This window comes from Mustela lutreola, chromosome X, assembly GCF_030435805.1.
Source record: "Mustela lutreola isolate mMusLut2 chromosome X, mMusLut2.pri, whole genome shotgun sequence".
Classification (NCBI taxonomy): domain Eukaryota; kingdom Metazoa; phylum Chordata; class Mammalia; order Carnivora; family Mustelidae; genus Mustela; species Mustela lutreola.
The window spans coordinates 111786143-111930321 of NC_081308.1; the positions used below are offsets into that span (position 1 = coordinate 111786143).

At 37.9% G+C, this 144179-nt stretch overlaps 1 pseudogene; it reads right to left on the minus strand.

Annotated features, from left to right (window-relative positions):
- Positions 1 to 40090: 40090 nt before the first annotated feature.
- LOC131821066 (actin-related protein 2/3 complex subunit 5-like protein) lies at positions 40091 to 99811 on the minus strand (annotated as a pseudogene).
- Between the last annotated feature and the right edge of the window lie 44368 nt (positions 99812 to 144179).

Genomic DNA, 144179 nt, shown 5'->3' on the forward strand with positions numbered 1-144179 from the left:
CAACAGGGATGCCCATTGTCACCACTCTTGTTCAATATAGTATTAGAAGTCCTAGCAACAGCAATCAGACAATAAAGAGAAATAAAAGGTATTCAAATTGGCAGTGAAGAAGTCAAACTCTCTCTCTTTGCAGATGACATGATACTTTATATGGAAAACCCAAAAGACTCCAACTCCAAACTACTAGAACTCATACAGCAATTCAATAATGTGGCAGGATACAAAATCAATGTACAGAAATCAGTTGCATTCTTATACACTAACAATGAAAATATAGAAAGGGAAGTGAGAGAATCAATTCCATTTACTATAGCACCAAGAACCATAAGATATCTGCAATAAACCAAACCAAAGAGGTAAAGGATCTGTACTCGAGGAAATACAGAACACTCATGAAAGAAACTGAAGAAGACACAAAAGGATGGAAGAGCTTTCCATGCTCATGGATGGGAAAAATAAACATTGTTAAAATGTCTATACTGCCTAGAGTCATCTATACTTTCAATGCCATCCTGATTAAATTCCACTGACACTTTTCAGAGAAGTGGAGGAAATAGTCCTAAAATTTGTATGATCCAGAAGAGACCCCGAATTGCTAAGGAAATGTTGAAAGAGAAAAAACTGGGGGCATCACGTTGCCTGATTTCAAGCTTTACTACAATGCTGTGGTCACCAAGACAGCATGGTACTGGCACAAAAACAGACACATAGACCAGTGGAACAGAGTAGAGAGCTCAGGTATGGACCATCAACTTTATGATCAAATAATCTTTGACAAAGCAGGAAAAAAAAATGCAATGGAAAAAGACAGTCTCTTTAATAAATGGTGCTGGTAAAATTGGACAGCTATTTGTAGAAGAATGAAACTCGACCATTCTCTTACACCTTACACAAAGATAAACTCGAAATGAATAAAAGACTTCAACGTGAAGCAGGAATCTATCAGAACCCTAGAGGAGAACATAAGCAGTAACCTCTTCAACATTGGCCATAGCAATTTCTTTCAAGATATGTCTCCAAAGGCAAAGGAAACAAAAGCAAAAATGAACTTTTTGGACTTCATCAAGATCAATAGCTTCTGCACAGCAAAGGAAACAGTCAACAAAACAAAGAGGTAGCCCACGGAATGAGAGAAGATATTCCCAAGTGACAATACAGACAAAGGGCTGATATCCAAGATCTATAAAGAACTCAAGTTCAACACATACAAAACAGATAATCATGTCAAAAAATGGACAGAAGACATGAACAGACACCTCTCCAAAGAAGACATACAAATGGCTAAGAGAGACATGAAAAAATGTTCATCACTAGCCATCAGGGAGATTCAAATAAAAACCACATTGAGATACCACCTTACACCAGTTAGAATGGCCAAAATTAGCAAGACAAGAAACAACATGTGTTGGAGGGGATATGGAGAAAAGGGAACCCTCTTACACTGTTGGTGGGAATGCAAGTTGGTGCAGCCACTTTGGAGAACAGTGTGAAGATTCCTCAAGAAATTAAAAATAGAGCTTCCCTAGGACCCTGAAATTGCACTACTGGGTATTTACCCCAAAGATACAGATGTACTGAAAAGAAGGACCATCTTTACCCCAATGTTCATAGCAGCAATGGCCACAGTTGCCAAACTGTGGAAAGAACCAAGATGCCCTTCAATGGACGAATGGGTAAGGAAGATGTGGTCCATATATACTATGGAGTATTATACCTCCATCAGAAAGGATGAATACCCAACTTTTGTATCAACATGGATGGGACTGGAGGAGATTATGCTGAGTGAAATAAGTCAAGCAGTCAATTATCATATGGTTTCGCTTATTTGTGGAGCATAAGGAATAACACAGAGGACATGGGGAGATGGAGAGGAGAAGGGAGTTGAGGGAAATTGGAGGGGAATATGAACCATGAGAGACTGTGGACTCTGAAAAACAATCTCAGGGTTTTGGTGGGGCGGGGGTTGGGAGGTTGGGTGAGCGTGGTGGTGGGTATTATGGAGGGCAGGTATGGCATGGAACACTGGGTGTCTTGCATAATCAATGAATTCTGGAACACTGAAAGAAATTTTAAAAATAAATATTTTTTTAAAACGTTTTTAAAAAAAGATGTAGTCTATATATACAATGAAATACTATTCAACAGTAAAAAAAAATGAAATCTTGCCATTTGTAATGGCAATGATGGAGCTAGGGAGTATAATGCTAAGTGATAAGCCAAAGAAAGATAAATACCATATAATTTCACACATATGTGGAATTTAAGAAACAAAACAAGCAAGCAAAGGTGGGGGAAGAGACTAATCAAGAAACAGACTCTTAATTATAGAGAACTAACTGATGGTTACCACTGGGGAGTGGAGTAAGGGTATGGTTTAAATTGATGATGGAGATTAAGGAGTACACATGTGATTAACACCAGCTGATGTATGGAATTGTTGAATCATTACATTAAAAAAAAGAATTGGGATATATATCTTTTAAAACATTATTTAAATGGGATAAATATAACTCAGTTGGAATGTCACAGGAAATGTCATCTCATTGTTTGTGTTCTTGGAGATAGAAGAACACTTCCCAGAATGCTTTTCTACAAAACCATATATTCCACTTTGGGCCAGCTCTTGAAATAACAGGAATGGGGCACCTGGGTGGCTCAGTCAGTTAAGTGTGTGCCTTCAGCTCAGGTCATGATCTCGGGGTCCTGGAATGGGAGTTCCCGCATCAGACTCCTGCTTAGTGTGGAGTCTGCTTCTCCCTCTCCCTCTGTTCCTCTCTCTCCCTGCTCATTCTTTCTCTCCAAAATAAATAAATAAAACACTTTTTTTAAAATAATGGGAAAATACCCAACACTTACTTCTTGGTCTTACTGTGAGCCAGATACAACTCTAAGTATTTACATGAAAAATCATACTCAGTCCTCCCAAAATTCCTATTAGTCAAGCACTTATTATCTCTATTTTTCAATTGAGCAAAATAAAGCTTAGGAAGTTTACATAGTGAGTGGCAGAGACAGTATTCTAACAGTCCAGTATCAGAGATAAAGCTCTTACATTTGAGTGCTTTCTATGCACACCTAATGCTTGCATCCCAGTTCCATCACAGCCTACCCTTCTGAGCAACCCTCATACAGCATGGAAAATAAGCTAAACAAAAATGTGCCTGTTCATGAATTTGTCTGTTCAGCCCATTCTCTCCATGGGCAAATAAGCATGCTATTTAGTTGGAAACCTATGCTCTTTAACTCTTAGCAAACATGTTGGTAGCAAAATCATTCTCCCAGCACCAGTTTAAAGTACTTAGTTTGCCTCATAAGACAGAAGTGTTCTATTCCACATCTGGATATGATCCCCAGACTAGCTATTAGTAGGACATTCATTTTAAGTTGGTTTTCCAGCATTGAGATGACTCACCAAATCATCCATTTTCTCTGCTTTGGTTCAAGGTTCAGTCTTACAAGGAAACAGGCCATAAGGGGGGAAAATCTTGCAAATAAAATTTAACCAATTTTTAAAACTGTTTCTTCTATTTCCCCTGCTTTGTATCATTTTATATCAAATGCCTGATGACCTAACCATTTTTCATTTTCTGTTTTTGTACAGATAAACCTAATTTACAATTCCAGCTTTGCTGCTTTCTAGCTCCATGTTTAATCTAGGGCAAATTAATTAACCTTTCTTTGATTTAATTTTCTCAGCTCTAAAATGGGCACACAGATCTCTCCTCACAAGGGATTTAGTGAGGAGAAAGTGAGCATATGTGTGGAAACATTTGGCAAAAAAGATACAAAATAATATATTATCATTTCGCTTTAAATTGCATAAATTCTCAGAAGGACTAATCAAAAGTGACAATAAAATAATCTTATAAATCCAACAAGAGAAGATTTTTGATGTATGACACTTTCCAGTTGTCTATCTATGAACCTCCACTGCTCAGTATTAATGATTTGTATAGACTGTCATTTTCTTGGCATTCAAAAATGGCCAGAGCTCAACCAATCTGCAAGCACAGTCTCTAGTAAATACACAAACAATTTCAATCTTCATAAATTCAGTTCCTAGTATCCATCATTTTGACCAATACCTAAACTAAATGCTCAGGTTCCTTAAGAACAATGTTTAAAGCTAAGTTATTGGCCCAAATTGCCAGAGAGTGGGTTCAATTTTTTTTATATTGACTCAGTCAACACATTTTATTTTAATTGCATGTAAAACTACAGAATCACTGAATTGCAATTCTTTTCCCCCTTTATAACGTTTCTTTATTGTTTTTTGTTTGTTTGTTTGTTTTTCTTTTCAAAGGTTTTTATTTGAATTCCAGTTAGTGAACATACAGGGTTATATTAGTTTCAGGTGTACAATTCAACAGTTCTATACATTACTCAGTGTTCATGACAGGTGCATTCTTAATCCCCATCACCTATTTACCCACTCCCACCTTCCAGCCTTTCTTTTTTTAAAATTTTTTATTTTTTATAAACATATAATATATTTTTACCCACAGGGGTACAGGTCTGTGAATCGCCAGGTTTACACACTTCACAGCACTCACCATAGCACATACCCTCCCCAATGTCCATAACCCTACCCCCCTCCCCCAAACCCCCTCCTCCCAGCAAACCTCAGTTTGTTTGGTGAGATTAAGAGTCACTTATGGTTTGTCTCACTCCCAATCCCATCTTGTTTCATTTATTCTTCTCCTACCCCCTTAACCCCCATGGTGCATCTCTACTTCCTCATATCAGGGAGATCTCATGATAGTTGTCTTTCTCCAATTGACTTATTTCACTAAGCATGATACTCTCTAGTTCCATCCACATCATCGCAAATGGGAAGATCTCATTTCTTTTGATGGCTGCATAGTATTCCATTGTGTATATATACCACATCTTCTTTATCCATTCATCTGTGGATGGACAACTAGGTTCTTTCCATAGTTTGGCTATTGTAGACATTGCTGCTATAAACATTCAGGTGCATGTGCCCCTTTGGATCACTACATTTGTATCTTTAGGGTAAATACCCAGTAGTGCAATTGCTGGGTCATAGGGTAGTTCTATTTTCAACTTTTTGAGGAACCTCCATGCTGTTTTCCAGAGTGGTTGCACCAGCTTGCATTCCCACCAACAGTGTAGGAAGGTTCCCCTTTCTCCGCATCCTCGCCAGCATCTGTCATTTCCTGACATAATTTTAGCCATTCTGACTGGTGTGAGGTGATATCTCATTGTGGTTTTGATTTGTATTTCCCTGATGCCGAGTGATATGGAGCACTTTTTCATGTGTCTGTTGGCCACCTGGATTCTTTGCAGAAATGTCTGTTCATGTCTTCTTCCCATTTCTTGATTGGATTATTTGTTCTTTGGGTGTTGAGTTTGCTAAGTTCTTTATAGATTTTGGACACTAGCCTTTATCTGATATGTCGTTTGCAAATATCTTCTCCCATTCTGTCAGTTGTCTTTTGGTTTTGTTAACTGTTTCCTTTGCTATGCAAAAGCCTTTGATCTTGATGAAATCCCAATAGTTCATTTTTGCCCTTGCTTCTATTGCCTTTGGCAATGTTCCTAGGAAGAAGTTGCTGTGGGTGAGGTAGCTGCCTCTGTGCTCCTCAAGAACTTTGACAGATCCCTTTCTCACATTGAGGTCCTTCATCCATTTTCAGTCTATTTTTGTGTGTGGAATAAGGAAGTAGTCCAATTTCATTTTTCTGCATGTGGCTGTCCAGTTTTCCAAACACCATTTGGACATTCTTTCCTGCTTTGTCAAAGATTAGTTGACCATAGAGTTAAGGGTCTATTTCTGGGCTCTCTATTCTGTTATATTGATCTATGTGTCTGTTTTAGTGCCAGTACCATGCTGTCTTGATGATGACAGCTTTGTGATAGAGCTTGAAGTCCAGAACTGTGATGTCACCAACTTTGGCTTTCTTTCTCCATATTCCTTTGGGTATTAGAGGTCTTTACTGGTTCCATAAAAATTTTAGGATTATTTGTTCCATTTCTTTGAAAAAAATGGAAGGGATTTTGATAGGAATTGCATTAAATGTGTAGATTGCTTTAGGTAGCATAGACATTTTCACAATATTTGTTCTTCCAATCCAGGAGCATAGAACATTTTTCCATTTCTTTGTGTCTTCCTCAATTTCTTTCATGAGTACTTTATAGTTTTCTGAGTATAGATTCTGTGCCTCTTTGGTTAGGTTTATTCCTAGGTATCTTATCACTTTGGGTGCAATTTTAAAAGGGATCAACTCCTTAATTTCTCTTTCTTCTGTCTTGTTGTTGGTGTAGAGAAATGCAACTGATTTCTGTGCATTGATTTTATATCCTGAAACTTTGCTGAATTCCTGTACAAGTTCTAGCAGTTTTGGAGTGGAGTCTTTTGGGTTTTCCACATATAGTATCATATCATCTGCGAAGATTGATAGTTTGACTTCTTCTTTGCCGGTTTGGATGCCTTTAATTTCCTTTTGTTGTCTGATTGCTGAGGCTAGGACTTCGAGTACTATGGTGAATAGCAGTAGTAATAATGGATATCCCTGCCATGTTCCTGACCTTACCGGAAAAGCTTTCAGTTTTTCTCCATTAAGAATGATATTTGCGGTGCATTTTTCATAGATAGTTTTGATAATATTGAGGTATGTGCCCTCTATCCCTACACTTTGAAGAGTTTTGATCAGGAAGGGATGCTGTACTTTGTCAAATGCTTTTTCAGCATCTATGGAGAGTATCATATGGTTCTTGTTCTTTTTTTATTAATGTGTTGTATCCCATTGATTTGCGGATGTTGAACCAACCTTGCAGGACTGAAATAAATCCCACTTGGTCATGGTGAATAATCCTTTTAATGTACTGTTGGATCCTATTGGCTAGTATTTTGGTAAGAATTTTCGCATCTGTGTTCATCAAGGATATTGGTCTGTAGTTCTCTTTTTTGATGGGATCCTTGTCTGGTTTTGGGATCAAGGTGATGCTGGCCTCATAAAATGAGTTTGGAAGTTTTCCTTCCATTTCTATTTTTTGGAACAGTTTCAGGAGAATAGGAATTAATTCTTCTTTAAAGGTTTGGTAGAATTCCCCTGGGAAGCCATCTGGCCCTGGGCTTTTGTTTGGAGATTTTTGATGACTGTTTCAATCTCCTTACTGGCTATGGGTCTGTTCAGGCTTTCTATTTCTTCCTGGTTCAGTTGTGGTAGTTTGTATGTCTCTAGAAATGAATCCATTTCTTCCAGATTGTCAAATTTGTTTGCGTAGAGTTGCTCATAGTATGTTCTTATAATTGTTTGTATTTCTTTGGTGTTGGTTGTGATCTCTCCTCTTTCATTCATGCCATGGTCTTATCAATCTTATTAATTCTTTCAGAGAACCAGCTCCTAGTTTCGTTGATTTGCTCTATTTTTTTTTCTTTTTTTGGTTTCTATTTCATTGATTTCTGCTCTGATCTTTATGATTTCTCTTCTCCTGCTGGGTTGAAGGTTTCTTTCTTGTTCTTTCTCCAGATCCTTTAGATGTAGGGTTAGGTTGTGTACTTGAGACCTTTCTTGTTTCTTGAAAAAGGCTTGTACTGCTATATATTTTCCTCTCAGGACTGCCTTTGCTGTGTCCCACAGATTTTGAACAGTTGTGTTTCATTATCATTTGTTTCCATGAATTTTTTAAATTATTCTTTAAGTTCCTGGTTGACCCATTCATTCTTTAAAAGGATGCTCTTTAGTCTCCATGTATTTCGGTTCTTTCCAAATATCCTCGTGATTAAGTTCTAGCTTCAGAGCATAGTGGTCTGAAAATATGCAGGGAATTATCCCAATCTTTTGATACCAGTTGAGACCTGATTTAGGACCGAGGATGTGTTCTATTCTGGAGAATGTTCCATGTGCACTAGAGAAGAATGTGTATTCTGTTGCTTTGGGATGAAAAGTTCTGAATATATCTGTGATGTCCATCTGGTCTAATGTGTCATTTAAGGCCTTTATTTCCTTGTTGAACTTTTGCTTGGATGATCTTTCCATTTCAGTGATGGGTGTGTTAATGTCCTCTACTATTACTGTATTATTATTGATGTGTTTCTTTGAGTTTGTTATTAAGTGGTTTATATCATTGGCTGCTCCCACGTTAGAGGCATAGATATTTAAAATTGTTAGATCTTATTGTTGGACAGACCCTTTGCGTATGATATAGTGTCCTTCCTCATCTCTTATTATAGTCTTTGGCTTAAAATCTCATTGATCTGATATAAGGATTCCCACTCCTGCTTTATTCTGATGTCCATTAGCATGGTAAATTGTTTTCCACCCCCTCACTTTCAATGTGGAGGTGTTTTCGGGTCTAAAATGAGTTTCTTGTGGGCAATATATAGATGGGTTTTGTTTTTTTATCCATTCTGATACCCTGTGTCTTTTGGTTGGGGCATTTAGCCCATTAACATTCAGGGTAACTATTGAGAGATATGAATTTAGTGCCATTGTATTGCCTGTAAGGTGACTGTTACTTTATATTGTCTCTGTTCCTTTCTGATCTACTACTTTTAGGCTCTCTCTTTGCTTAGAGGACCCCTTTCAATATTTCCTGTAGAGCTGGTTTGGTATTTGCAAATTATTTCAGTTTTTGTTTGTCCTGGAAGCTTTTAATCTCTCCTTCTATTTTCAATTTTAGCCTAGCTGGATATAGTATTCTTGGATGCATGTTTTTCTCATTGAGTGCTCTAAATATATCATGCCAGCTCTTTCTGGCCTGCCAGGTCTCTGTGGATAAGTCAGCTGCCAATCTATTATTTTTACCATTGTATGTTACAGACTTCTTTTCCCAGGCTGGTTTCAGGATTTTCTCTTTGTCACTGAGACTTGTAAATTTTACTATTAGGTGACGGGGTGTGGACCTATTCTTATTGATTTTTGAGGAGGGTTCTCTGCACCTCCTGGATATTGATGCTTGTTCCCTTTGCCATATTAGGGAAATTCTCTCCAATATACTTTTGCTCCCCTCTCTCTTTCTTCTTCTTCTGGAATCCCAATTATTCTAATGCTGTTTCGTCTTATGGTGTCACTTATCTCTCGAATTCTCCCCTCGTGGTCCAGTAGCTGTCCCTCTTTTGCTCAGCTTCTTTATTCTCTGTCATTTGGTCTTCTATATTGCTAATTCTTTCTTCTGCCTCATTTATCCTAGCAGTGAGAGCCTCCATTTTTTATTGCACCTCATAAATAGCTTTTTGATTTCAACTTGGTTAGGTTTTAGTTCCTTTATTTCTCCAGAAACGGCTTTTATATCTCCCAAGAGGTTTCTCTAATATCTTCCATGCCTTTTTCCAGCCCAGCTAGAACCTTGAGAATCGTCATTCTGAATTCTAGATCTGACATATTACTAATGTCTGTATTGATTAGGTCCCTAGCCTTTGGTACTGCCTCTTGTTCTTTTTTTTGTGGTGAATTTTTCTGCCTTGTCATTTTGTCCAGATAAGAGTATATGAAGGAGCAAGTAAAATACTAAAAGGGTGGCAAAGACCCCAGGAAAATACACTTTAACCAAATCAGAAGAGATCCAAAATCATGGGGGGGAGAAAGGGGATAAAAAGAGGTTCAGAAAAAAAAAAGAAACAATTAAAAAAAGAAAACAAAGAAAAAATGTAAAAATTATATATATATATATATATATATATATATATATATATATATATGATAAACTAGTTAAAAATGTTTAAAAAGATAAGGGTAAAAGTTAAAGAAAATTTAGCAGAAGAAAAAATAATTGAAAAAAAAAATTAACTGCAAGACTAAAGAATCATGGGGAAAAATCCATGAGTTCCGTGCTTTGCTTCCTCCTCCTCTGGAATTCCGCTGCTCTCCTTGGTATTGAACCTGTACTCCTTGGTAGGTGAACTTGGTCCTGGCTGGGTTTCTTGTTGATCTTCTGGGGAAGGGGCCTGTTGTAGTGATTCTCAAGTGTCTTTGCCCCAGGCGAAATTGCACCGCCCTTACCAGGGGCTGGGCTGAGCTCGGGTTTGCTTTCAGGAGCTTTTGTTCCCTGAATGCTTTCTGTAGAGTTCTGGAGGACGGGAATGAAAATGGCTGCCTCCCAGTCTCCAACCCGGAGGAGCCAAGAGCTCGGGGCCCCACTCCTCAGTGTGCCCTCAGAGAATAGCGCCCAATTACTCCCATCTCCCTTGACTCCAGCCATGCTCCGAGCTCATCGAGCCTGCGACCGGTTCAAGGTAACCCCGAGCTGAGAGCTCACTCCTCGGCTCTGTCTCTGTAGCCAGCTTCCCCATTCTAATTCCTGCAAGTTCTGCGACACTCAGACACCCCAGGTCCTTCTGTGACCCTGTGGGACCAAGGGCCATGCTGACCCCGTGTGGGATTCACCCCAGTTTAGCCTCTGGAGTGATGTCCCTCAGCAGAACAGACTTTTAAAAGTCCTGATTTAGTGCTCCGTTGCTCTGCCGCTTGCCAGGCGCCAGCCCCTCCCCCGCGGTCTATCTTCCCAACGCTTTGGATTCACTTTCCACCAGTCCTACCTTTCAGAAAGTGGTTGATTTTCTGTTTCTAGAATTGCTGTTCTTCTCTTTGATCTCCCGTTGGATTTGTAGGTGTTTGAAATCTTTAGATAAGCTCTCTAGCTGATCTCCTGCCACCTGATGTAGTCTCAGCCTGCTACTTCTCCACCGTCTTGACTCCTCCTCCCGGATTCAATTTTTAATTAAAATAGACAATGGGGAATCATTAGCTGCTTCAGAACACGTCCAAACATATTATTAGTTTTTCCTAACCCTCAGACATTCTGGAATACCAGAGTCCAGAGCAGCAGCATAAAGAAGTATGCTTTCAAAAAAGGGAAATTAAAAATGAGAAATTACAGATGGAAATTGAATCCACCAGACAAATTTTCAGCAAGAAATTAACATATGCCACATTTGCAAAAAAGGATAAAATAACCAATTACTCCAAATACCCATATTTTATATTAAACCTTTATTAAATATTGAGATCAGTTGAGTTCCATCAATATTACACATGTCCTGCAATATTATAATCATACATATTTCATTAACTACATATCCACAGCTTTCTAATAAGATTTCCATTTGGACTTCCTGTCTTTGGAGCTTATATTAGTATATAGGCACTTGGAGTCCATGAAGAAGGGAAGGAAAAACATAATAACCAAAATGTTTTTCATTCTCATGTCAGCAGGAACTGTAGCTTGAGACACATAATTGAAAAGCAATACTGACTTGAAATACTGCATTAGACAAGAAAAAAAATACAGCAGCAGATTCAGAATGGAGAAAAGAAAGCACATTGTTTATCACAGTAATTGCAGGCTTTCATTTTTTTTAATTTATTAGATATAATTTCACCAAATTTCCTCTCTTCATTTGCATGAAACTCTGACATCTGCTTCTACAAAATACTCATTATCTGGTAGAATTTTGAAATCTAGAGCACACAGTAAGAGGCATAGACAGGCAGCCCTCACGTTACGAACCAATGATTTATGGTGTTCTATTATTACTTGTTTAATTTCTGACATTTGCCTTTCAAGTGATCTCTTCAATCTGAATGAATGCTACCTGCACTTAACCTTCACCTTTATTTTTTCTCTACCACTTTTTAGGTCATGCTTGTCTTGACTTGACCAAGTAGAGCAGGACAGGGTCACAGTGAAATGTCAGTGTCAAAATAGATTTGCAAAAGCAAAAGCAGGGATAGCCTGATATTTGTTTTCCTAGAGAACAGGAGAAGGCTGCCACAATCTGGCCTTTGAACCAAAGAGAATTGGGAGCAGAGTTAGGATCAAATATAGGGTCATCCCAGCAGGGAATGACAGATCCAAGTGGATGAAGATGAGAGTTTACATCCCTGGGCAAAACTGAGGCCAAAGCTATAAAAGGCCTGACAACTAAAGTCTATACAGACAAATCCTATGTATAGCATTTCCTTGTTATCAGATACCTTTTGAAGGCATAGGACCCCAACCCCTTAGATACGCCTCTATCAGTATGAAGAGCACAAATCTCTTCACATTAAACTTCTATGATACCTAGCATGCAGTAAATGTTTAGAAATTGTCTAAATAATGTGCTATAAAATACAAATCTATGATCTTTTATATGCAATTCCAAAATACAAAGTGCTCTGAAATGGAAAGATATTTATAACTCATTGGGCATCAAAATCTGACTTGAACAATTATGAGGTTATTTATAGTCTACATATATCTTTCTTAGAGTGAATGTTTATATACTTTGCTGAAGAAATATTACTGTGTTTGATGGAGCACTGCCCTACACTCCACTAAGGACATCATAAAATGTTTGGTACACACATTGGATTACCTCACAAAAATCTGAAAAATTCTGAATTTCAAATCACAGTTGGTCCTAAGAATCAGATAAGAGATGTGGACCTATATTAAAAGCAGTTGTCAGGGGACCTAGGTGTCTCAGTCTGTTAAGCAGCCAACTCTTAGTTTCAGCTCAGGTCATGATCTAAGTGTCCTAGGATTGAGCCCCACGTTGGGCTCTGCTTGAGATTCTCTCTCTCCCCCTGCCCCTTCTCCTGCTCATACTTCTCTAAATAAATAAATAAATAAATCTTTAAAAAAATAAATAAAAGCAATTGTCTCTAAATACTGGAATTGTACACTTTGTTTTTTAAACTTTTCTGTATTTTCAATATTTTCTATAGTACATATCTTTTTATAATTATAAAAATATCTTAATAAAACATCTATTCATCACAGATATTGTAGAACATCTCTCTACTCATTCTTTCAATAGTTAATTCATTACATACACTTAAATAAAACATAGTTCTCTAAACATTATATTATAAATCAGGTTTTTTATCAATAGAAACTTTCACGTTATTCCAAATGAGAATGAGAGGTATCTTAATTTTTCTTCCCCATTCATTTTTTAAAATGAATAACTTCAGGCCAACATGCTTGTTTTAGAGGGAATTTATGTATTGAATAACACTGCCTTTCAAACTTTTCTGCCAAAGCAGAAGAAAATGAACAGTTACTCCTCAGGGCCTGAGGGCATAAAGCCTGCCTGTTGTCTCCCTATGTGCCCAACTCAGGTCCTGGCAGGAGTGAAATGATTTAAAAAATGAATAAGCTAATAACTAATTTTCTTTTTAGAGCATTGTCTAAAAACAATCTTGCTTGTAATACTTTAAGGATCAAAGAAACTTTTCAGGGACACATACACCTTATTTATGCATCTCTCTAGATGTTAATTAGTAATCTGGAGCCAAGAATTTTCTCAGTGGTCAGCTTAGAATTTCCCAAATGCCTAGAAGTTTTAAGCGGAAGTGATGAGGAACATATAGGGAAGGTACCAAAAATGGTTTGAATTTTTGTACTTATCTCTGCAGCCAAATCAAGCTTCATAGATTAGAAACCTGGAGTAGAATCTTGAAGCCAGGTGTGGCCTGCTTGAGAGGTGTGTAGGGGTGTGTGTGGGGGGGTGTGCGTGCACGTGCACAGGCATGTACACATGTGCACACATGCACAAGTGCATACTTTACATATTTTAAGCTATACAAACTGGTTTGAAGCCAAAGATTCAGGGCCTAAAAGAAACAGGCAAAAACTGAAAGTAATCTGTTTTCATACAAATAAAATCAGAACTAAAAGAGGCATGATTTCTTCTTTCCATTTTCTCTGGAATCCTAGTAGGTCTATTGAAAATGGAGTGGGTTAAGTCAAATTCTTTATTGACAAGGCTAGATTAAGGATATCTGCAAGTATGTTTAAGGAGATTCATCTTCCCCTTAGAGGAAAACCAGGTGGTGGGTACTATAGAGGGCACAGATTGCATGGAGCACTGGGTGTGGTGCAAAAATAATGAATACTGTTATGCTGAAAATAAAAAATAAATTAAATTTTTTTTTTAAAAAAAGCTTGTTTCTGCCCATTCTTCTTCAACTGTTGTGGAAGAGGAATCAAATGCATCTTGTGGGCCATGATGCTCAGCAAAGAAATGCCTTACACTGAAACAGACTGGAACCCTGGACAATGCTCAACATAATACGACATAATACTCCATGCTCTTGGTAGCATAATTCTTTTCTGCTTGGAGGCACTGCTCTTTATGTCGAGGGTCTAGCTTGTAAATAGGCAGAGCTACTAGTGTGAAGTAAGGAAGTCCAGGAAAGGCCCTAAGAAAGTCTAGGAATGAGCCTGTCCACTCATCCATTCAGTCATTCAAAAATATTTACTGAGGGATTGGGAGGGAGACAAACCATAAGTGACTCTTAATCTCACGAAACAAACTGAGGGTTGCCGGGGGGAGGGGGTTTGGGAGAAGGGGGTGGGATTATGGACATTGGGGAGGGTATGTGATTTGGTGAGTGCTGTGAAGTGTGTAAACCTGGTGATTCACAGACCTGTACCCCTGGGGATAAAAATATATGTTTATAAAAAATAAAAAATTAAAAAAAAAAATATTTACTGAGGGGCTACCATTGTCCAGGCTCTTACCTGGGGGATACAAAACTGCGTATAGTGTGAGAACACGGAAAATCACCACTCACTTGTGATTTAATCTCAGAATATAACAGGAAGGAATGAAAATTTTCCTCCTTACCCCTGCCCCCAACTTCATCTCCAACTAGAAGATGTCTGAACATCCAATGGTTGTACTTCATCTCATCAGCTAAATGGTGCATTTCCTGTTTTGGTGGCCTTTTGTGCTGCATCAGCATGTCCGCATCACATTGCAGAAGTTCTGCATCCTTTCCAAAAGCAGGTTTTGACAAGGTGAGATAGAAGAAAGTCAAAGGGGTCTAGGAACCTGTCAGGGAAGGTAGGGGTAAAGGAAAGGGAGGAAATGCAGGCCTATCAAGGGAAAACAAAAAGAATTAAGGCAACAACTAGGGGCAAAAAAAAATTAAGATCAAATTGCTAGCTTTAACAATTTTGCCAAAGATTGGCTTTTCAATAGATAACCGAGCCAGGAAATAGACTGGGGACATGGGGCACCTCAGCAAAGGAGCAGAGGAGACAGGTAAGTATGTGGAGGAAACTGTAAGCCAGACGCATGTGCTCAGGATTCACACAGTTGTTCCTACTTTTCTTTATGGTAACTGTAATTCAGACCACTGAGAGATCTAAGTCTTTCCTCCCTGTCCCACTCACCTATACTCCTGGACAGGTTCTCAGACTCACCAAGATCTTGTTTCTAGTCTGAAGACTACATGACTGTGTGATTATAAAACAGGAAGTCACACAGGACCCTTTAATGAAATCAAGGCCACAAATACTATCTAAGAAAGGCTTCCTACACAAACTTAGGGTAAGACATAAAGTGTCACTTGTCATAAATTTGTGCAATTATAGAAGAGATAAATCCACATTCGGAGCATGATGTTGATGGATCAAATTCCCAATGTCTTGATCTCACTCTCTCTTTCTCTCTCTCTCTCACACACACACCTCATACATTCTTCATTGTCATTCTCAAAAATATATACCTAGAAACATTAATATATCAACTACATCTTTGAGAATCTTGCATTCTAAAGCATCTAAAATATTCTTTGATGGATAATTGGAAAATATTTCCACCAAAGGCCAGTTATTTTTAAATTTAAAAAAAAAATCTCGAGAGCCCAGCTTTAGTCTGCACCCTGACTCTGGGCACAAACTAAACATCTAATTTTGATTATCAGTCTTAAAAACGTGTAATGAAACAGTTAAGGGGATATCAATGTGAAAGTATGGGTGACAGAACAAACACAACCACAATGATGGAAAAACTCCAGAAACCTCATCTTATTCCCAGAAGGTCATTTTCCTATTACAGAGGATAACGCATTTTGCTTTCTTCAGTGAAAGGAACACACCTGACAGGCCAGTTTTAGAGCGTGCCAGTGACTTCAGTGAAGGCCTCCTCCTTAGAAGACACTCATCATGAAGTTTTCCATGCCACTCAGAGCAAGTGAAAAAGCTTGAGGCAAAATCCAACAAGTTCAATCAGTTTCAACTTCACAAAGGCAGAAAAATACCCAGTTAGATTTGCCTTCATGAGAAAGTACATTTAAATATGCTTAGAGAGTCTTTTTTTTTTTTTTACAAGATCCCTCTGTTTGCATCTGATCTACTCACTGCAATATAACACAGGCATAAAACAGTGCAACTGTGTTTGTTTTAATAAGGCCATTTTGAGCAGCTGTTTAATGATCCATGGTGTTAAATGAAAACTACAGGTGTTCCAAATGCAAACCTTATGGCCCAAGGCCCCCCTTATTACAGCTTCACAATTAGCAGCCAACTGCTCTTAGGCTGTGCAAAGAATTGCCGCCATCATCATTACATTATTTCCTAATTTCATTCTCTGCCTAAGTGTCTTCCCCCAAAGGAAAAACCTGTTTGGCATGAAGAAGCAACTACAGTGACAAAACTAAAAGGGAAGAAGAACACAAACCGTTCCCTGTCCAACCACAGGCAGCCCTCAATTAGGAAGGAAAAAGCTGGCTGAAAGGCTCAGACATTTGAGGAATACTTGAGTGGCTTCATAGTCAAACTGAGAAAAGTCTTGAAACTATCAATGTTCATGAGGATTCCATTAACTCTTTCCTCCCCATGACTTTCCAAGCTTTATTACTCTGCTAAACTAAATTACCAGAAGCCATGTAACTGGACCCTATCCCTCTGGCTTTTGCTTTTACACAACTATCATTTTAACCTCGCAGCTTTAGCTTTCACTAAAGCTGGTACATATAATAAGCAGTAAAGAAGAAAACCTTCCTTATCTCGTATGAAATTGCTAATCTATACCATCATTCATTACATAGCTCAACACCCTTTACATAAAGATGCCTGAGACAAAATTAATCAGAGCTCAGCAACAAGTTTCTCTCTCCATATCAATGGGTATTCTTTCTTCTATAAAAGTAATATTTCCTAATTCTGGCTGCACATTAGAATCATAGAATCATCTAATATTAAACATATTCCCATGCCAGCTCCATCCTAGACCAGCAAAATTTGGATTTCTAGAAGTGAGTGAGGGACAGGGCTGTTGAGTTGTGCAGCATCAGAGGTCACCATTTACAATGTGCTTGGCTAAGCTCCAGGATTATACTCTGCTGCCAAGATTGAGAACCACTGCCCCAGAAAATGAGAGTTTTATAACTCATTGCCTTTGCCTCTTCATTTTGGTTACTAAGAAGCTCAAAACTAATTGTATTGAATTGCAGCAGTTTTCCTCCACCAGACGTTTTCAATATAATTTTCACTCTGAATCCCCTTGCATTAATGGTTTTACCAATACTTTAATGTAAGCTACCAAATATTCTTTTTGTAGATAAAGCAAAATAAAACAAGCAAATATGTAAAGTAAAAATTTGTTCAGAAGCAAAGGTAGATCAATATATGGATATTTAGGGGTGCCTGGGTGGCTCAGTCGTTGGGTGGCTGCCTTTGGCCCAGGTCATGATCTCAAGGTCCTGGGATCGAGCCCCACATCGGGCTCTCTGTTCAGCAGGGAGCCTGCTTCCCCCTCTCTCTGCCGGCCTCTCCGCCTACTTGTGATCTCTCTCTGTGTCAAATAAATAAATAAAATATTTTTTAAAAATATATATGGATATTTATAAAAAATAAAAAATTTTAAAATATATATATATATATATGGATATTTAATAATCAAGTCAAACACAAGATGGCCAAAAATGAGCCCCTAGTTCCCCTCATACTAGCTCTTCCCTAATTCTCCACATTGCAGTAAAGGATGCCCCATTTGCTCAGTTGCTCAAAAGTGATCCTTCATTCTTCTCCTTCTCTTTCATCCCACATATTGCAAACATCAGCAAGTTTTTTTAGTTACACCTTCAAAATATATGTAAAATCTAACCACTTCTCACCATTTCCGCAGCTACCAGTATTTTGGGGGGTGGTTTTGTTCATTTTGGGGTTTGGGTTTGTAGTTTTGTTTTTGTTATTGCTTTTGGTAGCTTCAAACAATCCCAGAATCTCTGGGGCTTCTAGAAATACTTATTTCTTGCTCAAGTTACATGAGGGCTGCAATTCAACTAAACTTTGGGGGGTTCCACTGGGATGAACTTAGCTCCATGTGTCCACAAAGGACCCTAAAAGCCATGCTATTCTCAGTGGAGAACAGAAGCTCATGGGCAACAGAGCCAAACCATAAGTGCATTTGCAGCTCTGCTTTAATAGGATATAGGTTACATCTTCTCAAATTTAACTGGCCAAGTCAAGTCACAGGGCCAAGCCAAAAGTTAAGGGGAAGCAAAAATATATTCAGCCTACAGGAAATCATGACAAGAAAGGAACAAATACTTTTGAACAAATACACAATTACCACAGTCTCCTAATGGCTACCCAGTTTCCACTCCTGATGCCTTTGGTTGTTTGTTTTTTTCTCAACACAGCAGCCAGAAGATTCTTATTCAAATTCAAAACTGAACCTCCTGAATTTTGATGCTTGTTCCCTTTGCCATATTGGGGAAATTCTCCCCAATAATTCTCTCCAGTATACCTTCTGCTCCCCTCTCACTTTCTTCTTCTTCTGGAATCCCAATTATTCTAATGTTGTTTCGTCTTATGGTGTCACTTATTTCTCGAATTCTCCCCTCATGGTCCAGTAGCTGTTTGTCCCTCTTTTGATCAGCTTCTTTATTCTCTGTCATTTGGTCTTCTATATCACTAATTCTTTCTTCTGCCTCATTTATCCTAGCAGTGAGAGCCTCCATTTTTGATTGCACCTCATTAATAGCTTTTTTGATTTCAACTTGGTTAGATGTTAGTTCTTTTATTTCTCCAGAAAGGGCTTTTATATCTCTCGAGAGGGTTTCTCTAATATCTTCCATGCCTTTTTCGAGCCCGGCTAGAACCTTGAGAATTGTCATTCTGAACTCTAGATCTGACATATTACCGATGTCTGTATTGATTAGGTCCCTAGCCTTCGGTACTGCCTCTTGTTCTTTTTTTTGTGGTGAATTTTTACGTCTTGTCATTTTGTCCAGATAAGAGTAAATGAAGGGGCAAGTAAAATACTAAAAGGGTGGCAACAACCCCAGGAAAATATGCTTTAGCCAAATTAGAAGAGATCCAAAATCGTGAGTGGGGAGAAAGGGGATAAAACGAGGTTCAAAAAGGAAGAAAGAAAAAAAAAAAAAAAAAAAAAAGAAAAGAATTTTTTTTTAAAAAAGAAAACACCTAAGAAAAATGTAAAAAAATATATATATATATTAGATAAACTAGTAAAAAATCGTTAAAAAAGAAAAAGGTAACAGTTAAAAAAAAAAAATTTTACCCGAAGGCGAGAAAAAAAAAAAAAATGAAAAAGAAAAAATTAAATTAACTGCAAGACTAAAAAAAATCACAGGAAAAAAGCCATGAGTTCCGTGCTTGGCTTTCTCCTCCTCTGGAATTCTGCTGCTCTCCTTGGTATTGAAACCGCACTCCTTGGTAGGTGAACTTGGTCTCGGCTGGATTTCTTGTTGATCTTCTGGGGGAGGGGCCTGTTGTAGTGATTCTCAAGTGTCTTTGCCCCAGGCGGAATTACACCGCCCTTACCCGGGGCCGGGGTGAGTAATCCGCCAAAACTGATAATGTAACTCCACTGCTTAGAACCCTTCAATGGCTTCCCATCACATTTATAAATGATTTGTTTGTTTGTTTATAATTCCCTTCATGGTCTTGCCCCTGCCTACCTCTATGGTCTCCTCTCCTTAGGTTCTATACTTTTTCCCTCCAATCCCCTTAAGAAATTCAGACATTGATACTGGTGTTGACCCCAGCCTGAGCCATCTCTTTTTTCTTCAGAATCCAGACATCCCTATCATATACTCCTCCACTCAGCTGGATATGGTCAGAGAAATCCATGACTAGTCTGTGACTTTTTCCCAAAGCAATTTGTTCTTCTCCAGGAGAAGGAAACAATCTCCAGAAGTGAATGAGGTGAGATTCTATGGCTGGTGCAATGCACTGAAATGAATCCAGATCATAGTAAGGAGTATGTTTCACCATTCCCCTGTTTACGACTAAGCAGAGAAAGAAACAGATGGGCCAATTTTACCATCTTACAAAAAAACAGTGCTTGCAATATGGTTTCCAATACGGAATTTTGTTGGGGGACTGAATAGCCAAAGAAATTATTTCAGGAAGACAACAATAAACCTAGTTATGAGCAAGCAGCATGTTTTTGATTGATAGCATTCATTAAAGTGTGGACCAACAAATGAGCCAGACTTCTGCCATATGTAACTGTCTTTGGAACAAAGTTTAGGTAGAGACTGAGCCTACTGAAACATGCCCAAATCCTCTACCTCCCACCTGCCAGTGCTTGGAAGTCTTCACAGAGAGCCTTGCCTCTGTTGGTTCTGTTAGCAGATGTGGTGCCTGCCTCTGACCTCTGAAGAACACTGCCTTACTCTAGGTGAGATCACCCACACTGGCTTTGTCTATTCTCACTAAGAAGCAGGTTAAATCAGAGCAGAGGAAAACAATCTTGCCCAGAGAGATACATCAGGGAGGTATAGAAAACACTTTTACTTTTTTCCTTCAAATTTATTTAAATTCTAGTTCGTTATCATACAGTGTAATATTGGATAAAATGCTTCTAATCTTAACTTTGGGGAACACTATGTTTCATGAAAGGTAAAGAGGAATGCAGATGACCATTGTATGGCCATGTTTAGAAAATAGGAAATGTATAATCATGGTGGACTTTAACAATGCTTAACTTAATTCCCAATTTCTGATCCCCAACTACCACCCCCCCTTAGGTAGATCCCAGTATAATTCCTTCACTTCCAAATGAGAATTCCCATTTACGGTTATTTTAGCAAGCATAATTTGTTAGGCAGAGGTGTAAGACAAGCAAAAAGAAAAAAAAAAGCACAAGGCAAGCATAACTAGAACATAAAACTGCATATAGATGCAGAGGAATCAAATAAAGAGGAGTCTGATCATGCCAGATGTTGCATGGAAGGCTGAAGAGTTTAGACATTCACTTAATGTTAACTCCTCACTTGGCTGGGGGAGGTTGGTGGGCCATAGTGAATACAACAAAGAAGGAACTACTTGTAAATCCTAGCTCTGACATCACTCACAGGTAAAAATAAACTGTTTTACAAGAATTTGAGCAGCACCAACAGTCCTCATGCTTTGTCTATACCTTCCTCCCACTGACCCAGCCACTACCACCACAGTCAAAATCCCAGTAATAATGTAACAACAACATTAGTGACTAACTTTACTAAGCACTTATTATACTCCAGAATCTATTCTAAGCACAGCATATAGATTATTACCCATTCCTCTAGTTCAAGACATTAAAATTTCCTGATAAAATCCATAAGTTTCTGGAAATAATACATTAATCTATTATCAACAACTAACATCTAAATATTCATTAGAACTTAGATGCATCTATACATCTATATGTATAGAAATAATACATTAATCTATTATCAACAACTAACATCTAAATATTCATTAGAACTTAGATGCATCTATACACACACACACACACACACACACACACACTCATTTATGTATATACTAAAAAAATAAATCCAATCAGATGGGTGCTTTCAAGCAGTAAATGCACAAGCTGTGAGTATGCAAAGAGAGGCTTAGAATTAAGTTTTGGAATTGGCAGTAGAGAGCCTAATTGCTCTGCATAAGAAAATGTGTAATACCTTTAGATTCCTCCCGAGAGGACAGGAGCAAAAAAGTAAAGAAAAGGAAAGGGGCAATGAGGAAAGATCAAGGAGGCTAAGCAACATGGTGGAAGGTTGGATCTTGGGCTAAGGGACTTTGAAGGACAAGAATAGCTACTACTCCGTTTAAAGTTGTTTGCATGCCTGTGGTAAAAATCCCTCCATATCACCCAAGCTTCATTAAAATGGGCCAAATCCACTTTCCTTGTGTGAGTGGGTTTTTGGAAAATTAAGGAAAGGAGCTATGTTCTGAGTTTCAGACAACGTAATATAGAATAGAAACTGCACATACAGCAGAGTGAGAAGACCCTGTCACGGCAAGTGTTCAAAGCTATGGGTGACTGCAGTGGCATTCACAGCTTGTGGAGGGCTTTTAACTTTTCACAACCACTGGGATAGAGGTTCCAGCTAATCCTATTTAGATTCTAAGGATGATGAAGGTGATTCTAGCTGACATTATATTGCATGTATATAGGATTTTCTTAAAATAAAATGCAAAAACAACAGGAACTAGAAAGTTTTCCACCACAATTTGGTTGCCATAGGCCCCTAAAGCTGAGCTATTTTTTTTCTTTTTCTTCTCCTTTTTGTTTATGTGTGTGTGCATGTGTGTGTTTTCCCATTTCACTCAAAGCTGGAAATGGTAAATTCCAAAAAACTGTCCAGCAATTCCAATCCTAGGTAGATCATGCCTGCATTCTGAAATCTGTAAGTGAGCTTTATGAAGAAAGAAAACTGATAGGTAGAAGAATATTGCAAGCCATATGCCAGTGTCAGGCAGAGAAGCTACAGCTGTGCTATCAATTAGAACATTCTAATACCCAGTTATGAAGACTGACACTTTGAAAGTAATTAAGTATTAGATATTTTTAGGTAATTGCTATTGCAAGAACATACAACCTGTGCATTTGGGAAATCGAAGACTTGATAGTGGCATCTTCCTTGGAGGCTGCACTATCTTAATTGTCCCTAATCATTTTTCAACACCTATGGTGTTTTGTGATTGCCTCAAGCATAGCAATTGGTCAAATGTGAAACAAGGGAGAACCACCACCTCTTCCTTTTTGCTAAGTATCATGGAAAGCAGCGGGGGCATATTGGAATATCAAACTAAACCACAATGACAGAAATAGCCCACTGACATGCTAGATTCCCATTAAAAGCATACACTGCTACAGCTAATTTCCCATGGCTAGTAGGGGATTCGAGGAGGCAATAATCATTCTGTCAAAATGCTGAGATCCTCAGAGATGTCTCTTTCTGGCCAGGATAAAAAGAGGAAAATCTTAGCTAATCATTATTTTAGTTAACACATTGTCACTGTGTGTCCCTACCATGTGATCAAGTCCTAGGACACACATTTTGTGGGAGACAGAAGGGTCCTCAATAACAGCAAAGAATTCACAGCAGCACTTTTGCACAAAATCACAGAATTGTAAAGAGCTTCTGATAACAATCATACCTGAAACTCACCCTTTACCAGTCAAATCAGAATTTGGAGTAGGTGTAGGAGAGAAGGGGTGGGAAGGCATTGGACATATATCTTTATATGTATTTTAGAACTCCCCAGATGATTCTAATTCAGTCTGGGTGGAGAAACACTTATTCATCAAACACCTTTGTTTCACAGGTGAGAGAACTGAGGCCCATAAGTCACACATTAGTGACAAATCTACACCTAGAATCAAGCCTCTGAACTCCCTGTGAGAGCTCCTTTCTCCCTCGTGTACTGCTGCTTCCTGTCAAAGGAACCAAGATTGATAGAAAATAAGGAACTTACTCAAGATCACACAGCTTATAAGTGGCAGGACTGATACTTGAACCCAGACAATCTGATTCCACAGTCTGTGCATTTAGCCACTATGCTATTGGCATCCCAGAACAAAGCCAGTCAACAGGATCTGTCCAAATGATAATGACACCAACAGTGCTGAAGGAATGTAGAGAAGGGAGCAGTGCATAGAGGGAGGCCATGTTTTAACTGGATTTGGAGATCTGGTGGGATTTGGAGAAGCTGACTAGCCAAATTAGGGAGAATTGTGGGAATGATATCAGTGAGAGAATGGAGATGGAAATCCACAAGGTATACTTATAAGGAAAACAGTTGCTATAATTCTTTGAAAATAATTTCAAACTTAAAAGTTGCAAGAATAGTACAGAGAATGCCTATATATTTTTTATCCAGTTTATCTCATTCTCTTCCCAGCACACACACACACACACACACACACACACACTTGATCAGCTTTGTTTTGGGATGCAGATAGCAGAGTGCCCAAATGCATAGACTATATATAAACATACATACCTGGGTGTATGTATAATTTATTAAATAGAACTAATTTCTATATCTTATATAGAACTTTATACATATTTAATATATGCATTTATAATTTATTTTCAGAACCATTTAAAGGTAGATGACATACACCAATCCCCTTGCCCCCTAATACTCCAGTTTGTACTTCTCCTAAGGACAAAGATATTCTCTTAAATAACCACAGTATAGTTATCAAATTTGGGAAATTTAACATTGTTAAAATACTTTTATCTTCTGCACATATTCTTATTTCATCACTTGTCCCAATAACATCCTTTATGGCATTTTGGCTCCTCCAGTATAGGAAGCAACCCAACATCATGATTGCATTTATTTGTCATATTCCTTTAGCTTCTATTAGTCTCAAACAGTTCCTCAGTTTTTATATTTTATGACATTGACATTTTTGAAGAGCAGAGACCCAGTGTTTTATATATTGTTCCTCAATTTTGGTTTGTCTGATGTTTCCATATGATTAGACTCATGTTATGTATTCCCAGCCAGAAAACTACTTAAGCAATGTGTCCTACTCAGAACACCACATTTGGAGGATGTCTGCCTGTGATATGGGTTTTGATCGCCTGGTCAAGGCATTGTCCCATTCTTCCACAGTATAATTACTATTTTTCACTTCAAAGCTAAAACCCATCTATGACAAGACACTTTTGAGGTTATACGTATATCTAGCTCTTCACTACCAAAGTTTGCACCAGTTGATGATTCTTGCCTGAACACTTCTATATTATGATGGCAGAAAAATGATGATTTACTTAAAAAATTAAAAATAGAGCTTCCCTATGACCCTGCAATTGCACTACTGGGTATTTACCCCAAAGATACAGATGTAGTGAAAAGAAAGGCCATCTGTACCCCAATATTCATAGCAGCAATGGCCATGGTCGCCAAACTGTGGAAAGAACAAAGATGCCCTTCAATGGATGAATGGATAGGGAAGATGTGGTCCATATACACTATGGAGTATTATGCCTCCATCAGAAAGGATGAATACCCAACTTTTGTATCAACATGGACGGGACTGAAAGAAATTATGCTGAGTGAAATAAGGCAAGCAGAGAGAGTCAATTATCATATGGTTTCACTTATTTGTGGAGCACAAGAAATAACATGGAGGACATGGGGAGATGGAGAGGAGAAGGGAGTTGAGGGAAATTGGAGGGGGAGATGAACCATGAGAGACTATGGACTCTGAAAAACAATCTGAGGGTTTTGAAGGGGCGAGGGGTGGGAAGTTGGGTCAGCCTGGTGGTGGGTATTATGGAGGGCACGTATTGCATGAAGCACTGGGTGTGGTGCATAAACAAAGAATTCTGGTACACTTAAAAGAAATTTTAAAAAATTTAAAAATTATTTTAAAAATGTGATGATTTCCTAATTTTACCACTCCCTCCACATATATCAGTTGGCATTCTACTCCAAGGAATCCTTTCTCCCCAATTTATTTGTTTATTTATTTGTTATTGGTGCACCCTATAATGGTTCCTACACCTGGCTCTGTTATTCACAATAGGGGCTGGTTAAAATATTATGGTATAATTCGGTGCCTGGGTGGCTCAGTCAGTTAAGCACCGGATTCTTGGTTTTGGCCCAGCTCATGATCTCAGGGTCACCAGATTGAGCTCCACATGGGGCTCTAAGCTCAGCACTGAGTCTGCTTGAGATTCCTTCCCCTTAACCCTCCTCTCCCCTCCACTCCTCCCTTGCTCTCTGTGAAATAAGCAAATAAAATATTGTAAATATTATTATATAAGCAGGGGAGGTTCCAAATATATGCAAAAGGGTTTTGACACTTTAAGAGAGAAACAAGGCAGGCACATCTGGAGAGAAAAGGAAAAAACTAGTAAACCTACAGGAAGTCCTGGTGGTGGGTTAAATCAGATATAATGCCCATTAAAAATGCAGCTAACTATTTATAGTAATAAACCTGAAATCCGAATAAAAGCACTTTGCTGTTTGCTTGAAAGCCCTGTATCTATTTACATGTAGCATCTCAATTTGCAGCCACCAGCCCAGCAAAGATTGTTTCAAGAACCTAGTTTTGTCAAAAAAAAAAAAAAAAAAAAAACACTTCATTCAGCTAAATGCATCTTGACAGTTAGATTTCTCACAGCTCCAGAAATAGATATACTTTCTTGAGATGGGTTGGCAGAGAATGGGGATTAGACTACAGTAGGTGGTAATTAATCTGATAAAAATCACTCAAACTGTGAAAAAATTAATCTTGCTGCAATTTCAGGGTATGTTAGCAGTTCAGTTAGGATTTGTGCAAACCATACCAGCAGCTATGAGATACTTTAGCAATCAAGAGCTGATGAGGCCCAGGGGATTTAAATTCAGGTTGAAATAAGTCATGTGAGGAATATGCATCAAATTTCTTCATTAAAGCACACTGAGAAGGCCATTTCTTTTCCCAAGTGCTTTATTTTTCCCTCCTATTTTACTCCTTCCCAAAAGCATACTTATATGTGAATCTGCTTTGGTCACAGCTAGGTCTAGACAGACCAAGTAAGTTTGGGGCTACATTCTCTCTGCAGCCCCCTCACATTAAGAAACTCAAAAAATGATTTCCTTATATTTTCTGAAACTGAACCCGATTATGGTAAACAAAGCTGATACCAGTTTTGTCTCACTCTGTCTTACAAAAGATTTTTGTGCTGCCTCAGAATGTAAAAAGTTGTAAAGGAGATACGGTCTGCATGAGAAAATGTTGGAGTATTTTGGGAGTGTCAGTAGTTAAGGGATCTAAGAGGAGAGTTTTTTAAAAAGATCTTGTTCCAGAAAATTCAAAACACAGGGCCAATGTACAAATATAAAACAACAGGGATATCTTGGCACTCGTTTTATTAGAGTTTGGTTGAGTTTTTAAGCCTTTTTGGAAAAGGGACAAATGCTTTTAAGGTGATAAATGTAACTGGTTTACACAAAGGATTCAGGTTCTAAAAGCCAGAAGTGAATTCCCTAATTTTGAACTGTATGATGAGTCCGCTGTTCCATCAAAATGACTCTTCTGCACCAACAAACCTGACTTCCCGTGTTCATCCACCATGAGAGCCTTAAACAGTTGGTTGTTAACAAAGTAGTGAGTCAATTCCCTTCTTGGGAGAATTTACATTTCAGTTCCTGGAAGGTCCAAAGCAGAGGAATACTCGCTGTTGTGCACAAACCACACACAGGATGTTTTTAAAGGACTATTGACATGTTGGAGACATAAGATTCAAATTTGCTATTAAGCTGCTGTAATATTGTTCAGTTTCTGAAATGATTTTGTGATTCTTAGAACAATGGGATTTCTCATAGATCTCTTTGGCCTTGAAACATACTTATTCACAACATTTATCATATGCAGCAACATTCAGCTACAGCAGAGTAAATAGGTTTAAAACCATGCATTCTGCCCGCTGGAATGTTTTATCATTATGCCTTGGCATCCTCAAATGCAATAAATGTGGAAATTTGGAATTTAAGGACTTGATTTCCAGTCTCATTGGCCTCTCTCCCTTTGAATTAATGTGGTGTCATTGAGTTCAGCAATAAAGCATCCCATGCGAACAGAGAAAAAATATCAACTTTCTTCCTGTGCATATGTGAATTTGGCAAAATATCCATAAGAAGGCAATATAAAAGTAAAAATGAGTTACCCATCATGTATATCAGAATGTGAATTTAATGCATAACTAACACCCTGCAGAATTTGTGGTTCTGGCACACTGGGGGAGGTGAGACATTAATTGAGTCAAACTTTGGAAGAAAACCCTTTTTCTAGTGATAAAAGCAAAGCAGTATTCTGGATGATTTTCTCTAATATTACATTTAAATCACCTTATCATCATCATCATCAACAAAGAATTGCTATTTAAAAATTCCTGTTTCTAGGCATGTACAATATAGAGAAGGCATTATACATATGCTCCCATTCTTACTTAACACTAGTGTCTTGCCTGGCTCTTCTCCTCTCTTGTTGTGCCACTTCTTATCACTTAAGCCATTTGCAGAATGAGCCACAAGCTTGGGACCAACATGTTCCTTATCCCTGCTTCAACCACGCAGAGCAAAAAATGTTGATTATCCTCAACTTTCATTTCCTCTTCTTCTAGTTTTAAAGCCACCCTATTCAGATGCCACCAGACTTCCACCTCACCAAATATCTTGTGCTTGTGCATTCTTTCTGCTTCTAAACTCTGCAGTGCTATTCTCCTCCATTCCAGAAAAATTGTACCCTTGATGGATCTCTGGATGCTGGCCATCTACCTGAACTGTTTCCTGTTGCCTGTACTAGATTTTTCTGAACACGGAGCTGAATTCATTACTGAGATGGGATCTCCCAGACATTTTGGCTTAATTTTCAGTCCAGCTATCTCTTGCCCTGGCCCATCTTGCTGCCCTCTAAAACATCTAACATTGTTCCACACATTTAACACTTAACCACACCCTGACTTGTTTATGACCAACTATTTACTTCATGTATTCTGGAGTAAAATCAATTCTTAACTTTTCCTCTAACACCACCTTTTGACAGGCAGTAAGAAGCATTAATATAAAAAAGGTCAGGCTGGGTAGCTCAAGAAAGCCTGAATTTCAGGAAAATTATACTTGTATAAAGCACATTAAAATGCATTTCTAAAATCCCTAAGGATTATTAAAGGCCAGGACAAGTGAGGCACTGCCCTTGGATGCAAAATGTAAGGAGGTAGCAAAAGACTCAGAATCAATACAAACAATATTTTAATGCAACAATTTTTAAGTAAAAAATTATACAAAACACACAATGAACACATTATCAAAATTTTAAATAAATACAGGATCAGTAATGGCAGTATCTAGCCATATTGGAGTTTTAAAGCAAAAGAAAAAAATCAGCAATATTGACTATCATAAGTAATGTCCCCTGCCTTCTAAAGATGAAGATCCCAAACAAAATGGAAACCTGAGTTGCTACATAAGTATATAAACTGAAGAAGCTCAGAAAAAAATTAAATTGTTCTCTATAAGAAAGGAGACAGGGGTAGCTGGCTGGCTCATTTGGTAGAGCATGTGACTTTAATCTCATGGTCATGAGTTCAAGTCCCACCTGGGGCAGGGGCCTACTTAAAATAATAATAATAACCATGAGAAACTATGGACTCTGTAAAACAATCTGAGGGTTTTGAAGGGGCGGGGGTTGGGAGGTTGGGGGAACAAGGTGGTGGGTATTAGAGAGGGCATGGATTGCATGGAGCACTGGGTATGGTGCAAAAACAATGACTACTGTTATGCTGAAAAGAAACAAAAAAAATTTTTTAACCATAAAAAATAAATAGAAAAATAATAATAATTATTAAATTAAATTAAAAATTTAAAAAGACAACAGAAGGGGGATAGAGGTAAAATAGAATGTAAGAGGAGGCAAGAGAGCAGAGGAACTGAGGAGAGAGGATGAGTAGAGTAAGAAAGAGGTGAAAGATCTGAGGAGAGTTAAATAGGAAAGAGACATGAGGAATCAGATTAAATTTCACTCTGTATACAATGTAACCAGGTCTTACATTCCCCCATGAAATGTCAGCAAAATGTACATTTCCCTTTGGGGGAAGTAGATTTATTTGTGGGATAAATGACAGAGTGATGAGTCTTATCTCAGGAAAAGCATAGGGCAAAAGAAGAGGCTACCCACAGAGAGTACAGTCTAATCCTTCTTCATCTGATTACTCACAAAGTTCTAGTAATGCTACTTCTTAACTATTTCTTTAATCTGTCTACTTTTTTCCATCTATACTGCAATCATCACCTTAGGTCATCATCATTGTCTTTCACCTTAACTATTGCACTAACCTTCCAACTGATCAAGGTTTCACATCCCCTGCTCTCTAGTTCATTCCCCATGCTGCATTTCATTTCTAAAAACCTCATGTCACTCCCGCTGCTCCTAGGATAAAGCCTGAATAGTTCAACATGGCTTTCAAAGCCTTTCATAATCTTGCCCTGCTATTATATTTTACCATACACCATTATAATCAATGCACCAGCTACAGTAGACTTCTTCAAGTTATTTGAATACACTATGATAGCGTGGGGGGAAATTAAAAAGCATAAAGGTAGCACATAGGAACCAAGTTGCAAATTTAAGAGCTATACCTCAAAATTAAAATAATTAGAAGAACAGTAGGATAAATGGAAGCTAATCAAGTCTAAGATCTTCTTCATTATCCAAACTATACCTAAAGACATTCATTTGGTTTATGGTATATCATTTTTTCCTGTTTCATTCTGTAGTCCAAGTCACCAAAAATATGTCATTGGAATAGATATTAAGTTTTTGAGCTTTGACTAAATTATAAATGTCCCACATAAAGATGGCAGTCCGGTTGTTATATCTGCAGCACAGAAGAAACATTAGTTAATTCTCTAATAAAAAATATTATTTACATTTCTTCTGTGAAATATTCATTTCTCTGCTTCAAACAAGATATGTTACTTTCATAAAATTCATTAATACCCATTAGTCAAGGACAATATGTTTGAACTTTCCATATCCTTAGATTGACCACAGAGACACAGACTTCCACAAATACTGGCATGATCTCGTATAAAATCAAGGTGAAGGGTCTATCTAAAGTTAACAAAAGCCTATTCTTCTCAATAGAGGTATAAACTGGGCTTAGACATATGGATTTTCTGGTTTTTCTGTTTTTCTTTTTTTTAAAGTTTTTATTTATTTATTTGACAGACATAAATCACAAGTAGGCAGAGAGGCAGGCAGAGAGAGAGAGAGGAAGCAGGCTCCCTGCTGAGCAGAGAGCCCGATGCGGGGCTCGATCCCAGGACCCCGGTATCATGACCTGAGCCGAAGGCAGAGGCTTTAACCCACTGAGCCACCCAGGCGCACCTGGTTTTTCTGTTTTTCTTATACTTTGGTTGCTCTTAGATCTAGAAACTGACCTAAATTCTATGCTATGCTGTCCAATGTGGTAGCCACTAGACACCTATGGCAATTTAATTTTAAATTAATTACAATTAAATAAGATTTAAAGTTAAGTTCCTCAGTCACACTATCCACATTTCAAGTGCTCAATAGCCATAGGTTGTCAGTGGCTACTGTATTAGACAATGCAGATATAGAACATTTCCATCATTACAGAAAATTCTATTGGACAGAGCTGTTCCCATACATTCCAAAGCCTCGACCTCCCTTGCCCCAGTACAGGAATCAAATGGAGCTCTAATTCCTCCATTCCCCTCTCCCCACATTCTGAAAGATTTAGATATTTTTTAAATCCCCTATTACAACCCAACTTCAGTTAACGTAGAGACTCTGACAGTTTTATTACTATATTTATCAAGTCACTCCATGACTTTTAAGAAATTATTATTCTAAAAACCCATTTATCCAGACCAAAATTGATAGCTGTATGAAGTCTATTAATTTAATAGAAACTGACTTCCAGCACATGGTTCCTGGCTTCCTTGCCCCCTAATGTGCTCTGTACCCGGCAGCACTCACAGTACACATCCTTTCCAAGAAAGCTTCCCTCCATCAGCCACATTCACAGACCCATTTAAAATCATGTTCAGGTATTTGCTTTATGTTTTCACAGTCACAGGAAATTATTTCTTTCACTTGAGTTTCATTTTTTCTTCCCATTTTTTTTAAAATTACTGTCTCCCATGGTAATAAAGCATTTGTGGTCTTTGCAGTTGGATAATTGGAGAAGAAACACTGACAGGCATCTTGCTATATCAATAATGCATTGTCCTTCACAAACAAAAAGCACAGCTACTGACCCACTTCTAGTAAAACACGGGCCTTGTACTGTGTCTCTAGTGGTGAGAATGAGTTTGCCTTAACCCAACTGATAATGATCATTGTGTAATAGCTGTCTAGAGTTTAGGTGCCAACTGTGGCCAGAATAGGACTCAGTCTGTGGTAAGGGCCAGGACTCATCTTTAACGAAAGTCAGGAAAATATACTGTGGTCAGAATCAAGGCTCATCTTATATCTGAAGCTGATGGCCAGAAAATACATGAAGATTAAGTATTAGTAGTCATGGATTTTAACTCTTTGACCTAGCAAGGTACAAATAATATTTTTGGCAGTAATCTTTAACTCTCTCCTCTACTACAAGGATAGTACGTTTTTGAGGTGTGCATGCTGTCACTCTCCCATCCCACACCTACTGAGTAGACATCATTAACTGATCATGGCCTTCTTTCCTGCTGGTTCAGAGAAGGCCTCAAACCACTTCTCTCGGCAGTGCCCAATGCAGCCATTACTATACGAACAGAATTGGCCACCATTCTTTTATGGGCACACTTTCAGTCACTGGAAAGCATCTTCTTGAGTTATCTCTTTTCAATTTCAGGACTACACATATGTAATATATTAACTGTCTTTCCAGAGACTTGTCCATGATTCCACTGGAATCATTAGTTCATCATTCTTGAGAAAAAACAGCTGTTACAGTTTTAAGTTCTCGAACTTTCTCCAACCACAAATCCAAAGAATCTTAGTGATGGAAAAACCCTTAAAACTCACCTTGTCTAGCCACCTTTCTATTGAAATTTCTTTCTAGCATTCTCAACAAGTTGTTATTAGGTGATTCTTGGACCATTCGAGACCCAGAGCCAAACTAGCAACATTTCCGAAGGCATTCATTCCACCAACATCTTTCACTGTAACTTTCTCTATCAGCAGAGTTCCCACTTCTGTATATTTCTTCCTTATATTGTACCCAAAATCTCTCCTGATTTCTTCTACCAATCATCCCTGCTTCTGCTTCATGATACCTTACAAAAAATGCAATCCGTTTTTCACTTCTGTATGACAGTCTTTCAGATGTCTAAGGACAGTTATCATGGCCATCCCTGCGCCTTCTCTTCTCCAAGCTAATCAGGCCCTATTCCTATGACTGGTAGTCATCAAGTCCTTTTATCATCCTAGTCATATTTTTTTTAAATAATAAACCAAGAGCTTTATGATGTAGCAGGCAATTTATAATGAATCCAAGAGAGCCTGTCTTCTCTGGGAAGACAGGATGTCTGTAAAAACCCCTGAAGATTTACTTCAAAAAATAAGTTCTCCCTTTTACCACAGCTTTTGGCTCTGTACCTGCCCAAATCGTCCCTACCCCATTTGAAATGGGCAGAGCACACAGGTATAACTGACCAACACTGGCCAGCGACTCCAGTAGACAGTTACCACCTAGTTCTGTGTTACTTGTGGATGAAGGCATAGATTAGCAGATCCAGCAAAGGATTTAGGAAACAGACAATTTCTCCCTTCACCTTGAAAATAAAATAAATTTTAGTGGATGAATTTCCTGAAATGGTTTAGTTGGGAGTTCCTAGGAAGATGGTCCTTTGTCAACAATTCTTCATCAGCCTATACATACAAAATTCTTCTCAAGGTAACATGAGTCTTTTTATTTTTTAAAACAGTCATTCTTGAGGAGGAGTCAAGATGGCGGAAAAGTAGCAGGCCGAGACTACTTCAGCTAGCCAGAGATCAGCTAGATAGCTTATCTAAAGATTGCAAACACCTGAAAATCCATCGGCAGATCGAAGAGAAGAAGAACAGCAATTCTGGAAACAGAAAACAACCACTTTCTGAAAGGTAGGACCGGCGGAGAAGTGAATCCAAAGCGACGGGAAGATAGACCCCGGGGGGAGGGGCCGGCTCCCGGCAAGCGGCGGAGCAACCGCGCACAAAATCAGGACTTTAAAAAGTCTGTTCCGCTGAGGGACATCGCTCCAGAGGCTACCCGGGGCAAAGCCCACGCGGGGTCAGCGTGGCCTCAGGTCCTGCAGGGTCACAGAAGGATCGGGGGTGTCTGAGTGTCGCAGAGCTTGCGGGTATTGGAACGGGAAAGCCGGCTACAGAGACAGAGCCGACAGTAAGCTCGCAGCTCGGGGTGACCTTGAACCGGTCGCAGGCTCGGTGAGCTCGGAGCGCGGCCGGAGGTCAGGCAGACGGGAGTAACTGGGCACGGTTCTCTGAGCGCGCACTGAGGAGTGCGGCCCTGGGCTCTCGGCTCCTCCGGGCCGGAGACCAGGAGGCCGCCATTTGTATTCCCGTCCTCCGGAACTCTACAGAAAGCGCTCAGGGAACAAAAGCTCCTGAAAGCAAACCCGAGCGGATTACTCACCCCGGCCCCGGGTAAGGGCGGTGTAATTCCGCCTGGGGCAAAGACACTTGAGAATCACTACAACAGGCCCCTCCCCCAGAAGATCAACAAGAAATCCAGCCGAGACCAAGTTCACCTACCAAAGAGTGCGGTTTCAATACCAAGGAGAGCAGCAGAATTCCAGAGGAGGAGAAAGCCAAGCACGGAACTCATGGCTTTTGTCCTGTGATTTTTTTTAGTCTTGCGGTTAATTTAATTTTTTTCTTTTTCATTTTTTGTTTTTTTTTTCTCGCCTTCAGGTAAAATTTTTTTTTTTAACTGTTACCTTTTTCTTTTTTAACGATTTTTTACTAGTTTATCTAATACATATATTTTTTCTTTTTTATATTTTTCTTAGGTGTTTTCTTTTTTTTTTTAATTCTTTTCTTTTTTTTTTCTTTCTTTTTTCTTTTTTTTTTTCTTTTTTTCTTTCATCCTTTTTGAACCTCTTTTTATCCCCTTTCTCCCCCCTCACGATTTGGGATCTCTTCTAATTTGGTTAAAGCATATTTTCCTGGGGTTGTTGCCACCCTTTTAGTATTTTACTTGCCCCCTCATATACTCTTCTCTGGACAAAATGACAAGACGGAAAAATTCAACACAAAAAAAAGAACAAGAGGCAGTACCGAAGGCTAGGGACCTAATCAATACAGACATTGGTAATGTGTCAGATCTAGAGTTCAGAATGACAATTCTCAAGGTTCTAGCCGGGCTCGAAAAAGGCATGGAAGATATTAGAGAAACCCTCTCGAGAGATATAAAAGCCCTTTCTGGAGAAATAAAAGAACTAAAATCTAACCAAGTTGAAACCAAAAAAGCTATTAATGAGGTGCAATCAAAAATGGAGGCTCTCACTGCTAGGATAAATGAGGCAGAAGAAAGAATTAGTGATATAGAAGACCAAATGACAGAGAATAAAGAAGCTGAGCAAAAGAGGGACAAACAGATACTGGAACATGAGGGGAGAATTCGAGAGATAAGTGACACCATAAGACGAAACAACATTAGAATAATTGGGATTCCAGAAGAAGAAGAAAGAGAGAGGGGAGCAGAAGGTATACTAGAGAGAATTATTGGGGAGAATTTCCCCAATATGGCAAAGGGAACGAGCATCAAAATTCAGGAGGTTCAGAGAACACCCCTCAAAATCAATAAGAATAGGCCCACACCCCGTCACCTAATAGTAAAATTTACAAGTCTCAGTGACAAAGAGAAAATCCTGAAAGCAGCCCGGGAAAAGAAGTCTGTAACATACAATGGTAAAAATATTAGATTGGCAGCTGACTTATCCACAGAGACCTGGCAGGCCAGAAAGAGCTGGCATGATATTTTCAGAGCACTAAATGAGAAAAACATGCAGCCCAGAATACTATATCCAGCTAGGCTATCATTGAAAATAGAAGGAGAGATTAAAAGCTTTCAGGACAAACAACAACTGAAAGAATTTGCAAACACCAAACCAGCTCTACAGGAAATCTTGAAAGGGGTCCTCTAAGCAAAGAGAGAGCCTACAAGTGGTAGATCAGAAAGGAACAGAGACCATATACAGTAACAGTCACCTTACAGGCAAAACAATGGCACTAAATTCATATCTCTCAATAGTTACCCTGAATGTGAATGGGCTAAATGCCCCTGTCAAAAGACACAGGGTATCAGAATGGATAAAAAAACAAAACCCATCCATATGTTGCCTCCAAGAAACTCATTTTAAACCCGAAGACACTCCAGATTTAAAGTGAGGGGGTGGAAAAGAATTTACCATGCTAATGGACATCAGAAGAAAGCAGGAGTGGCAATCCTTATATCAGATCAATTAGATTTTAAGCCAAAGACTATAATAAGAGATGAGGAAGGACACTATATCATACTCAAAGGTTCTGTCCAACAAGAAGATTTAACAATTTTAAATATCTATGCCCCCAACGTGGGAGCAGCCAACTATATAAACCAATTAATAACAAAATCAAAGAAACACATCAACAATAATACAATAATAGTAGGGGACTTTAACACTCCCCTCACTGAAATGGACAGATCATCCAAGCAAAAGATCAGCAAGGAAATAAAGGCCTTAAACGACACACTGGACCAGATGGACATTACAGATATATTCAGAACATTTCATCCCAAAGCAACAGAATACACATTCTTTTCTAGTGCACATGGAACATTCTCCAGAATAGATCACATCCTGGGTCCTAAATCAGGACTCAACCGGTATCAAAAGATTGGGATCATTCCCTGCATATTTTCAGACCACAATGCTCTAAAGCTAGAACTCAACCACAAAAGGAAGTTTGGAAAGAACCCAAATACATGGAGACTAAACAGTATCCTTCTAAAGAATGAATGGGTCAACCGGGAAATTAAAGAAGAATTGAAAAAAATCATGGAAACAAATGATAATGAAAATACAACGGTTCAAAACCTGTGGGACACAACAAAGGCAGTCCTGAGAGGAAAATATATAGCGGTACAAGCCTTTCTCAAGAAACAAGAAAGGTCTCAGGTACACAATCTAACCCTACACCTAAAGGAGCTGGAGAAAGAACAAGAAAGAAACCCTAAGCCTAGCAGGAGAAGAGAAATCATAAAGATCAGAGCAGAAATCAATGAAATAGAAACCAAAAAAACAATAGAACAAATCAATGAAAGTAGGAGTTGGTTCTTTGAAAGAATTAATAAAATTGATAAACCCCTGGCCAGACTTATCAAAAAGAAAAGAGAAAGGACCCAAATAAATAAAATCATGAATGAAAGAGGAGAGATCACAACTAACACCAAAGAAATACAAACTATTATAAGAACATACTATGAGCAACTCTACGGCAATAAATTTGACAATCTGGAAGAAATGGATGCATTCCTAGAAACATATAAACTACCACAACTGAACCAGGAAGAAATAGAAAGCCTGAACAGACCCATAACCAGTAAGGAGATTGAAACAGTCATTAAAAATCTCCAAACAAACAAAAGCCCAGGGCCAGACGGCTTCCCGGGGGAATTCTACCAAACATTTAAAGAAGAACTAATTCCTATTCTCCTAAAACTGTTCCAAAAAATAGAAATGGAAGGAAAACTTCCAAACTCATTTTATGAGGCCAGCATCACCTTGATCCCAAAACCAGACAAGGATCCCACCAATAAAGAGAGCTATAGACCAATATCCTTGATGAACACAGATGCGAAAATACTCAACAAAATACTAGCCAATAGGATTCAACAGTACATTAAAAAGATTATTCACCACGACCAAGTGGGATTTATTCCAGGGCTGCAAGGTTGGTTCAACATCCGCAAATCAGTCAATGTGATACAACACATCAATAAAAGTAAGAACAAGAAACATATGATACTCTCAATAGATGCTGAAAAAGCATTTGACAAAGTACAGCATCCCTTCCTGATCAAAACTCTTCAAAGTGTAGGGATAGAGGGCACATACCTCAATATCATCAAAGCCATCTATGAAAAACCCACCGCAAATATCATTCTCAATGGAGAAAAACTGAAAGCTTTTCCACTAAGGTCAGGAACACGGCAGGGATGTCCATTATCACCACTGCTATTCAACATAGTACTAGAGGTCCTAGCCTCAGCAATCAGACAACAAAAGGAAATTAAAGGCATCCAAATCGGCAAAGAAGAAGTCAAATTATCACTCTTCGCAGATGATATGATACTATATGTGGAAAACCCAAAAGACTCCACTCCAAAACTGCTAGAACTTATACAGGAATTCAGTAAAGTGTCAGGATATAAAATCAATGCACAGAAATCAGTTGCATTTCTCTACACCAACAGCAAGACAGAAGAAAGGGAAATTAAGGAGTCAATCCCATTTACAATTGCACCCAAAACCATAAGATACCTAGGAATAAACCTAACCAAAGAGACACAGAATCTATACTCAGAAAACTATAAAGTACTCATGAAAGAAATTGAGGAAGACACAAAGAAATGGAAAAATGTTCCATGCTCCTGGATTGGAAGAATAAATATTGTGAAAATGTCTATGCTACCTAAAGCAATCTACACATTTAATGCAATTCCTATCAAAGTACCATCCATCTTTTTCAAAGAAATGGAACAAATAATGCTAAAATTTATATGGAACCAGAAAAGACCTCGAATAGGCAAAGGGATATTGAAAAAGAAAGCCAACGTTGGTGGCATCACAATCCCGGACTTCAAGCTCTATTACAAAGCTGTCATCATCAAGACAGCATGGTACTGGCACAAAAACAGACCCATAGATCAATGGAACAGAATAGAGAGCCCAGAAATAGACCCTCAACTCTATGGTCAACTAATCTTCGACAAAGCAGGAAAGAATGTCCAATGGAAAAAAGACAGCCTCTTCAATAAATGGTGCTGGGAAAATTGGACAGCCACATGCAGAAAAATGAAATTGGACCATTTCCTTACACCACACACAAAAATAGACTCAAAATGGATGAAGGACCTCAATGTGAGAAAGGAATCCATCAAAATCCTTGAGGAGAACACAGGCAGCAACCTCTTTGACCTCAGCCGCAGCAACATCTTCCTAGGAACAACGCCAAAGGCAAGGGAAGCAAGGGCAAAAATGAACTATTGGGATTTCATCAAGATCAAAAGCTTTTGCACAGCAAAGGAAACAGTTCACAAAATCAAAAGACAACTGACAGAATGGGAGAAGATATTTGCAAACGACATATCAGATAAAGGACTAGTGTCCAGAATCTATAAAGAACTTAGCAAACTCAACACCCAAAGAACAAATAATCCAATCAAGAAATGGGCAGAGGACATGAGCAGACATTTCTGCAAAGAAGACATCCAGATGGCCAACAGACACATGAAAAAGTGCTCCATATCACTCAGCATCAGGGAAATACAAATCAAAACCACAATGCGATATCACCTCACACCAGTCAGAATGGCTAAAATCAACAAGTCAGGAAATGACAGATGCTGGCGAGGATGCGGAGAAAGGGGAACCCTCCTACACTGTTGGTGGAAATGCAAGCTGGTGCAACCTCTCTGGAAAACAGCATGGAGGTTCCTCAAAATATTGAAAATAGAACTGCCCTATGACCCAGCAATTGCACTATTGGGCATTTACCCTAAAGATACAAACGTAGTGATCCAAAGGGGCACGTGTACTCGAATGTTTATAGCAGCAATGTCCACAATAGCCAAACTATGGAAAGAACCTAGATGTTCATCAACAGATGAATGGATCAAGAAGATGTGGTATATATACACAATGGAATACTATGCAGCCATCAAAAGAAATGAAATCTTGCCATTTGCGACAACATGGATGGAACTAGAGCGTATCATGCTTAGCGAAATAAGTCAGGCGGAGAAAGACAACTATCATATGATCTCCCTGATATGAGGAAGTGGTGATGCAACATGGGGGCTTAAGTGGGTACGAGAAGAATAAATGAAAGAAGATGGGATTGGGAGGGAGACAAACCATAAGTGACTCTTAATCTCACAAAACAAACTGAGGGTTGTTGGGGGGAGGGGGTTTGGGAGAAGGGGGTGGTATTATGGACATTGGGGAGGGTATGTGTTTTGGTGAGTGCTGTGAAGTGTGTAAACCTGGTGATTCACAGACCTGTACCCCTGGGGATAAAAATATATGTTTATAAAAAATAAAAAATTATATTAAAATTTAAAAAAAAAAAAAAAAAACAGTCATTCTTGCTTTAAGAACTCATAATGGAGGAACGCCTTGGCTCAGTGGGTTAAAGCCTCTGCCTTCAGCCCGGGTTGTGGTCCCAGGGTCCTGGGATCTGGGATCGAGCCCCACATAGGGCTCTCTGCTCATTGGGGAGCCTGCTTCCTCCTCTCTCTCTGCCTGCTTCTCTGCCTACTTGTGATCTCCATCTGTCAAATAAATAAATAAAATCTTTAAAAAAAAAAGAAATCATAATGGAGCCTAGTGCTCCTACTGCTAATGCCCTTTTATGCAACTGGAGTAACACCACGCTGCTGTTTTCTGTGGGCTTCTCAAACCCTTTATAAATTGTACCTCATTAGTAAGTCAATGTCATTTCTGTCCCGTGAGTGCACAGCCTGCACAACTGCACTGCTCTTAAAGTTTGTAAGCACTTTCAGCACCACAAACTAGGTTCATTCCTTCACGGCTTGATTCTTTGTGCTAATGGGAGAGTTATGTAAGGCTGCATGAAATGCCGGAAGCATGTCCCCTTACTACAGAATGCCATCCACCTCGCTAAGGTCCAGGCCTGGCTCAGTGTCTGCTGCTGCCGCCGCCTCTTCCTGCTTGTCCACGAATTTGTTCTCATCAAACTCATTGATGTCCACCTAGTGGAAGTGCTAGGACAGTGTGTTCTGGGCCACAGTGGCAGGGGTGTCGGGGAGGTGGGCATGGACTTGGCGCCCACCCAGCTGGCTCTACTCTGGGTCCAAACTTGGCCCTACCCTGCTGGACACCAGCTAAGCCTGGGGCCTAGTCATCTTTTTTTTTTTTTTTTTTTTAAAGATTTATTTGACAGGGTGCCTGGGTGGCTCAGTGAGCTAAAGCCTCTGTCTTCGACTCAGGTCATGATCCCAGAGTTCTGGGATAGAGCTCCACATCAGACTCTGCTCAGTGGGGAGCCTGCTTCCCGCGCACTCTCTCTCTGCCTGCCTGTCTGCCTACTTGTGATCTCAGTCTGTCAAATAAATAAAATCTTTAAAAAATGATTTATTTCACAGAGAGAGATACAGTCAGAGAGGGAACACAAGCTGTGGTAGCTGAACAGGGAGCCCGATGTGGGCCTGGCTCCCAGGACCTTGGGATCATAACCTGAGCATCTTTAGCCAATCAAAAAAGCAAAAGTTTATTTTAAAACTTCTAATATTTTGTCCTTATCACTCTGTAATAAAATGTGCCATCCAAATCCAAAAAGAAGAAGGAGGAAGAGGAGGAGGAGGCAGACAATGACTGAGACACCCAGGCACCCTCAGCCATCCTTTTTTAAATATGCTTCAGCTTATCAATCTCAAGTCTCTAAACTGGATGCTTTACATTTGGATTGCTCGTAGCTGTTAAAGCAAAGCTGTTATTTTTCTTTCTGTAGCTATTATACCTCTATCAATGTAGTTTTTAATTTTTTTAAGATTTTTTTATTTCTTTGAGAGGCAGAGATCACAAGTAGGCAGAGAGGCAGGCAGAAAGAGAGAGGTGGAAGCAGGCTCCCTGCCGAGCAGAGAGCCCAATGTGGGGCTCAATCCCAGGACCCTGGGATCATGACCTGAGCTGAAGGCAGAGGCTTTAACCCACTGAGCCACTCAGGTGCCCCTCAATGTAGTTTTTAAACTTACACTCCTTTCCTTTGGAAATCGACTCACACTCTTGACTCACAGAGCTTCCTAATCACTTTTTTTCCTCTTTCCCAACAGTTCATCCAACATATTATGTCTTCTTTTAAAATACTTCATGGGTCTCTTCTTTTCTTCCATTCTAGTAACTCCCAACTATAATTTGGGCCTAGTCACTTCTTCCCTGAATTACTACATTCATCTCCTAACTGGTCTTCCTATCTCTATTCTTTCTCTTATTCTTATTCATCCTCTGACCTACTGCCACTTCCTAATGCATCATTTTGACTGTAGTTTAGTATAGTCGTTCAGGGCTTAGGCTTTGGAGCTAGACTATTGGGTTCAAATCTCAGCTCTACTGTTTATGAGCTCTGTGAGCTTGGGGAATTCACTTAACCTAAAAGCATTATTTCATTCTTCTTTCAAATATGGCTAATAATGGTACCTATCTCCTAGAGTGGAATAAATGAAATATCACATAAAAGTTAGCCCCTGGCTTGCTGCATGATAAACATGTAATATGCATGAACTAGTATTATTATACCTACTGTTATCACCCAGCTGATCAAAAATCCCCGGTGTTTTCCACTGCCTATCAAAAAAACTGAAATATATTTTACACTGTTGGTGGGAATGCAAGTTGGTGCAGCCTCTTTGGAGAACAGTGCGGAGAATCCTCAAGAAATTAAAAATAGAACTTCCCTATGACCCTGCCATTGCGATCCTGGGTATTTACCCCAAGAATACAGATGTCGTGAAAAGAAGGGCCATCTGTACCCCAATGTTTATAGCAGCAATGGCCACGGTCGCCAAACTATGGAAAGAACCAAGATGCCCTTCAACGGACAAATGGATAAGGAAGATGTGGTCCATATACACTATGGAGTATTATGCCTCCATCAGAAAGGATGAATACCCAACTTTTGTAGCAACATTGACGGGACTGGAAGAGATTATGCTGAGTGAAATAAGGCAAGCAGAGAGAGTCAATTATCATATGGTTTCACTTATTTGTGGAGCATAACAAATATCATGGAGGACAAGGGGTGTTAGAGAGGAGAAGGGAGTTGGGGTAAATTGGAAGGGGAGGTGAATCACGAGAGACTATGGACTCTGAAAAACAATCTGAGGGGTTTGAAGTGGCGGGGGGGTGGAAGGTTGGGGTACCAGGTGGTGGGTATTATAGAGGGCCCGGATTGCATGGAGCACTGGGTGTGGTGAAAAAATAATGAATACTGTTTTTCTGAAAATAAATAAATTGAAAAAAATTTTTTAAAAAGTCAATACAAAAAAAAAAAATAAAGCTATAATGCCAAACTACTACAAACTGGCTTGATTACTTTGAACAAGTTACCTGTTTCTTCACCTATAAAATGAAGGGGATACATTAAATTATCTCAAATGACCCTTCAAGGTCAGACATTCTATAATTCAACATTCTAGTCATTTTTTCCTCTCCTATCCAATTGTACTAATCCTAGTTCTCAAAGAAAAAAATGCCACTCCCCACTTGCCCTCCAAGATGTTGTTCAAACGGTATCCCCTTCATGAATCCTTCAGTCAGATGAGATCAGTCTCTTCTCTGAAGTCCTAGAACTATTAGTTTCCTTGGCTCTGTGATACCGATCACATTCTACCTATGGACATATGTCTTATACCCCCCACCAGACTAAAATACAGGTACTGTATCTTTTTCAGCTATGTATTCAGCTCACTGTGTTCAATACTATGCCTCTTACATTGTAGGATATTACAATGCTTATTGAATACTTGAAGAATGAAGTTTTACTTATATATGACAGAATTTTCATCATTTGATAGTGTATGTATCTTCAACCAATTCATGTTTCTTGAACATATTTAAAAGACATATTTAAAGAATATTCAGGAACACACACAAAAAACAAATAACCCAATTTAAAATGGGCAGAGGATCTGAATAGATATATTTCCAAAAAAGACATACAAATAACTGACAGACACATGAAAAGATACTCAACATTGCTCATCATCAGGAAATTGCAAATCACAGTAAGATATTGCTTGACACATATCAGAATGGATAAAATCAAAAAGATAAGAAATAACAAGTGTTGGTAAGGATGTGGAGAAAAAGGAACCCTTGTGCCCTATTGGAGGGAAAGTAAATTTGTATGGCCACTGTGGGAAACAATATGAAAGTTCTTCAAAAAATTAAAAATAAAAATACCATATGACCCAATAATTCCACTACTGGGTATTTACTAAAAGAAAACAAAAACACTAATTCAAAGAGATATATGCACCCCTATGTTTACTGCATCATTATTACAGTAGCCAAGATATGGAAGCCACCCAAATGTCCATCAATAGTTGGATGGATAAAAAAGATTTGATATGTATATACAATGGTATATACTCAGCATAAAAATAAAGGATGAGATGATGAAGCCAATATTTACATTCAAATCTGCTAAACAAGAATCACCACTGTTTAACAAATATACCATACATATCATAGTATATTTATACTTTTTAACCTGCCTTTTCACTCAATAAATATTATAGAATCTTTAAATGTCTATAAATATAACTCTATATTGTCATTTCAAATGCATTTTTAGTATTTCATTATAAGGTATACCAAAATTTATTTAGTCTTTTATTTATAGAAATTTTGGTTATACCTAGTTTTTCACAATTTTAATATTACTGTGCCAAAAGCCTTTTATGTACATACATCTTCATGCATATGAATTACTATTTCCTCAGAATAAATTCTCAGAACTTTTATGACACTTCCAGGATGTGACAAGAATGATCTACAAAATATTCCAAGGAAAGAGACAAGCCCATTGCTTTATAAAGTTAAGCACAAATTCCAAAACGAAGATGTGTTTAATGGAGAGTACAGAAAGAAAAAACAAAAGCAAAATAACAAGGAGATAAGTGAGGAAGAGAAAACTAAAAACTAAAGATAGGACCTATGAAAATTTGAGAATAGGTGAGTAAGAGAGAAGAATATTATCTGGTGGTGGCCTTAATGGATAAAATGGACAAACTGACAGTGTAAAATGAGAAATTTGGATCATGGGGTTCTTTTCAGAATTATTTTTAGAGCAGAGAGAAGGCCGGGGGCATGGTCTTATGTTGAGGTACCACTCAAAGAAGAAAGAGACAGCTAATAGAAGAGCTGACATGATAACTCCAGAAGTGAATGGCAGGATCCAGTTGTTGGAAAAGAGAAATACCCTCAGCCCTGCCAGCCTCACTGTTGAGTTCAACACAACTTTGGAGGAGAGAATTTTCAACAAATCTTTGAAGACTGCTGTTTTCAGGGGCACCTGGGAGGAAGAGGAAATGGTTGTCAAGGTGACACAAGGAATCTGGTTGCAGAAGGTGCTGAAACTGGCAGAATTCATACTTCTCAAAGCACTAGGAAGAGTAAAAAAGGGATAGGCAATATTTGATTGACAAGTATTAGAATTTCTCTGAAATTTTTAAAATGTCAAATGCTGTGAAATATGTCTGGATCAAAACAATAATGTTTGCTGTATGATTTTCCTCTCAAACTCTTGCAGAGAAATGAAATAGCAGGTGTATTGATTAAATCAAAGAATATAGTACATAGCAATGGATAGGTAAGGGAAGAAACTGAAGTAAGAGAGAAGCAAGGAAAGGCTACCATTGTATATAGAGGACACACCTCTCTTATGGAACCCAATGCCATGTTTGAAAGAAGCAAAAGTCTAAAGACAAAAAGGGGATGGTTTCTATATAACCAGTTAAATATTTTTCAGATTAAATCATTCTGGTAAGATGCACAGAAGGCCAGAGAAGCTAAAATCAGACGAAATGAAAAGTTATAAATATGTAAGTTAAAGGCAAATATCCTAGTAACAAATTCTGTAAGTGGTGAAAATTCTTGGCATCTACTTTTTAGGAAAAAAAGACACAGAACTAACTTGGGGAATCAAAATAAAGATCAAAATAAAATAAAAATAAATTGGAGAATTTTAAGTTATAATATAGTCTAAGACTAAGCAAGCAGATTGGGTGGTATAAAGTTATCCTAATAGGAACCACTGAGGTAGCTGTCTGGAACAATAAATCCAAATTTCAGGAAGGTCACATTCTAGTACCTGGAAGAAGACAAAGTGGGTGTGATCAAGTTGGAGGTGTTAGGAGAATTAATATAGTGAAGAAAAAAAATGCCTCAATTTAGACATCAGACATACCTCAGCTTGCATTTTAGTCCTGAAATTTACTAATTATATGACCTTAGACAAGTTATCTTCCCTAAGCTTTGGTTTCTTTATTGTAAAATGAGCATAATAATGGTATGGACCACAGAAGGATATTGTAAGAAATTGGTAAGATAATATACATAAAGTTCTTAGAGGAGTTCCTGGCATATAAGAAGTGTTCGATAAATATGGGGATATCAGGGAAAATGTTCCCCAAAATTTTAATAGTTATATCTCTTAGTGGTAAGATTTATAGAATTCTTTACTTCCTCCTTTGTTTTATCTCTTAAATGGACTTTTTTTAAGTTCAGTAGTTAATATGCAGTGTTATATTAGTCTCAGTACAACGTACTGATTCAACAATTCCATATATCACTCAGTGCTCATCAAAACAAGCACACTCCTTAATCCCCATCACCTATTTTACCCAACCCCCTCCTTAATCCCCACTGCCTACTTTACCCATCCCACTCCCACCCACCTCCCCTCTGGTAACCATCAGTTTGTTTCCTATAGCTAAATATCTGTTTCTTGGTTTGCCTCTCTATATATTTCTTTCCCTTTGCATGTTTTTCATTTTGTTTTGTTTTTTAAATTCCACATATGAGTGAAATCATATGGTATTTGTCTTTCTCTGGCTGACTTATTTTGCTAAGTTTTATGCTCTTTAGCTCCATCCATGTCATTGCAAATGGCAAGATTATATTCTTTTTAATGGCTAAATAATATTCCATTGTATATGTATAACATATCTTCTTTATCCATTCATCTATCAGTAGACATTTGGTCTCCTTCCGTATCTTGGCTATTATAAACAATGATGCTATAAATATTGGGATCCATATATCCCTTTAAATTAATGTGCTTGCATTTGGGGGCAAACATCTAGTAGTGTGTTTACTGGATTGGAGGTAGTTCTATTTTTAACTTTTTGAGGGACCTCCATACTGTTTTCCACAATGGCTGCACCAGTTCACACTCTGACCAATAGTACAAGAGGGTTCCTTTTTCTCCATGTCCTCACAATCATTTGTTTCTTGTGTTGTTGATTTTAGCTATTCTGACAAGTATGAAATGATACCTCATTGAAGTTTTGATTTGCATTTCCCTGATGATGAATGATGTTGAGCATCTTTTCATTTGAATGGACTTTTTAAATAACATCTTATTTTGAAATAGTTTAAGACTCAAAAGAAATAGCAAAATTATAATAGAGTTCTTATATACATTTCACATAGTCTCTACCAATGTTAATATCTTACATAACCATAGAACAACATCAAAACCAGAATGTTAACTTTGCTACAATACTATTAACTAAGGTACAAACCTTATTTAACATTCACCAGTTTTTATATGCACTTTTTTGGCATGCAGTTCTATAAAATTTTATTACATGTGTAGATCTGAGTAACCATCAACACAAACAGGACACAGAACTGTTCATAGGGCTTTTTAAAATGATACTTTAGCATGTTTTCTTTTTTAAAAAATACAGAATTATAAAATTATAATATTTTCCTTGTCCTTTAAAATATTCCTGCCAAAACTTCTAAGATGAAGAAGAAAAACCAGAAGTTTATAGCAGTAAATATCTACATTAGAAAAAAGAAAGGTCTTAAATAAACCACCTAACATTACACTTCAAGGAGCTAGAAAAAGAAAAACAAAGACCAAAGTTAGCAGAAGGAAAAAATAATAAAGGTTAAAGCAGAAAGAAATAAAATAGAAAATAGAAAGTAATAGAAAAGATTATGAAATTGGAGGAGGAGATGAACGATGAAAGACTTTGGACCCTGAAAAACAAACTGAGGGTTTTGGAAGGGAGGAGGGTTGGGGGGTTTGGAACACTGAAAAAAAATTTTAAAAAAAGCTGAGAGCTGGTTTATCGAAAAGATAAAGAAAATTAAGAGACCTTTAGCTAGACTAAATAAGAAAACAAGAAAGAGAAAGCAAATAAATAAAATCAGAAATGAAAGATATTACAACTGGTACTATACACATACAAAGGATCATACAGACTACTATGAACAATTATAAACCAACAAATTGGGGCGCCTGGGTGGCTCAGTGGGTTAAGCCACTGCCTTCGGCTCAGGTCATGATCTCAGGGTCCTGGGATCGAGTCCCGCATCGGGCTCTCTGCTCAGCAGGGAGCCTGCTTCCTCCTCTCTCTCTGCCTGCCTCTCTGCCTACTTGTGATCTCTGTCTGTCAAATAAATAAATAAAATCTTAAAAAAAAATAAACCAACAAATTGGACAACATAAAAGAAATGAGTAAATTCTTAGAAATATGCAACTTAGAAATATTGAATCATAAGGAAATAGAAATTCTGAACAGACCAGTTATGACCTAGAAAAATAAAATAGTAATCTAAAACCTCCAAACAAAGGAAAGCTCAGAATAGAACCAGATGGCTTCATAGGTGAATTCTAACAAATACCTGATGAAAAAATAACATAAATACTTCTCAAACTCTTCCAAAAAATTGAAGAGGAGGGAACACTCTCAAACATATTGTATAAGACCAACAGTACCCTGATACCAAAGCCAAATAAGGACAGTATGAGAAAAAAAAAAAAAACTACCAAACATCTCTGATGAATATACATGTAAAAATTCTCAACAAAATACTAGCAAACAAAATTCTACAGCATATTAAAAGGATCATGTGCCAGAAAATAAAAATTAAAATAAAAAAATAATAAAAGGATCATATGCCATGATCCAGTGGGATTTATCCCTTGGATACAAGGATGATTCAACATACACAAATCAATAGATGTGATACATTACACTAAAAGAATGAAAGATAAAAATCATATGATTCAGTAGATGCAGAAAAAGCATATGACAAAATTCAGCATCGTTTAATGATTTTAAAAAGTGGGTACTGAAGGAACATACCTCAATATAATAAAGGATCATATATGACAAACCCACAACTAACATCATACTCAGTGGTGAAAAGATAAAAACTTTTCTCTAAGATCAGGAATAAGACAAGAGTATCTATCCACTTTCACCATTTCTATTCACAACAGCACTAGAAGTCCTAGTCAGAGTGATTGGACAAGAAAAAGAAGTAAAATCCATCTAAATTGAAAAGAAAAATTAAAATTGTCCCTATTTGCATATATGACATGATACCAAATACAGAAAACCCTAAAGACTACACCAAAAAACTTAGAACTAACACATGAATTCCATAAGGTTGCAGGATATAAATCAACATACAAAAATCAGTTGTGCTTTTATACACTAATAACAAAGTATCAAAAAAAGATTAAAAAAAAAAATCCAGGGACACCTGGCTGGTTCAGTCAGAGGAGCATGAGATTCTTGAACTCAAGGTTGTGAGTTCAAGCCATATGTTGGGTGTAGAGATTACTTAAAAATAAAATCTTTTTGGTTTCACTTATTTGTGGGCATAACAAATAGCATGGAGGACATGGGGAGTTAGAGAGGATAGGGGAGTTGGGGGAAATTTGAGGGAGAGGTGAACCATGAGAGACTATGGACTCTGAAAAACAATCTGAAGGGCTTGAAGTGGTGGGGGGGTGGGAGGTTGGGGGAACCAGGTGGTGGGTATTGGAGACAGCATGGATTGCATGGAGCACTGGGTGTGGTGCAAGAATAATGAATACTGTTGTGCTGAAAATAAATAAAAAATAAATTAAAAAAAGAAAATAATCCAATTTACAATAGCATCAAAAATAATAAAGCACTTAGGAATAAATTGAACCAAGGAGGTAAAAGATGTCATTGAAAACTATAAGACTTTGATGAAAGAAATTGAAGAACACTCAAACTAATGGGAATGTATCCTGAGTTCATGGATCAGAAGAACTAATATTGTTAAAATGTCCATACTACCCAAAGTCATCTATAGATTCAATGCAATTGCTATTAAAATCACAATGGCATTTTTTCACAGAAAAAAACCACAATCTCAAAATGTTATGGAGATAAGCAAAATAAAATTTTGTGGAAATAAAAATAGCCAAAGCAATCCTAAGAAAGAAAAAGAAAGTGGGGGGTATCATGCTTCCTGATTTCAAATGATATTAACAAAGTTACAGTAATCAAATGTCCATCAACAGATGAATGGATAAAGAAGATGTGGTGTATATATATACAATGGAATACTATGCAGCCATCAAAAGAAATGAAATCTTGCCATTTGCAATGATGTGGGTGGAACTAGAGGGTATTATGTTGAGAGAAATAAGTCAATCAGAGAAAGTCAATTATCATACAGTCTCCCTGATATAAGGAATTTCAGAGGCAGGGTGAGGGAGTTTAGGGGGTAGAGAAGGAAAAAATGAAACAAGATGGAATTGGGAGGGAAACAAACCATAAGAGATTCTTAATCTCACAAAACAAACTGAGGGTTGCTGGGGGAGGGGGTTGTGAAGAGGGTGGTTGGGGACATTGGGAAGGGAATGTGATATGGTTAGGGCTGTGAAGTGTGTAAACCTGATGATTCACAAACCTGTACCCCTGGAGCAAACAATACATTATATGTTAATAAAAATAATTACTAAAAAATCAGGAGAAAAGTTAAAAACTTTAAAAAAATTAAATCTTAATAAGAATGTAATTCCTTGGGGTGCCTGGGTGGCTCTAGAGTCTCTGCTTTCAGCTCGGGTCATGATCCCAGGGTCCTAGGATCAAGACCTGTGTCAGGCTCTCTGCTCTGTGGGGAGCTTGCTTCCCATCCCCCTCTCTCTGCCTGCCTCTCTGCCTACTTGTGATTTCTGTCTGTCAAATAAATAAATAAAATATTTTTTAAAAGAATGTAATTCCTTTTTACATAAAATAATACATATAACTTAATAAAATAAAAATTCAATAGCAAATGAGAAATAAAATCACAGAAAATTCCCTCAAAGTAGTACAAAAATGAATAGGAGTCAGAAAATAGAAAAAAAATTAGTGTCCTCCAGAATCAATCCAAGAGTTCTAATATCCAACTAATTAATATTAGGTCCTGAAAAAAGAGAGAGAGAGAGTGAAGAAGAATTTTCAAAGAAATACCATTAGAGAATTTCCCAGACCTGAAAAATCAGTATCCAGATTGAAAGTGTTCACAAAAGTTCCAACAAAATGAATGTTAAAAGCTTTGCCTATACCAAGGCACAGCACTGAAACTTCAGAAAAGTCCCAGGATGACACCTGTATAAGGGACTAACCAGTCCAGATAGGAAAAAGAAAGCAAAGGACCTCAAGGAAAAGAAATCTTATGGTGGACGAGTGAATATGAAGGAATATTTGAGAGAAAAGAACAGGTGGGAGGCATATTTGATAGAACTTGGAAACAAATAAAGAATGCTATTTACTTTGATTATAATAATATAAACACTGACACCAGTTTAATGAAAAAAAAAATGGTGACATGACTGTACTGAAACGATGATGAAAATGAGGTAAAATATATGAGAAAGCCAAATTTTTAATCTATCACCACAAAAAATAGATATTAAAAATTTTAAGTCAATAAGTAGTGAGTGAGGACATTGTCTAGAATTATGGAAGGAAATAATAGAAGAAACAGCTAAAAATGTTGAAAGTGGTTGCTTCCAAGGAGTCAGACCCAGGCATATGTTAGGAAGAGGTAGGGGACTGCTGATTTTTATCATAAATGCTTTAAATTTTAAACTATGAAAATAAGTTACTTTGATTTCTTAAAAAATAACACACTTCTGCTTCTTGGAATTTGGAGTAAATATATTTTTCCTTATTCTCCCCACTAAGAACAACTAAAAACCCTGGAAATTATATATAAAACAAGCATAGGAAGACTCTTGAAGGTGGAGAAAAAAAGACAGACCAGCTAGGGACTTCCATTGTTGAGGAACAACATGGCTGTAAATTTCTTGTTTTCTTTTTGCTTACTATATCGCAGACTTAGAGATGAAGAATCTAGCAACCCAGAAACACTAGTGGGTACAGATAAAAAGAAACCACCAATTAAAAACTGCTTTCACTAGTCCAAGGACCAGGAAAGCATAGCAACAGTAAACTTTTAGACAATTATTATTATATTCTAGTTAAACATCATAGAAAACAACAGTAGCACCACTTTTATCCACGCCAACAAACGCTGAATGGAAAAGAGTCATCCACTCTTGCAAAGCCATAAGATGCTGCCCAAAACCTCCACTGGGTCATACCAGAGAAGACCATATAAGGAGTTGGAACTTCATCACTCCTCAGCAATAATGAGACCCCTAGAAATCACTTGAGCAGCACCCCCAGAAGTAACAAGGTGACCTCCACACTGATGTTGGTGATGTTAGAGAAAGCTGAAAGTCAGGTTTTCCACCACTGTTCAACATAAATGAGACCAGTCTAAAACTTTCAGTATTAGTGAAAGTCAGAGGCAGCAGTAACAAGACATATCCACATATCCACCCTTCCCAGCCAGGGAATCATCGATGGATACCTAATGAGGAGATGGAAATCTTACCCTTGACCAGCAGTAATGAAGATTCCCCGCAACCTTGGCTGTCAATTGAGGTTGAATAGGGAATATAGACTTGTACCCCTACCTGGAAATAATGAGGTGACACCCTTCTTACCCTGCCAAATCAGTATCTAAAAAGGTCAGCTAAAATAGAAGGTTTAAATAAGATCCAGAGCCTCATCTAGCCAAAATGTCCAAACTTCAACTGAAAATTTCTTAGCATACAAGGAACCAGGAAGATCTTGAACTGAATGAAAAAAAGACAAAATAAATGGTAACACCAAGATAACACAGAGGTTAGAATTATTTGTCAAATATTATAAACCATTATCATAATCATGTTCCAATATGCAATTATAAAGACACTTGAAGCAAATGAAGAAATAGAGAAACTTGTGGAAAAAAACAGAAAGTCTCAACAAAGGAATAGAAGATATAAAGAACAAAATGCAAATTTTAGAACTAAAAAATAAAATCACTGAAATATAAGGCTCAGTTGATGGTCCCAACAGCTGAATGGAGGGGATAGAGGAAAGAATCAGTGACATAGAAGAAAAAACAGAAACTACCCAATCTGAATAACTTACACAAAGCTGCACTGACTTGTGGTATTATACCAAGAGATCTAATATTTATGTCATTGGAGTTCTGGAAGGAGAGGAGAGGTTACATCTGAAAAAAATGTTCAAAAAAATAATGGCTGAAACTTTCCCAAATGCAATAAAAGATATAAATATACAAGTTCAAGAAGCTAAGTGAACTCCAAAAATGGTAAATGCAAAAAAATCCACACCAACACACATCATAGTCAAACTTCTTAAACTAAAATCAAAGAAAAACTATTGAAAGTGGTGAAAGAGTAATGATTCCTTATCTATAGGAGAAAAAATTTGAATAATAGCACACTTCTCATCAGAAACCATGAGTGCCAAAATAAGGTGGCACAACGTCTTTCATGTGCTGAAACAAAACTATCACTCCAGAATTCTGTATCCAGCAAAAATATCCTCAGGAAGGAAGGGAAAATCAAGACATTCTCTGACGCAGAAAAATTAAGAAAATTTATCATGAGCAGACTAACCTATAAGAATGGCTAAAGAAAGTTCTCTAAACACATAGAAAATGGTAAAATAAAGAACCTTGGACATCAAGAAAAGAAAGAGCACAGTAACCAAAAATATGGGTATATACAATAGGTTTTCCTTTTCGTGAGTCTTCTAAATTATATTTTATTATGGTTGGTGCAAAAATTATAACATAGTCTGATATAGTTCTAAATATATGTAGAGAAAATATTTAAAACAATTATATTTTAAACAGGGAGGGGGAAGGGACCTAAAGGGAGCTAAGGTTTCTATACTTCATTCAAACTGTTAAAATGATAACACATGTAATACAAAAAGCAAACACTAAAAATGCTATACAAAGATATACTCAAAACCACTATAGATAAATCAAAATGGAACTCTAAAAAATATTCAAGTAATCCACAGGAAAATGAGATAAATAAAACATATAAATCAAAAACAGGGTCCATAGTATCTCATGATTCACCTCCCCTTCCAATTTACCCCAACAAGGTGGTGGGTATTATAGAGGGCATGGATTGCATGGAGCACTGGGTGTGGTGAAAAAATAATGAATACTGTTTTTCTGAAAATAAATTAATTAATTAAAAAAAAAGAAACATAAGAAGAAAAAAGACAAACCAAAAAAAAGGGGGAACAAACAGAAAACAAAAAGTAAAATGGCAGATTTAAATCCTAACAAATCAATAATTTATGATGGTCTAAATATACCAATTAAAATACAGAGATTAACAGAGTGATTTTAAATAATTTTTTAAAGATTTTATTTGTTTAATTGACAGAAATCACAAGTAGGCAGAGAGGCAGGCAGGGATTGGGGGTAGGCAGGCTCCCTGCCAAGCAGAGAGCCTGATGTGGGGCTCAATCTCAGGACCCTGGGACCATGACCTGAGCTGAAGGCAGAGGCTTTAACCCACTGAGACACCCAGGTGTCCCAAGAGAGTGAATTTAAAAACATGCTCCAACTTTTGGGGTGGATGGCAGTTAAGATGGCAGAGAAGAAGAGGACCATAAGTTTGTCTGGTCCCTCTAGTTGAGCAAGATCATTATCAGATCATCCCAAACACCTAAGAAATCAAATGAAGTTCTGAGAAAAGAAATTCTGTAGTTATTCAAGTAGAAAAATGACCAATTTGTGGAAGGCAAAAGGTGCAGAGACTTGCACCCTGGGTGATATATCTGAGGATATGGCATAAGGGAGAGAGACTGCTTAAGGAGATTACTGCAAAATATTATAAGCAACAGAGCACAAAAGTGGAACTTTCAGAAGTCTGCTACAATGAGATATATTCCTGGCTTAAAGTTGCCAAGATGGTGAAGTGCGGTGGAATAAAGAAGCTGAGAGAAAGAGAGATAAACACCTACTGGATCACGAGGGCAGAATTCCAGAGACAAGTGATACCATAAGATGAAACAATATTAGAACAACTGGGATCCTAGAAGAAGAAAGAGAGAGAGGAGCAGAAGTTATATTGACGCAATTTATAGCAGAGAACTTCCCTAATTTGGTGAAGGGAACAAGCCTCAAAATCCAGGAGGCACAGAGAACCCCCCTCAAAATCAATAAAAATAGGTCCACACTCTCATCTAATAGTAAAACTTACAAGTCTCAGTGACAGAGAGAAAATACTAAAAGCAGCTCAAGACAAGAAGTCTCTAACATACAATGGTAGAAATGTTAGATTGGCAGCAGACCTATTTACAGAGACCTGGCAGCCCAGAAAGACTGGCATGATATATTCAGAGCAGTACATGAGAAAACTATATAGCCAGGAATACTATATCCAGCTAGGCTGTCATGAAAATAGAAGGAGAGATAAAGAGCTTCCAGGAAAAAACAAAAACTAAAAGAATTTGCAAACACCAAACCAGCTCTACAGGAAATATTGAAAGGGGTCCTCTAAGCAAAGACAGAGCCTAAAAGTAACATAGATCAGAAAGGAACAGAGACAATATACAGTAACAGTCACCTTACAGGCAACACAATGGCACTAAATTCACATTTCAATAGTTACCCAGGATGTAAATGGGCTAAATTCCCCCAATCAAAAGACACAGGGAATTAGAATGGATAAAAAAAAGAAAGACCTATAGATATGCTTTCTGTAGGAGACTCATTTGAGACTCAAGAATACCTCCAGATTTAAAGTGAGGGGGTGGAAACCATTTACCATGCTAATGGACATAAAAAAAAAGGTGGGGTGGCAATCCTTATATCAGATAAATTGCATATTAAACCAAAGAGTATAATAAGAGATGAGGAAGGACATTACATCATACTTAAAGGGTTTATCCAATAAGAAGAGCTAACAATTTTAAATATCTATACCCCTAACATGAGATCAGCCAATTATATAAACCAATTAATAACAAAAGCAAATAAACACGTTGACAATAATATAATATTGGGGGACTTTCACAAACCCCCAACTGAAAAGGACAGATCATCTAAGCAAGAGATCAACAAGGAAGTAAAGGCTTAAAATGACACAGTGTACCAGATGGTCATCAGAGATATATTCAGAACATTCCATCCCAAAGCAACAGAATACACATTCTTCTCTAGTGCACATAGAACATTCTCCAGAATAGATCACATCCTGGGTCACAAATCAGGTCTCAACTGGTACCAAAAGATTGGGATCTTTCCCTGCATATTTTCAGATCACCATACTTTGAAACTAGAACTCAACCACAACTACAAGAGGAAACTTGGAAAGAACTCAAATACATGGAGGCTAAAGAATGAATGGGTCAACCGGGAAATTAAAGAAGAATTGAAAAAATTTGTGGAAACAAATGAAAATAAAAACATAACTGCTCAAAATCACTGGGATGCAGCAAAAGGTAGTCATAAGAGGAAACTATATAGCAATACAACCCTTTCATAAGAAAGAAGAAAGGGCTCAAATACACACTTAATCCTACACTTAAAGGAGCTGGAGAAAGAGCAGCAAAGAAAGCCTAAACCCAACAGAAGAGAAACAAACAAACAAACAAAAAGATCAGAGATCAATGAAATAGAAACCAAAAGAACAGTAAAACAGATCAACAAAACTAGGTGCTGGTTCCTTGAAAGAATTAATAAGATTGATAAATCCCTGGCCAGACTTATCCAAAAGAAAAGAGAAAGGACTCAAATTAATAAAATCATGAATGAAAGAGGAGAGATCACAACCAACACCTAAAAAATACAATTATAAGAACATATTATGAGCAACTATGTGCTAGCAAATTAGACAATCTTGGGGGGAACAATGGATGCATTCCTAGAGTCGTATAAACTACCAAAACTTAACCAAGAAGAAATAGAAAACATGAACAGACCAATAACCAGTAAAGAGATTGAAGCAGGGATCAAAAATCTCTCAGGGGCGCCTGGGTGGCTCAGTGGGTTAGGGCCTCTGCCTTTGGCTCAGGTCGTGATCCCAGGGTCCTGGGATTGAGCCCCATGTCAGGCTCTCCTGCTTCCCTTCCCCTCTCTCTGCCTGCCTCTCTGCCTACTTGTGATCTCTGTCAAATAAATAAATAAAATCTTTTTTAAAAATCTCCCAACAAACAAGAGCCCAGGGCCAGATGGCTTCCCAGGGGAATTCTGCCAAACACTTAAAGAAGAATTAGCACCTATTCTCCTGAAACTGTTTCAAAAAATAGAAATGGAAGGAAAACTTTCAAACATTTTAGAGGCCAGCATTATCTTGATCCCAAAACCAGACAAAGACCCCATCAAAAAGGAGAATTACAGACCAATATCCTTGATGAACATGGATGCAAAAATCCTCATCAAAATACTAGTCAATAGGATCCAACAGTACATTAAAATGATTATTCACCACAACCACGTGGGATTTATTCCTGGGCTGCAACATCTGCAAATCAATCAGTGTGATACAATTCATTAATAAAAGAAAGAACAAGAACCATATGATACTCTCGATATATGCTGAAAAAGCATTTGACAAAGCACAGCACCCTTTCTTGATTAAAACTCTTCAAAGTGTAGGGATAGAGAGTAAATAGCTCAATATCATCAAAGCCATCTATGAAAAACCCACAGTGAATATCATTCTCAATAGGGAAAAACTGAAAGCCTTTCCCCTAATATCAGAAACACAGCAGGGCTGTCCACTATCACTGCTGCTATTCAACATAGTATTTTAAGTGCTAGCCTCAGCAATCAGACAACAAAAAGTAATACAAGGCATCCGAATCAGCAAAGAAGTCAAACTCTCACTCTTTGCAGATGATATGATACTTTACATGGAGAACCCAAAGGATTCCATTCCAAAATTGCTAGACCTCACATAGGAGTTCAGTAAAGTGTCAGGGTATAAAATCAATGCACATAAATCAGTTGCATTTCTATACACCAACAAGAAAGAAAAGAAGAAATAAAGGAGTCAATCCCATTTACAATTACACCCAAAACCGTAATATACCTAGTAATAAATCTAACCAAAGAAGCAAAGAATTTGTACCCAGAAAACTATAGAATACTCGCAAAAGAAGTTGAAGAAGACATAAATAAATGGAAAAACGTTCCATACTCATAGATTAGAACAAATATTGTGAAAATGTCTATGCTACCTAGAGCAATCTACATACTTAATGCAATCCCTATCAAAGTACCATTTTTTTTCAAAGAAATGGAACAAATAATCCTAAAATTTATATAGAACCAGAAGATACCCTGAATAGTCAGAGGAATGTTGAAAAAGAAAAACAAAACTGGTGGCATCACAATTCAAAACTTCAACTCTAATTACATAGCTGAAATCATCAAGACAGTATGGTACTGGCACTAAAAAAGACACATAGATCAATGGAACAAAATAGAGAGCCCAGAAATGGACCCTCAACTCTCTGGTCAGCTAATCTTTGATAAGGCAGGAAAAAATGTCTAATGGGAAAAAAAAAGACAGTTTCTTCAACAAATGGTGTTGGGAAAATTGGACAGCCACATGAAGAATATTGACCATTTCTTCTCGACCATTTCTCCTGGACCATTTCCTTACATCATGTACAAAAGCAGATTCCAAATGGATGAAAGACCTAAATGTGAGACAGGAATCCATCAAAATCCTTAGGGAGAGCATAGGCACCAACCTCTTCAACCTCAGCCACAGCAACTTCCTAGATACATCACCAAAGGCAAGGGAAGCATCAGCAAAAATGAACTATTGGAACTTCATCAAGATAAAAACTTCTGCATAGCAAAAAAAAACATTCAACAACACCAAAAAACAACAGACAGAATGGGAGAAGATATTTGCAAATAACATATCAGATAAAGGGCTAGTATCCAAAATCTATAAAGAACTTACCAAACTCAACACCCAAGGAACAAATAATTCAATCAATAAATGGGCAGAAGACATGAATAGACATTTCTGCAAAGATGACATCCAATGGCCAACAGACACATGAAAAAGTGTGCTACATCACTGGGCACCAGGTAACTGCAAATCAAGACCACAGTGAAATACCATCTCACAACAGTCAGAATGGCTAAAATTACCAAGCCAGGAAACGACAAGTGTTAGTAAGGATGTGCAAAAAGGGGAACCCTCCTACACCATTGGTGGGAATGCATGCTGGTGCCACCACTATGGAAAACAGTATGAAGGTTCCTCAAAATATTGAAAATAGAGCTACCCTATGATCCAGCAATCACATTACTGGGTATTTACCCTAAAGATACAAATGTAGTGATCTGAAGGGGCACGTGCACCTGAATGTTTATAGAAGCAATGTCCACAATAGCCAAACTATGGAAATAACCTAGATGTCTATCAACAGATGAATGGATAAAGAAGGTGTGGTATATATATATACAATGGAATATTCTGAAGCCATCAAAAGAAACAAAATCTTGCCATTTGCAATGATGTGGATGGAACTAGAGGGTATTGTGCTAAGCAAAATAAGTCAGTTGGAGAGGGACAATTATCAGATGATCTCACTGATTTGAGGAATTTGAGAAACAAGTGAAAGGATCATAGGGGAATGGTGGAAAAAATGAAACAAGATGAAACCAGAGAGGGAGGTAAACCTTAAGAGACTCTTGGTCTCAGGAAACAAGCTGAGGGTTGCTGAAGTAGAAGAGGGTGGGAGGCATGGGGTGACTGGGTTATGGACATTGGGGAAGGTATGTGCTATGGTGAGTGCTGTGAATTGGGTAAGACTGATGAATCACAGACTTGTACCCCTGAAACAAATACATTATATGTTAATTTTTTTAAAAGATTTTATTTATTTACCTGACAGAGATCACAAGTAGGCAGAGAGGAGCCAGGCAGAGAGAGAGGAAGGGAAGCAGGCTCCCCACTGAGCAGAGAGCCCAATATGGGGCTCCATCCCAGGACCCTGGGATCGTGACCCGAGCTGAAGGCAGAGGCTTTAACCGACTGAGCCACCCAGGCGCCCCAATTATATGTTAATTTAAAAAAATAAAAATAAATATGGGACACCTGGGTGGCTCAGTGGGTTAAGACCTCTGCCTTCGGCTCGGGTCATGATCCCAGGGTTCTGGGATTGAGCCCCGCATCAGGCTCTCTGCTCCCCAGGGAGCCTGCTTCCCCCTCTCTCTCTCTGCCTGCCTCTCTACCTACTTGTGATCTCTGTCAAAAGGATAAAATATTTAAAAAATAATAATAATAAAAATTTTAAAATAAAAATAAATAGATTTCATACCTTATACAAAAATTAACTCAAAATTAATCAGGGATTTAAATTTAAAATAGAAAACCATGAAAATTTTAGAAAAACATAGGAAAAACATTTGAGATTTAGGGCTAGGCAAAGAGTTCTTAGACTTGATGGCAGAAGCACAATTCATAAGAGAAAAAGTGATAAATTGAACTTTTTCAAAACTAAAAATGTTTGCTCTGGAAAAGACCCTCTTAAGAGCATGAAAAGACTAATTACATAATGGGAGAAAATGTTTGCAAAATACAAATCTGAGAAAGGACTTTTATCTAGAACATATTAAGAGCTCTTAAACTCAAAATTTTTTTTAAAAAATCCTGTTAGAAAATAAGCAAAAGTCATGAACAGACATTTAACTGAAGATGATGTACAGATGGCAAATAAGTACATGAAAAGTTGCTCAACATCATTAGCCATTAGAGAAATGTAATTTAAAACAAGATATTACTAAACACTTGTCAGAATGGCTAAAATAAAAAAAAATGTGACTCCAAATGCTGGTGAGGATGCATAGGAACTGGATCTCTCTTATGTTGTTGGTGGGAATGCAAAATGATATATCCAATGTGGAAATGGTTTGCTACTTTCTTATAAATGAAACATGCAATTATCATACAACCCAGAAATTGTGCTCCTGGAAATTTGTCCCACAGAAATGAAGACTTAATGTTCATGTATACACAAAAACCTGTACACAAACATTTATAGCAGCTTTATTCATAATAGGCAATAACTGGAAATAACCCAGATGTTCTTTAATGGATGAATGATTAAATTGTGATATATCCATACCATGAAATACTACTCAGCAATAAAAATGCTTAACTATCAATACATGCAACAACCTAGATAAATCTCCATGGAATTATTCTGAGTGAAAAGAAAAAAAAAATAGTCCCAAAAGTCTACATACTGTATTACTCTGTTTAAGAATCTTGAAATGACAAAATTTGAGAATGAAGAACAAATTGGTGGTTTTCAGCAGTTAAGGAAGGGATGTAGATGACTATAAAAGGACAACACAAGGGGTCCTATGGTGATGGAAATATTCTGTATGTTGACTGTATCAATGTCAAAATCCTGGTTTTGATATCGTACTATAGTCCTGCAAGATGTTACCATTGTAGGAAACTGGGCAAAGGGTACATGGGATCTCTCTGTATTATTTCTTATAACTTTTTTGTACAGTCACTTCAAAATAAAAAGTTTAAAATAATTATTGTTTTTAATTAAACAAAAACATGAAGCACTTATTAACTCCATGATGAACAAAAAGTTTTATATAGAAAGACATAAGCATCATAATATGCTACTTGGCTCAACAGTGCACCACACTTACATAGCTATCCTAAGACAAATACTAAATACTCATTTGAACAAAGATGTTTTAATTATATTGTGTGTATGTAGGGAAAAGAAGATGAGCAGGGGATAAAGTGAGTACTAAATCCTCATATTCCATAACAGAGTGTCAGTAGATGCTATCTAAAATTTATGTATCAGGAAATATCAATAAAAGCATATTATTTATACAAAGGGAAAACAACTACCAGAAGGAGTATTCAAACAAGACTTAAGTGGACAGGCTAGATATGAAGGGAGAGAGAGAATGGGCAAGGCCCTTCTAACTGGAAAGACTTTTGTTAGTATTTTATGTTTTGCCATTGTGTAATATATTGATAAAATTTGGTAAACTTTTCAAAGAAGGAGGAACATCAACCTCCTAAATAACAAATTCAATGTCCTCTTCTCTAGCTTCAGCTTCCTAGACCTCTCTGCAGTATTCAACATTATTGAAATATCACCCAATTGTTCACCTCTCACTCACAGCCAAATATTTTGAAAGAGTTGTCTATATTCAGTTTCCACTTCTTTTCCTCCATTAAATTCTCAATCCACTACAAGCTGGTTTCAGCCCTCACTACTACTAAGCACCACTGAAATGGTTTCAATTAAAGTTAGCACTCCTCTCCATGGTGTAAATTTACAGTTACCCATTCCTGCCTGCTTCTGTCTCTGTCTCTCTTCTCCCCTCTCTGCCCCCAAGTATCTGTTTATTCCTTATATTTCTCCTCTGGAGTTATGTCCTTGGCTTTTTCCTGTACTCTACATACTCTCTGCCTAAACTCTACATTCACTTTATTTGTTTAAGATTTTATTTATTTATTTTACAGAAAGAGATCACAAACAGGCAGAGAAGCAGGCAGAGGACGGCAGGAAGCAGGTTCCCTGCTGAGCAGAGATCCCTATGTGGAGCTCAATCCCAGAACTCTGAGATCATGACCTGAGCTGAAGGCAGAGGCTTAGCCCACTGAGCCACCCAGGCGTCCCTCTACATTCACTTTAACAGCTAATTGTGATCTATATCAAAGATGGAATACTGGCTGCTTGAAAACTCCTATGGCTAAGTAGCTGGGTGTTGTTTGGCTGACTTACCAGATTATTTTTAACTTCAGTGCCCTTGGGCAGGACCTATGCACATCTCCTCTTTTTGTCATTACCTCATATCATCCCCAGCCTGAATCAACCATTTATGCTACCTGCCTGGATCCTAAATTTGATTTGCAACTCCTGATACTGTGACTCTCAAAACTACATCTGCAGCCCCACCTACATTCTTACGCTATAAATAATATATCCAACTTTTTGCTGTTATCTCCATTTGAATATATGACAGGCTCCTCAAACTCAACATAGGTAAAATTTAGCTATAGGTAGGACTTCCCTCTCAAATCCTCTAATCCACCTGGTTCCCCTGTAAGTGAATGGCTCTCCCTGACACCCAAGTCCAAGCCTGAAATTGGTCCTTACATTCTATTCTCCACCTTGTAACTTGCATTCCATTGGGTAGTGAGTCCTGTCAATTCTACACCCCTCAGTCTCTCTCAGATGTATGTATGCCCTCTTCTTCCTCCACACTGCTATATTTTTAATTCCAAGTTGTGTCATCTTCACCTGGATCACTACAATAACTTCTGTAAGGCTTTTCATGATTAGTTCCCTATCCCTCCAGGCTCATCTCTTTACCACTCAATTCACACCCTAGGTTCAAGCCTAGCACTCTCAGGAGCTCTCCAGGCTCTCTACACCTCAGTGACTGCATACTCTCTCTGTTTGAAATGTTCTTCCCATTTTTCTGCTTGAAAAACCCTTCCTAGGTCCTTATTTCGGAAAAACCCATATTCACCTTCATATTTCAACTCAGACATTACCATTTCTAGAATGCCTCTCTTGACCCTTTATATCCTGTCTAGGATAGGTGCCCTCAGCTCTTTTCACACATATCCCCCACTGAACTAGTTTCTGGTCAGGTAAGGTATTCATCTCTGTATTCCACACAACTTTTAAAATGCCTGGTACATAACAGTCCATCAATAAGATTTCTTAGTTGGATGTTTCCTGGTGTAAAATCTATCTTCATTAGATTAGTGACCAAGAGTTTTTGCAACCCAGCTCCATATCTCCATTTTCATCCATATCTGTCACTATACCAGTACATGTATCTAATGCTCCAAATAATGTAAAGAATCAAAAATATCACATTATATGTTTTGACCAGGGAGAAAGTCTGTAAAACCCAAGAGTTATATTCACAAATTTAGATAAATTGCCACTGTGACTCTTGAATAAGTAACCAAATTAGTCTACTTTATTCCCTGAAGTCCCTGTGCTGGTTTCCCACATCTATCATTGCTCATGGTCTCTTCAATATCTCTTCTTATAATAATAAGTCTATTTCTCATACACCAGATTAAATACTGTCTTCCTGAAACCTGATCATTTCTATCCAGTCAGAAATAGAAATGATTGCTTCTGCCCCTGATCTCCTCTGTACCTTGTATTCTCTGATAACTATCCAGTTTTTCCTTGTTCTGTAGTTTTTGTGCGCATAGCTTTTATCCACTTCCAGACTATAATCTTCCACAGAGCAAGTAACATGTCTTTTTTAACCTTTGACTGCCTTATAACATCCTGAACTTAGCAGGAACTCAGTGCATATTTTAAATAAATATTAAACAAAATCAGATTAGAGGAAGCATTTTACCTAATTACAAATGTACTTGGCATTTGATTATCATCTTCAAATCCAACTGCTTTGTGAATTTGAAAAAAATAAAACATATGCATGGCAATACCTAATTATCATGGTGGTATTTCCCATTTACAAATATCAACACAGGGAAAGAGGGTTTTCAAAGTCACTGAGAGGAGCAGACACTCTGGTTTCCATTTCTAAAACCTAAGCTACAGAATCCATTTTTATATGGTCTGCTTGGACAGTGAACTGATTGCCTCAGCCTCCTACTGAAACTATATTGGCAACTCAGAGGTATCTCTTCAAACCCTGAGTAGGTTCCCTGGAGCCTTCCTGAGATAAGGAGCTGTAATTTAATTTGCCATTGCATAACCCAGTCACGAAAATCACGAAGGAGTTCACGTTTTCATTCCCTTCATAGTAGACATTTAATTATATGATAATTACTTACAGCTTGCTGCTCAGCTTTTACTTTTATGAAATGTAAATTACACTTCACTCAAAAGTGCAAGATGAGCATTTAAAATACTTCACTAAATAGATTTAAAGAATTTTCTGACATTTTTCCCCAGGCCAAGAATTAGAAAGGCAATATACCTTTAAAGGAAACTTTCATTTAGATATCAGGAAAGTTGAATTCTTAATAAATAGAATATCTCAAAGGGAGAAAAACTTCCAAGTTAAAAAAAAATGTATATTGGGTTTTGAATAAGCTCAGTGGCCCCAGTGAAGCCAAAGCCTCATCTCTAGAAATAAGCAAAGTACTTTATCAACTGTGCTTTACTGGTAGATTCATTAACTGAGTTTTACTGGCAAGGCTGAGGAAAAGATACTGATGGCAATGATAAAATGATACAATTTGAATGACTGCTTTTCGAAATGAATGTTAAACGTATCTTATTATTCTTCTAGCATTATTTTCACTTGATTTAGAATTACAGAATCCTAACAGAGGTGAAATGATTGGGGAAATCATTTCCATTGCTACATTATGTATTCAAGTAGAAAACATAATCTGAAGAATGCAAAGCTGACTCAAAAGAATCGTGGACCATTCTCCTTAAACCTTAAACCTTGTATTTAGAGGCTTTGACATTATTTATTGCCAGCCCAAAATTTAAGAGTGTTCAAGATAAGTCCCCATATTTGTTTCTGGTTTCTCATCCAGATTCTTGACAGAAAATTTCAAAGGAACTGGAAAATGAACAATTACCAGAAAAGCAGACAGGTCCTCTAAATTTTCAAATGGTAAATAAATACATAGACATTTAAGTAAATTTTTGCCATTGTTTTCTTGAGAAATCACTAAGAATTCAAGGTCTACTACCATTGATAACAGTAAAAGACATTATGCTTGTAAAGAAGTTTTTAATTTCAAAGCATTTCCACACAAAATCATAACCTGTTAGAGCTAGAGAGAACCTTAAAAATCATCCAGTGTAATCCTCCCTTATCTTTAATATATTTATCCTTATTTTATTTATTTTTATAAACTTTTAATTAACTTGTAACATATATACAAAAAAAATAAATCTCAATTTTACAAATTAATTTTTATAAAGTGATCATACCTGTATTACCACCACCTAGATCAGGACTTACAACTAGATCAGCATTCTAAAAACCTCTATCATTCTTCTGATTTCTATCACCATAGAGTAAATTGGCCTGTGTTTGAACTTGATATAAATAGAACCTCTATTGCATCTGACTTTTTTCTCAGCCTTGTATCTGTGGGAATCATCTAGTTGTTTTGGGTAATATAGTTTGTTCTTTAAAAAAAAAAAAAAGTTCTTTTTATTTATTTTAGAGAGAGAGCATGAGGAGGCGGGGCAGAAGGAGAGTGAGAGAGAATCCCAAGCAGTCTCCACACTGATCGAAGACCCTTAAACAGGGCTTGCTTTCACCACCCTGAGATCAGGAACTAAGCCAAAACCAAGAGTCAAACACTTAACTGACTATACCACCCAGGCACCCTTTGTTTGCTCTTTTTAACTGCTATGTAACATTCTATTATTTAAATAGACCACAATTTACGTAACTATTCCAATACTGATGAACATTTAGATTGCTTTCTATTTGGTGTCATCACAAATAATGCTGCTGCAAACATTTTGTACATATATTTTGGTGTACACATATATACATTTCTGTTGGTATATACATATAGGAACAGATTTATTAGATCTGGGATACATATATATTCAACTTGAGTAGATACTGTCAGTTTTCCAAAATGACTGTACCAGTTGACATTCCAATCATATAGTAAATGAGAGTTCCAACAGCTCTCCATCTGTGACAATATTTAGTGGTATTAGTCTTTTTAATGTTAGCTATCCTGATAGATGTATAGTGGTATCTTGTTGTGGTTTTAATTTGCATTTCTCTGATAACTAATGATGCTTGTTAACCATTTCAATATCCTACTTTGCAAAATATTTGTTCAAGTCCCTGTAAATTTTTAATTTGGTTTTATCTATGTTTCTTAATTGATTTGTAGGAGTTATTTATATATGCTGAAGACAAGCCCTTTGCCAGTTGTGTATATCACAAATATTTTCTTCCACACTGGTTTGCCTTTTCATTCTCTTAATGGTGTTGTTTTAGATAAATAGAAATTCTTAATTTCATAAAGTCCAAAAGACAGGGCTCAAATTAGCAATATAAGGGAAAAAGAGAGATATCACTATCAATATTATATATGTTTAAAAAGATAATAAAAGGATAATATAAAAACTCTATGCCAAAATTTTTGGACAATAAGTTAATACATCATCTATATTCATCCTACAAGCTTTTACCACTATGTTAGTCTAAAAAAACAAAGATTAGAAAATGACCAAGGGATTGTTACTTACAACTGTGGAAAGATTTCATTTATTTACTTACTTCACATTCTTTTACATATTCTAAATGTTCAGCATTACAAAGCAATGGAGACATAACAACAAACAAAAAAGACTAGACTCTATCCTTATGGAGATTACAAACCTATAAGAGAAAGAAATATTAACCACCACCTTAACTCATTGCTATTATGGCATGTGCTACATAGAAATGTTACAGGGTGCTATACATGTGTATAATGGAGGCCTAAATAGAGTACGGGGCCATGGAAAACTTACCTGAAAGAGTGAGACTGAGACTTGAAGGATGGTTATGAGCTGGTTATGTGAAAGGGGGTGGAAGAACAGGGAGGATGATGAGAAAGGGAAAATTCAGAAAGAATGACATCCCTCTCTCACCTCATCCCTGATGTGCTTGCAGAGAAGTGGTTGTGCATTCTCACGTGCATGAGCATGTGCGTGCGCGCACACACACACACACACACGCACACAGCCTACCCAGAGGAATATGAGCCTTGTAACCTAAAAACCTGGGGACTCAACAGCTTCAGATCAAAGTTAACAGAATGTGTTCTAAAGCCAATGCAAAAGGAGACAGAGAGCTAAACCGATATCCTAAAATGAAGTGGCTCTGAGGTTTGGTACCTCAGATAAAGAGGTAACTAAACCTTCAAGAAAGTATCCTCAAAACTGGCAGAGCTGCTGGAGTTTCACAGATTCTACAAGTAGAAGGTATTAGGCACCCTGTTCGCTGACAGTGCCCAGGGAGGTGACAAGACCTCAGAGGAAAATGGCAATATGGTATACAATGAAGGCTAGACTTCAGGCCATTCTGGGACTCCCACCCTGGATAGAAACCCCCATTCCTCAGCTGGGCCCAGGGTCATCAGACCTCTCAACCTTGAAGTGACCATACAATATGTAGACTGAAGACTCCCAGTGATTTTCCAAGATACCCAGTAACTTAACATGACTCTGGAGACCTACCTCAATAATGACTGAGATTGAATTCCAACCAAATTTTGAGAAGGGGTGTGGCCTCTTATATTAAATTATGTTTAGAGAATAAAAGAAAGACAGTACTTCTTTCACTCCATATTTTAGAGTAAAATGTATGCCCACCACAAGATTTAATGCTAGGGGGAGGTAGTGGAATCTGGAAAGTGTCTCAAAGCAGTTTGGCCTGAGTTACAGGTGTCTTTTCTAGGCTTCCCTTGATCTTGAGTGGAGAAGGAGCAGTTAAAGGTGCAGGGTCAGGATGAACAAATACTTAGTCAATGAAAAAAGAATGGTCCTGATCCTTTCAGGGACCCATTCCAATCTCCAGAAAGTCATTCTTTCTATCTGACTTCCATCTCTCCCACAGGAGAAATACATAGACATTTAGTCTGCTGTGCCTTAATCTATTGTTTCCCAGCAGTGAAAGTATGCCTCCCAAGTGGGTGCCAAGGTTACAGAAGCAAAAATGTGCTTCATGCTTAACTGGGAAAGACGTTCCTCCTTGAGCTATGAGTCATTAGTGGATCCTGTCATTAGGTACAAGAATAAAAATTTGCATAGAAATCATTGCAGGGAATTGTTTTTTCCCATGCCAATATTGATTTTCCAGCACCGTTAGCTGCTTAATGCTACTGCTTTTAAATGATTACTCTAGAGGAGTCCCTCAATAGCAGGATTCTTCAACTGAGATGCTAGGACATTCATTGAATGTGATTCGACAACCCCAATTGACTCTGGAGACCTGCCTATCTATAGAGCAATCACAGCAGCCCCACACGGTTTAATAAATAATGTGACCCTTCTAAATGCAATACTCAGGCTACAGCTCAGTTAAAAATATGAACCTGTCTGGTTCTGTTTACCTGCTAAAAATCAATGATCAAGTCATACATTTGTAACTACACATAAAGGTGAGTATCAAAGCTTATTTTAAAACCTCTTCTTGTTTCCACCTCTGTATATATGGGAAAACTCTGAAATGCCTGAATTCACTTTCCTGCCTTAGTAGTTGAGTGACTCTAGCTAGAATCTCCTTTGACTAATCAGAGGTATTTCAGTGTTCAGTATTTGGAACACCACTGTTGCTACTGAGACTAGAGAAGCTGAAAAGTTTTGGAGCAAAAGCATAGTGAGGTAAGGACTGCTCAGGGAGCACTTTAATACATACTAACTTACCCAACCCCAGCAGGAGCTTCTTGTCTTCTGATTCAATTTTCTCCCTAAATGTTGGTCCCAGGAGGAAGGCTCTGGTTCATCAAGTCAATCCAGTCGACCAAATATAGAGTATCTTGGTAGGGTTGGTATAAATGTCAACTCACAAATTCAGAGGCTCACGAATTTTTTTTTTTTATAATTTTGTCTTTGAGCCCCCAGATCTCCATGTAGTATAAAACCTAATCACAGTCAATTCAAGCACTCCCCACAATTTCTGGAGTTGTGACTAAGATAAACAGAAGGTATTTAGTCTTCAGATGTCTTCTTCTGTCCATCCTGGAATCCAGTCATCTGCGGCCTTGACTGTCTATGTGAGGATATTCAAATTCCACCCAGGTCTCAGTCACAGTTGTACTCAGATCACTGCTGTGCCGCTTCAACCCTAAGTTTACATTTTCTCAGGTCTCAGGACACTTTGTGACTACCTAGAAAACACTGGATTTTCCCATACTTTATCAGAATCCAGAGAATTATAAGATCACTCAAGCCATCTCCTGTGATATAACATAAGCAGCCAACTCTACTGGCTCTGGTGCCAGGCTGGGTTCAACAGGAACTTTCAAGGCTTGTTGCCTTCCCCTATGCAGGAAGATGTAAGGCACAGTCTCTTTTTCAGAGACTCACCTCCCCACCTGTTTGAGTATTATTATTTATTCAACTTGAGTCCTGGCTCACAGGGACAGGTTATACCACCTTCTTAAGGGACTTACCAAGGATTCACTCAAGGACTCACTCCTTTGTTCTAACTCTCACTCCTTTCATATCCCATGGAATTTTAATCTAGTCCAAGGAGAGAAAAGCCTGCTCTGATTGGTCCTGTATCTTTTCCAGTGTATTGTGTATGTCATAAAGCGTATGCTCTAAATTCTTTAAGCTCAAAAGTCCTGGTTCCTGAAACTATAAATAGGATTTTAAAACTCAAAGGCTAAGAATTAAATTTTGTTTTCCGTTCTATTACAGTAACCTTTTTCTTAAGAGATGTCTTTGCTAAATATGGGAAGGGCTATGTATAAGGACATGCACACACACACACGCACACACACTCACTCGGGATAATTTATTAAAACATTATCTAACATACTACTATATACTTAAAGCTATAGCAGAAACTACAGGAGACGAAAGAAAGGCACAGTCTGTGTGCTAAAGAGAATAGAGTTTCATTATGCAGACCATGGTTTATATACCTGAAACACTCAAAAATGCATTGTCACATATAATCCAGGGATAGCTTGAATGCTACTCAAAATGCTATAGAGAAGTCAAGTTAAAGTTGTATCAGTATGAACCATAAGGGTCAAAGACAGTTCCATGGAAATGACTAACCTGAATGGAAGAAGGTAGAGAGGAGGAGATAATAAATGAATAATTTCATCCCAAAAACTTTTCTCCAGACAGGTGTCAAGATCTTTATATTAGGTCTTTTATGGTGTTTTCACTGTCCTCCTGTGTTTTTGATGAAAAGGCCTATGTCTTTCTAAAATCAATTTGCTCTACAAGCCAATTCACTTATTATCCAATCAAGAAATGGGCAGAAGACATGAACAGACATTTCTGCAAAGAAGACATCCAAATGGCCAACAGACATATGAAAAAGTATGCAACATCACTGGGCATCAGGTAACTACAAATCAAAATCACAGTAAGATACCACCTCACACCAGTCAGAATGGCTAAAATTACCAAGTCAGGAAATGACAAGTGTTGGTAAGAATGCACAAAAAGGGGAACCCTCCTACACCAATGGTGGGAATGCAAGCTGGCTCTCCAACATATCTAGGAGAGCTTGGAGGACTGGCTTGAAACAACACAAATTTATTCTTTTATGGTTCTGGAATTCAGAAGTCTTAAACGGGTTTCAGTGTCCTAAAGTCACAGTGTAGACATGTCTGGTTCCTTCTGGAGGTCCTTAAGGGAAAATCCATTTGCCTTGGTCAGCTTCTATTAGCTGCCTGTATTCCTTGACTTTTGGTCCATTCCTCCATTTTCAAAGTGCATCATTCTAGTCTCTACTTCTGTCATCATATTGCCTTCTCCTCTGCCTCTGTCTCCTCCTGGGTCCCTTTTGTGATTACACTGGGTCCACACAAATAATACACAATAATCTTCCCATATGAAGATCCTTAACTGAATCACATTTACAAGGTTCAATTTGCATATAAAATAACATATTCCAGGGATTCCAGGGATTAGGATGTGGAAATATTTGGGGTACCATTATTCACCCTACCACAGGGAACATTTCAAATTGTACCATGGTTTAGACACTTTCCATGTCTACACAGTTTATGGGTTAGAGATTTTAAAGAAATGTCAAATAAGTTGGTGTTACCTTTACCCAGTGATCACCATCTTCCAAAGACTTTCTGTGGATTGAAGGAGGTGATTAGAAGGTGGGGGGTGGGGGAATGCATATTACAAAAGTTCTGCAATGGGAAATTTGGACTTGGCCTCTTACCTGAGTAACTCCACTGTCAATTAGGATCAGGTTCTGCCTTGTGCTTTCATTTGAAGCCTCATTTCATGACAATTCATTTCAGTGCTTCTGCTATTTTTCAGTACAATTTGCTCTTTGTCCCAAATGGTGCTCTCAGCCTGGCTGAAGATTAAAGGCCAGGTTCCTTCAACTCTGGCCTTGATCGAGGAAATAGGAAGTGGACATTTAGAAAATTTATCTGGGAAGGGAGGGAAATTAAAACTGAAGGGAATCCAATTGTTCTTCAGAAATGTCGAAAAAAATTAGAGCAATGGCGACTCAAAATGACATCCTGCTTAGTTTACAAGCTCTCACTTGTTCAGCAGTCTGTAGGACAAGATAGCCTGAGTCTCTGTGCCCAGGAAATCAGTAAAAGTCTCAGAAGCTGAGGGCAAGAATGTAGTGGTGAGCAAGAAAAGATGCTATCCAGGGCCATCACTTCCTAAAGTTTATGTTCTAGGAATAAATGTATACAAGAGCTGCCAATGATGGTGTACTTATTATATGCTAAAAACTGTTAAGCACACTAAATGCATTTTGTCATTTCCTTTATCTTCACAACAGCCATATAAGGTAGTTAATATCACCCCATTTTATATATAAGTTAGGAACCCAAGGCACAGAGAGGTTAAGTGACTTGTCTGATGTCAAACAGTTCTTAGAAGATAGAGTTAAAATTTGAATGAGGTATGTCTGACTCCAAAGCCCATGCTGCTATTCACGACATTATACTGTGCCACATAGATCTGTGGTTGAGGACTTTTGTGTTAGAGATGTGGAGGTTTATGGTGCCAAATAGGTCATCATACCTGCTCGCTAATACTATTGTCCTCAAGGACTTAATTACCACATTAAGGGAAGCATTAGAGACAATTTCACCAGGTATGCATGAATTATAATATTTGGTAACAGTTGTGATCCAGGCATGTGTGTCCTTAAAAAACAATTATGTGGTCATATGTTGGCCAGGGCCAAAGATAAGATGACATACATATTATTACTCAGGTGTAAACACCTTCTAGAGAACTGTGTCTGACCAGGGCATTAATTTCAACATATATCCTACTTGGAATGATGCTGTTTTCTCTCCATGTACATTTTTTTAAAGCCCCGTACAGTCATTCCCTACATACTTTATAAATGTGTAACAAGTTCTATAAATGTGGAATAAGTTCTAGGTCTCATGTCCTCCAAGCAATAGTTTCCAGATATCCTCTGTTTCCAACCACCCAGACTGGTTCAGAGGTATGAAAGACTTCAAAGGCCTTGGATCTGAGATTTTTTTAGAGAAAAAAAAAAAAAAGAAGGCAAACAGGTACCTTACTCAGAAGATTTAGAAAAGGTTATAATTATTTGGAAGTTTGATTATAGGAGCCAGTTAAATTTGTACAGGACCTCAGCTTAATGACTGAGGCAGGACATCAAGACTTGCTCATCAGGAGCTGCCCCTATGCCTCAAGCCAGTACCTACACCTCCATTATATATTGTTTCAATGTCTGCAGGTTTGGGTCACTCATTCAACATACCTTCATTAAAGGACCAACTATATGCCCAGCACTATGCTAGAAACTAAGAGGGTACAAGATGGACAAGACATAATTCTGCTCAAGATATTATATATATCTTGCTAATCAACCTCCTCAACAAGTAGGAACCATAGAAAACTATAGAAACAAAAAGAGAAAGATAGGTTCCATGATTAAGTTTACTCAAGTCTGGGTCATTTTCCTTTTTGTCTTATTATTTCTTTGTCTCCTTCTCTCCACAACTTTTCTATCCCTGATCTCATTCTCTGAATCTCGGATCACCTTTCCTGTTATCCCCTCAAGTTATAGCTCATTTTTGTTCTTCACTATCTTCTTGCTGCTTCATGAAGATTTGTTCCCAACTCCCTTTGATGCCTGATATCTTCACCTATTCATAGTCATCACAGTACCCCAATCTTAACATATACACCAACAACAACAACAAAAACAACATAGCCTACAGTTTGAATTATGAGACCATGTGAATAAAAAAACTGGCAACCACTTGGTGGCAGCATACCCAAATTCAAATAGCAGAAACTGTTTTAAGTGAGAACAGCCTGAATTTACAAAACTAAAGTTAGAAAATGCCAGATATGCAAAGTTAAAGTTAGAAAATGATAACCATGTCACAGTTATAAAGTAGTATCAATTGTAGTTAGGAAGACTGAATTGAGAGTGTGTTACAGTCTTAATAACTGCAGACAGAGAGACAGAGATGCAAAATTTATTATGGGAATGGGGGCACATTTTCAGGGCCATAGCTACAAGAAAGAGTCCTAAAGTTTTAGCACTAATAGCAGAGAGCCTGTTGTGTCTCCATATTCCCTTAGAGAAAACTGAACTTAGACTAACTGAGTAATCCAGACAATTGAAAACAATGATAAGCCAAATGAAATGTGTATGTAGACATTTCTTTTGGTATAATGGGTCGTAAAAATAGAATACTTACAATAATAAAAGCAGCAAGTATGTGCTTTGGGAAACGCACACACAAGGAGTCAAATTCTCCTCTAGGATTTGTATCAAAAGTCAAATGAGTTTTCACTGATGCTGAAGTCAGTGGGTTGTCATAGATGCCCTCCTGAGGCTCTTCTATTGTACACAGAAACTATATTCTAATTGTTAAGTACCTAGACCAGCACAATTATTAGTAACCCAGCACAACAAACTGTCCCATATCTTTGGAAATATGGGGCTCAGAATAGCTCTGCAATTGGCCCCTTAGTCAAATGATATCAACTGATTAAGGAAGGCCTATACCTTGCATCCTAGATACCTGAAAAACAAATATCTTCTCCATCTCTCATTAAAGCTTTTCTATTTCTAGGGAAACCTACAGTTTTCATCCATAAGACACGCAAGCTGAGAAGTCCTGTAGTAAAAACTATGAAGTATCTTAGCTTAGCTGGCATGCATATAGTCAATGTCAATCAAACATATATATTGAGCTCTTACCGTGGGCCCATCCCTGCGCCAGCAGCTATAGGATAGACAGAAAAAGTACTGGCATGGTGTCTGATCTCAAGTGCTTAACCATGTAGTTGTGAGATAAGATTAACATATAAAACAATTGTATAAAAGAACATATATTGAGTTGGATTATTCAGAGAGTAGGTACAATGTCATAGAAGAAAGTCAATGTGGACTGGGGGTTTTGTTGAGAACTGCGAGGGGTCTGAGATTTTACTCTACTTAAATTCTAGCAAGTTGACCTGCCACAGTTTCATGGATACTGGTAGAAAATATGAGATTCCTGGATTAGAAATGAGAGACAATGTATTCTTCATAGCAATAACATTAGTAAGAGTATCTGCATTTTTGCATTGGTTCCATATTCCCAGTTCCTGAAGGATAATGTGAAGAAGGCCAAATGGCACCTGCACATCAAGTAGGTTGCATTATAGAAGAGGAACACTGAGCTGAGGGAACTCATGCTTAAAGAATATCTTTTACAATGAGCAATAAGCACGTCTGCCCTTTGTTCCAGATCTGTATTGCAAGGCTTTTCCCTATACAAACATCCTTAGAAAAATAGTCTGGTGGAATGGGAAGTCAGTGCCCTCACTTGCAAGATACTCAGATACATAAGAGACTCAGTAGTTAGACAAGTTGGTAGAGTCATGGCTTTGGGAGTGAGTGTAGATCACAGAACAAATGGCTAATATAAATCCATGTCCATTACAAAGCACATGTCCTAAAGAAAAGAGATTTCCCGAAATGGCTAATAAAATCCTAAAAATTCAGAGCTGCAAACACCTTTGTTCAACATACCCATTTTGCAGCCATGGAGAGAGAGTCCCAGAGAAGTCAAAAGGTCCTAATATTATTGTGATGTACAGCTAGCATGTTTCTTATGTCTGATTAGGTGGATGTATTCTGTGCCCACTGATCTATGTCCTGCTTTTCATAGTAGAATGATGGTTGAGCACCTCATTAGAAATAAAATTATTACCTGTACCAGGTTTACGCTAGTGTACTGACATCTGCAGCACTTGTTAAATGAACCATAAATCAAATACACTGAAGTCATTTCCCACCAAATCAAGTCAGGCTTTGGTCAAAAGAATTAACATTGTAATACACTTAATGCCTGACATTTGAAGAGGGCCTCTGACTAGATCACTTTGGATAAAGAGAAAATCTTGTGGAGTCATGAAATAGTACTAACTATAAATCATTTTGCAAGCATCCTAATCCAGAGCTGGAAGGTTAAGGGCAATAACCAACTTGAATTAACTATCTGGTGAAACCATCTAAGGATTCACAGGTCTTTCTTTACTAATCTATCTGCACTTCCCTGTTTTCTCTGGATTCACACGTGTTATAAATAGTACTACTTGTTTTGTCTAAGTATACCTTTGGTTCTTCTCAATTTGCATTGCAGCATAACTGTGACAAAGGGTGAGGGAGGAATATAAGAGCTATCCAGAGTATAAAACAAGAACCCAGAGTATAGATAGACTTTCTTGTATTTGTAGGGAATCTGGATAAGAATAATAATCCCAGAGTAAGAAAGTTAATTAGACTTAAATATATTTTCTGGATGGATTTCATTAAACCTAGCTCAGAAAGTCAGGAGTGTGTACTGAACAAATGAAAAATCTACTTGTGACTTTCTGATTTTATATGCAAAGCATGCCATGGTATGAGAAAATACAGCTTCTTTCATAACCAGAAATATACTGGCGTATGAAAGTCAAACACAGGATGAAGTTAAGTGTGACTCTCAGCCTCCACCTTCATCCCCCACCTCTACAGTTCCAAAACCCTAGGGTTGACTTAAAAGTCATTGCTATCTGTAACTGACTTAAGCAGAACTAGCTTGTTCTGGCTTCATAAATTACTTTAACATAAGACTTGTGTTGAGATCAAGGGAGGTGATAATCTCAGTGAACCTGGCAATATACACCTGAAGTATCGTTATTCATTTCTGGGCTCTGTATGTAACAAGAAACCTTCAAAATTGTAGTGTGTCCAGAGCAACCAATATGATTATGGAACTTTGTCTCAGCCTTTGAGAACTAGTTGGGGAACCTAAAGATGTTTAGTCAGGAAAAGATCTAGTGGGAAACCATTAGGAGTGTCTTCAAACCTTGGCAGGGTTATTATTTTTAATAAATTACTCAGTCTTCGTGGCTCCAGAGAATAACAGTGGGGCTATTGGCATGGTTGAAAAAGAAAACAGAATTCAACTCAGTGAAAGAAGCAGGGCAGGATAAATCTTCTGAATAGAAGAATTGATTTGCAGTATTACCCGCCCCCCCCCCCAGGACTTCGTGTACTCACAGGGTCTGGCAGTCAGGACCTTAAAGTGGCATGCTTCCACTAGACACCAGGACCCTCAGTCTTCTGGCTGCAAAGCCTCTGCTCTTTGAGCCCATTAGATTAAGAACAATCCATCTCTGAACAGAAGAGTTGGGATGCTACAAATAAAACCGTTAGTTTTTTCTGAGAAATTTCATATTATAAGACACTGGAAGAGGAAAAAGTTATCTAAGCTTCCAATTAAGTCCATACTGCAGACCCAGACTGACAGTGCCAATGGTTTTACTCTTTGTTTCTTCTAGAGTCTTCTATCAGTTTACTGGAAAACCAAGCTGTACTGTGGCCCAAACCACAACTATGCTTTACAAACAAGAGCCTCTGACATATGTAGTATGAATAATGCAGTCTGTAGCTCCCACTAGGATATAGACTCTTCTGAATATCTTTCACGTCCTTCATCCAGCTCTCTGGTCTATGCAGGATATTGCATGTTTCCTCTCCACTAAAAGGAGCACCTTTGCAGATGTAGTAACTCTAAATTCAGTGCTTTCATCACAAAGAACCAAAAAGGTAGAACTTTTCTCTGTTGTACTATATTTTCCACCACTTAAGTATGCTGAGGCATGCCTTATTTGCTTAGGACCCATTGCACAGAGAAGAGGAGAAATTAAGACATGCATCTGCCCTTTCCTGCTCTTCTTAGTTTTTCTCACAGTACAGACCAAAAGGGAAAACTCTTCCCCTTGTGCCTTCTGTCTGTTCACACCTAGCTATTGATATGCTAAAAGTGGAAATTTGGGGAATTTAGAAAATCCTCTCAACAATATCTAGTTTTCAAGCTATATTCCTGGTATAGAACTAGATCATGGATGTAAAAAGCTGAAGGTTAATGTTTTCTTTTGTATCTTGCTCTCAATCTTATTTCCTTATGAGTACTACTTAAGCTAAGAAAAAATCATGTACCCTAAAATGTAAATAAGAAAACACATCTATATTTTTTCAAACTATTTCCTCTATTACATACTTTTATTTATTCAGCACTATTTGTGATATATGCATTTTGTATGTTACAACACTATATAAATGATTCTTTCAGAAACATGTGAAAGAAACCCAATTAAAACTACATTGAGATATTACCTTACACCAGTTAGAATGGCCAAAATTAGCAAGACAGGAAACAACATGTGTTGGAGGGGAGGTAGAGAAAGGGGAACCCTCTTCCACTGTTGGTGGGAATGAAAGTTGGTGCAGCCTCTTTGGAGAACAGTGTGGAGATTCCTCAAGAAATTAAAAATAGAACTTCCCTACGACCCTGCCATTGCACTACTGGGTATTTACCCCAAAGATACAGATGTCGTGAAAAGAAGGGCCACCTGTACCCCAATGTTTATAGCAGCAATGGCCACAGTCGCCAAACTATGGAAAGAACCAAGATGCCCTTCAACGGATGAATGGATAAGGAAGATGTGGTCCATATACACTATGGAGTATTATGCCTCCATCAGAAAGGACGAATACCCAACTATTGTAGCAACATGGACGGGACTGGAAGAGATTATGCTGAGTGAAATAAGTCAAGCAGAGAGAGTCAATTATCATATGGTTTCACTTATTTGTGGAGCATAACAAATAGCATGGAGGACATGGGGAGATGGAGAGGAGAAGGGAGTTGGGGGAAATTGGAAGGGGAGATGAAGCATGAGAGACTATGGACTCTGAAAAACAATCTGAGGGTTTTGAAGTGGCGGGAGGGTGGGAGGTCGGGGTACCAGGTGGTGGGTATTATAGAGGGCACGGACTGCATGAGCACTGGGTGTGGTGCAAAAATAATGAATACTGTTATGCTGAAAATAAATAAAAATAAATTTAAAAAAAATAAATAAATAGATAAAAAAGAAACCCAATTCAAACAGTTTAAAAAAGAAAGAAAAAGAGAGAAAAGAGGGAGGGAGGGAGAGAGGGAAGAAGGAAGGAAAGACACTTACTAGCTTGTAAGTTCAAAGGGTGACCTGCCTCAGGTGAACTGAAGAGCTCACATACTCTATCCTCTCAAATCTCTTCTATGTGCTGGGTTCATCCTGCAGACAGACTCTTTCCATGTGCAAGGGAAGATGTCTGCCCACAGCTCCATATTTATATGCTCCCAGTTCAGAAGTCCAAATATAAAAATGTTTGTATCCACCTCACCACCCAGAAGTCAATCTAGAGAAGGCATATGGTTAGCCCTGCTTAGATCTGTTGCCCATCTCTACACCACTGTCATCAATGAATAGGAAACTACCCTAGATTATGCCATTACCACTATAGCCAGGTTGGGATGGGGAGGAGGGGAATCATGATTAATTACCCCACTAGTATAACATGGATTGGCTGAAGGGACAGTCCCTCAAAGGACACAGAGAGTTGGATATAACAAAACATCAGATATTGACCTCAGAAACATCACCTCAGTCCTTAAAATTCTTCAACTTATTCTCACTTAATTGAAATTAGCTAAACACCTAACTAATAAAAAGTGGTAATTCATCTGCATATTCCCTATACTTATTATGGAGTCCTTAAATTTCATGCAGTGTTGTTGGGATATATTTTGTTCTCTTGGCACATATAGTTATGTGATATGATAAACATAAAATAAAAATTTGAGGATCACGGATTTAAAAAAATAAGAAGCTAAATTCTTCCCAAAAGTCACAAAGCTGTATAGCAAAACTGGAATTCAAAGCCGATCTTGACTGATTCTTAATGCCCTTTCCCTTTCCCTTATATCTTAGATTCTAATACCACCCCTTGAGTGGTATCTAGTGCCCTCTGCTACCACCTTTTAGCCCCAGTCAAAACCAGCTCTGAGAAAAGGAGTTAAATTCATTCACACTCAACTGTCTGATGCTGAGTGAGATTCTGATTTCTCCTAGGCAAAATTGTAATTTGGTGTGTATCAACTTTAGGTAGCAGAATGGCTTCATAATTAAAGGGGATAAATTTAGGACTCAGTCCTGTCTCCAACACTTGCTAGGTGTGTGATCTTCAGAAAGTTATCATTTTGAGAGTCAGGCTAACTCATCATAAAATGGGGATAGCAATATACACCAAATGGCAATGTTGTAAGGATTAACAGAGTTCATTCTGTTATAATTCCCACCTCAGAACCTGCAAAACAGTTCCTGTTAAACAGATACTTTCCCTATGGCAAAGAGATAATTTAAGTTTTGTTTTTAAGCCATAAAATGATAAGAGTTTGGAGAAGGCCAGAGGTTCTTCCTTTTCCTCTGAAATCAAATAAAAATGTCTTACAAAGAATTAGCACTTTATACATCCTTTTAAAGATTTTCTTTATTTGAAAGAGAGAGAGAGAGTGAGAGAGAGTGCACACACAAACAGAAGAAAGGGGTAGAGGGAGAAGCAGTCACCCTGCCAAGCAGGGACTTGATTCCAGGACTCTGGGATCATAAAATGAGCTGAAGGCAGACGCTTAAGTGACTGAGTCACCCAGGCATCCCTAACATTAGCATTTTAATTTTTTCCACATATACTAGCTCTTTTGCTCATACTTCAAAGATTTTATTTTATTTATTTGACAGAGAGAAACAGTATGAGAAAGAACACAAGCATGGGGAGTGGGAAAGGGAGACGTAGGCAGAGCTCCCGCTGAGCAGGGAGCCAGATGAAGGGTTTGATCCCAGGACCCTGGTATCTGAGCCAAAGGCAGATGCTGAATGACTAAGCCACCCAGGTGCCCCTCCTTTGATTATTTTAACAACCCATAACAGAGACAGGGCAAACCCTGTTAAGCATTATTTCACTGATTAGGAAATGCAAGTCTGAGAAAGTTGAGTCACTTTGCCAGAACTGAGGGGGTTTTTGCCCTCTAATTCAGAACAATCTTCCAGTAGAGAAGAACATGTAGTTCTCATGTTGTTCTACTGAGTTCTCATACTGAGTTCTCTCAGTAGCCATGGTGGGGGAAAGAGCAGTCTCTGACAGAATTTTTTCTCCTCCTCTTCCTTTCCCCACCACTAGGTTGGTCAATCTGGGCTGTTCATCTTGGGTTCATCAGGGATGCCATGAAAAACTTGCTTTACATATAAAACTCATGTCAGTGTAACAAAAGATCATCTCCTTTCATAGTTGATAATGCAACTTTTTGTTGTTTTAAGTGATATATGTCTCAAAGTTAGAGTTATTCAGTCCTAACTGTCACCCCATATGAAATTCATTGCTTCCACAAGCCTTTTTTTCTAGTGCTTCTCAGCAGGCATACAGTCCCCTCTCATGAGTCTCCGCTTCACTGACTGTCTCTCCCACCAGAAAGTCTACGTAAGGAATAGGCCTGTATCTGATTTATCACTATATCACCAGCACCCAGCATAGAGCCAGGCCCACAGGGTGAGGAGCTAAGCCAACATTTGTTAAATGGGGTGATCATTACACAAGAATTAAACTATTTTTTTATATAACAACAATTAAAGAATGGTCCCTGCTTTCCAGGGGTTTAGTGTCTACTTGGGAATATTTTACAGCCCCCATTACAAGATCCTGGAGATGAGTGGCTGGGTTTTAATCATCTCCATATCCCAGTCACCTCACATAATTCTTGACATACCCAGTGCTTTCTAAACTTGGCCAACCAACTACCCTTAATAGTAGGGTAAATACAGATGCCTGAATGAATATAGGGATCTAGTCTAAAGTGCCCTTCACAAGCAGAACTTTCTTTCAAGTCTTTTTTTCTACCTTAAAAAAAATTTTATATAAATATTACATTCCACAACACAGCCATTTATGCTTTTTAAAAATAATTTAAATTACCTAACACTGAGTAAAAGTATGCTCCAGAACGATACCAATGCAATGCTAACTCAGATACCCATCCAAGCAGGTAATCTCTAGATTCAACTTATCAGACCCAGTGGAGGACTTCATGGCAGTTTTCATGAAGAAACTGGTCTTTCCTGAGGCTAATTGGCACTATTAGGAGTAGGATGAATTGCACTTGGATTTTGTTTAAAATGATCTTCTGGAATGCCTCAAATGTCAAGCTCCAATTGATAAGCTAGGCAGAATCCCAGAAGCAGGAAGACAGCCTTCCTTGGGGGAGGAGGGTCAGGGAGTAGGGATAGTGTACAAGGGGCTGGCCGCTTAGAGGCATTTTGTTTTGCACCGGACTTGGAGAACTCCAGTAGTTTAGTCACTGGCCCCATTCAAAAGTGTCTGCTCTGAAAACAGTGGGTCTGATTGTGTCATAGGACCATACGTGGACCAAAGGTACGGGTACTTGACAGATGAGAAAAGAGCATAAACAATCTAAAAAGAAAGAGGCATGGATGGCATTGCTTGAAATCATTGTTAGACTGAAAGGAAAAAAATACCAATTGTAATGAATTAGAGAAAAACAAAACAGTTTTCAAGAAGACAGTACCTATGATTCCAAGGCCAGTTTTGTTGTTGTTCTGTTTTATGACCCCATACTGAGCTCTGATCATAGTTTTTCTTGAGTTCCTAAACAAGGCTGTAGTGAGAGCCCTATCCCCAAATGTTTTATGTTATATCATAAAGTGAGTGGTTGGCAACAAATGGGACAGCTAAAATAATGTGAAAGATGCAAAATTGACCAGAACTTCAATTTTAATAAGCATATGAGTTGCTTGGGAATTTTTTTAAATGCATATTATGATTCATTAGGTCTGGTTGGGGGGGATCCAAGGTTCTGCATTTCTAACAAGCACTCTGATGATTCCAATGCCTACTGATCCAAAGAGTACATCTTGAGTAGCAAGGGTCTAGATCTAGATCTTTTCCTACTAATGCTTATCTCCTGGGTTCACTTTCAATTTTAATAGTCCCTATGTGGGCCCTTGAGATTTCAGAGGAGAGGTACAATTTGAATTTACAGCAATTGATTTTTACTCTGTGCTTTCATTATGCATAATTTTTTTTTTTTTATTGAGTGCTGTGTACTACAAATAATCCTGTCTCCCCAGGGATAAGAGAAATACATCTGGAACTAAAGAAATCAGGCTATAGGCAATACAAACAGTAATAATTTGGGCAAGAAATTATTTTCAAGTTACTAATGTTCTGTGACCTAAGACACAAACACAAATCTAACACAGATATGGAGGAAAAGGAATAACAGTTATATTATCCACTATTTTACAAGTGCTCTATTATGAACATTGACAATGAAAGCTTGGTTGATACAACAACCAAGGGATGTAAGTGGAAAGATTCTAAGCAGGCTGCTTAACACATAGTAACTGTTCAAGAATCAATAAATCTTTAAACCACCAAAGGGAGATTTCAGACAGGGGCAGAAGAGATATATAATGGGAACCAGAAAAACTTAGAAATACAGAGGAGGACTATCAGGGTTCTCCAGAGAAACAGACCCAGTTTTATTTACATACACACACACACACACACACACACACACACAGAGATATTATATATAATGTATAGCCAATTATATATATATATACATATTATACATGTATATGCATATGTATATGTAAAATAGACTTATTTTAAGGAATTGACTCACATATTTGTGAAAACTGTCAAGTCCAAAATCTGTAGGGCAATCTGGCAAACGGGAAACTCAGGCAGGAGAGGATGTTGCAGTCTTGAGGCAGAATTTCTTCTTCTCCCAGAAACCAGTGTTTGCTCTTAAGGCCTTCAACTAATTGAATGAGCCCACACATATTATCAAGTATAATCTCTTTCACTTAAAGTCAACTAATTGCAGATGTTAACCACACCTACCAAATAGCTTCACAATAATACTTAGATTCGTGTTTGAGTAAATAACATTGAGTAATATAGTTCAACCAAGCTGACACATGAAATTAACTGTCACAGAGACCATTCTAGGTCAGTGGTTCTTAGCCTTGATTTCACATTAGAATCTCCTGAGGTTTTTTCCTTTTAAACACTAAAGCCAAGCCTCACTCCTAAGAGGCTCCATAATTTTTAATAGTTCCCCCACATGACTCCAGTGATCAGTGTAGTCAGGGTGGAGAACCACTGATACAGAGACCAATACTCCTAATTTTAAAGATAAAGAAACTAGATCCAAAAAAAAAAAAAAAGATTTTCCAGCATCCTTTAATACTCAGGGGCTAGATCTGCTAGATCTGGGATTCTTAAATTGTAACCCAGTATGTTGCTAATACCTACATTTTCATCTTCATCCCCTGACTAGGTGAATTTACAAATGGGTTCCATAGTATAATCTTTAGAATTTTGCTTGAAAATAATTTGGTGTTGAGGTGAGGAAGAGTAGGTAGGATGTTACAGATAAAACAAGAGAGATCATGAGGTGTTGATTTTTGGACGCAGATAAGGAATACATGGGGGTTCTGGTACTATTCCCAGTATTTTTTTATTAGTCTGAAATTGTCATTAATACTTTTTAAATCAAAAACCAAAAAATGAGATTCTAACTCTAAATCAAAGTATCAACTACAATTAACTGGCTTCCACTGGATCTGAAGAAGCTTTCCCCACTTTAAAACCCTAAAGCGGGGCGCCTGGGTGGCTCAGTGGGTTAAAGCCTCTGCCTTCGGCTCAGGTCATGGTCTCAGGGTCCTGGGATCGAGCCCCGCATCGGGGTCTCTGCTCAGCGGGGAGCCTGCTTCCTCCTCTCTCTCTCTCTCTGCCTGCCTCTCTGACTACTTCTGATCTTTCAAATAAATAAATAAAAATCATTAAAAAATATTTAAAAAAAATAAAACCCTATAGCTAGAAGCATATAAGAATAGTCTGGTCAGTCATGGTCACTTCCCTATAATAGTAATTGAGTACTGATTCCTGAAATGTAACCAGTCTCTCAAATAATTTTAAAAATTTATCTCATGTTACTAACAAATGGAACACTGCCTGTTAAAGAGCCATAAATATTGGAAATTCAACTGCATAATACAGGCCTGGCCTTAGTGAATTGCAAAGCTCTGAGACTGAGGCGTCCAATATTAAGCATAAAAAGATTATTCTGCTATTGTTGGGGAGATTATTCTATAGATGTCACTTAGGCAGGATTTGTAAATAGTGTTGTTCAAGTGTTCTGTAAACTTGATGATTTTTCACCTAGTTGTTCTATCCATTATTAAGAGTAGAATATTGAAGTCTCTGAAAATTACTATTAAATTGTCTATTTCTCACTTTAATTCTTTCGGTTTTTGCTAGATGTATCTTGGAGCTCTGTTTTTAGGTGCAAATATTTATAACTGCTAATATCTTCCTGAAAGATTGACATTTTTATTGTCATCACATGCCCCTCTATCTCTAGTAATATTTTTTGTTTTAAATTATATTTTCTGGTATAAGTAAAGCCATCCCAGCCCTCTTATAATTTCTGTATTACTTTTTCCATTCTTTTATTTTCAACTTATTTGTATCTTTGAATCTAAAGTATATCTCTAACAGACAGCATATAGTTGGATCTTGTTGTTGTTGTTGTTGTTGTTGTTGTTTTAATCCAGTTTAACTTTCTTTGCTTTTTTTTTTTATTTTATTTTATTTTTTTTTAATTTTTTATTTTTTATAAACATATATTTTTATCCCCAGGGGTACAGGTCTGTGAATCACCAGGTTTACACACTTCACAGCACTCACCAAATCACATACCCTCCCCAATGTCCATAATCCCACCCCCTTCTCCCAAACCCCCTCCCCCCGGCAACCCTCGCCAAACTATGGAAAGAACCTAGATGTCCATCAACAGATGAATGGATCAAGAAGATGTGGTATATATACACAATGGAATACTATGCAGCCATCAAAAGAAATGAAATCTTGCCATTTGCAACAACATGGATGGAACTAGAGCGTATCATGCTTAGCGAAATAAGTCAAGCAGAGAAAGACAACTATCATATGATCTCCCTGATATGAGGAAGTGGTGATACAACTTTCTTTGCCTTTTGATTGAAATGTTTAATTCGTTTACATGTATTGTAATTAGACATAGGGTAGGATTCATGTCTACCATTTTGTTATTTGTTTTCTATACATTGTATTTTTTTTGTTTCTCTCTTACTCCCTCACTGCCTCTGTTTTAAGTGAATGTTTTTTAATATGCCATTCTTATCCTATAATGATTTCTAATTATATTTTTAGTTACTTTATTTGTGGTCATCCTAGGGTTTATAAGATACATCTTAACATAGCAGAATCTACTTACATATTTATAGTAACTTAATTCCAGTGAAATATAGAGAATTTGGTCCAATATAGCTCCCTTCTTTCTCCCCTCCTTTGTGCCATTACTGGTGTATGTATTACATCTATATATGTTATAAACACAAAAATGCAGTGTAATGACTATTGAGTTTTAAATCTTTACCTTTTAAAGGACTTAAGAGAATAAAGGAGAAAGAATACAATGTAAAGGTCTTTTATATTAACCTTCATATTTATCATTTCTGGAACTCTTCATTTCTTCCTATGAATTTGAGTCAATATCTGGTGTCATTTGCTTTCTCCAAGATAGATCTAGTCCCTCTCCTCTCCTTGTGGCATTATATATGTTGCATCTTTATATGTTATAACCCCAACAATTTTATAGTCTTTTATGTAATTAACTTCTAAATCAGTTAAGAGAAAACAGAGAATATATGTAGTTTTATACTTATGTACTTTGTTTCTTTGCATGTGTTTTGAGTCTCACTTCTTTTCACTTTTGGTCTCACTCCTTTTCAGTCTGAAGAATTTCATTTAATATTTTTTGTAAGACTGATTTTCTAGCAAGTCTTTTGTTTTTGTTTATATGGGAATATCTTCATTCTGCCTTCATTTTTGAAAGATATTTTACTGGATATAGAGTTCTTCATTGACAATTATATTTTCTTTGAGTGCTTTGAAAATGTCATCCCACTGCTGTCTGTCCTATACTATTTCTGGTAAGATGTTGACCATTAATTTTATTTTGGTTGCCTTGTAGATGGTATGTAATTTTTCTCTTGTTTTCAACATTTTTCTCTTTCTTTTTGGTTTTCAGCAGTTTAAATATGATGCTTCTGGCTGTGGCTCTTCTTATGTCTATCCTATTTGGGATCCAGTGATCACTTTTTATTTCTTCAAATTTTTTTCTATCTTTCTTTCTCTCCTTTCTTTCTGGGAATATGTATGCTGGTACATTTAATGGTGTCCCACAGGTTTCTGAGGCTCTGTTCATTTTTCTTTGTCATTGTTCCTCAAACTTCCTGATCTCTATTAATCTATCCCCAAAGTGACTAATTTATTATTCTAACCAATTCAAATGTGCTGTTGAGCCCCTCTAGAAAATTTTTCACTTTGGTCGCTAGACTTTACAATTCCAGAGTTTTTATTTAGTTCTTTGTTATAATTTCTCTCTTGATTGATATTCTCTATTTGATAAATCATTATAATCATGTTTTTCTTAATTCTTTAAATATGGTTCCCTTTAATTCTTTTTTTTAAGATTTTATTTATTTATTTGACAGAGAGAGAGATCACAAGTAGGCAAAGAGACAGGCAAAGAGAGAGGAGGAAGCAGGCTCCCCGATGAGCAAAGAGCCTGATGCAGGGCTCGATCCCAGGACCCTGGGATCATGACCCGAGCTGAAGGCAGAAGCTTTAACCCACTGAGCCACCCAGGGCCCCTCCCTTTAATTCTTTGAACATATTTATAATAGCTGTTTTCAGGTATCTGTCTGCTCAGCTGAACATTTGTGGCCCCTAAAGACAATTTCTAGACAATTTCTGCTTTTTCCCTGTGTATGAGTCACACTTTCCTATTTCTTTCATGTCTCATAAATTTTTGTTGAAAGAAATAACTTTTTTTTTATAAACATATATTTTTATCCCCAGGGGTACAGGTCTGTGAATCACCAGGAAGAAATAACTTTTTTTAATTAGATATTATAGCAACTCTGAATTCTAATACTGCCCAGGGTGGTCATTGTTGCTGGTTGGTTTTTTTGTTTGTTTGTTTCTTGATGTGCCTAGACTAATTCCTTGGAACAAATTTCCCCTGCAGTATATGGCCTCTGATGTTCCTGCTGTTTTTCAGTTTCTTTTTTAAACCTGCCTTCCTGAGGGTTTTTACTGGATAAGCATAACTTAGTGAGCAGCCAATAACTGGTCAGAGGTTGTACTTAAACACTTTCAAAATTCAAGCAATTTACAAGCCTACTTCTACAAGGCCTCACATTTTTAAATTATGATGTGTTAGTCACCATACAGTACATCATTAGTTTTTGTTGTAGTATTCTATAACTCATTGTTTGCATATAACACCCAGTGCTCCATGCAATCCATGCCCTCCTTAATCCCCATCACCAGGTTCACCAATCCTCCACCCCTCCCTTCTAAAACTCTCCATTTGTTTCCCAAGGCCTTACATTTATCCAGGGATGAGTATCTTGCCAGGGACCCTTCTTGTCTCTCTGAAGTGGGCACAGCTTTGATATGTGCACAGCCTTGCAGACCACCAGAGGTAAGTGGGATTTTAGCAAGGACCCCTTTGGTTGTCTATTTGCTAAATCTTCCTGTTAAATTTCTGGCTGATGTTTTGTTGATTTTCCCCAAACAATATGATTTCTAAGGCTAACAACAACCTTCCCAATTCTTTGCCACTGGTATTGACATTGTCTTTGACAGTACCCTTGGACATGGATTTTTTCCACACTATGCTCCAAAGTCAACTCCAAACAAAGCCAGCTCCCTCTGACAGCATTCACTGTCTTTCCTGCCCTCTCAGGTAGAACTTCTCTTCCATGGAGCTGGAAGACGGTGGTAAGTCCAAGTTAAAACATCACAGATTCGCACTATCCTTACCAAGATTCAGTGGATTTTCTTGAATAAATGCCTTTCAATGGGTATGGCTTTGGTCAATTTCCAGACTATTTTCATGGTTGTATAGACAACCTTGTTCAGCCTTTCATTCAGAGTCAGAACAGAGTCATGAAGACAGATTAATCTAATTTAATCTTCAGAGAACTGGAGTATATAGAACTCCATGGAATGCAAACCATATTCCTTAGAGGCCCATGGCATTTGACTATCCAGACTATGTTTCCCAGTGTGTGATCCCTGGACCAGTAGCATTATATACAGCCATGATAGCTTGTTAAAAATGCAGGCTCCTTGCTTCCACCTCAGATTCCATTGTCTGCATACTATAGATTGAGGAATAAAGACCTAAAGCATTAAGTCCTCAGAAGCCATGTTTAAAAAATTCATGTTTTTTAAAAGTTTCATAAAAATTAGTCATTATTACTTCATCACAGGCTGTATCACACTAATCATTCACAGATCAGGACCCCATACCTCTTAGATTTTCTAGTCTTTTTTTTTTTTTTTTTTTTTTTTTAAAGATTTTATTTATTTACTTGAGAGAGAGACAGTGAGATAGAGCATTAACGAGGAGAAGGTCAGAGAGAGAAGCAGACTCCCCATGGAGCTGGGAGCCTGATGCGGGACTCGATCCCAGGACTCCAGGATCATGACCTGAGCCGAAGGCAGTCGTCCAACCAACTGAGCCACCCAGGTGTCCCTAGATTTTCTAGTCTTAACAAAAGCCCTGCTGGCCCAAAAGCAAGCTCACATGTAATTTTTGAAGAGGTTTTTAAAGAGGGAGATTTGGCACGAAATTGTAACTACTGTTTACTTGTCACCTTAGATTATGGGACAAGAAAAGCCTAGCTCTTATGAGGAGTGCCACATGCCTCACTGCTAGAGAGGGCAGCCTCAGAGCATTACAAGAAAGAAGGAGGAGGGATACAGAACTCTTGGAATGGAGATTGCACTTGAAAACAGTCATGAAAACGTAGAGGAAAGCAAGGAGCAGGAGAGGCAATACCTGAAGGGAAATGTAGAATCTCTGATTACAAATGGTATTTCAAAATTTAAATAGTAATAATAATGTTTCCTCATGTGTACAGCCTTTCCCAATTTTCAAAACTCCTTAACTTCCATTTTTTGTTTGTTTGTTTGTTTGTTTCTTCTTCTCAAACATTCTGTGAGTTGGGCAGGGCAAAAGTCATTATCCTCAGTCTCTCTTATACTACCCTACAGTTTTGTTGTCAGCTCTCTCTATATATTTATGATGCCAGACTTCATGGGTTTAAATCTCTCCTCTGCCACTTACTAGCTGTGTAACCTTGAGCAAGATACTTAGCTTCACTGTGCCTCAGTTTCTTTACCTAAAAAAAAAATAATATAATAGTTATACATACTATATAATGTTTCTCTGAGTATAAAATAAGTTAATATTTTTTAAAGATTTATTTATTTGACTGACAGATCACCTCACACCAGTCAGAATGGCTAAAATCAACAAGTCAGGAAATGACAGATGCTGGCGAGGATGCGGAGAAAGGGGAACCCTCCTACACTGTTGGTGGGAATGCAAGCTGGTGCAGCCACTCTGGAAAACAGTATGGAGGTTCCTCAAAATGTTGAAAATAGAACTACCCTATGACCCAGCAATTGCACTATTGGGTATTTACCCTAAAGATACAAATGTAGTGATCCAAAGGGACACATGCACCCGAATGTTTATAGCAGCAATGTCCACAATAGCCAAACTATGGAAAGAACCTAGATGTCCATCAACAGATGAATGGATCAAGAAGATGTGGTATATATACACAATGGAATACTATGCAGCCATCAAAAGAAATGAAATCTTGCCATTTGCAACAACATGGATGGAACTAGAGCGTATCATGCTTAGCGAAATAAGTCAAGCAGAGAAAGACAACTATCATATGATCTCCCTGATATGAGGAAGTGGTGATGCAACATGGAGGCTTAAGTGGGTAGAAGAAGAATAAATGAAACAAGATGGGATTGGGAGGGAGACAAACCATAAGTGACTCTTAATCTCACAAAACAAACTGAGGGTTGCCGGGAGGAGGGGGTTTGGGAGAAGGGGGTGGGATTATGGACATTGGGGAGGGTATGTGATTTGGTGAGTGCTGTGAAGTGTGTAAACCTGGTGATTCACAGACCTGGGGATAAAAATATATGTATATAAAAAATATATGTTTATAAAAAATAAAAAATAAAATAAAAAATAAAAAAATAAAAAAAAAAAAAAGATTTTATTTATTTATTTGAGAGAGAGACAGTGAGTGAGAGCATGAGAGGCTAGAAGGTCAGAGGGAGAAGCAGTCCCCATGGAGCTGGGAGCCTGATGCGGGACTCGATCCCGGGCTCCAGGACCCTGACCTGAGCCGAATGCAGTTGCTTAACCAACTGAGCCACCCAGGCGCCCCCCATAAGTTAATATTTTTAAAGTGCTTGAAAGAGGGCCTGGCACATAGTATCCACTATATACTTTTGTTAAATATACAAATTGAAAGCTGGGTAACACTGTGTGATGTTGGGCCTCAATGTCTTCATCTGGAAAATGGGGGTGATGGTATGTGTCACACAAAATTGTGGTTAAATTTACTCTAATACTTTCATGGTGGAAGTGCAAATTGTAGTCAGCCTTTTGGAAAACAATTTGTCTCTATATATACAAATCTTTAATTTTTAAAATTGAACAACTAAAGTTAAATAAATTTCTATAACTCTAGAAGTAACACAAAATTTGGTGATGGAAGATTATTTTCCCATAAGTATAGTCATTGTGAATGAACTTATAATAACAGAAAGATGGAAGCAACAACAGAGTAAATCATAGTACATAAAGAATAAATTATAGTGTATTCACTTGGTACAATATTTTATGGGCATTAAAAATGATAGTAATATGGGGGCTTAAGTGGGTAGGAGAATAATAAATGAAACAAGATGGGATTGGGAGGGAGACAAACCATAAGTGACTCTTAATCTCACAAAACAAACTGAGGGTTGCTGGGGGGAGGGGGGTTGGCTGAAGGGGGGTGGGGTTATGGACATTGGGGAGGGTATGTGCTTTGGTGAGTGCTGTGAAGTGTGTAAACCTGGCGATTCACAGACCTGTACTCCTGGGGATAAAAATATATGTTTATAAAAAATAAAAAATTAAATATATATATATATATATATGTTTATAAAAAAATTTAAAAATTTAAAAAATGATAGTGATAAATGTGGTACTAGTATATGGAAAAATGTTTATGCTATGACCAGATAGTAAATTATATGTGTTGTTTGATTATAATTATATTAGAAAATTATATTTCCATTTTTTAAAAAATTATTAAAATTATAAGTGACTGAGATGACAAAATTAAAGTTTTACACTCTTGGGGTGCCTGTGTGGCTCAGTTGAGTGTCTGACTCTTGGTTTCAACCAGGTCATGATCTCAGGGTCATGAGACTGAGCCCCATGTAGGGCTCCATACTCAGCTGGGAGTACGCTGGAGATTCTCTTTCCTTCTCCCTCTAACCCTCTTTCTGCTCATGCTCTCTCTTTAAATAAATCTTTGGAAAAAAAATAAAGTTTTACTCTGTTTTCTAAACTGTCTATTTTTCTATTTTTAAAATGTAATACTAATCCCTACCATGTCTACATAACAGGTTTAGTGTGATTAAATGAGAACCTGACCTTTGTAAACTCTAATATAACAATCTAATGTAAGGTATTATTATTTCATAGAGAGTTATATACAATCTGTACAGACCCACATATGTGCTAAATGGCACTTCCATGCAGTTCTTCTCATATTTTCACATGAGGACACACATAGAAAAAGAAAATGGCCCTGCCCATCTGAGAGTGAGGGGACCAGTATCTCTGCACACCAAATGGAAATCTCTGCTCTGTTAGCCCTACATTTTATTTTTTATTATTAACATATAATGTATTATTTGTTTCAGGGGTACAGGTGTGTACACTCCCTTTACAAGAGGCAAAGAAATGTGGAATCCAAAAATCCAATATTTTGTGACCTTGGACATTTCACTTCACCTCTCATTTACTAATAGAGAGAGCAATATTCTTTCCCTTCCCTGCCCCAGAAGGCAAAGAGAGAATCAAGTAAGATGATGGTTGTGAAAGTGCTTTGTTTGGAAATACAGAAGATAAAGACATGTGATAAATGCTATTGTTCTTTAACATTTAAACCCCAGGAAGGCGCTTCAATGCTGGGGAGACTAGAAGCCAGTGTGTCTTCAAATGATACACATATGCTACCCATTTATTCTGCGAGTGCTTACTGAGTGGTCCTTTCTTGCAAAATACTGTGTGAGGTGCTAATAACAAAAATTTTGTAAGGAAAAAAAACTGATTTTTTTTCTCTGGATATAACAAGAAGTAACCCCCAAAGCCAGTTTTAAACCCATTTCTTTTGTCAGTGACACTTTGTACTAGTAATCAAGTGAAAGCCAACCAGTGGTAGCCCCGTGCCTGGGAACATCCACCAGTCAAGAGCAGATACACTCCAAACTTTAGCTATGGTAACGTGGTTACTGAAGTCCCTAAACACTTTTGCTTCTGGAATGCACCAATGCCTGAATTCCACATTTTCCAAAACCCTACATAAAAATAATCATCTTTTTTTCTCACATAATCTACACCTTAAAAGTGAAGATCTCCCTTGCTTAAACAAGCAATAAATTCTGCTTTCTGTTTCAGTCACTGTGTAGCATCCTTTAACAATCCTAAAAGATGTTATATAAATGAGACAAAGACAGCTTCTGTATATGAGTCCTATGTTGTTGACTTATTCATAACAGACTAGGATCTGTTCGCTCAAAAACCAATAAGTGCCAAACTCAAAATCTTTACATTTCTAATTGTGTTTTTTAAAGATTTATTTAGGTATTTGAGAGAGAGAGAGAGAGCGTGCACATGTGTAAACAGAGGGGCAGAGGGAAAGGGAGAGAGAGAATCCCAAGAAGATTCCCCTGAGCATAGAGCCCAAGGCAGGGCTTGATTCCTGAGATCACAAGCTGAGTCAAAACCAAGAGTCAGACACTTAACTGACTGAGCCACCCAAGCACCACTTTAGACACTGGGTTGTTTTAAATACAGCCCAAATAGGCAGATTTTTGCCATTTAGAGCCTACTGCTTCTATACCCACAAGTCACTGCTGCCCTTCAGAACTCTCTAACCTAGAAGATCCCCATTATACTGTTGAGCAACATTACCTAGACCTGTAAGCTCCCTGTCAATTCTCCTTCCCCTGGAAATTTTTTGCTGTCCTTCTCTCCTTCCTTTCTGGGTAGTGGACCCTACATTGTAGCCTTTTAAAGGTTTCATGCCATAAGGGACATCTTCACTACCTCCAGCCCATCCCCACCATGAAAAACCTATCAACTTGGCAACCAAATAAATCTCATTGTGTTACTGCCACCTTGTGGTCATACATTTTTTCCTTGATCATTCCCTATTTCTCCTCAAACTCACTACGAAGAGGAATGAGCCTGGCTTGACCTTCTCTCCTGGAGTTCTCAGATTGAAAAATCCATTCATATCAGTGGCCAGTTGATGGATATAAACTATAAGTGACCAAATTTGGAAGGAGGGAAGAGGTCACTATAGGCAGCTTCCTGGAAAATGTGGGAATTAGCTGAATAGTAAGATGACTAGGCAGAGAGAAGGATATAGAAACAAAAAGATGAAACCAAGAGAAAACAAGTCAAACCACTCAACGATAGTTTTTAAAATTCTAAGTCTTTTTCTTAAGATCTAGTAGATGTGATGAGCATTGGGTGTTACATGCAACTGATGACTTACTGAACTCTACATCTGAAACTAATGAGGTACTATATGTTAGTTAATTGAATTTAAATAAAAAAAGAATAAAGATCTAGTAGCATTAGGTATACTAATATGGGCCAAAAACTGAAGACTAGTTTTATCAAGTGGATCTGTATCTAAGTAGCATTTCAAAGGCTTTTCCCCTTTCAGTGGTCACTTAGACCACTGCACATGAAAATAATTGCAAGTTAAGTAATGTGTGGGTCATAATGCAGGACGGCTTGATGACCCACCTGTCCCCAAGCCAAAATAACTCCAGAAAGAAATAACCTTTATAAACACAGAGAAAAGATTACATCCCACCAGGGCTTTCCAAACACAAAAGAAATGCTCATAAATATTCTTTGATTTCTCTGGTAACAGCAGACGCTCACAGGAAAATAAAATCATCCTTACCCTGCTGTCCTCAGTCTTCCAAAGGCATCCCACTGCCCTGATCAGGTTATCCTCCTTGAAACAAAGTAACTTTTAATAAAGTGGATCGCTGGCAGGGAGAGCCTGATATGATCACATACCTGTTATAATAGGATTTAATTCTGCTTTAGATGTGCTAGTTTTAATAAAAAAAGATTGAGCAAATCAAAAATAAATTACATTGAAAGGTCAGCCTTATTGCTTGTACAGTTATGTTAACTCCCCCACCGACACTTTTAGAGACTGTATTTATGAGACCTTTTGATTTGGGGAAGAGAGGTATAAAATACATCGACAATTCCCCCATTATTTGCAGCAGTATTTCATTTCCAAGTGTCAATTCCAAGCACTTAAGTATGGCATTCTTTAACAGGAGTAAATCTAAAAAGTATGAGTTGTTTACAGAATGCTGTTATTCAATATATTAATAAAACAAGCTTTTCTATCCAGTGCAAAGTTTGGAAAAACCCTGTCAGAGTTTATGCAGCATATAATTCGCTTTAGTGCATGTGGAGCATTTATTAGGAATGCATTGGCTCCTAATTTGAATGAATATATTCTGACACAGCATCTATTCTGCCAGAAGGGAAGCCTCCTAAATTTACTAACTGGGAATAGATGGACCAATAACCCACCCAAGATTATTTTCCTGGTCTTTCTAGTGGGACATACAAATAGGAACACTGAGTATGTTTCTTTGCTCAGCCTCAATTTAATAAATGCTACTATAAGCAATTCTAAATGTCCTTCCTTATTCCTAGGTCAGTTTCATGATCTATCCATCACACATAACAGCATGTTGAAGGGGACTTCTATTATTGTCACAAAATAGGTGACTATAGTCTAAAGCTGAGGGCAAGTAATAATAACAACAATAACCACTTGCATGACATTTATTACATACCAGGCACTAGACTAAGTACTTTATAAATCTTAATCCAATTACTTCTCACAATAACCCTATAATGTAAACACCATTATTAACACTATTTTAGGTAAGAGAAAACTGAAGCAGTGAAAATTTAAGTAAGCTGCTCAGTGACAGTTTGTAACTATAAGACCCAGGATTTGAACTCAGGGCCTCTAGCTCCAGACTTGAAGTGTCTTGTCACCTAGATTACCTCATGGTCTAAAGAGAGCCACCAACAGATCGGATCAGATATTTTCCCCAGGGCTTACTGGCCATAGTGTCATCTACCATCCTCAACTACCCTCCACTTCCAATCTACTCCCCTGAGGCCTGGAGGAAGAGAAAGAGCAACTTATTAGAGTTTTCAGCCTGGTGGAAAAAAGGAAAAGTTTCTTTTCTCCCTTCCATCAAAGTCAAGTAAAATAGGAGATAGTCTCCAAGAGAATCTCTCATAGATTTGGAAAGAATCTGTAAGAGTGGACTAGAATCTTGTTCTTGGGAGAATGCCCGAAGAGTGTAGACTCTGTATACTTACTCTCTTGTCTTTGGGTGGAACAAGGTAAAAATCCTTAGGGAGTATAATATAGGTTCTCTATGGGAAGAGAGTGCTTGTGAATATGGAGGCTGGGGCCTGCTCTTCACCTGGAGATTTCTGAAGGCAGGCAACTTGCTAGAGCAATACATCCCAACAGAATGTGAAATGATAATAGCACAATGTAACCTGGAAGAGAGCAGAATGATACTCCCCCCCACCCCCAGATCCTCGATGTCCTTGAAAGTCAAAGAAAAGGACCACAGCAGTTCTGTGACTCCAGGTAAAAGAGCATGAAGTAGGAGAGCAGGAGGCTTAGCGCTATACAGGCAGATTCAGGGCCAATAGTCATGGCAACCCACCCAGCAAAGAGGTTAGGCACATTGACTTCTGGAAATGACTGCAAGAGACCAAGCTTCTCCTCTCTGAGAGAGTTCTCAGTAACAGGATGCTTTAGGAAAGCTAGCCATCACTCCCATAAAAGCCATATACCCCACCTGGGCACACAGAGGATAAACACAGCAGCAGCAACTACCAGCAAGAGCTAGAAGCAAATCTAGCCAGTGTGAGGCCAGAGGTATATCCCTATCCCTAACAGACAGCTACAAAACAATACAAGAGAAGGTAAATTACAAGGAGGGGAAAGAACAGAGGAGAATAATACATTGCCCCTGCATCTTCTCCTAGTTCTCTAATCCACTCATCTGGATAGCATAGGGTAAGGAGCAAACTTTGAATCAGATATGAAATTGGAACTTTTTAACAGACTAAATTTGACCAGCTAAAAAGGACCAGAAAAATATGAATAAAAAGAACTGGACAAAGCAAAGCAGGAATCGATGTTCAGAACACATGAACACTTTACATGTTAATACCCCTAGTAATTTCATATTCCTGAGTGAGCCAGTTATATCAGAATTTCAAATGGGGGATGGGAGTTGGTGCCTCTTCAGCAGGCTGCAGTAGTGTGGAAATTACTCTTGAGGCCCTTGACTTCAAAGATTATAGGTCTATATAAACATTCTGACCTTCCATGGTTCATTTTCAGCTTGTCATTCCTGGATTTATGAGCAACAGCTGTTGTCCAGACCACCAGCCTAGGACAGAATACAGTCACATAGAAAAAAAAGTAACAAAATTCCCCTTCTCTGGCTTAGTTCCCACTTGCAAAATTGGAGGAATTCTAGCTCCACTGAAATTCCTCCTTCTGGTTCAAGTTAGCTATGGTGAGGGATAGAGGAGAAAGTATCCTTAGGGTGGGTTTGGGTTTTGGTTTTGGTTTGGGTTTGGGGTTGTTTTTGTTTTTGTTTTGCAGCATCTGCCTTAGGCCTTATATCCACATGGTTCCTGGAAACCAGGTCCTAGAGGCAGGTCTCTGTGTCTTACCACACTTTTACCATCCAAAGAATATACTACTATTTGCTGTCACAGCACTCCATCTCCATGATACTGTAGTGTCATGACCACTACTGCAGCAGGCCTCTTCTGTATTGGCACTCTTAGTTTCATACAGAAATACCACATCAGAATGTGCTGGTACATTCCAGATACCACTTGGGAGCCCCTCTCCCTCAAATCTGACATTTGTCCCAAAGGAATATGGCAACAGCCTATATGAATATCAACCCATCACAATGCCCTTGATGATCTCTCTTCACACCCTAGCATTATCCCTAAACCAATTTGTTATCCCTAAACCTAATTCAGTTACCAAGGTGAGCTCTGAATAATATGAGATATATATTGTGTAAGTGCTCTGTGACCAAGCACTGGGATAATTATATTACCACATTGTATTCTCAAAACCATTAGTTCCTGGTTAGGATTAATCTTATATGGAAAAGTAGAAATGAAAAGGAAGTAATAGTGACTTAAACAGCATGGGGCATAGTTTCCTCTCATTTTCAAGAAGGATTGGTATGATATCCCCACAGTGTCAGAGATCTATATTCCTATTCTGTTACTCCATCTTGATAATTTCAGCCTTGGATGGCTGTTAGGGTTTTAGCCATGATTGCTCCCATTCCATCCAGCAGAAAGTAGAAAAAGAATGGGAAAGGCATGCCCCTTCTTGTTAAAGAAATTTCCTACTAGTGGCACATACTGCTTATGCTTTCAATCAATTGCTCAGAACATAGTCACATGGCTACCCCCAGCTGCAAAAGTGGCTGGGAAATGTATTCTTAGTGTTTGGGTTTTTTTGTTTGTTTGTTTGTTTGTTTTGGTGGTGGTTGTTGTTTTTTAAGAGAGAGAGAGGAGGGTGGGGAGAGGTGGAAAGAATCTTTTCTTTCTTTTTTTAAGATTTTATTTATTTATTTGCAAGAGAGACAGTGAGAGAGAACATGAGTGAGGAGAAGGTCAGAGAGAGAAGCAGACTCCCCGTGGAGCTGGAAGCCCGATGCAGGACTCAATCCCAGGACTCCAGGACCATACGTGAGCCAAAAGCAGCCATCCAACCAACCGAGCCACCCAAGCGTTTCGGCAGAATCTTAAGCAGGCTCCACTGCCAGCATGGAGCCCATTGTGAGGCTCAATCTCAGCAGGCTTCAGCACAGAGCCTGATGTGGGACTCAATCTCACCATGCTGAGATCATGACCTGAGCCAAAACAAAGAGTCAGATGCTCAAACAAATGAGCCACCTAAATACCCCCATGTAGTTATTTCTTAATGACTATGTAGTCAGCTGAAGAACTGAGGTTCTATTGTTGATGAAGAAAGGAGAATATATTTGGGGGATAATGAGCAATCACTACCACAGGGAGGTATGAGTCTCCCACATATAATTATACATTAGAAGATCTGAGACAGGGAGGAGCAATATGGCAGAGGAGTAGAAGACCTAAATTTTATCAGGTCCCAGGAGTTCAGCTAGATAGTTATCAAACCATTCTGAACACCTACAAACTCAACAGGAGATCAAAGAAAAGAAGAGCAGCAATTCTAGGAACAGAAAAGCAACCACTTTCTGAAAGGTAGGACGTGTGGAGAAGTGAATCCAAGGTGATACAAGGGAAGAGAGACTTCAGGGAGAGGGACCAGCTCCCAGAAAGTGGTGGAGCACCAGAGCACAAAATCAGAACATTAAAAAGTCTGCTTTGCTGAGGGACATCGCTCCAGAGACTAAACAGGGGCTGGAACTTTCATTGGGACAGTGGGGTCTCAGGCCCCTCAAGGTCACAGAAAAACCAGAGGTGCCTGACTGTGGCAGACCTCCCAGGCATCAGAGCAGGGAAGCCAGCTTCAGAGACGGAGCCAAGGAGGGGGCTCTCAGCTCAGGGTTGCCATAAATCATAATCCCTGGCACAGTTGGGCCACTACTCTTCAAGCAGGGACTCCACAAGTGGCAGATCCAGGGAGACTCACCTTCCCCCGCCCTGGGGGTGGCACGGGAGTGCACTGTAGGAATTTGCTGGGTTTGGAGACGCCAAATGGGGCTGGGTCATGTACCAGAGATAGAAACGCTCAGTCACAGGCTGGGTGAGCATAGAGTGGAGCCGAGACCAGGGAGACAGGAGTGATTTTCTCTGAGGGCTCAGTGAAGAGTGGTGCCTCAAGCTGATGGCTCCAACATCCTGGAGATTGGGAGGCCACCATCTTCATTAATGTCCCCCAAAGCTGTACAGAAAGGTTTCAGGGAACAAAAGCTACAGAGAGCAAACCCAAGCATATTACTTAACCTTGCCCCTGGGAAAGGTGGTGCAAGTCTGCCTCAGGCAAAGACTTTTGAGAATCACTGCAGCAGGCCCCTGCTGAAGAAGATCAGCAAAATCATCTAACCAGACCAAGTTCACTGATCAGTGAGAACTGCAGAACTCCAGAGCTAGTGGAATACAGCACATAGAATTCATGGATTTTTTTTCCCATGATTCTTTATCCTTTCAAAATTAAATTTCTTAAATTTTTTTCTTATTCTATTTAATTTTTCCTCTTCCTTGCTTTAACCTTTTTAACTACTTTATCAGTACATTTTTTAAAAATATTTTATAATTCTCATTGTTATAGTCAGATTCTATGCCTTCATTGTATTTAACCTTACATTTGTATACATATAAGTTTATCTTTCTTTAAAACTCTGGTATACAGTTTCTTCTAACAGATCAAAATATAAGTTAAATCTAGCATACGGCTTTGCTCTAGTATCCAGCCTGATCACATTCTTTCCTTTTTTTTTTCCTTTTTAATCTTTTTTCAACCAACTTCTTATCTTACCAATTCCTTTTTTAGAATCTTTTTTAATTTTCATTTTTATAGTCATATTCCATCCCTTCATCATGTTTGCCCTTACTTGTGTGTGTGTGTGTATGTATATATATGTATATACATATATATATACATATATATATGAGTTTTTATTTCTTTAAAATTTGGAGAGGCAGTTTCTTCTAACAGACCAAAATACATCCAAAATCAAGTGTGTGGCTCTGTTCTAATCAGTATATATGTGTATATGTATGTATGTGTATATATATATATTTATTTATATATTTGTTCTCCCATTCATCTATTCTTATATGAATAAAATGACAAGGCAGAAAAACTCCCCTCAAAAAAAGGACAAGAGGCAGTACTGATGACTAGGGACCTAATCAAGACAGACATTAGTAAGAAGTCAGAAACAGAGTTCAGAATGATGATTATCAAGATGTTAGTTGGGCTTGAAAAAACGTATAGAAGATACAAGAGAATCCCTTTCTGGAGAAAGGAAAACACTTTCTGGAGAAATAAAAGAACTAAAATCTAACCAAGTGGAAATTTAAAAAGCTATTAAGGAGGTGTAGTAAAAAATGGAGGTCCTTATTGCTAAAATAAATGAGGCAGAAGAGAGAATTAGTGATATTGAAGACCAAATGATGGAGAATAAATAAGGTGAAAAATAAGAGATAAACAACTACTGGGCCATGAAGGGACAATTTGAGAGATAAGAGATACCATAAGATGAAAAAATATTCAAATAATTGGGAGCCCAGAAGAAGAGAGAGAGGATCAGAAGGTATATTGGAGCAAATTATAGTAGAGAATTTCCCTAATTTGGTGAAGGGAACAAGCCTCAAAATCCAGGAGACACAGAGAATCCCCCTCAAAATCAATAAAAATAGGTCCACATCCCATCATCTAATAGTAAAATTTACAAGTCTCAGTGACAGAGAGAAAATCCTAAAAGCAGCTTGGGACAAGAGGTCTCTAACATACAATGGTAGAAATATTAGATTGGCAGCAGATCTATCCACAGAGACCTGGCAGGCCAGAAAAAGGACTGGCATGATATATTCGGAACACTAAATGAGAAAAATATACAGCCAGGAATACTATATCCAGCTAGGCTGCCATTGAAAATAGAGAGATTAATAAAGCTTCCAGGGCAAACAAAAATTAAAAGAACTTACAAATACCAAACCAGCCATACAAGAAATATTGAAAAGGGTCCTCCAAGCAAAGAGAGATCCTAAAGTAACATATACCATAAAGGAACAGAGACAATATACAGTAACAGTCACTTTACAGGCAACACAATGGCACTAAATTCATCTTTCAGTAGTTACCCTGAATGTAAATGAACTAAATGCCCCAATCAAAAGATACATGGTATCAGAATGGATTTTTTAAAAGGCCTGTCGATATGCCATCTTCAAGAGACTCATTTGAGACACAAGGACACCTCCAAATTTAAGGTGAGGGGTGGAAAACCATTTACCATACTAATGAACATCAAAAGACAGCTGGGGGGTGGGCAATCCTTTTATCAGATAAATTACATTTCAAGCCAAAGACTATAATAAGAGATGAGGAAGGACATTACATCATACTTAAAAGGTCTAGCCAATAGGAAGACCTAACAATTTTAAACACTATGACCCTAACATGGGAGCAGCCAACTATATAAACCAATTAATAACAAAATTAAAGAAACACATTGACAATAATACAATAATAGTAGGGGACTTTAACAACCCCTCACTGCAATAATAGTAGGGGACTATAACAACCCCCTCATTGAAATGGACAGATCATCTAAGCAAAAGATCAACAAGGAAATAAAGGCTTTAAATGACACAGTGGACCAGATGGACATCACAGATATATTCAGAACATTCCATCCCAAAACAAAGGTATACACATTCTTCTCTAGAGCACATAGAACATTCTCCAGAATAGATCATATCCTGGGTCACAAATCAGGTCTCAACCGGTACCAAAAGACTGGGATAATTCCCTGAATATTTTCAGACCACAGTGCTTTGAATCTGGAACTCAATGACAAAGAACTCAAATACGTGGAGGCTAAAGAGCATCTTACTAAAGAATAAATGGGTCAACCAGGAAATTAAAGAAGAACTTTAAAAATCTTTGTAAACAAATGAAAATGAAAACGAAACTTTTCAAAATCTCTGGGATTCAGCAAAGGCGGTCCTGAGATGAAAGTATATAGCAATACAAGCCTTTCTCAAGAAACAAAAAGATCTCAAATACAAAACCTAACCTACACCTAAAAGAGTTGGAGAAAGAAAGCAAAGAAAGCCTAAACCCAGCAGGAGAAGAGAAACAATAAAGAGCAGAGCAGAAATCAATGAAATAGAAACCAAAAGGAGAGTAGAACAGATCAATGAAACTAGGAGCTGGTTCCTTGAAAGAATTAATAAGATTGATAAATCGCTGGCCAGACTTATCCAAAAGAAAAGAGAAAGGACTCTAATAAGATCATGAATGAAAGAGGAGAGATCACAACCAACACCAAAGAAATACAAACAATTATAAGAACATATTATGAGCAACTATGTGCCACCAAATTAGACAATCTTGGGGAAAAAAATGGATGCATTCCTGGAGTCATATAAACTACCAAAACTTCACCAAGAAGAAATAGAAAACATGAACAGACCAATAACCAGTAAGGATATTGAAGCAGGAATCAAAAACCTCCCAACAAACAAGAGCTCAGGGCCAGACGGCTTCCCAGGGGAATTCTACCAAACATTAAAGTAGAATTAGTACCTATCCTCCTGAAACTGTTCCAGGAAATTAAAAATGGGAGGAAAACTTCCAAATTCACTTTATGAGGCCAGCATTACCTTGATCCCAAAACCAGACAAAGACCCCACCGAAAAGGAGAATTACAGACCAATATCCTTGATGAACACAGATGTGAAAATTCTCACCAAAATACTACCCAACAGGATCCAACAGTACATTAAAAGGATTATTCACCACAACCAAGTGGGATTTATTCCTGGGCTGCAAGGTGGGTTCAACATCTGCAAGTCAATCAATGTGATACATTAATAAAAGAAAGAACAAGAACCATATGATACTCTCAAGAGATACTGAAAAAGCATTTGACAAAGTACAGCATTCTTTCTTGATCAAAATACTTCAAAGTGTAGGGAGAGAGGGTACATAACTCAAAATCATCAAAGCCATCTATGAAAAACCCACAATGAATAACACACTCAATGGAGAAAAAATGAGAGCTTTCCCCTAAGGTCAGGAACACGGCAGGACTTTCCACTATCACCACTGCTATTCAACATAGTACTAGAAGTCCTAGCCTCAGGAATCAGGCAACAGAAAGAAATAAAAGGCATCCAAATCAGCAAAGAAGAAGTCAAACCCTCACTCTTTCCAGATACTTTAGCTGGAAAACCCACAAGACTCTACTCCAAATCTGCTACAACTCACACAGGAATTCAGTAAAGTGTCAGGATATAAAATCAATGCACAGAAATCAGCTGTATTTGATATACCAACAGCAAGACAGAAGAAAGAGAAATTAAGGAGTTGATCTCATTTACAATTGCACCCAAAACCATAAGATACATAGGAATAAATCTAACCAAAGATGCCAAGAATCTGCACTCAGGAAACTATAGAATACTCATGAAAGAAATTGAGGAAACACAGAGAAATGGAAAAACGTTCCATGCTCATCAATTAGAAGAACAAATATTGTGAAAATGTCCATGCTACCTAGAGCAATCTACACATTTAATGCAATCCCTATCAAAATACCATCAACTTTTTTCAAAGAAATGGAAAAAACAATCCTAAAACTAATATGGAACAAAAAGACACCCTGAATAGTCAGAGGAATGTTGACCAAAAAAAGCAAAGCTGGTGGCATCACAATGCCGAACTTCAAGTTCTATTACAAAGCTGTAATCATTAAGACGATATGGTACTAGCACAAAAACAGACACATAGATCAATGGATCAGAATAGAGAGCCCAGAAATAGACCCTCAACTCGATGGTCAACTAATCTTCGAAGAAGCAGGAAAGAATGTCTAATGGAAAAGAGATAGTCTCTTCAAAAAATGGTGTTGGGGGGGCACCTGGGTGGCTCAGTGGGTTAAGCCTCTGCCTTTGGCTCAGGTCATGATCTCGGGGTCCTGGGATCAAGCCCCACATCAGGCTCTCTGCTCAGTGGGGACCCTGCTTCCCCCTCTCTCTCTGCCTGACTCTCTGCCAACTTGTGATCTCTGTCAAATAAATAAATAAAATCTTTTTTTAAATGGTGTTGGGAAAATTGGACAGCCACACGCAGAATAATGAAAGTGGACCATTTCCTTACACCATGCATAAAAATAGACTCCAAATGGATGAAAGACCTAAATGTAAAACAGGAATCCATCAAAATCCTTGAGGAGAACACAGGCAGCACCCTCTTTGACCTCAGCCACAGCAACTTCTTCCTAGACATATTGCCAAAGAGAAGGGAAGGAAGGGCTAAAATGAACTAATGGGACTTCACCAAGATAAAAACTTCTGCACAGCAAAGGACACAGTCAACAAACCAAAAGACAAGTGACAGGATGGGAGAAGAAATTTGCAAATGACATATCAGATAAAGGCTAGCATCCAAAATCTATCAAGAACTTATCAAACTTAACACCCAAAGAATATATAATGCACTCAAGAAATGGGCAGAAGACATGAACAGACATTTCTGCAAAGAAGACATCCATGTGGCCAACAGACACATTAAAAATTGCACAATATTGCTGGCTATCAGGGAACTACAAAACAAAACCACAGTGAGATACCACCTCACACCAGTCAGAACAGCTAAAATTACAAAGTCAGAAAATGACGGGTGTTGGCAAGGATGAGCAGAAAGGGGAACCTTCCTACACTGTTGGTGGGAATGCAAGCTGGTGCATTCCATACTGTAAAACAGTATGGAAGTTCCTCAGAAAGTTGAAAATAGAGCTACCCTATGACCCAGCAAATCACACTACTGGGTATTTACCCTAAAGACACAAATGTAGTGATCTGAAGGGGCACGTGCACCTGAATGTTTATAGCAGCAATGTTCACAATAGCCAAACTATGGAAAGAACCTAGATGTCCAATGACAAATGAATGGATAAAGAAGATGTGAGATTGTGTGTGTGTGTGTGTGTGTGTGTGTGTGCGCGCGTGTGTGTGTAATGGAATATTATGCAGCCATCAAACAATGAAATCTTGGGGTGCCTGGGTGGCTCAGTGGGTTAATCCTCTGCCTTCAGCTCAGGTCATGATCTCAGGGTCCTGGGATCAAGCCCTGCATCAGGCTCTCTGCTCGGCAGGGAGCCTGCTTCCCTTTCTCTCTCTGCCTGTCTCTCTGCCTACTTGTGATCTCTGTCTGTCAAATAAATAAAATCTTTGAAAAAAATGAAATCTTGCCATTTTCAATGACAAGGATGGAACTAGAGGGTATTATGTTGAGTGAAATAAGTCAATCAGGGAAAGACAATTATCATATGATCTCCGATATGAGGAATTTGAGAGGCAGTATGGGTGTTAGTGGGGGGATAGGAGGGAAAAATGAAACAAAATGGGACCCGGAGGGAGACAAACCATAAGAGATTTAATCTCAGGAAACAAACTGAGGGCCGCTGGATGGGTGTGGAGAGTGATAGGATGGCTGGGTGACGGACTTCGGGGAGGGTATGTGCTAATGGTGAGTGCTAGGAGTGCTATGAGTTGTGTAAGACTGATGATTCACAAACCTGTACTCCTGAAACAAATAATACATTACATGTTAATTAAATAAATAAATTAAATAATAAAATAAAACAAAAAGATCTGAGACAAAGATGGGAGATGAAATTCTAGCCAGTGCCCACTAGCCAAACCTGTGTTCCCTAGCTCAAGCTTTCTATTAGCCCAAAAGATGCAGTGCCTTTTTGTATTCAGATGAACCATATAAAATTATCATTTTTATAGACCACAATGATGGAATACAAGTAATTTTATATGGTTCAACCTAATAATTACAACATTACCATTACTCAGCCTATTGGGGAAGGAGTAGTTCCCTTTATTGCTCAATGACTAAATATTAAATGTTTAGCAACCAGCTCTCTGAGGGGGAAAAAAAGCGCTTATTTGTAGTATTTGCTGTTTTCCATGGTGAAAATAGTCCTACTATTGCCTATCTCAAACCTTCAACTTGACATCACCAAACACAGAGTTGGGAAAATATATGCAATATATTGCACCATTACATGGTATTCCCACACACAAATATGAGTAAATAGTCTCAAGAAGTTAGATAAGCAAAATGTAATAAAACAATCAGGAAGTGATGACTCGTGTATTTGTTTTTAATATAATTTTAATTTATACAATTTAATTTTTAATAATGACTCTGCTTAAAAATTAGCTTGCAAAATTTCCCGAAAAGTTCTTAGCTCTTTTGAGCCAGAATGAGCTGGCTCTAGTGTACCCTTGGCTAAAGGCCATGGTCCAATTATCCAGTTATTTGACCTGCCCATCAAACCCCTTGCTTCCTTCTCTAAACTAATACTACCTACCCACCTGTCCACCCCTCCAGATGTATATGAGTTAACTGAATATTTATAGCTTAGGCTACACCCTGAGATTTCTGTCCACCTATTATCACTTTTTTAACTTAGTCTATTTGTCTTTTCAGCCTGTACTACCCCTTGGGGTAATATATGTACTCCCCACTGGGTGAAGTCTACATTTCCTTAGTTTATTTGTTACAAAATTATCTCATTAGTCTTCTAACTTCAGAAAGGGCCCCTACCTGTCCTTTCTAGGATCCAACATAGACAACAGCTCCATTTTCTTTCTCCCCATCCTCCCACCCCCACTCCTGATAACAAAAATCTCTATCTTGCAAACCATCCTTTCTCTACATTGAGAAGTTCTAATATTTTGTCCTTGTGGTCAAATGTATCCACCCACCCTACCATCCAGGAATTTTAACCCCATAGTCTCCTTGGCTTGTCTCTCCACCTTCATTATGGTTTATAGATTAAACAATTTAAAGTCCACATAAGTCTCACATAAGTCATGAATGAAGTCCATACAAATCCCTTTTCAGGGACTACAAATTTTATAACTCCCTACCTCACATTTGATATTTCAGCAACACAGAAGCCTGGAGTTTCTTAAACTCTCCCAGGTGTTCCTTGCCTTGTGCTGCTTCTTTTATCTCTGCCTGAAATGCTCTCTCCTCCTTTCCCTACCCCACATAATCAAGTTCACCTGTCAAATGCTTGTTCATCTCTTTCCATCTCCTCCAGGAAGCCTTCCCCAATACCTCAAGACAGAATTCATTAATTTCTCCACTGCACAATGCCTTTATTATACATAATCCTGCTGTTGTGTGAATAAATAGGGTTGCCAAATTTAGCAAATAAAAATTAAGGACACCCAGGGCACCTGGGTGGCTCAGTGGGTTAAGCCGCTGCCTTCGGCTCAGGTCATGATCTCGCATCTCAGGATCGAGTCCCGCATCGGGCTCTCTGCTCAGCAGGGAGCCTGCTTCCCTCTCTCTCTCTCTCTGCCTGCCTCTCTGCCTACTTGCGATCTCTCTCTGTCAAATAAATAAATAAAATCTTAAAAAAAAAATTAAGGGGCGCCTGGGTGGCTCAGTGGGTTAAGCCACTGCCTTCAGCTCAGGTCATGATCTCAGAGTCCTGGGATCGAGTCCTGCATCGGGCTCTCTGCTCGGCAGGGAGCCTGCTTTCCTCTCTCTCTCTGCCTGCCTCTCCATCTACTTGTGATTTCTCTCCGTCAAATAAATAAATAAAATCTTTAAAAAAAAAAAATTAAAAAAAAAAATAAAAAAAAAATAAAAAAAAAAATTAAGGACACCAATTTAAATTTCAGATGAATAATAATTTCTAGTATAAGTATGTCCCATGTAACATTAAGAATATATTTATGTTAGAAATTATTTATTGTTTATCTGAAACTCATACTTAATTGAGCATCCTGCATTTCATCTAGCAACTCTAATGACACCACACTAGCATTTTTTTCTGGCAGCCCATCTATGGGTTCCTTGAGAGCGGGGATTTTGGCTTGTTCACCTTAGCATCATGCAGTCCTTAGCATATGGTAAGCGCTCACTAAATGTTTTTGAAACTACATTAAGGTACTATCTTATACCATTGAACTAGTTTACAGGTAACATCTTATTGAATCTCACAAAAATCCTGTAAGGTTAAAAAAACAGATATTATTGTCTTCATTACACCAGTGATGAAACTGGGGGCCAGAGAGAAGTGACTTACCCAAGACTGTGCCATGTGATCACTATGAAGCCAGAACTTAGACCAGGTCCTTCTGAATCCCTAGTTCTTTCTGCCAAACCACATTGCTGTTTTTCTGTATGTGGCCACAGATTTTATGCAACTTTGCAATTTTCAGAACTATTTCTAAGCTTTAAATAAATGATCATACTTGCTTTGGTTTTAAATGATATTATGCTTCCATTGGTATAGCAGTGACTTTAATAAAGCTTGTGCTTGAAGTTGAACCTAGTGAATTTTTAATTAGGTATCAATCAAGTGGAGGAATGGTTATAAAGCATCATTTTCCAGTAAAGTCAGCAACATAGTAAATGATTTTATTGGTAAGCCATGAACTTTTTTTTACATATTTATTATTATTATGTCAATATGGGTTTTCTCTATCTGCGTATGTATAGCAGTTGACAATATCAGCTGTATTATTAGTTTGGTTTCCTCTGCTTGGCTAGCTTTTCAGTTGTGGTAAAGTGAAGTCTGCATTTCCCGTCTCAGCACTTTTGAAGAAGTGGCAGTTACAGTAAAACTTATATTAACTTACACCCGAGTAATGAGCCCTCTGTTAATTGAAATTTTTCTGCACTTAGTGCTCATGGAAAAAAAAAAAAGAGGTAATTATGTGAAGATGGACTGACAGACATTTTTCCCTAAGAAACATGTGACACTGGTCTATTCAATCCAATTTTCTGTACTACCCATTTCCATATAGAGTTCTATACAGTAATGAGTGATCAGCCCCTTGACCTTTATAGAGGGCCCAGCTTTCTACAAGGTGTTGTGGGGTTCAAAAGAGGCAGAAAGAAAATAATATTCATTAAATGACTACTATAAACATCTCTGGGAAGATTTTCAAGAAACTGATGGTTGTGGTTGTCTCCTGGGAGGGGAAGTGAGTGACTGACTAGGGGCAGGAGTGAATATGAGGCTTATTTTGCACTATATTCCCTTGTGTCCATTTTGAAATTTTTATCATGTACCTGTATTACCTAATCAAAGAAATTAAGAATTGCTTTAAATGGCTATCATATTCTTTACATGATCTAATAAATTCTAAGTGACCTTTTAAGATATGAATTGTTATCTCTATCTTTATAGAGAGAAAACTGGGGGCTCAGAAAATTTGGTTTACTTGCCTCAGTTCACATTAGTTAAGTGAGTGAACAAATCTGAACAAGGGTCTGCCTTATTCCAAAGCGATGCTAACTATACTGCTCCTCAAAGAAAATTAAAGCCCAATATTTGTCCTCAATGACAATTTTGTTAGAGAAATAAGACATAAAATTCTGAGGAGTTAACTACCATATTTCACCAATCCTAAGAAACCATTTTAAGTGTTCTAAAATAACGATGTGTCTTCTCATGAGTGGCATGTTGTAATATATTCGTGGTATTTTATTTTTCTCAGTGATTCATAAGATAATGGTGTGCTGGGGCACCTGGGTGGCTCAGTGGGTTAAAGCCTCTGCCTTCAGCTCGGGTCATGATCCCAGGATCCTGGGATCGAGTCCCACATCGGGCTCTCTGCTCAGCAGGGAGCCTGCTTCCCTCTCTCTCTTTGCCTGCCTCTTCATCTACTTGTGATCTCTGTCTGTCAAATAAATAAATAAATTTTAAAAAAAAATAGGATAATTGTGTGCTTTTCCACCAATGGCATCTTGGAGTCAATGAAATATGGTTCCAAAATAATGCTGAAAATCAGAGAGTCTGAACAGGCACCCCAAGCAGTAAGTGCTATAGTTTTGAGGAAAGAGTGCCCTCTTCTGTAAGAGTTGCTAGGAAAGGCTTTGCACTGGTTAGAGCCAAGCTTCAGTGCTTGGTAGTGTATCTGTTACCTATTTCCACAATAATACTATGCAATAAACCACCCCAAAACTCAGTAGTTCAAAACAATAATCATTTATTATTCTCTCAAGTGTATAGTTTATCTGGGAAGTTCTGATCATCTAGGCTAGACTTGTTTATATGTCTATAATCAACTGGAGTCAGCTGAATGGTCTTGGCTAACCTCATTCATGTCTAGAGATCAACTGGCCATTGGTTGATCTAGTTCAGTCTCAGCTTGAATGAGGGGTAGTTTTTCATACACTATCAGCAGGCTATCCTAAGTGTGTTCTCACGGATAAGGCAAAGGAGGAAGAGCATAGATGCAAGAGTGAGCAGGAAGAAATGGAAGCCTTTGCTTCCACCATGTTTGTTAATATCCTGCTGGGCAAAGTATGTTATGGCTGAGCCCAGAGTCCAGAGATGAGACAGAACCTGCTACCTACAATGGGAAAGGTGAAGAATTAGGTCCATCGATGCAATCAATCTATTGCAAACAGCTTCAGATATGCAGGTTAAAGAAAGGAAGGCTTTGGTTGCAAGCTAAAAGAGACTCTCCAGAAAAAGGGAATCAGCCAAATAAACTATGTATGGGTTTGAGGGGGTTGTTCCTTCAGCAAACACAGAACTAAGCTAGACTATAACTGTGAGTTTATTTATGGACAATGTTGACAATGACAACACAAAATCATTATTTAAAATAAGGGTAGAGTCAATTATCCCATAAATTCAGCCTCCCCCACTTCTACACCTAGAATCTCTACACCCATGTAACCTTAATTCTCTACCAAATACAGTTGGAAACTGCTTCATGGCATCCTGGGCCCCAGAAGCAGAACTAACCTGCTTTTGTTCAGCTTCTTAAGGGACGTATAATGAATTCAGCTTGGAGTACAAGCACTCTAGGCCTGGAAAAGTCACCCTTCAGCTCAGCCATCTTATGAAGCCAAGGTGTTTTCCTCACTGACCAGGGCAAATTTTTCATGTCCAACTCCTTCCAAGGTCAGAGAGAGATCCCTCCTCAGGAAATAAACTTTAGAAAGGGCATGCAAACAACTTCCACTAGGATTCCAACTTGCACCCTAATAATGTTTGTAGAGCTTTCTTCTCTGTGATATTGGTGGTTACTTCACCACCTTTGAGCTCTGAATCACACTCAGGATATCCAAAGCACTGAGAATTTTCTTTTGAAAACAAAAAGAAAATCAATTTCAGCCAACTCAGTGTTGCCATTTTATGAAGTTAAGGTGCTCAATGTAAATTAATGTTTTCAATGTATTCCTTTGATCAATAGGTGTAATTATTTATTGGAATCACACAAAGCCAAAAGCAAACCAATCATTCCTGGAATGGTAGGCTTTATACCATGCAGATAAACCCCAAACACAACTTCACAGAGCTCAAGGCTTATGTGACACCTGCAATGTTACAAGTCAGCTCTTTAAAAAGAATCCAAACATGTTCATTATTTGCCTCTCTTCCTATGAAAATGCATCTAGATTTTCACTGAAGATCCACGAACCAGAATAAGGGGAGTTTTTCCTGATTGGTTGCTTGCCCAGAAAATAACCATAAGTTCTTTATGATTAGTAACTATATTGCTTCTAGGAAGCACAAATTAGGCAGAATAAACTTACACTGAGCCGTCAGGCAAAACTAGCCTGATTTTCTAACCAGAGGACCCTTGCAACTCCTGTCCCCAGTCAAAAGATTACTCTATGAGCTTGTCTAAAGTCAAGTCTAAAATTCTTACTATTTGTCACTGCCAGAGTACCCAAAGGCCTTTCCTCTCTTAAGACCCACGATCCATTCTCAAACCCAGATCAGTTTCCTATGTTTTCACAAATACTGGCCAGAACTCACTGAACACTTATTTATGTGCCAGGCACTCACCTAGGCACTTCACATGCATTACCTCACTGATTCTTTACAAAACTCTATGAAACAGATAGTAGTACCCCAGTCCTAACTCTAAGATGCCAATGATTTTAAAATTCGCTATCAATTTAACAAATCCTATATGAATCATATACACTAGTTGTAAGATACATATCAAATACAGAGATGTTAAAATGTTAGGATCAGGGAAATAGGTAATATCCCCTTTTACATATGAGGAAACTGAAGTCCAGAGGACTTAAATAACCTGTCCAAGGCTACAAAACTAATAAGTAGTGACTGGGGTTCAAACCCAGATCACGGATTCCAGTGCCTGTAGAAGCATGATCACTTTACTTCCTTTGGCATAAGTCCTTTGCCACAAATGGCTTGCTCCTCCTCCCCTTCACAAACACCACATTTCATTCTATTCCATAGAGTTCTGTTCACCCCTAGAACCTGGCTATAAGGGTGATAAAACTACCCAGTTTCTTCCTTACAAAATACCTCAAACAACCAGAAACTAACCATCATACCAGGAAATAACAATAATATCATCTAGTAAATAAAAGTGCAGAATTATGGATTTCAAGATGAAACACCTAATATATGCTTCAGTCTCTCCATCCAGCAGAAAAACTACTGAAATATAGAGGACTCCTTGGAAGACATAAAGCAGGTGAAATAGTACTGAAGAGAGAAACTACATCTTACAATATAGGCAGTAAAATTCTGCTCTAGTAGATGAGAGCAGTCAAAAGGATGCTTCATGCCTTCAGGTGGTAGAAATAGGAAGAGCTTAAGGATAACTATGAAATGATTGAACAACATCATCTGCTCTGTACATCCTTCCCACCTCCTCCCTCAAAAGGCCAGGCAGTAGTGATAGCAGCAACAGTGTTTGCCTCCAAGTAGGAGCAGTGAGTCTGGGAACTTAAATCAAAGAGAAAACAATGCTTTAGGTGTAAGATTGCCAGACAGGTTACAGGACACCCAATTAATTTGAACTTTAAATAAGCAATGAATTTTTTTCTGTAACTATCTCCCATATATTGCATGGAGCATACTATACTAAAAAAGCATTCATTATTTATCTGAAAACAAAATTTAACTGAAATTAAAATATGTAAAAATTCTAATATTCAATGGTTTTAACGTGCAATATGTGGGACATATTTACACAAAAAAATCACTGCTTATCTGAAATCAAATTTAACCAGAAATCCTTTTATTAACTAAATCTGGCAACCCTATTCAAGAGGCTAGCAACCCCTAGAGAACACCCACATCTAAAAGAATAATCACCCATGTACTTAGCCAGCAATATGTCCTACTGCCCCTTAATATAGTCACAAAAAACAGTAGCAACTTCCATCTAGTCCCTCAAGCAGATTGCACAGAGGCAAGAATTGTCAAACATTTAAGGAAATCTCATACCACTGAAAAGAAACAACAAACTCATACCACAAAAAAGAAACAACAAAATAAATGAAAGAATTTAAGTTAGAGGAAACAAAATTAAAAGAGAAATTAGAATTAAAACTTCTATTTATTCCCTCAGAGAGGCATGGAAGGATATCACTGCCATAAAACAAGAAGAAAATATTTTGAATAAGAACTGAAGACTAGAGGGCGCCTGGGTGGCTCAGTGGGTTAAGCTGCTGCCTTTGGCTCAGGTCATGATCTCAGGGCCCTGGGATCGAGTCCCGCATCGGGCTCTCTGCTTAGCAGGGAGTCTGCTTCCTCCTTCTCTCTGCCTGCCTCTCTGCCTACTTCTGATCTCGCTCTGTCAAATAAATAAATAAAATCTTTAAAAAAAAAAAAAAAAAGAACTGAAGACTATTTCTAAAGCTAATAAGAGATCTTGAAAATTAGAATAAAAATATTGAAATAAATAGCTCAAAAGAATAAATAGCATATTGTATTTTCATCAAAAGCAAATAGGCAAGCTACAAAATTGAACTGAGATATTATCCAGGAGAACCCAAAGAATTAAGCTGATAGAAACTGTGAATGTACAAAGATAGAGAGGACAGACCCAGAAGTTTTAACATCAGTCTAAGAGTAGTTTCAAAAGAAGAGAATGGAGAAGAGGCAATATTTGAATAAATTATTGGCAAATTTTTCCCATATTGAGGAATTATCGTGAGTTTTTGATTGAAAAAGCCCATCAAGGGATGCCTGGGTGGCTCATTTGGTTAAGCATAAGTGGGTCCTGAGATCGGGTCCCACATTGGGCTCCTTGCTGAGTGGAGAGACTGCTTCTCCTTCTGCCAGCTCCTCCCTCTGCCTCCTTCTCCCCCTGCTTGTGCGCGCTCTCTCTCTCTCTCTCACACACACACACACACACAAATAAATGAATAAAATCTTTTTTAAAAAGGCCCATCAAGTGTCAAGCAGGATAAATTACACACACACACACACACACACACACACACACACACCCTTAGACACATTGCAGTTACAATTTCAGAAACCAAGTTTAAAGTGCTAAAAACTACCAATGAACAGAAAGAGGAATCTGATTATCAGGAAGTAATGACAATCAGTTTGAAAGCAGACTTCCACCTGCAACACAGAATGCAAGAAAACAAGAAGTGCTTTGTATTGCCAGTGGAAAATCCTTCTGAACCTAGAATTCTATCAGTCAAGAGTAAGGTAGAATAAAGACATTTTCAGCCATGAAAAGATTCAGAAATTTTACCAACCACAAACACATGCTGAAAGAATTACAAAAAGAAAATTGAATCCAGGAGGAAGTAGTGAGACTCAAACCTAAATTTATCAATATAAGAATTGGGGATAGAAAGCAGAGGGTGGTAAAAGCATGCTAAGGTTATTAACTTTTCAGAAGATGAGTTAGACACTTACTAATTCCAGTGTTAAAAATCACATCTTTATGTGTATGTTAAAATTTTAAGGGTGCTTAATAAAACATAGAAATAAAGTGTATAATTTTCCAACTTGAAAGAGGGGAGGGGAATGAAAAAGCTCAATGCACTCAATAGAAAGCAGAAGGAGGGTGCCTAGCAGGCTCAGTTGATGGAGCATGCAACTTTTCATCTTTGGGGTGTCAGTTCAAGTCCCATGTCAGGTACAGATTACTTAAAAGATAAAATCTTTAGAAAGGAAAAAAATCAAGTGGCAGCATGATAGATTTGTGATGGGAAATAAGAAAGGAATAACTATACACATTGGTAATCACCATAAATGTAAATGAATTAAACTTATCTATTTAAAGACAATAAAGTGGGGCCTAGGTGGTACAGTTGGTTAAGCCTCCAACACTTGGTTTTGACTCGGGTCATGACCTCAGGGTGGTGAGGTCACGTCCCACTTAGGGCTCTGTGTTCAGCACAGAGTCTGCTTAGAGTTTCTTTTCCTCTCCCTCTGCCCTTCACTACCTCTGTATGTTATCTATCTCTCAAATAAATAAATCTTTTTAAAAATAACAAAATTGGGGTGACTGGGTGGCTCAGTCAGTTAAACATCTGCCTTTGGCTCAGGTCATGGGTCCTAGGATCAAGTCTTGCATTGGGCTTCTTGCTCAGTGGGGAGCCTGCTTCTCCCTCTGCCTGTTGCTCCCCCTGCTTGTGTGTGTGGTCTCTCTCTCTGTGACAAATTTTTAAAAATAAAATATAATAAATACAGTAAAAATGATCCAACTAGATTTTATGTGCAAGAGACACACTTAAAACAAAATGACTTATATAGATTGAAAATAAAGAGCTATAAAAAATAATACAGACAAATGATAACAAAAGGAAAACCAGTGTGACAATATCAAGAACAAACAGAACATAAATTCAAGGAAAAAATAATTCAGAGACCAAGAGAGAAATGCCATTTTGATAAAAAGAAAGAGAACACTTTCACTCTTTCTATCTTCATATCAAGAAGATAAAAGTTATGAACCTTCCTGCACTTATGTACAGAGGATCAAAATACAGAAACATAAATGGATAATGTACAGTAAGATATCATACTTTATATAAAGCATGACCACAATAAGAGAATTCAACACACTTCTCTAAGAAATTGAGGTCAAATAGACAAAAATTAATAATAAAATTTTAGTAACAATACATAGAACTTTGTAGTCAAAAGAGAATAATACACCTTCTTTTAAACATACACGATTGTTCACTAAAAAATGATTATTTATTAGAAGATAAGAAGATAACAAATTCCAAAAACATAATGTCCTACATTGCATTCATTGTTCTCAAAGCAACAAAATTAGTAATCAACTACTTGGTTGACTATCTAAAAAAGATAGTTTTTTTAAATCTTTATACCTGGAAAAATTTAAAGAACATAATTCTAAATGAGTCTTAGACTAAAGTACAAGTAAAGAAGATGTGGTCCATATATGCAGTGGAATATTACTCAGCCATCAAAAAGGAAGAAAGCCAATTTTTGCATTAAAATGGATGGAACCTAGGGAGATTATGCTGAGTGAAAGAAGTCAAGCAGAGAAAGTCAATTAATTATCATATGGTTTCACTTACTTGTGGAACATAAGGAATAACATGAAGGACATTAGGAGAAGGAAAACAAAAGTGAAGGGGGGTGATCAGAGGGGGAGACAAACCATGAAAGACTGACAGACTGAGGGTTTTAGAGGGTGTGGAGGGATAGGTTAGCCTGGTGATGGGTATTAAGGAGGACAGGTATTGCATGGACCACTGGGTATTATATGTAAACAATGAATCTTGAAACACTACACCAAAAACTAATGACATATTGTATGGGAACTAACATAACACAATTAAAAAAAAGAAAATTCAAAAAAATAAAATAAAATAGGAATTATAAGCTAAAATAGAACTAAACTCAAAATTTTAGGACTGGGTGCACAACTTGATTAATCATCATGAAAACACAAATAATAACAGCAATATAACTCCATTACCCAATCACTGGAATGGCTAAAATGAAAAAAAAAAATGTTGGCGAGGGCATAAGAAAATGAAAAATCCCATACACCACTGAGTGTAAATACCTCAGGAAACTGGTATGAAACAGCTGAACACATACATGACCTATGATCCAGGAATTCTACTCTTATGTATATACCCAGCAGAAATTCATGCTTATGTTTACCTAAATATATGTATAAGACAGTTCAAAGCAGAATTATCTGATATTGCTAAAAAAACAGGAGACAATCCAAACATCCATCACTAATAGAATGGATAAATTGTTGTATATTTACACAATGAAATACTACACAGCAAAGAAAATGAACCATTTCCCACAACAATATGGATGAATCTTATGATGTTAAGTGAAAAAATTCAGACTCAAGTGTATATACTATATTGTTCCATTCACATAAAGTTCAAAAGCAGGCAACAGTAAGTCTGTACACCATTATAAATTAGAATAGTGATTACTCTTGAAGGTAGGGGTTGGTGATGGCTGAAATGGGCACAAGAGGGCTTCTGGGATGCAGGTCAGGTTCTGTTTCCTGACCAGGGTGTTAATTACACAGGTGTGTTCAGTTTGAGAAAATTCATTGAGATGTACACTTTTGATTTGTTTATTTTGTTATATATATGTTATATCTCAATAAAAATTACAAAAAAAAAACCTTAAGGATGTGACCAAATAGTACTCAAAAATAAATTTAGTCTTCACTGTACATATTAGAAATAAAGATTGAAAATAAATGAACTAAGATGTCAACTCAATACAATAGAAGGAAAACAGTAAGTTTACTGAAGGTAAAATGAAAAAATTATCCGGATAAAAATATACATTGATAAATATAAAACAAAACTCAAAAAACTAAATAAAAAAATGAATACTCTGAAGTAGTTAATATAAGTATAAATAATATATAGAGTATATATATTAAAAATATTATAAAGAGTATAAACTAAAATTTAGAAAATATGATCATTTTTAAAAAGAGACATAGCAAAATAAGCAATAGTAGAGACTTTAACAATTACAGGAGAATACCATGGACAAGCTAACAAAAATTAATGTGAAACCTTAAAAATATTAAGAGGACACATTCAGGGAAAATACAAATTACCAAAATCAGCCCAAGAGTAACAAGGAATGTTGAATAGACCAAACAACACTGAAGAAATTTTATTAGTAACCAAAATTTTCTAATACCCCCCCAAAAAAACTCCCAGTGGTTTTACTGACGTATTCTATCAAAGCTTCAAGAAAGTAATATTTACACGTAAATGAAAAGGAAAAGTTCCAGAAGTATATAAGAAACTGATAATAATGGTTGCTTCCAGAAAAAGCAGGTAGAAACGATGTGTAACAAAATAATATCTTTATTTTTATAGAATGTATTCATATATTACTTGTATAATTTATAATTTCTTAAGAATTACTTTATAATTTAAATACCAAAAAAGTCTTGATTTGTAACTGAAATGGACAATTTCCTATATAAATTACCAGTACTGACTTAAAATCCACCACTTCCCAGCTATGTAAACTTGGTGACAAATTATTTAATATCTTGACCTTTAATTTCTTCAAATAAATGGTGAATAATAATAGTACTATTCTGATAGATGTTATAAAAATTAAATTAGGGGCACCTGGGTGGCTCGGTCATTTAAGCATCTGCCTTTGGCTCAGATCATGATCTTGGGGTCCTGGGACCAAGTCCAGGGTTGGGTTCCCTGTTCAGCAAGGAGTCTGCTTCTCCCTCTCCCTCTTCCCCCTCCACCACCCACCCCTGCTCATGCACTCTCTCTCGCTCGCTCGCTCTCGCTCTCCCTCTCAAATAAATACAAAAAAAACTTTAAAAGATAAAATTAAGTGAGTTAGACAATGAAAAGTATTTAGCAGAGTGCCTGGTACATAGTAAGTGTTCAACAACTATTCATTATCACCATTACTATTTATTAATAAAATAACAATATTGAGGCATAACAGAGGCTATAGAACATCACAGGGATCCATAGTCACCATCCTTAGTCTATAATTCCTGACTCCTTTCTGAGTCAATGTTGATTGGAAACCCCCTTAGGATTCTCCTCTCTACTTTCATTCCCAACTATGGCCCTTACTCTCCTTCCTCACCTACAACTCTGACTTCAGGGAAAGTCACATGGTGTCTCTCTTGTTTGCTTCTATTTTTTAAATTATTCTGGTAAAATATATATTAAATTCATCATTAGAACAATTTTCCATTAAAATCATTTTTAGGTACACAGCTCAGTGGCATTAAGTACATTCACACTGTTGTGCAACCATCTCCACCATGTAACTCCAGAACTTTTGTATCATCCCAAACTGAAACTCCGTACCAATTAAACAATAATGCTCCATTTTGGAGTCTTTTTCCTGAAATTCCTTCTTCCCTGCCTAAAGATACTAAGCCTTTGACTCCAAGGACACCCGCTATCTCTGGAGTTCTATAAACTGGGTGGCGTCCTGGAAGCCAAGTCTCCAGAATGATGGTCTCCTGGTCTTTCTCCTCAGTCAGCACTTCCATTGAAAGGCTTCTTTTGAAATATAAATATATTTACAGAGATAATGAACCATTTTAAGTCCCTGCCTGTCTTACTGAGCTATTCAGAATCTGTTATGGATTTAATTATATCCACAAAATTAATATGTTGAAGTCCTAAACACCCCTCCACCCCGCAGCCCTGCAGGTACCACAGATTATAACCTCATTTGAAAATAACACTGTTGTAGATGTCATTAGTTAGGTTAAGATGAGATTATATGGAAGTCAGGTGGGGCCCTAATCCAATATGATTGGAATCCTTATAAGAACATCATGTGAAGAAACAGACATACACACAGGAGACTGACATGTGAAGATTGAAATTTTGCTGCCAGAAGCCAAGGAACTGCCAGAAACTAAGAGGGAAGCTTGGAAGAGGATCTTTCACTAGCACCTTCAGAAAAAGCATGGCCCTTCTCACACCTTGTTTTCAGATTTCTGGCCTCCAGAACTAAAACAATTAATTTCTGCTTTTCCCAGCCACTCAGTTCATGGTACTTTGTTACAACACCTCTTGGGAAATAATATAGTCCCCTACTCAAGAAAATAGGATTGGGAAGTTTTGAAAGGCAGTGGGGGACTGGAGTATATTAGCTTTCTATTGCTCCAGGTAAGAAATTACTGAGAGTACAATGCACTTCAGAGGAGAGTTGGCTTTAGGTAAAGTTAGGAACTATGGAAAACAGAAGAGATTATATTGGGGGAGGAGTCAAGATGGCAGAGAAGTAGCAGGCTGAGACTACTTCAGCTAGCAGGAGATCAGCTAGATAGCTTATCTAAAGATTGCAAACACCTGCAAATCCATTGGCAGATCGAAGAGAAGAACAGCAATTCTGGAAACAGAAAAACAACCACTTTCTGAAAGGTAGGACCGGCGGAGAAGTGAATCCAAACCGACGGGAAGATAGACCCCGGGGGGAGGAGCCGGCTCCCGGCAAGCGGCGGAGCAACGGAGCACAAAATCAGGACTTTTAATTAAAAGTCTGTCCCGCTGAGGGACATCGCTCCAGAGGCTAAACCAAGGTGAAGCCCATGCGGAGTCAGCGTGGCCTCAGGTCCCGCAGGGTCACAGAAGGATCGGGGATGTCTGAGTGTCGCAGAGCTTGTGGGTATTGGAACAGGAAAACCAGCTACAGAGACAAAGCCAACAGTAAGCTCACAGCTCGGGCTTACCTTGAACCGGTCGCAGGCTTGGTGAGCTCGGAGCGCGGCCAGAGGTCAGGCAGACGGGAGTAACTGGGCGCTGTTCTCTGAGGGCGCACTGAGAAGTGGGGCCCCGGGCTCTCGGCTCCTCCGGGCTGGAGACCAGGAGGCCGCCATTTGTATTCCCGTCCTCCGGAACTCTACGGAAAGCGCTCAGGGAACAAAAAGCGCCTGAAAGCAAACCCGAGCGGATTACTCAGCCCCTGGTAAGGGCGGTGCAATTCCACCTGAGGCAAAGACACTTGAGAATCACTACACCAGGCCCCTCCCCCAGAAGATCAACAAGAAATCCAGCCAAGACCAAGTTCACCTACCAAGGAGTGCGGTTTCAAAACCAAGGAGAGGAGCAGAATTCCAGAGGAGGAGAAAGCAAAGCACGGAACTCATGGCTTTCTCCCTGTGATTTTTTTAGTCTTCCAGTTAATTTAATTTTTTTATTTTTCATTTTTTTCTCTTCTCCTGCTAAATGTTTTTTTAACTTTTACCCTTTTCTTTTTTAACGTTTTTTAACTAGTTTATCTAATATATATATTTTTTCTTTATTATATTTTTCTTTATTCGTTTCCTTTTTTTAATTCTTTTCTTTTCTTTTTTTTTTTCTTTTTTTTTCCTTCTTTCTTTTTCAACCTATTTTTATCCCCTTTCTCCCCCCTCACGATTTGGGATCTCTTCTGATTTGGTTAAAGCATATTTTCCTGGGGTTGTAGCCACCCTTTTAGTATTTTACTTGCTCCTTCATATAATCTTATCTGGACAAAAGGACAAGGTGGAAAATTCACCACAAAAAAAAGAACAAGAGGCAGGACCGAAGGCTAGGGACCTAATCAATACAAACATTGGTAATATGTCAGATTTAGAATTCAGAATGACAATTCTCAAGGTTCTAGCTGGGCTCGAAAAAGGCATGGAAGATATTAGAGAAACCCTCTCGGGAGATATAAAAGCCCTTTCTGGAGAAATAAAAGAACTAATATCTAACCAAGTTGAAATCAAAAAAGCTATTAATGAGGTGCATTCAAAAAAGGAGGCTCTCACTGCTAGGATAAATGAGGCAGAAGAAAGAATTAGTGATATAGAAGACCAAATGACAGAAAATAAAGAAGCTGAGCAAAAGAGGGACAAACAGCTATTGGACCACAAGGAGAGAATTCGAGAGATAAGTGACACCATAAGACGAAACAACATTAGAATAATTGGGATTCCAGAAGAAGAAGAAAGAGAGAGGGGGGCAGAAGGTATACTGGAGAGAATTATTGGGGAGAATTTCCCCAATAAGGCAAAGGAAACGAGCATCAAAATTCAGGTGGTTTATAGAATGCCCCTCAAAATCAGTAAGAATAGGCCCACACCCCGTCACCTAATAGTAAAATTTACAAGTCTCAGTGACAAAGAGAAAATCCTGAAAGCAGCCAGGGAAAAGAAGTCTGTAACATACAATGGTAAAAATATTAGATTGGCAGCTGACTTATCCACAGAGACCTGGCAGGCCAGAAAGAGCTGGCATGATATTTTCAGAGCACTAAACGAGAAAAACATGCAGCCAAGAATACTATATCCAGCTAGGCTCTCATTGAAAATAGAAGGAGAGATTAAAAGCTTCCAGGACAAACAAAAACTGAAAGAATTTGCAAACACCAAACCAGCTCTACAGGAAATATTGAAAGGGGTCCTCTAAGCAAAGAGAGAGCCTACAAGTGGTAGATCAGTAAGGAACAGAGATAATATACAGTAACAGTCACCTTAGAGGCAATACGAGGGCACTAAATTCATATCTCTCAATAGTTACCCTGAATGTTAATGGGCTAAATGCCCCAATCAAAAGACACAGGGTATCAGAATGGATAAAAAAACAAAACCCATCTATATGTTGCCTCCAAGAAATTCATTTTAAGCCCAAAGACACCTCCAAATTTAAAGTGATGGGGTGGAAGAGAATTTACCATGCTAATGGACATCAAAAGAAAGAAGGAATGGCAATCCTTATATCAGATCAATTAGATTTTAAGCCACAGACTATAATAAGAGATGAGGAAGGACACTATATCATACTCAAAGGGGCTGTCCAACAAGAAGATCTTACAATTATAAATATCTATGCCCCCAACAGGGGAGCAGCCAACTATATAAACCAATTAATAACAAAATCAAAGAAACACATCAACAATAATACAATAATAGTAGGGGACTTTAACACTCACCTCACTGAAGTGGACAGATCATCCAAGCAAAAGATCAGCAAGGAAATAAAGGCCTTAAACAACACACTGGACCAGATGGACATCACAGATATATTCAGAACATTTCATCCCAAAGCAACAGAATACACATTCTTCTCTAGTGCACATGGAACATTCTCCAGAATAGATCACATCCTGGGTCCTAAATCAGGACTCAACAGATATCAAAAGATTGGGATCATTCCCTGCATATTTTCAGACCACAATGCACTGAAGCTAGAACTCAACCACAAGAGGAAGTTTGGAAAGAACCCAAATACTAAACAGCATCCTTCTAAAGAATGAATGGGTCAACCGGGAAATTAAGGAAGAATTGAAAAAAAATCATGGAAACAAATGATAATGAAAATACAATGGTTCAAAATCTGTGGGACACAACAAAGGCAGTCCTGAGAGGAAAATATATAGCAGTACAAGCCTTTCTCAAGAAACAAGAAAGGTCTCAGGTACACAACCTAACCCTACACCTAAAGGAGCTGGAGAAAGAACAAGAAAGAAACCCTAAGCCCATCAGGAGAAGAGAAATCGTAAAGATCAGGGCAGAAATCAATGAAATGGAAACCAAAAAAACAATAGAGCAAATCAATGAAACTAGGAGCTGGTTCTTTGAAAGAATTAATAAAATTGATAAACCCCTGGCCAGACTTATCAAAAAGAAAAGAGAAAGGACCCAAATAAATAAAATCATGAATGAAAGAGGAGAGGTCACAACTAACACCAAAGAAATACAAACTATCATAAGAACATACTATGAGCAAATCTACGCCAACAAATTTGACAATCTGGAAGAAATGGATGCATTCCTAGAAACATATAAACTACCACAACTGAACCAGGGAGAAATAGAAAGCCTGAACAGACCCATAGCCAGTAAGGAGATTGAAACAGTCATTAAAAATCTCCAAGCAAACAAAAGCCCAGGGCCAGACGGCTTCCCGGAGGAATTGTACCAAACATTTAAAGAAGAACTAATTCCTATTCTCCTGAAACTGTTCCAAAAAATAGAAATGGAAGGAAAACTTCCAAACTCATTTTATGAAGCCAGCATCACCTTGATCCCAAAACCAGACAAGGATCCCATCAAAAAAGAGAGCTATAGACCAATATCCTTGATGAACACAGATGCGAAAATTCTCACCAAAATACTAGCCAATAGGATTAAACAGTACATTAAAAGGATTATTCACCACGACCAAGTGGGATTTATTCCAGGGCTGCAAGGTTGGTTCAACATCCACAATCAGTCAATGTGATACAACACATCAATAAAAGAAGGAACAAGAACCATATGATACTCTCAATAGATGCTGAAAAAGCATTTGACAAAGTACAGCATCCCTTCCTGATCAAAACTCTTCAAAGTGTAGGGATAGAGGGCACATACCTCAATATCATCAAAGCCATCTATGAAAAACCCAACGCAAATATCATTCTCAATGGAGAAAAACTGAAAGCTTTTCCGCTAAGGTCAGGAACACGGCAGGGATGTCCATTATCACCACTGCTGTTCAACATAGTACTAGAAGTCCTAGCCTCAGCAATCAGACAACAAAAGGAAATTAAAGGCATCCAAATCAGCAAAGAAGAAGTCAAACTATCACTCTTCACAGATGATATGATACTATATGTGGAAAATCCTAAAGACTCTACTCCAAAACTGCTAGATCTTGTACAGGAATTCAGTAAAGTGTCAGGATATAAAATCAATGCACAGAAATCAGTTGCATTTCTCTACACCAACAACAAGACAGAAGAAACAGAAATTAAGGATTCAGTCCCATTTACAATTGCACCCAAAACCATAAGATACCTAGGAATAAACCTAACCAAAGAGGCACAGAATCTATACTCAGAAAACTATAAAGTACTCATGAAAGAAATTGAGGAAGACACAAAGAAATGGAAAAATGTTCCATGCTCCTGGATTGGAAGAACAAATATTGTGAAAATGTTTATGCTACCTAAAGCAATCTACACATTTAATGCAATTCCTATCAAAGTACCATCCATCTTTTTCAAAGAAATGGAACAAATAATTCTAAAATTTATATGGAACCAGAAATGACCTCGAATAGCCAAAGGGATATTGAAAAAGAAAGCCAAAGTTGGTGGCATCACAATTCTGGACTTCAAGCTCTGTTACAAAGCTGTCATCATCAAGACAGCATGGTACTGGTACAAAAACAGACACATAGATCAATGAAACAGAATAGAGAGCCCAGAAATAGACCCTCAACTCTATGGTCAACTAATCTTCGACAAAGCAGGAAAGAATGTCCAATGGAAAAAAGACAGCCTCTTCAATCAATGGTGCTGGGAAAATTGGACAGCCACATGCAGAAAAATGAATTTGGACCATTTCCTTACACCACACACAAAAATAGACTCAAAATGGATGAAGGACCTCAATGTGCGAAAGGAATCCATCAAAATCCTTGAGGAGAACACAGGCAGCAACCTCTTTGACCTCAGCCGCAGCAACATCTTCCTAGGAACAACGCCAAAGGCAAGGGAAGCAAGGGCAAAAATGAACTATTGGGATTTCATCAAGATCAAAAGCTTTTGCACAGCAAAGGAAACAGTTAACAAAATCAAAAGACAACTGACAGAATGGGAGAAGATATTTGCAAACGACATATCAGATAAAGGACTAGTGTCCAGAATCTATAAAGAACTTAGCAAACTCAACACCCAAAGAACAAATAATCCAATCAAGAAATGGGCAGAGGACATGAACAGACATTTCTGCAAAGAAGACATCCAGATGGCCAACAGGCACATGAAAAAGTGCTCCATGTCACTCGGCATCAGGGAAATACAAATAAAAACCACAATGAGATATCACCTCACACCAGTCAGAATGGCTAACGTTAACAAGTCAGGAAATGACAGATGCTGGCGAGGATGCGGAGAAAGGGGAACCCTCCTACACTGTTGGTGGGAATGCAAGCTGGTTCAGCCACTCTGGAAAACAGCATGGAGGTTCCTCAAAATGTTGAAAATAGAACGGCCCTATGACCCAGCAATTGCACTATTGGGTATTTACCCTAAAGATACAAATGTAGTGATCCAAAGGGGCACATGCACCCGAATGTTTATAGCAGCAATGTCCACAATAGCCAAACTATGGAAAGAACCTAGATGTCCATCAACAGATGAATGGATCAAGAAGATGTGGTATATATACACAATGGAATACTATGCAGCCATCAAAAGAAATGAAATCTTGCCATTTGCGACAACATGGATGGAACTAGAGCGTATCATGCTTAGCGAAATAAGTCAAGCAGAGAAAGACAACTATCATATGATCTCCCTGATATGAGGAAGTGGTGATGCAACATGGAGGCTTAAGTGGGTAGGAGAAGAATAAATGAAACAAGATGGGATTGGGAGGGAGACAAACCGTAAGTGACTCTTAATCTCACAAAACAAACTGAGGGTTGCTGGGGGGAGGGGGTTTGGGAGAAGGGGGTAGGATTATGGACATTGGGGAGGGTATGTGCTTTGGTGAGTGCTGTGAAGTGTGTAAACCTGGTGATTCACAGACCTGTACCCCTGGGGATAAAAATATATGTTTATAAAAAATTAAAAATTTAAAAAAAAAAAAGCTAGCATACTTATTACCATTTTCTTAGTGTTTCCAAAAATACCTTTTCTGAACCTATTTAATGACTTACTGGGTGCCACATACTGCATAATTTCTCTCTTTTAATATTATTTTTTGTTCATCTAAAGAAAATCTCTTGGGAGCAGATAGGAGAACATCAGAGGAGGCAGGCTTTCTCATTTCTAAGCTGCTCAGTCTGGCATCATGAAGCACCTAGTGCTCAACTCACATGTTGTTTAACTGAGTTGGAGGCTGATTTTTGTCTTTTAAAGCGAAGCAGGCTACCTTGAGTATTAGGTGGGAATTTTGAATACATGGCATCTGGAATGAGTTGGAATACTCAATCTGCCCTTCTCTGGAGAGCTGGAGGCAGGACCCACTTCTTTGTCAGCCATGAAGTGATTTCCTTACTGTAGACGACAGGCTCAGGAATCTAAGAAGATCTTTCAGCCAGCAGCTGTTGTCTAAGAGTTGGAACTGAGGTCAGAGAGTCCTGACCAGAAAGATGCCCCATAAACCTGCTGACCTGCCTGGCAGTTGAAAATGCAAGATTCTTTCCCCAGGGCTTGAAATTGGCTTCCCCTCTTCATTAAAAATGAAATTCAGGGACGCCTGGGTGGCTCAGTTGGTTGAGCAGCTGCCTTCGGCTCAGGTCATGATCCCAGCGTCCTGGGATCGAGTCCCGCATCGGGCTCCTTGCTCGGCGGGGAGCCTGCTTCTCCCTCTGCCTCTGTCTGCCTGTGCTCACTCGCTCACTCTCCCTCTATGCCTGACAAATAAATAGATAAAATCTTTAAAAAAAAAAAAAAAAATAAAAAATAAAAAAAAAAAAAAAAATAAAAATGAAATTCATAGAATTTAGAAGTTCATGAGGTTGAAACATCACTTGCTGAATTTGCCTTTAATGGTTTCTCACTTCTCATCTGTGTTTTCCTGTGTTCCAGCCTCCTGTCAGCATGTCCATAACATAAAGAAAATAGACCCTTCTCAGCAAAATACCTTGAAGTTTATAAATTACAAATACCTGAAAAAGAAGAGAGCCTGTGCCTTAGTTGGCTATATAAGTTAAAAATGTGTCATCTCCTATTTTAAATTATCTTTTGTTTTTTTTTATTTCCCCCAATGAATCTTTGCAGAAGTTAGGTAACCATAAATACAAGTCAAAAAGAAGGCCCTCCCCACAAGGTAACTGGCAAGATTTTCAGCCATAATCATCATGACCAAATAGCTAATCATCATATATAATCATGCTCTTGACATTTCCAAAGGTTTTCTGAGATCTAAAAGTGTATCCCTTCAGGAAGACATCAAATAACAAGGTAAAATGGGGAAATTATGGCAAAGTTTAGCATTGTCACTATATCTTGTTAAGTTTTTTGAAAGGTAGTATATAAGCTCTGATGTATGGTGTGATTTATTTACTCATGTATTCTTTCAGCAGATATTTTTTAAGAACGTACTATATTTTAGGCACTATGCTACACACTGAGGATATAGTCCTAGGCAAGATGGACCTTGCCTTCACTGCAATGAAAGCAGCAATTACAATAATATGTGATGCATTCTGTAAGAGGTTATCCTCTCAAGTTGCTGTGAGACAATAATGAAGGGATATTTTTTCTGGACCTGGGAGTTGGAGTGGAGTTAGGAAGGCTTTCCACTGGTGGTGAAATTTCAGCTAAAACCGGAAGAATAAGTTAGACTGGCAGGATGTGGGCAGATTTTAGTTCTAGTTCAAGTCGACTATAACTAAACAGGCCAAAACTGTGAGGCTATCATTGTAAAAGAGAAAGAAGTAGGGCAAAAAAAAATGTAATTGATCAACTGGACAGATGCCAGGTCATAAAAGATTTTCTAAAATGTGTAATAAATTTAGACATTATCCTTTGGCAATGGGAAACCACAGAAGGCTTTTGAGCAGGGAAGTGACATGATCAGATTTATGTTTTTTTTTTTTTTTATTTTTTTTTTAAAGATTTTGTTTATTTATTCAATAGACAGAGATCACAAGTAGGCAGAGAGGCAGACAGAAAGGAGGAAGCAGGCACCCTGCTGAGCAGAGAGCCCGATGTGGGGCTTGATCCCTGGACCATGGGATCATAACCCGAGCCGAAGGCAGAGGCTTAACCCACTGAGCCACCCAGGTGCCCCCAGATTTATGTTTTAAAAGGTACATTCCAGCTATAATGTAGAGCACTGACTGGAGGATGGGGAAAGAGTAGATGCCAGGAGACAATGAGAAATAATGGTGGCCTGGAAGGGAGTGGTAGTCTGGTGCAATGAAGAAAATGCAGAACAATGGAGAGATTTGAGAGATACTTAGGAGTTAAGATGTATAGGACTTGGTGATTGAAAATAAAAGAGGAGAAAAAAAGGTGTTAAGGATAAGTCTTTGATCTAGGGCATAAGAAAGTGTGTGGTTGGCAATGCCATTCACAGGGGTAAAGAATGCACAGGAGACTGTCCAAACTTGAAGGACTGTGGAGAGGGACAGATGAGTTTAGTTTCAGAAGTTTTGAGTTTGTAGGACATGTAGTATATTCCAGTAGAGACACTTAATCAGTAATGAGGCAAAGCTTGGGATGAAAATCTAACTTGAGAGCTGCCATCATTTAGAATATACTTGAAGCTATCAAATAAGATTGCCTAGGCAGAGAATGCAGGGCAAAAATTAAAAACGGCTGATGCTCAAGTCCTAAGAAATCCAACATTTAAAATGATACTGAGAGGGAAAAACTAGGAAGTAAGAGGAAAATCAGAAGAGTTGTATCATAGAAGAATAAGAAAGGAATGTGTTGAGCAAAAGGGAGTAGTCAACAATGTAGTATGCTGCTGAGGAGCCAGGTAAGATGTAGACTAAGTGTCCCCTGGATTTAACGACATGGAGATAATTTTCTGTTCTGTATCCCAGTTGTCTCACTCCTAAAATGTAGGAATTGGGTTCATCTTGGTCTTATCCAAATTCAACTAAGTGCTTTGGCTTTTATATGCTTTATATGTTGGGCTTCTTTATGTAAGATTCTATTTGAAGAAAAAAAACTCTATGGATTAAAAAGAATCTAATGAAAGCTATAGGAACTAGATACTGGACTAGGAATTCCAGCTCTAGCTGGAATACTAATGATATTAGCTATTAGCAATATTAGCCCTTCCAGCTCTGACATTCTGTGATTCTATCTACTCAAGATGCACTCCAATCTATACTTATTTTACTACTACTGTCTCCAAATGGTTCCTGATATAGATATTCAACCCTAATTGTTGGCCTCCTTATATTGTCAACTCCATGGTAGTTTCTTTGTATCCCTTTCACACTTCTCTCTATTGAAATCTTTCCAAATTAATTTAAGAGCTCACCTTCTCTCTAAAGCCTTCACTGACTTCAAGTCACACTGACAGTATATAACCCTGCCTTTGTTTTAGCAACTATCACACACTATCTCTAACTTAATAGCTCTCTGTTTGAGACATGTTAGTCTTATCACTCCAGTGAGATTGTAAACTCCTCTAGAGCATCAACAGTGTATTTGCTTGCCTATCGCCCCATGCCTGGCACAGGCTACATGCCCAGCAGTGCCTAATAGAAGCCATTTTTCTCCTAAAACTGGTATGCTGCCTGTCTTTTTAGCTGTTAATGCAGCAAGACCAAGCCCAACACTCTGACATCTGTGTAATGCTTATTGCAAAAGATTTTCATTCTATGGCATTTGCCATAGTTGATGGGGTGGGGCAGGGAAATGTCAATATTTTAGTTGCAGTAAAGCATACACATAAACACACACACACACACACACACACACACACACACACACACACCAAAAACCACACAAGCAAATGCCACAGGAAAGAAAACAGCAGGCACTGCGCTCAGGAACCTAGGACCTTTGTTCCAAACCTTCAAATCCCAGCACAGGTCTGGCCTTAAGAATAAATATTTCAAGCTAAGAGGTATTCATTTCTAAAGAAGGTCATGTTTGAGGTCATAGCTAGTAGACTATACTGCTTTAATGGGGACAATATAAAAATCATACATTTTCTAAACAAGGGCTTTGGGAATGGCTTTGCTTTGGCTTGTGATGCATTTACCCTAGAAGGAAAGCAGGTAAACATGGTTGAGACTTTCATTAAGCTATGAAAATTGATGGAGCCCATTATCTCCTTCTGAAACTCAGCCAATATAAGAGGAGAATGGAAATGACTTAGAAATGGAAATGAGGCACTAACAGAGGTATGAGTGGCATCTAGGCAGTCTGACTGTTATAGTAGCCTATAAGGAACTGGGGGTCCTTCTGGGGGAAAATTTTTGACTGAAGTCAGTTAGCTTTTTTGAAGCACCTCTTGTTCCTATAAGCCTTAGTGTAGCACTCTGTTGTAGATAATATTAAAATACAACTTTGCTGCTCCTTGCTCTATAGAAATCTACAGTACAGTTGGTAGGAGCAAGGACAAAGATATCTGAAATAACAGAAGAACATTTATAAAGTGGTATGAGCTGAAACAAAATGTAAATTAGCTTCAAGCACCCAGAGAAATGAAGAGTCGGGAAACCACATGATGTGTGTATATCTCCATGTGTATGTGTACCCACTTATATCTGTTAAGGAGGTGCTGGTGCAATGATTTGGCAAATTGAGCTTTATCCAGAGGAAGTATATGAGCTAGAATGCTCTCTTTCAATTTGTCTTAACTGTCTTAAAAATAGGGCAAGAATGCCCTATTGTTGAAAGAAATAGGGCATTCTTTGTAACCATATAAGCAATGGGTACAGAAGCAAAAATAAACAGTACATGTAGGGGCACCTGGGTGGCTCAGTTGGTTAAGCATCTGCCTTTAGCTCAGACCATGATCCCAGCGTCCTGGGATCAAGCCCCATGTCAGGCTCCCTGCTCAGCAGAGAATCTGCTTCTCCCTCTCCCTTTGCCCCTCCCCCCACTCATGTGGTCTCCCTCATTCTCTACTCCCACCTCAAATAAATAAAATCTTCTTTAAAAATTGTGATGTAGGGGCACCTGGGTGGCTCAGTGGGTTAAGCCTCTGCCTTCAGCTCAGGTCATGATCTCAGGGTCCTGAGATCGAACCCTGCATCAGGCTCTCTGCTCAGCAGGGAGCCTGCTTCCCCCTCTCTCTCTCTGCCTACTTGTGATCTCTGTCTGTCAAATAAATAAATAAAAATATTTTTTAAAAACTGTGTATGTAAAGAAAAGAATAAAAAATATATAGGTTAGGGGTACCTGGATGGCCCAATCATTAAGCATCTGCCTTCAGCTCAGATCGTTATCCCAGGATCCTGGGATCCCTGCATCTGGCTCCCTGCTGAATGGGAAGCCTGTGTCACCTGTCTAAATAACCTGTGTATATATATCTGTTATGTGTATATATATATGTTATGTTATTTTTGTAAACAAGGCTGGGATTCTGGAGTTCAGCAACAGGCATGCAAAGGTCAGTAGTGGGAGAAAAGTTGGATAGATCAGTTAAGACAAGTCGAAAGAGAGCTTCAAAACCCACAGCTCAGGGCACCTGGGTGGCTCAGTCAGTTAAGCATCCAACTCTTAATTTCAGCTAAGTTCATGATTTCAGGGTTGTGAGATGGAACCCTGTGTCAGGCTCCACATTCACAAGGAGTCTGCTTGAAATCCTCTCTTCCATCTCCCTCTAGCCCTGCCCCCAAATGCTCTCTCTCTCTCTCTAAAAGAAATAAATTTTTAAAAACAAAAACAAAAAATAAAACCCACAGTTAACATCATAATCAATGGTGAAAGACTGAAATCTTTCCCTCTCAGGTCAGAACAAAATAAGGATGTTCACTTTCACCAATTCTATTCAACATTGTGCTGATGGTTCTAGCCCAAGCAATCAGGCAAGAAAAAAGAAATAAAATGCATCCATATTGGAAAGGAAGAAGTAAAACTGTCTCTATTTGCATAATATAGAATCTTAATATTTAGAAAACACTAAGGAATCCACCAAAAATCTATTGTAACTAATAAACATGTTCATCAAGACTGCAGGATATAAGATCAATATACAAAAATCAATTGTATTTCTATACACTTGCAATGAACAATCAAAAACTGAAATTAAGAAAACAAGTATACTTCCAATAGCATCAAAAAGAATAAAATACTTAGGAAGAAACTTTAAAAGAAGTGAAAAACTGGGGCGCCTGGGTGGTGCAGTCAGTTAAGCATCTGACTCTTGGTTTCAGCTCAGGTCATGATCTCAGTGTCGCGTGATTGAGCCCAGCATCAGGCTCCATGCTTGCTACAGAGTCGTTTGAGTTTCTTTCTCTCTTTCCTTCTTCTCCTGCTCCTCCCACTCATTCTTTCTCTCTCTTTCTCCCAAATAAATAAATAAATAAATACATAAATCTTTTTTAAAAAATTAGAAATGAAAAACTGATACTCTGAAAAACTACAAAGTATTGTTGAAGGATATTAAAGATCTAAATAAATGGGAAAACATCCATGTTCACAGATTGGAAGACTTCATATCATAAAGATGGCAATATTCCCCAAATTAATCTGCAGATTCAACATAATCTCTATCAGAATCTCAGCTGACATTTTTGTAGAAATTGACAAGCTGATTCTAACATTAATATGGAACGGCAAGTTTCCCAGGATAGCCAAAACAACCTTGAAAAAGAAAAAAGTAGGAGTACTCACACTTCCTGATTTCAAAACTTTACTAAAAACAACAGTAATCAGGACAGTATGGTAGTAGCACAGGATAGGCATATAGATCAGAAGAATAGGATCATGAGTTCAAAAATAAAATCATGTATCTAAGATCAACTGATTTTCAATAAGGGTGTGAAGACCATTTAGTTGGGAAAAATATTCCCTTCAATAAATGATGCTGGGACAGCTGGATAGTCATATGCAAAAAGAAAAAAAAAACACACCTCACACCTTACACAAAATTAACTCAATATGGATCAAAGACCTAAATGTAAGAGCTAAAACTATAAAACTCTCAGGACACATAGATGTAAGTCTTCATTACCTCAGATTTTACAAAGAATTCTTGGGACACCAAAAACATGTCCAACAACAACAAAAAAAATAATGTGGACTTCATCAAAATTTAAAACTTTTGTGCTTCAAAGCATACCATGAAAACAAGTGGAAAAAAGAACAGAATGAATGCAAATATCTGTAAACTATATATTGAATAAAGACTTGTATCCAGACTATAAAAAGAACTCTTACAAATCACCAATAAAACGACAAATAACTCAACTTAAGATATGGCCAAAAGATCTGAATAGACATTTCTCCAAAGAAGATACAAATGGCCACTAAGCACATGAAAAGATGCTCAACATCATTAGTCACTAGGAAAATACAAATTAAAATCACAATGGAACACTGAAAAAATAAAATTAAATTTATAAATAAATAAAACAATAAGATATCATTTCATACGCATTAGGATGGATATAATAATAAAGATAAACAAGGGTGCATGGCTGGCTCAGTTGGTACAGCATGTGATTCTTGATCTCAAGGTTGGGAATTTAAGCCAAAGATTGGGTATAGTTTACTTAAAAATAAATCTCAAAAAAAAAAAAAAATAGATGACTAGTACTAAGTGTTTAGGAGAATGTGAATTAAGTGGAAACCTCATACATTTCTGATGGAAATGTAAAATTGTGCAGCCACTATGGAACACCATTTGGCAATTCCTCAAATAGTTAAATATAGTAATCATATGACACAGCAATTCATAACTATATACCCAAGAGGAACCTAAACATATGTCCACACAAAAGTTTTCAAACAAATGTTCATAGTAGCACTATCCATATAGCCCAAAAATGGAAATACAAATGTCTATCAACTGATGAAAGGATAGCCAAATTAGTATATCCATATGATGGAATATTATTCAGCCATAAAAAACCAAAGTATTGATATATGCTATAATGTGAATCAAACTTGAAAACATTTTTCCAAATGAAATAACAGTTATATTGGACATACTGTATGATTTCATTTATATGAAATGTCTAGAAAAAGCAATTATAGATTACCAATTGCTTAGGATTGGGGCAGGGAGAAAGGGTAAATAGAGAGTGGCTACTAATGGATATGAAGTTTCTTTTAGGGGGAATGGAAATTCTAAAATTAAATTGTGATGATGGTTACACAACCCTGTGAGTATACTAACAACAACTGATTGTACAATTTAAATGGGTGAATTGTATGATATGTAAATTATATATGAATAAAACTGATATCATGAGTTGAATTGTATCTCCCCCCAAAATATGTAAAAATCCTAAACCCCAGTACTGGTAAATAGGACCTTATTTATAAACTTAATCAAGATTTAATCAAGTTAAGATGAAGTCACTACATTGGTTCCTAATTCAACATGACTGGTGTCCTTATGAAAAGAAGAAAATTTTAACAAAGACACACAGGGAAAATGCCATGTACAACAGAAGCAGAGACTGGAGTAATGCATCTGCCAGCCAAAGATTGATACCCACCACAAGAAGACAGGAAGAAGCAAGGGATGATTCCAGCCAGAATCTCAGAGGGACCATGGCTCACTGATACCTTGATTTCAGGCTTCTAGCCTCCAGAGATGTGAAACAATAAATTTCTATAGTTTTAAGTCACCCAGTTCATGGAATTTTGTTATGATAACCATAGCAAAACAATATAGCTATTAAAAATAAATAAAGCAACCCAAAGTGTTTCAACTTGTAGGAAATTTCAAAAATAATTAAGAGACCTAAATTTCTTGTCCCAATTTTCTCCTGATTCACTGGATGACATAAGGCAAGTCACTAGCTCTCTCTGAGCCTACATTTTACCATTTATAAAATAATGCAAGAATTGGGTTACATAATCACTAATGTCCTCTCAAGGATCACATTCCCACTGGTAGTAGAACTAATTAACTTTACAGTTCTGAAATGTCAGCATGGGGTCCCAAATTCAAATAACACTATTAAAAACTAGGGAAATATTTTGTAAACAAATCAACTTTGTCCATCTTGAAGCTCTTTTGTTCACCTTGAAATCTTGCTGGAACTAAAATCACACCCATTTCTTCTTAGCTCCTACAGGAACATGAAATCATTCTCCAAGCCTTGTAGGGACTATGAACTGAGACAAAACATACTAAGACACAATACAGTTGTGAATTAAACTCCATTTGTTCTCTTACACTTTAAAAATGCAGAACATTCTTTCTAGCATTGTATTAATATAAAGCTTATGTGATGCCAACAACTAAGCCTCATTTAATTAAATAAAGAGCATTGTCCTAGTTCTTGTTCTGGCTTGTATTCAAAGATACTTTATGTAGTTTGTAAAACATTGGTTTTGATATATATTAAAGAAATATCATGCTGACATGCCCTTCATTATTAAAAATGTACAGGATACTTATATAACACAGAATGTGTTCAAAATGGTTTCCAATCCCCTTTCTATGTTTTAAAGATTTGGAACATAAAAAGCTTTCCTTTATGCTTCCTTTATGCTTTTTTTATACTCTTTTTATCTCTCCTGTGGTCCTTTCTCTTTGCAAGAAAAGTCACTTGACCCTCTTGACACTGGCAAAATCCTTTGTAGCTCAAGAAATGGAGTATGTATCAGTTGCTGAATTGCGCCCCAGCCATAAAAAGTGTCTTTTCTTCAATACATAGCCTCATGTGAAGTTTAAATTACCTTCCCAGATCACCACAAACCAGCAGAATGCTTTTTCATAGGCTGAATATTCAGGAAGCAGTTTTTTATTTAGTTTCAAAATAATGAACTCTTCTAAGGGTCAGTCATTGGCTTTTTGGCAACTCATTATGGTTTCTATTTAATAGCCTGCCTTTGCACTTAAGGTTTTCTAACTTACTACTGCTAATATGTATCAAAACTTTTTACCCTGTAGGTTTTAATAAAATGGCATTTTTAATTTCATGCTACAGTAGTTAGTTTTAAATTTATTCAGTCACTCATTCATTCAGCAAGTATTTGTTGAGTGTTGTGCAAAGCTAAAAAGATACAATTTTTACAAATTAAACCACATTTCAATATAATACATGAGTTGTTATTTAGAAGAAATTTAGAGGGGAACCTTCTGTCAAGTAAGTAATCATTTGGTAAAGAGATGCCTCTAACTTAATGTATGCTGCATTGAGTTTATTTAAAATAAGGACCTTATTAGTTGAAAGGATGGAACATTAATATTCCTAATGGGGCACGAAATGTGGTCTTGAGCCCACATAAGACAGAAAACTGGAATTGAGACTCCTTTTTAAAATTAGGATCCTCAAAAATCTACCCGTTCTTTGTAAAAGAGATTGGAACAATTTCACCCATCATCTCAGGAAAACATCATCTAGGATACTTACAGGATCCTGGGAGCTACAGATTGAAAATAAATTCCTCCATCAGAAGTAACATTCTGAGTATGTGACACATTTTTGCATGGATGTGCCCCATTAACATTATTCACATAGAATACGACAATAAATTAACATAAAATTTGGTCCAGACCTGGTAAGACTCTTAAGGTTCTTATGGAATTGAAACCAATTACTTAGAAATACCTCCACACCCCATGGTATGAAACACCCAAGAAAAGACAACCTTGAGTTTATAATAAAAACATACAGACTAGGGGCACCTGGGTGACACAGTGGGTTAAGTGGCTGCCTTCAGCTCAAGTCATGCTCTCAAGGTCCTGAGATCAAGCCCCACATCATGCTCTCTTCTGTGCTTCCTGCTGAATGAGGAGTCAGCTTCTCACACTTCCTCTGCTGCTTCCCCTGTACTTGTGCTCTCTTGCTTGAACACCCTCTCTCTCAAAGAAATAAAAATCTTTAAAAAACAGACAAACATGTTTGTATATGTATTAAAAGCTTTTTTTAAAAAAACAATGGGGCATAGTACTTGTTTCAGCCTATAGGTCTGATAGCTCAAGTTAACTACTTTCTGAAAATGAAAGAATTTGGGAATTAAAGATAGCAGGGCTGAAATAATGACAATGAAAATAATAGCTACTTTATATTATTTATCAACTTATACATGACTATTTAATCCTTAAGTTACACGTATTGATTACTGACACTCATTTTGTGAGGTCAAATCACTGTTCATCTTACTGGAACAGTTTTTGCCTCATCTAACACAATTTTTCAGAGCACATCATTTCAACTTCCAAATAGTAGAAGAAATATACAATGGAATATTATTCAGCCATAAAAAAGAATGAAATCTTGCTGTTTGCTAGACAAGGACAGAGCTAGAGAGTATAAGCAAAATAAGAAAGCCAGAGAAAGGCAAATACCATATGATTTCACATATATGTGGAATTTAAGAAACAAAACAAATGAGCAAAGGGGGAAAAAGAAAGAGAAAGATGTAAATCAAGAAACAGACTCTTAACGAGCGAGAACAAACTGATGGTTGCCAGAGGAGAAGTTGCCGGGGAGGGGAGAGAAGATGGGTGAAACAGATGAGGGGGATTAAGGAGTACACTTGTTGTGATGAGCACATGGTGATGTATGGAAGTGCTGAATTACTATATTGTACACCTGAAACTAACAGCACTTTATGTTAACTCGAATTAAAATTAAAACTTAAAAAATTTGGGGGTGCCTGGGTGGCTCAGTGGGTTAAGCCTCTGCCTTCAGCTCAGGTCATGATCTCAGGGTCCTGGGATCAAGTCCTGCATCAGGCTCTCTGCTCAGTGGGGAACCTGCTCCCTCTTTCATTCTCTCTTTGCCTGCCTCTCTGCCTACTTCTGATCTCTGTTTCTTAAATAAATAATAAAATCTCTAAAAAAAAACCTTAAAAAAATTTTTTTTTAAATTTAAGGTACAGCATGTTTAAAAATACTATGAAATTGAAAGAAAAAGCCATCAGTAGAAGAAAACTATGAAAGGAAAAAATGTCATATGTAAAAGCAAACATATAATAAAGGTACCAGACTAATCACTTAATACACATAAAATGTTATATATAAACTCAATGGTAACCACAAATCAAAAGCCTATCATAAATACACAAAAGATAGAGAAAGGAATCCAAACATAACACTAAAGAAAGCTAACAAACCACAACAGAAGAAAAGAGAAAGAAAGGAACAGAGAACTACAAAAACAACCAGAAAACTATTAACAAAATGGTAAAAAGTACATAACTATCAATAATTTCTTTAGGGGCAACTGGGTGGCTCAGCGGGTTAAGCCTCTGCCTTTGGCTCAGGTCATGATCTCAGGGTCCTGGGATCAAGCCCCACATCGGGCTCTCTGCTTGGCAGGGAGCCTGCTTCCTCCTCTCTCTCTGCCTGCCTCTCTGCCTACTTGTGGTCTCTCTCTCTGTCAAATAAATAAATAAAATCTTAAAAAAAATAATTACTTTAAATGTAAACAAACTAATTGCTCCCATCAAAAGGCATAGTGTGACTGAGTTGAATAAAAAAACAAGACCCATCTATATGTTGCCTGAAAGACACTCACTTTAAACCATGCATACTGAAAGTAATGGAATGGAAAAACAAATATGATTCAAATGGAAGTTAAAAAAAAAAACAAGCTGAGGCAGCAATACTTATATCAGACAAAAGAGACTTCAAAACAAAGATTGTGGCAAGAGACAAAGGGCACTACATAGTGATAAAGGGATCAACCCAACAAGAGGACACAACAGTTTTAAATATCTATGCACCCAACATAAGAGCACTTAAATACACAAATCAAATATTAACACACATAAAGGGATAAATTGACAGTAATACAATAATAATAACTTTAACACCCCACTTACATCAATGGATAGATCAGACTCAAATTGAGAAAAAAAAAATCAGTGGCTTTGAATGACACATGAGGCCAGATGGACCTAACAGAGACTATTTCATCTAAAACCAGCAGAATACACATTCCTTTTAAGTACACATGGAATACTTTCCAGGATATATTACATGTAAGGCTACAAAACAAGTCTCAATAAATTTAAGAAGACTGAAATCATATGAAATATCTTTTCCGGGGGAGGAGTCAAGACAACAGAGAAGTAGCAGGCTGAGATGACATCAGCTAGCAGGAGATCAGGTAGATAGTTTATCAAACCATTCCAAACACCTACAATTCCAGCAGGAGATCAAAGAGAAGAAGAGCAGCAATTCTAGAAACAGAAAATCGACCACTTTCTGAAAGGTAGGACATGCAAAGAAGTGAATCCAAAGCAAAGGGAAGATAGACCGCTGGGGGAGCAGCTGGATCCCAGCAAGCAGAGGAGCAATGGAGCACAAAATCAGAACTTTTAAAAATCTGCTCCCCTGAGGGACATCAGAGCCTAAGCTGGGGTGAAGCCCACATGGGGACAGCAGGGTCTCAGGGCCTGCTCCAGAGGCTAAGTGGGGGTGGACCCCTTGCGGGGACAGTGTGGTATTGGGTCCCGCAGGGTCACAGAAGGATCAGGGGTGTCTGAGTGTCACAGACCCCACAGGTAGTAGAGCAGGGAAGCCGGCTACAGAGACGGAGCCGAGAAGTGAGCTCTCAACTCGAGGTTACCTTAAACTGTGATCCATGGCAGAGTCAGGCCACTGCTCTGTGAGCAAAGACCCCACAAGATCCAGGGAGACCCCCCTGGAAGAGCACAGGGATCTGCTGGGTTTGGAGACTCCAGGCAGGGCTGTGTGCCAGAGAGAGAGAGAGACACTTGGTCACAGGCTGGGTGAGCTCAGAGCACAGACAGAGGCCAGGGAGATGGGAGTGATTGAGCACTTTTCTCTGAGGGTGCACTGAGGAGTGGGGCCCCGAGCTCTCGGCTCCTCCGGGCCAGAGATTGGGAGGCTGCCATTTTCATTCCTGTCCTCCAGGGCTCAACAGAAAGTGTTCAGGGAACAAAAGCTCCCATAAGCAAACCCGAGTGGATTACTTAGCCTAGGTCCTGATAAAGGCAGTGGAATTCCGCCTCAGGCAAAGACACTTGAGAATCACTACAACAGGCCCCTCCGCCAGAAGATCAGAAAGAAATCCCCCCACTTACCATGGAGAACAGCAGAATTCCAGAAGAGGAGAAAGCAAAGCATGGAATTCATGGATTTCTCCCCATGATTCTTTAGTCTTTCAAAGTTAATTAAAATTTTTTTAATTTTATTTTTTTCTTAAGCTAAAATATTTAAACTTTTACACTTTTCTCTTTTAACATTTTTTAACTAGTTTATCTTAACAATACCCTTCATTAAAAAAACTTTTCTGAAACATCGTTATTAAAGTCATATTTTATCCTTCATTGTATCTAACTTTATTTTTTGTATACACATAGGGTTTTTTCTTCTAAAAAACTTTGGGATATAACTTCTTCTAATAGATCAAAATATACCCTAACTAATGTAGGACTTTGTTCTAGTCTCCAGCCTGAGCAAATTCCCTCCACTTTCTTTTTCATTATTATCCCAACCAACTTATCTCATCAATTCATCTTTTAGAAATTTTTTTAAAAGTTTCATTTTATAGTCATATTGCATCCCTTCATTGTGTTTACCCTTATTTTGTGTATGTGTGTGTGTGTGTGTATTTTTTTTTTCATTCTTTAAAATTCTGGGAGGTAGTTTCTTCTAAGAGACCTAAATACTCCCAGAATTAAGTGGGTGACTCTGTTCTATTCACCAGTCTAATATATATTTTTTCTTTTTTATATTTTTTCTTTATTTTTCCTTTTTTAAATACTTTTTACAACTTCTTTTTACTCCCTTTCGTCCCCCCACAATTTGTGTCTCTTCTGATTTAGTTAAAGCACATTTTCCTGGGGTCCTTGCCACCCTTTTAGTATTTTATTTGCTCCTTCATATATTCTTATCTGGATAAAATGACAAGGCTGAAACACTCAACACAAAAAAAAAAAAAGAACAAGAGGCAGCATCAAAGTCTAAGGATCTAATCAATACGGACATTGGTAATATATCGGATCTAGAGTTCAGAATGACGATTCTCAAGGTGCTAGATGAGGTAGGAAAAGGCATGGAAGATATTAGAGAAACCCTGTCTGGAGAAATAAAAGCCCTCTCTGGAGAAATAAAAGAACTAAAATCTAACCAAGATGAAATAAAAAAAGCTATTAATGATATGCAATAAAAAATGGAGGCTCTCACTGATAGGATAAATGAGGCAGAAGAGAGAATTAGTGATATAGAAGACCAAATGACAGAGAATAAAGAAGCTGAGCAAAAGAGAGACAAACAACTATTGGATCATGAGGGGAGAATTTAAGAGATAAGTGACACCATAAGATGAAACAACATTAGAATAATTGGGATTCCAGAAGAAGAAGAAAGAGAGAGGGGAGCAGAAGGTATATCGGACAGAATTATCCCTAATGTTGCAAAGGGAACAAGCATCAAAACCCAGGAGGTGCAGAAAACCCACCTCAAAATCAACAAGAATAGGTCCACACCCCCATCATCTAATAGTAAAATTTACAAGTCTTAGTGACAAAGAGAAAATCCTGAAAGCAGCCCGGGATAAGACATCTGTAACATACAGTGGTAAAAATATTAGATTGGCAGCAGACTTATCCACAGAGACCTAGTAGGCCAGAAAGAACTGGCATGATATATTCAGGGAACTAAACGAGAACAACATGCAGTCAAGAATACTACATCCAGCTAGGCTATCACTGAAAATAGAAAAAGAGATTAAAAACCTTCTAGGACAAACAAAAACTGAAGGAATTTTTAAGCACCAAACCAATCCTACAGGAAATATTGAAAGGGGTCCTCTAAGCAAAAAGAGACCCTAAAAGTAGTAGACCAGAAAGGAACAGAGACAATATGCATAATAGTCACCTTACAGGCAATACAAAGGCACTAAATTCATATTTCTCAATAGTTACCCTGAATGTAAATGGGCTAAATGCTCCAATCAAAAGACAGAGGGTATCAGAAAACAAAACCCATCAATATGCTGTCTACAAGAAACTCATTATAGACCCAAAGACACCTCCAGATTGAAAGTGACGGGGTGGAAAACAATTTACCATGCTAATGGACATCAAAAGAAAGCTGGGGTGGTAATCCTTATATCAGATAAATTACATTTTAAGCCAAAGACTATAATAAAAGATGAGGAAGGACACAGTATCATACTCAAAGTGTCTCTCCAACAAGAAGATCTAACAATTTTAAATATCTATGACCCTAACATGGGATCAGCCAACCATATAAACCAATTAATAACGAAATCAAAGAAACACATCAAGAATAATACAATAATTGTAGGGGACATTAACACTCCCCTCACTGAAATGGACAGATCATCCAAGCAAAAGATCAACAAGGAAATAAAGGCCTTAAATGACACATTAGGCCAGATGGCCTTAAATGCCACATTAGACCAGATGTCCATCTGTGTATCACAGATATACTTAGCACATTCCATTCCAAAACAAAAGAATACACATTCTTCTCTAGTGCACATGAAACATTCTCCAGAATAGATTACATTCTGGGTCAAAAATTGGGTCTCAACTGGTACCAAAAGATTGGGATCATTCCCGCATATTTTCAGACCACAATGCTCTGAAGCTAGAACTCAATCACAAGAGGAAACTGGGAAAGAACCCAAATACATGGAGGCTAAGGAGCATCCTTCTGAAGAATGAATGGGTCAACCAGGAAATTAAAGAAGAATTGAAAAAGTTCATGGAAACAAATGGTAATGAAAACACGTTTCAAAATCTGTGGGACACAGAAAGGCAGTCCCGAGAGGAAAATATATAGCGATACAAGCCTTTCTCAAGAAACAAGAAAGGTCTCAAATACACAACATATCCCTACATCTAAAGGAGCTGGAGAAAGAAAAGCAAAGAAAGCCTAAACCCAGAAGGAGAAGAGAAATCATAAAGATCAGAGAAGAAATCAATGAAATAGAAACCAAAAAAACAGTAGAACAAATCAATGAAACTAGGAGCTGGTTCTTTGAAAGAATTAATAATACTAATAAACCCCTGGCCAGACTTATCAAAAAGAAAAGAGAAAGGACCCAAATAAAAATCATGAA